The 142,500-nt window shown below is 34.0% G+C and overlaps 7 protein-coding genes, 1 long non-coding RNA gene and 2 other non-coding genes across 26 annotated transcripts; 8 read left to right on the top strand and 2 right to left on the bottom strand.

Moving 5' to 3' along the window:
* The first annotated feature begins 7,437 nt into the window (after nucleotides 1-7,437).
* Nucleotides 7,438-7,509, top strand: Trnah-gug. The gene has a single exon. It is a non-coding gene; the product is annotated as a tRNA-His (tRNA).
* A 4,428-nt stretch (nucleotides 7,510-11,937) lies between these two features.
* Trnah-gug lies at nucleotides 11,938-12,009 on the top strand. Its single transcript has one exon. It is a non-coding gene; the product is annotated as a tRNA-His (tRNA).
* An 893-nt stretch (nucleotides 12,010-12,902) lies between these two features.
* LOC125059568 (calcium and integrin-binding family member 3) lies at nucleotides 12,903-19,869 on the top strand. Of its 7 annotated transcripts, none has more exons than XM_047664048.1 (7): nucleotides 12,903-13,038; nucleotides 13,153-13,240; nucleotides 16,833-16,992; nucleotides 17,079-17,113; nucleotides 17,673-17,790; nucleotides 18,106-18,233; nucleotides 19,590-19,869. In XM_047664048.1, the coding sequence occupies exons 3-7, from the start codon at nucleotides 16,942-16,944 to the stop codon at nucleotides 19,825-19,827; spliced, it is 570 nt and encodes a 189-aa protein (XP_047520004.1). In that variant the 5' UTR covers nucleotides 12,903-13,038; nucleotides 13,153-13,240; nucleotides 16,833-16,941; the 3' UTR covers nucleotides 19,828-19,869. The 7 variants fall into 7 exon arrangements, 4 of the variants coding, with proteins under 4 accessions (XP_047520004.1, XP_047520006.1, XP_047520005.1 ...); XM_047664050.1 differs by having other exon boundaries at nucleotides 12,923-13,038; nucleotides 13,156-13,240; XM_047664049.1 differs by having other exon boundaries at nucleotides 12,935-13,038; nucleotides 13,142-13,240.
* A 2,225-nt stretch (nucleotides 19,870-22,094) lies between these two features.
* Nucleotides 22,095-23,415, top strand: LOC125059572 (ubiquitin-conjugating enzyme E2 N). The gene has a single exon (XM_047664054.1). The coding sequence runs from the start codon at nucleotides 22,322-22,324 to the stop codon at nucleotides 22,775-22,777; it is 456 nt and encodes a 151-aa protein (XP_047520010.1). The 5' UTR covers nucleotides 22,095-22,321; the 3' UTR covers nucleotides 22,778-23,415.
* Nucleotides 23,416-25,969: 2,554 nt separating this feature from the next.
* LOC125059551 lies at nucleotides 25,970-106,950 on the bottom strand. Of its 11 annotated transcripts, none has more exons than XM_047664013.1 (27): nucleotides 106,751-106,950; nucleotides 95,711-95,763; nucleotides 50,646-50,674; nucleotides 46,364-46,507; nucleotides 45,323-45,448; nucleotides 44,350-44,512; nucleotides 43,529-43,760; nucleotides 42,611-42,945; nucleotides 42,095-42,244; nucleotides 41,335-41,478; nucleotides 41,074-41,263; nucleotides 37,724-37,836; nucleotides 37,258-37,357; nucleotides 37,046-37,133; nucleotides 35,830-35,894; nucleotides 35,681-35,760; nucleotides 33,246-33,368; nucleotides 32,896-32,932; nucleotides 32,114-32,235; nucleotides 30,862-31,029; nucleotides 30,635-30,640; nucleotides 30,137-30,391; nucleotides 29,883-30,050; nucleotides 29,542-29,695; nucleotides 29,280-29,473; nucleotides 28,765-28,905; nucleotides 25,970-27,725 (listed from the first exon to the last, which is right to left on the bottom strand). In XM_047664013.1, exons 4-27 carry the CDS (start codon nucleotides 46,480-46,482, stop codon nucleotides 27,654-27,656), a joined length of 3,345 nt encoding a protein of 1,114 aa, XP_047519969.1. In that variant the 5' UTR covers nucleotides 46,483-46,507; nucleotides 50,646-50,674; nucleotides 95,711-95,763; nucleotides 106,751-106,950; the 3' UTR covers nucleotides 25,970-27,653. The 11 variants fall into 11 exon arrangements, with proteins under 11 accessions (XP_047519969.1, XP_047519964.1, XP_047519968.1 ...); XM_047664008.1 differs by having other exon boundaries at nucleotides 32,114-32,247; nucleotides 106,751-106,949; XM_047664012.1 differs by having other exon boundaries at nucleotides 30,862-31,017; nucleotides 32,114-32,247; nucleotides 106,751-106,948.
* Nucleotides 38,854-39,807, top strand: LOC125059576. The gene is made up of 3 exons (XR_007118692.1): nucleotides 38,854-38,964; nucleotides 39,296-39,470; nucleotides 39,733-39,807. It is a non-coding gene; the product is annotated as an uncharacterized LOC125059576 (long non-coding RNA).
* Nucleotides 106,951-107,273: 323 nt separating the features above from the next.
* On the top strand, nucleotides 107,274-117,140 carry LOC125059550 (nodal modulator 1). The gene is made up of 19 exons (XM_047664007.1): nucleotides 107,274-107,469; nucleotides 107,548-107,934; nucleotides 108,172-108,331; nucleotides 108,621-108,869; nucleotides 109,105-109,273; nucleotides 109,980-110,159; nucleotides 110,483-110,564; nucleotides 111,131-111,324; nucleotides 111,398-111,576; nucleotides 111,660-111,821; nucleotides 112,464-112,634; nucleotides 112,827-113,004; nucleotides 113,173-113,375; nucleotides 113,453-113,652; nucleotides 114,511-114,660; nucleotides 114,867-114,972; nucleotides 115,084-115,262; nucleotides 115,739-115,916; nucleotides 116,462-117,140. Exons 1-19 carry the CDS (start codon nucleotides 107,339-107,341, stop codon nucleotides 116,615-116,617), a joined length of 3,414 nt encoding a protein of 1,137 aa, XP_047519963.1. The 5' UTR covers nucleotides 107,274-107,338; the 3' UTR covers nucleotides 116,618-117,140.
* A 91-nt stretch (nucleotides 117,141-117,231) lies between these two features.
* LOC125059573 lies at nucleotides 117,232-118,425 on the bottom strand. Its single transcript, XM_047664055.1, has 4 exons — nucleotides 118,074-118,425; nucleotides 117,886-118,000; nucleotides 117,532-117,624; nucleotides 117,232-117,443 (listed from the first exon to the last, which is right to left on the bottom strand). The coding sequence occupies exons 1-4, from the start codon at nucleotides 118,144-118,146 to the stop codon at nucleotides 117,365-117,367; spliced, it is 360 nt and encodes a 119-aa protein (XP_047520011.1). The 5' UTR covers nucleotides 118,147-118,425; the 3' UTR covers nucleotides 117,232-117,364.
* A 2,467-nt stretch (nucleotides 118,426-120,892) lies between these two features.
* LOC125059569 (alpha-crystallin B chain-like) lies at nucleotides 120,893-121,603 on the top strand. Its single transcript, XM_047664052.1, has one exon. The coding sequence runs from the start codon at nucleotides 120,959-120,961 to the stop codon at nucleotides 121,460-121,462; it is 504 nt and encodes a 167-aa protein (XP_047520008.1). The 5' UTR covers nucleotides 120,893-120,958; the 3' UTR covers nucleotides 121,463-121,603.
* Nucleotides 121,604-125,557: 3,954 nt separating this feature from the next.
* Nucleotides 125,558-129,906, top strand: LOC125059566 (phospholipid scramblase 1-like). The gene is made up of 5 exons (XM_047664046.1): nucleotides 125,558-125,582; nucleotides 126,483-126,682; nucleotides 128,334-128,525; nucleotides 129,079-129,231; nucleotides 129,723-129,906. The coding sequence occupies exons 1-5, from the start codon at nucleotides 125,558-125,560 to the stop codon at nucleotides 129,744-129,746; spliced, it is 594 nt and encodes a 197-aa protein (XP_047520002.1). The 3' UTR covers nucleotides 129,747-129,906.
* Nucleotides 129,907-142,500: the final 12,594 nt, after the last annotated feature.

The following is a 142,500-nucleotide window of genomic DNA, read 5'->3' on the forward strand; positions in this document are numbered from 1 at the left end:
TGGAGTTAGGGCACACACGGGTCTTGCTCATCCACTGTGGACCGTAGTTGCTATTTACGCCAACCCCTGGACCTCATAAAACTAATAAATACCTAATAAAACCATGACACTGATATCGATAACATCTAAGCAGATATGAGTTCTGCACAATTTAATATATTTATTTTTTTACAATTTGTTGCTTTATAATATAAAAATTTGACATAATTACATGTAAAGGAAACTGGCGGCTTTATCGCTTTCGAGCGATCTCTTACAGGCAACCACTGTGAGAAAAGAAAAAAAATGTATTAAATTACATAAGGTAGACAAGAAGTGCAAAAATACATGTATTACATATAGTTGTTAAGGAAAAGAAAGTAAACAGGAACAAAAAACAAACTGAACTAATAAAGTATACAACAAATAATAATAATAAATGCACATGAATCATTATAATTTAATTTAAAATGACTGATCTTAAATTAAATTATAATGATTCATGTGCACTTATTATTATCGTCTATATCTCGTCCGTTAGTAGTATAGTATTATTAAAGTTAGGGATACGATGAGGACAGGTAATATTTGTACAGAAGAAATTGAAAGGAAGATAGAGTGGGAGCTAAGCGAATAGGGACTGGAAGTGAATTCCATAGCTTAACTACAATGATCTTAAAGGACTCGCCAAGAAAGGAGGAGTTATAACACGGGATTTCAAGATATAGTTTTCGGAACAGCGTAAGCTATAGTTATGGGATCCCAAAATTTGAAATCATTTTTTAGATAGGAAGGAGTTTTAGGGTTGAACAGGATAGAATATAAGGGATGGAGAATATGAGCATCGCGTCGCTGACGAATGGGTAACCAGCCTATCCGCTTACGGAACGCAGAGATATGGTCGTACTCTCTTAGACCGATTATAAATCGGATACAGAAATTTTGGAGACGATCCAGTTTATTTAGCAACTCCTCGTTTAGATCGGAAGAGCAAGAATCGGCGTAGTCCAGTAATGGCAGGAGGAGAGATTTAGCCAGTGAGGTTTTAGTACTAAAGGGAAGAAAATTACTAAGACATCGAAGGATAATGGATGCACCGTACAATTTGCGGCTAACTTCTTTAACATGTTGCTCCCAGGATAAATTTTGAGCAATTAAAACCCCAAATTTTTTACTGTACGGTAAAAAATTTGAGGGTTTTATATATGTACGTTATATTGTAATAAATAAGAAAATGGAATATGTAATAATAATTTATTTGTAAATTTCGTTATGATAGTGGCAAACTGTAGTAATTGCTGCCAAAATACAAAAGTCCATACTTTACAACGAAAACAAAAAAAACATCTTGTGAGAAAACCGTTATAATATGAGAAATGAGTCCGGTGTTTAGCTTTTTATTATTCAAGACACGCCTTGCATACTTACATTTGTTATTTATGAAAAATTAAAATAATTAAGAGGAAAATATTATAAAATATATTTTTCCGTACGTATTACAAATACAAATTCTTTGCGTTTTTGTAATACGTAGATTTGGATTTAACAAAATGATATTCTTAAAATTATTATTATTAACAAAAGAATTCCACTAATTATGATATATTGATAAGTGTAAACGTTTTTATATCTCAATAGGTAATTTATTATTTATTATATTGTAGCAAAGTAGTAACCATAGTGCAATATGCCTACGCAATATCATAAAATATAAAAATCAAATAAGATTTTTTATTATCCTATACAAACGTTAAGGGGTTTCAAGTTAAAAATTGTTTATTTTATTTTTTGTTTCGAATTTATTTAATATAATGATTAATCGAGTTCTGCATGTGTTAACACTATTGTATGGTCCTAGTTTTAGCCATCTTAGGCCGGATCTTCGAGTTTATGGAGGTAAATACGCTGATATGGAAAAATTTCCTTTCGCAGTCCGTATGGAAGAACAGAGATATACAACACACGAGGGGGTCCGGAAATTAATATATGCTCCATTCTGTTCCGCCACTGTCCTCTCTTCCACTTGGACGCTAACAGCCTCACACTGCATTGACGATATGAATATTATGTTGGCACCACTATTTATTCGTTATAATACAACAGGTGAGCCGCAACGAAAAATAATTCTTAAAATCATCTCGAATCCAAATAGGCGAATTAACGAACCCATAGCAAATGACATAGCTTTAGTGAAAACTGATAGCATCGAACTTCCATTTTACGCAAAACTCAGCTCAGTCGACTATACAACTCTCGTTGGACAAGAAGCGATACTCTTAGGTTATGGAATAACGTATACTAAATATGAAAAGGATCCAGGAACAAACTTTACTTTAAAAATGATGGATGTTATGCTGATGACATGTAAACGTACTCCGATTTCAAAGATATATATAAGTATATGTACAGTACCTAAGTGCGGGGTAACAGAGTTCCTGTGTCCAGGAGATTCAGGAGGCACAGTTTTGCATAGTTCGGGAGTTATTGGTGTCCATTCTGCGGTTGTTAGGTGTTTCGAAAAAAAGAATAGCCCGAATTTTGGAAGATTTAATTATGCGAGTATGGATATACCCGTCAGCCCATTTTTAGATTGGATCAGAAGTGAAATTACAAGAGATTAATTTTATTCGGACATCAAATACACAGCCATCGCAGACGATGGGAGTTCAATTGAAGTCAGAGACATTATCAATATTTGATTGGTTCCGGTCGCCGCAAGCGCTCTTGAACGTTACTTAAAATACACAATTTTGTTGTTTTAGTTTTTCTTATTTCACAACGGTTATACGAAAAATTAAGAAGTTACACTATCACTTATAGAAGGAACGGGTAGTTGGTCATTTTAATTTAGCTTAGTACAATTTTAATACAATTCACGATACCTTTTGAGAGATAAGTGGTGAAAGGTATCTGCTCCGATAGCCGTGATCGTCTAGTGCTTAGGACCCTACGTTGTGGCCGTAGTAACCCAGGTTAGAATCCTGGTCACGGCAGCGAAAGCTGTTACGGTGGAGTTAAAATAATTATTTTATTGTATGGAATGCATGTTACAGTAAAATGCGTAATGCAAATTATTTAGCTAAAAGGTCCGCCATTTTAGAGTTCAATTATAATTGTATCCATTAATTTTCGACAGTATAGGGACTTAACATTAATCGTTCCATATCGTACTATAATCGTACATATATTGATAGAAGAAGAGATATAATATATACAATATAGAAATAGGCTTACGCAATATTGTATATTTACTTCATATAGCAAATATTAAATATAATTTACCACATGGTAATGTATCCACAATATTGCGTTTTGTTAATTAAGATTTCCTTTAGAAATAATACAGCATAATAACAAAGATAGTTTTTAATATAATGTTCATAATATGAAAAATGTTTTTTTGTCACTTAAGACGTAAAACTACTTTGTGCATTAAAAAAATGTAGCGTTTAAAACAAAGTGCTAAGAAACTATTTGTATAATCTTCTGGTTATTCATAAATATTGTTGTTTTCTTTGTGTTATATCTCACAATTGTTTAAAATGGAGGACTATCAAATGAGTGATGGATACCGAAATAAGTCTTGTCTACCTTCCGGGGAGATGACGGGTTCAGACACGGAAACAGAGGAGTCACAAAGAAGAGAAAGTATCCAAGTTGCTACAGTAGGCTTGAGTAAGGCACGTGAAGCATTAAAAGCGACACCATTCTTTATGCCGGAATCAGAGGTACAAGAAGAATCGACGGTAAAGGAAATAAGGAATGGGTTTTACAACTAGCCGAAAGACTAACTGCGGTTTTAAAATTATTTGGGCAAGATCTAAAAAGCGAAATTTTGCGTTCAACTGAGGAACTCGTGAAGAAAAACTTGGCGAATATAGAAAACAGGATTTTACATGAAAGTAAAGTCGAAGTCCGACCTAACAGTAGTTGACAGATCGATTGCACGCCCAGGATGTTGGGCTACTGTTGTTTCGAGGAAAAAAGGTAAAAAGATGGTGCAACATGAGACGGTTCCACCTAAAGGAGGGGCATTGCTCACAGTGCCGCGGTCAGCAGCAGTACTGGTGACATTAGAATAGGAAGCTGAGGAAAATGGTGTTAGGTATGCTGAGGTAATTAACAAAGCGAGGAATAGATAAAACTTAATCTTTATCTAAATTTGGCATAAGTCACATAAACATCAGGCGGGCAGCAGCAGGTGGGCGTCTTATTGAGATACAAGGCGAAGCTAATAAAGAAAAAGCAGATTTACTCGCCAGAAAATTAAAAGTTGCGCTGACTACAACGGCGACAGTTAGTAGGCCTAAAAAATGGTGTGTATGAGGGTTAAAGGCCTCGACGACGCAGTTACTGCCGGGGATGTAATTGCTGCCCTGTCGAATAAGGCAAACTGCACAGCAGAGTTAATAAATGTTAATAAGGTGTAAAGACATTGAACATACAGAACAAGAAGTGTGTTTGTACAATGCCCGGTCGCAATAGTAAAAATAATTGGAGAGTGCATAATTGGATGGAGTTTGGTAGAGGTAGTCCTTTTAAAACCCCCCCCCCCCCCCCCCACCACGCTGCTATAAATGTTTGTAGTTAGGGCACACACGGGTCTTGCTCATCCACTGTGGACCGTAGTTGCTATTTACGCCAACCCCTGGACCTCATAAAACTAATAAATACCTAATAAAACCATGACACTGATATCGATAACATCTAAGCAGATATGAGTTCTGCACAATTTAATATATTTATTTTTTTACAATTTGTTGCTTTATAATATAAAAATTTGACATAATTACATGTAAAGGAAACTGGCGGCTTTATCGCTTTCGAGCGATCTCTTACAGGCAACCACTGTGAGAAAAGAAAAAAAAATGTATTAAATTACATAAGGTAGACAAGAAGTGCAAAAATACATGTATTACATATAGTTGTTAAGGAAAAGAAAGTAAACAGGAACAAAAAACAAACTGAACTAATAAAGTATACAACAAATAATAATAATAAATGCACATGAATCATTATAATTTAATTTAAAATGACTGATCTTAAATTAAATTATAATGATTCATGTGCACTTATTATTATCGTCTATATCTCGTCCGTTAGTAGTATAGTATTATTAAAGTTAGGGATACGATGAGGACAGGTAATATTTGTACAGAAGAAATTAAAAGGAAGATAGAGTGGGAGCTAAGCGAATAGGGAATGGAAGTGAATTTCATTGCTTACCTGCAAAGACCTTAAAGGACTCGCCAAGATAGGAGGAGTTATGACACGGGATTTCAAGATAGAGTTTTCGGAAGAGCGTAAGCTATAGTTATGGGATCCCAAAGGAAGGAAGGAGTTTTAGGGTTGAACAGGATAGAATATAAGGGATGGAGAATATGAGCATCGCGTCGCTGACGAATGGGTAACCAGCCTATCCGCTTACGGAACGCAGAGATATGGTCGTACTCTCTTAGACCGATTATAAATCGGATACAGAAATTTTGGAGACGATCCAGTTTATTTAGCAACTCCTCGTTTAGATCGGAAGAGCAAGAATCGGCGTAGTCCAGTAATGGCAGGAGGAGAGATTTAGCCAGTGAGGTTTTAGTACTAAAGGGAAGAAAATTACTAAGACATCGAAGGATAATGGATGCACCGTACAATTTGCGGCTAACTTCTTTAACATGTTGCTCCCAGGATAAATTTTGAGCAATTAAAACCCCAAATTTTTTACTGTACGGTAAAAAATTTGAGGGTTTTATATATGTACGTTATATTGTAATAAATAAGAAAATGGAATATGTAATAATAGTTTATTTGTAAATTTCGTTATGATAGTGGCAAACTGTAGTAATTGCTGCCAAAATACAAAAGTCCATACTTTACAACGAAAACAAAAAAAAACATCTTGTGAGAGAACCGTTATAATATGAGAAATGAGTCCGGTGTTTAGCTTTTTATTATTCAAGACACGCCTTGCATACTTACATTTGTTATTTATGAAAAATTAAAATAATTAAGAGGAAAATATTATAAAATATATTTTTCCGTACGTATTACAAATACAAATTCTTTGCGTTTTTGTAATACGTAGATTTGGATTTAACAAAATGATATTCTTAAAATTATTATTATTAACAAAAGAATTCCACTAATTATGATATATTGATAAGTGTAAACGTTTTTATATCTCAATAGGTAATTTATTATTTATTATATTGTAGCAAAGTAGTAACCATAGTGCAATATGCCTACGCAATATCATAAAATATAAAAATCAAATAAGAATTTTTATAATCCTATACAAACGTTAAGGGGTTTCAAGTTAAAAATTGTTTATTTTATTTTTTGTTTCGAATTTATTTAATATAATGATTAATCGAGTTCTGCATGTGTTAACACTATTGTATGGTCCTAGTTTTAGCCATCTTAGGCCGGATCTTCGAGTTTATGGAGGTAAATACGCTGATATGGAAAAATTTCCTTTCGCAGTCCGTATGGAAGAACAGAGATATACAACACACGAGGGGGTCCGGAAATTAATATATGCTCCATTCTGTTCCGCCACTGTCCTCTCTTCCACTTGGACGCTAACAGCCTCACACTGCATTGACTATATGAATATTATGTTGGTACCACTATTTATTCGTTATAATACAACAGGTGAGCCGCAACGAAAAAAAATTCTTAAAATAATCTCGAATCCAAATAGGCCAATTAACGATTTCCTAGCAAATGACATAGCTTTAGTGAAAACTGATAGCATCCAACTTCCATTTTACGCGAAACTCAGCTCAGTCGACTATACCACTCTGGTTGGACAAGAAGCGATACTCTTAGGTTATGGAATAACGTATACTAAATATGAAAAGGATCCAGGAACAAACTTTACTTTAAAAATGATGGATGTTATGTTGATGACATGTAAACGTACTCCGGTTTCAAAGTTATATCTAAGTATATGTACAGTACCTAAGTGCGGGGTAACAGAGTTCATTTGTCCAGGAGATTCAGGAGGCACAGTTTTGCATAGTTCGGGAGTTATTGGTGTCCACTTTGGGGTTGTTAGGTGTTTCGAAAAAAAGAATAGCCCGCTTTTTGGAAGATTTAACTATGCGAGTATAAGTGTACCCGTCAGTCCATATTTAGATTGGATCAGAAGTGAAATTACAAGAGATTAATTTTATTCGGACATCAAATACTCAGCCATCGCAGACGATGGGAGTTCAATTGAAGTCAGAGACATTATCAATATTTGATTGGTTTCGGTCGCCGCAAGCGCTCTTGAAAGTTACATAAAATACACAATTTTGTTGTTTTCGTTTTTCTTATTTCACAACGGTTATACGAAAAATTAAGATGTTACACTATCATTTATAGAAGGAACGGGTAGTTGGTCATTTTAATTTAGCTTAGTAATACAATTCACGATACCTTTTGAGAGATAAGTGGTGAAAGGTATCTGCTCCGATAGCCGTGATCGTCTAGTGGTTAGGACCCTACATTGTGGCCGTAGTAACCCAGGTTCGAATCCTGGTCACGGCAGCGAAAGCTGTTACGGTGGAGTTAAAACAATTATTTTATTGTTTGGAATAGTTGTGTGGTGTTACAGTAAAATGCATAATGTAAATTATTTAGCTAAAAGGTCCGCCACTTTAGAGTTCAATTATAATTGTATCCATTAATTTTCGACAGTATAGGGATTTAACATTAATCGTTCCATATCGTACTATAATCGTACATATATTGATAGAATATATGTACTCTAACAATATAATATATACAATATAGAAATAGGCTTACGCAATATTGTATATTTACTTCATATAGCAAATATTTAATATAATTTACCACATGGTAATGTATCCACAATATTGCGTTTTCTTAATTAAGATTTCCTTTAGAAATAATACAGCATAATAACAAATATAGTTTTGAATATAATGTTCATAATATGAAAAATGTTTTTTGTCACTTAAGACGTAAACATACTTTGTGCATTAAAAAAATGTAGCGTTTAAAACAAAGTGCTAAGAAACTATTTGTATAATCTTCTGGTTATTCATAAATATTGTTGTTTTCTTTGTGTTATATCTCACAATTGTTTAAAATGGAGGACTATCAAATGAGTGATGGATACCGAAAGAAGTCTTGTCTACCTTCCGGGGAGATGACGGGTTCAGACACGGAAACAGAGGAGTCACAAAGAAGAGAAAGTATCCAAGTTGCTACAGTAGGCTTGAGTAAGGCACGTGAAGCATTAAAAGCGACACCATTCTTTATGCCGGAATCAGAGGTACAAGAAGAATCGACGGTAAAGGAAATAAGGAATGGGTTTTACAACTAGCCGAAAGACTAACTGCGGTTTTAAAATTATTTGGGCAAGATCTAAAAAGCGAAATTTTGCGTTCAACTGAGGAACTCGTGAAAAAAAACTTGGCGGATATAGAAAACAGGATTTTACATGAAAGTAAAGTCGAAGTCCGACCTAACAGTAGTTGACAGATCGATTGCACGCCCAGGATGTTGGGCTACTGTTGTTTCGAGGAAAAAAGGTAAAAAGATGGTGCAACATGAGACGGTTCCACCTAAAGGAGGGGCATTGCTCACAGTGCCGCGGTCAGCAGCAGTACTGGTGACATTAGAATAGGAAGCTGAGGAAAATGGTGTTAGGTATGCTGAGGTAATTAACAAAGCGAGGAATAGATAAAACTTAATCTTTATCTAAATTTGGCATAAGTCACATAAACATCAGGCGGGCAGCAGCAGGTGGGCGTCTTATTGAGATACAAGGCGAAGCTAATAAAGAAAAAGCAGATTTACTCGCCAGAAAATTAAAAGTTGCGCTGACTACAACGGCGACAGTTAGTAGGCCTAAAAAATGGTGTGTATGAGGGTTAAAGGCCTCGACGACGCAGTTACTGCCGGGGATGTAATTGCTGCCCTGTCGAATAAGGCAAACTGCACAGCAGAGTTAATAAATGTTAATAAGGTGTAAAGACATTGAACATACAGAACAAGAAGTGTGTTTGTACAATGCCCGGTCGCAATAGTAAAAATAATTGGAGAGTGCATAATTGGATGGAGTTTGGTAGAGGTAGTCCTTTTAAAACCCCCCCCCCCCCCCCCCCCACCACGCTGCTATAAATGTTTGGAGTTAGGGCACACACGGGTCTTGCTCATCCACTGTGGACCGTAGTTGCTATTTACGCCAACCCCTGGACCTCATAAAACTAATAAATACCTAAAAAAACCATGACACTGATATCGATAACATCTAAGCAGATATGAGTTCTGCACAATTTAATATATTTATTTTTTTACAATTTGTTGCTTTATAATATAAAAATTTGACATAATTACATGTAAAGGAAACTGGCGGCCTTATCGCTTTCAAGCGATCTCTTCCAGGCAACCACTGTGAGAACAGAAAAAAAATGTATTAAATTACATAAGGTAGACAAGAAGTGCAAAAATACACGTTTTACATATAGTTGTTAAGGAAAAGAAACAAAACAGGAACAAAAAACAAACTAAACTAATAAAGTATACAACAAATAATAATAATAATAAGTGCACGTGAATCATTATAATTTAATTTAAGATAAGTCTCTCGTCAGTTAGTAGGTATTATTAAAGTTAGGGATACTATGTGGACAGGTAATATTTGTACAGAAGAAATTGAAAGGAAGATAGAAAAGGAGCTAAGCGAATAGGGAATGGAAGTGAATTTCATTGCTTACCTGCAAAGACCTTAAAGGACTCGCCAAGATAGGAGGAGTTATGACACGGGATTTCAAGATAGAGTTTTCGGAAGAGCGTAAGCTATAGTTATGGGATCCTAAAATTTAAAATCATTTTTGAGATAGGAAGGAGTTTTAGGAAGGAGAACATGAGCATCGCGTCGTTGACGAATGGGTAACCAGCCTATCCGCTTACGGAACGCAGAGATATGGTCGTACTCTCTTAAACCGAATATAAATCGGATACAGAAATTTTGGAGACGATCCAGTTTATTCAACAACTCCTCGTTTAGATCGGAGGAGCAGGAATCGGCGTAGTCCAGTAATGGCAGGAGGAGAGATTTAGCCAGTGAGGTTTTAGTACTAAAGGGAAGAAAATTACTAAGACGTCGAAGGATACTGGATGCACCGTACAATTTGCGGCTAACTTCTTTAACATGTTGCTCCCAGGATAAATTTTGATCAATTAAAACCCCCAAATTGTTTACTGTACGGTAAAAAAATTGAGGGTTTTATATATGTACGTACCTACTTGCAATAAATAAGAAAATGGAATATGTAATAATAATTTATGTGTAAATTTCGTTATGATAGTGGCAAACTGTAGTAATTGCTGCCAAAATACAAAAGTACATACTTTACAACGAAAACAAAAAAAAACATCTTGTGAGGGAACCGTTATAATATGAGAAGTGAGTCCGGTGTTTAGCTTTTTATTATTCAAGACACGCCTTGCATACTTACATTTGTTATTTATGAAAAATTAAAATAATTAATAGGAAAATATTATTAAATATATTTTTCCGTACGTATTACAAATACAAATTCTTTGCGTTTTTGTAATACGTTGATTTGGATTTAACAAAATGATATTCTTAAAATTATTATTATTAACAAAAGAATTCCACTAATTATGATATATTGATAAGCGTAAACGTTTTTATATCTCAATAGGTAATTTATTATTTATTATATTGTAGCAAAGTAGTAACCATAGTGCAATATGCCTACGCAATATCATAAAATATAAAAATCAAATAAGATTTTTTATTATCCTATACAAACGTTAAGGGGTTTCAAGTTAAAAATTGTTTATTTTATTTTTTGTTTCGAATTTATTTAATATAATGATTAATCGAGTTCTGAATGTGTTAACACTATTGTATGGTCCTAGTTTTAGCCATCTTAGGCCGGATCTTCGAATTTATGGAGGTAAATACGCTGATATGGAAAAATTTCCTTTCGCAGTCCTTATGGAAAAACAGAGATATACAACACACGAGGGGGTCCGGAAATTAATATATGATCCATTCTGTTCCGCCACTGTCCTCTCTTCCACTTGGACGCTAACAGCCTCACACTGCATCGACAATAAGAATATTATGTTGGTACCACTATTTATTCGTTATAATACAACAGGCGAGCCGCAACGAAAAAAAATTCTTAAAATAATCTCGAATCCAAATAGGCCATTTAACGAACGCCTAGCAAATGACATAGCTTTAGTGAAAACTGATAGCATTCAACTTCCATTTTATGTGAAACTCAGCTCAGTCGACTATACCACTCTCGTTGGACAAGAAGCAATACTCTTAGGTTATGGAATACCGTATACTAAATATGAAAAGGATCCAGGAACAAACTTTACTTTAAAAATGATGGATGTTATGCTGATGACATGTAAACGTACTCCGATTTCAAAGTTATATCTAAGTATATGTACAGTACCTAAGTGCGGGGTAAAAGAGTTCATTTGTCCAGGAGATTCAGGAGGCACAGTTTTGCATAGTTCGGGAGTTATTGGTGTCCATTTTGGAGGTATTAGGTGTTACGAAAAAAAGAATAGCCCGCTTTATGGAAGATTTAACTATGCGAGTATAAGTGTACCCGTCAGCCCATATTTAGATTGGATCAGAAGTGAAATTACAAGAGATTAATTTTATTCGGACATCAAATACACAGCCATCGCAGACGATAGGAGTTCAATTGAAGTCAGAGACAGTATCAACATTTGATTGGTTCCGGTCGCCACAAGCGCTATTAAAAGTTACATAAAAAACACAATTTGGTTATTCTTGTTTTTCTTATTTCACAACTGTTATACGAAAGATGTAAGAAGTTACACTATCACTTATAGAAGGAACGGGTAGTTGGTCATTTTAATTTAGCTTAGTAATACAATTCACGATACCTTTTGAGAGATAAGTGGTGAAAGGTATCTGCTCCGATAGCCGTGATCGTCTAGTGGTTAGGACCCTACGTTGTGGCCGTAGTAACCCAGGTTCGAATCCTGGTCACGGCAGCGAAAGCTGTTACGGTGGAGTTAAATTAATTATTTTATTGTATGGAATAGTTGTGTGGTGTTACAGTAAAATGCATAATGCTAATTATTTAGCTAAAAGGTCCGCCATTTTAAAGTTCAATTATAATTGTATCCATTAATTTTCGACAGCATAGGGATTTAACATTAATCGTTCCATATCGTACTATAATCGTACATATATTGATAGAATATGTGTACTCTATCAATATATATACAATATAGAAATAGGCTTACGCAATATTGTATATTTACTTCATATTCCAAATATTAAATATAATTTACCACATGGTAATGTATCCACAATATTGCGTTTTGTTAATTAAGATTTCCTTTAGAAATAATACAGCATAATAACAAAGATAGTTTTTAATATAATGTTCATAATATGAAGAATGACTTTGTGCATTAAAAAATAAAATGTAGCGTTTAAAACAAAGTCCTAAGTAACTATTTGTATAATCTTCTGGTTATTTATAACTCGCAGACACATGACTTCGGTGTAGGTACATTGCCTGTAAAGATGTTGATATCGATAGGAATATTTCACTTATTAGAAAGTGTAGATGCAGGCGAAGGTGGTTCATAACAACAAAATATGTCCATTTGCTGATTTCTAGAAGAGAAAGAAATAGAATTGAATATGGAGATGGTTCAATTCCTTATCGATGCAGACTATCTAATGCAAAGAATAAATTATATATATACTAGCGACCCGCCCCGGCCTCACACGCGTGTGTTATAAAATTTATATATATATTATGTTATATATTTATATATAAAATTTATATATCATTAATACGCGTATTTAATACAATTGTTAAAAACTCTATATAATATTATTTACATGTTTATATATTTCCGCCATATTTAAAACAATGTTATAATTTATCTACGTATTACATGTTTTTGTATATCGAGACTAATGAATACGAATTAATTGATAACCTCTCATGACAATGATCGTACTTATCTTCATTTTATTGGTGTGTTCAAACTTGTCATTTCAACGTAAGTGATTTAATTTAACAGCTATATTTATTATATTACATATTAGAAATACTTTCCTAGTCTTCATTTGTTATGAAGTTATTATGCTTTAATAAAAATATAGTTTCTTATCAGTAGATCCAAAGTTATGTCAAAAGTACCCAAGTCAACGGCATTGTATCATCGAGTGGATGTCTCGAGAGAGATGGGCTCACACAGAAAGGTAAACTATCCAAAGGAAAATAACACATAATGTTTTTTTTTTTTTTTTAATGTTTAAAGAACTTTATTTCTCATTACAAAAATTATTTTTTATTTAAATGAGAAATTTAATATTAAGTATATACGAACGAGATACACGTCGCCATCAGCTAGCCCAATTTTAGTCTAATGGGCCCATTCTGATGTGTGTCTTTAATGCCCTTTTGAACTGATCAATCACGCTAATGTTACGAACCTTAGACGGCAACCGATTAAACAATTGCACACCCTCATACCTAATAGATCTCTTTAAATAATTTGTGCGCGGCTTTGGCAAGATAAGCAAACTCGCTCGACGAGTATTGCGTGTAGTGGTGTATTTGATTTTATTAAATGATAAGTTACTATGTAGAGAGTTATTTAAATTTTTTTTAATAAGGATACAGGTGCTATAAACATATAGTTGTTTAATCGTCATAATTTTAGTTTCTTGGTAGATTTTATTAGTAGGTGTTAAAAAATTGTATCTGAATAGTGCTTTTATTAATTTATTTTGTAGTGTTTGTATTGTAGAAATTTTGTTTTTGCATGCTGTACCCTATATTTCAATTAGGTATATGAAATGTGGCTTGACTAAACAATTATAGATCAAATGACCTACCTACCTACAACTAACATAGATAAATACCTAGGTAACACTGAAAATGTTTAGAAACTGAAAAACGGCTTAATGCAGAAAGTTGCCAATACTTTCCGTCGTCGAGGGGACGTCCCTCATGCGGATCATCATTGAGATTGCTACGTCTACGCTTAAACTCGTTAAACCAATTGTAAATAGTGGCACGAGATGGGGCTTCATTAAGAAATGCTCGCAGCCAATCATAGCTTTGTTGTTGAGTAAGCCCACAACGAAAGTCATAATAGATCATTGACCGAAAATTTTCTCGCGTTAGGTTAATTTTCACGTATAACAAAGAGTTTTAGATTTGACGCCAATTCACATAAAAACAAATGACAAATGAATGCAATAATATACTACATTAGGTTACTGAAGAGTTCTAAAATTGAAATTTAAAAAAAGTTTTCATTAGCAATGTTTCTAACTGGCCAGTATTAAACATTTTCAGTGTTACCCACGTAACAATAAAAATGTACGTAAATGACATAATGTTACATAAGTAATGAATATAGGCAACGTTAAAAAGAAATTGTCGAATAATTATGAGTACCTACGTTATATCTTCGTAGGGTTTTTTCATTATGTTAAGAAATCTGGTTACGTATATTACTTTTATACGTCCATATAAAAGTTGTAAACATATAAATAATAGTGACACACTATTCTTCAGATACACGTTCAAATGGGATAGACGGAAATGCCTGCTAATTCGTTGGGCGACATTTTGTGGAGCACCGCTACCAGACACGAACAACTTTAATAGTGAAGAACTTTGCTATTCAGAATGTGGGGGGTGGGCTTAACAATACAAAATAAAAAATTTGAGTCGTTTACTTTTCATTTAGTCGTATTTGGTATTTTAAAAGTATTAGTTGTGAATAACGCACTAGTTATGAACAACGTTTACAATCCAAAAGATGCAAAGTAAGTGAATCACGGCAAAGTTATTATGTTATTTCACGTACAATGTATATCGCTGCATGATTAACAAAATGTAATTGACTGTGGGGAGGCCAAGGTGTGGCAGCTCCACCCTCTTTCCTCATAGATTAATATTGTCCAGAGATTCATTTTCGAGGAGTACTTATGATATTTGATTTGATAGTAGTATCATAGATATATAAGAATAAACACAATATATACCAGAGACAGTAGAAAGCTTCATATTGAAACGACGAAAATCACTATAAGTTAAATAAGTTTAATGTAAAAGAATTTAGACTTCTTTATAATAAAGGTAGAAATAATTTCCTTCTATTCATACGTAATAACTAATAAATTAATAGCAGCCCTGCGATTCTGTAACTCACTTTTCGAACTCACACAGCGGTTTTCGCATCGGCGGTCGCTCTGAAATCAGTCGTGAAGCAGTCATTTTATGATTTGGCATTCTTATAAACAATAAACTACAAGCTCCCACCTTTTCAGAATGCCAAATCATAAAATGACTGCTTCACGACTGATTTGAGAGCGACCGCCGATGCGAAAACCGCTGTGTGAGTTCGAAAAGTGAGTTACAGAATCGCAGGGCTGCTATTAATTTATTAGTTATTACGTATGAATAGAAGGAAATTATTTCTACCTTTATTATAAAGAAGTCTAAATTCTTTTACATTAAACTTATTTAACTTATAGTGATTTTCGTCGTTTCAATATGAAGCTTTCTACTGTCTCTGGTATATATTGTGTTTTAAATAAAAGTTTTCATTAGCAATGTTTCTAACTGGCCAGTATTAAACATTTTCAGTGTTACCCACGTAACAATAAAAATGTACGTAAATGACATAATGTTACATAAGTAATGAATATAGGCAACGTTAAAAAGAAATTGTCGAATAATTATGAGTACGTTATATCTTCGTAGGGTTTTTTCATTATGTTAAGAAATCTGGTTACGTATATTACTTTTATACGTCCATATAAAAGTTGTAAACATATAAATAATAGTGACACACTATTCTTCAGATACACGTTCAAATGGGATAGACGGAAATGCCTGCTAATTCGTTGGGCGACATTTTGTGGAGCACCGCTACCAGACACGAACAACTTTAATAGTGAAGAACTTTGCTATTCAGAATGTGGGGGGTGGGCTTAACAATACAAAATAAAAAATTTGAGTCGTTTACTTTTCATTTAGTCGTATTTGGTATTTTAAAAGTATTAGTTGTGAATAACGCACTAGTTATGAACAACGTTTACAATCCAAAAGATGCAAAGTAAGTGAATCACGGCAAAGTTATTATGTTATTTCACGTACAATGTATATCGCTGCATGATTAACAAAATGTAATTGACTGTGGGGAGGCCAAGGTGTGGCAGCTCCACCCTCTTTCCTCATAGATTAATATTGTCCAGAGATTCATTTTCGAGGAGTACTTATGATATTTGATTTGATAGTAGTATCATAGATATATAAGAATAAACACAATATATACCAGAGACAGTAGAAAGCTTCATATTGAAACGACGAAAATCACTATAAGTTAAATAAGTTTAATGTAAAAGAATTTAGACTTCTTTATAATAAAGGTAGAAATAATTTCCTTCTATTCATACGTAATAACTAATAAATTAATAGCAGCCCTGCGATTCTGTAACTCACTTTTCGAACTCACACAGCGGTTTTCGCATCGGCGGTCGCTCTCAAATCAGTCGTGAAGCAGTCATTTTATGATTTGGCATTCTGAAAAGGTGGGAGCTTGTAGTTTATTGTTTATAAGAATGCCAAATCATAAAATGACTGCTTCACGACTGATTTCAGAGCGACCGCCGATGCGAAAACCGCTGTGTGAGTTCGAAAAGTGAGTTACAGAATCGCAGGGCTGCTTGCAATTGTAATTAACTTTCTCGTTCTTCATATAGCATATCTTCGTATAATTATTGATGTTTCATGTCACAATTTCCTTTTATGTTGGCGAATACTCCACGAAAGTAAGTAATCTATGCACTATGTTTACGAGTGTTTGCGAGACTGAACTAGCGCGCCATTGGCAGTCTCCACCTGACAAGCCCACGACTTCCTCGGACTTTTTATTTTCACAATGGGAAACAAAGTTGTGACATTCACGGAACAACAACTGGAGGACTATCAGGTACTCTACTTGAGGTTTTGTTTTCTATGTAAGAGTATAAAATATTTAAATCTATAGATGAAACATGATGTATTTAACTTTACCAGGACTGCACCTTTTTCACGAGGAAGGAAATATTAAGGTAAACTCCATGTAAAAAAGCAACATTCAACATTCATGAATGCAGCGAAATTTGTATCCAATATTTAAGATGCCTTAAATATTGCTTAAAGAGAACACAGTTTTATTTTCAATATTAAACATGTTTTTAACTCCATCTAGAATAACAAAAGGAATACCAAATTGAACGTTTGAAAGCTTTCGACACAGTTTCGAAGTTTACATTAAAATCCTGTTCAAAATATGTTGTCGAGAGCTTTGTATTCATTTGAAACATTTGCGTTGTGACAATAATTTTCCTGTAAATCCCGGTCAGAATAGGGCGCGGCAATTTCAATTAAGGAAATGTTACGTAAGCTACGCTTTTGCCCTACGCGAGCTCTAAGTATCCGATCGGCAAACGTGGCGTTGTCCAGTTTGGGAAGCCAAGGCTCACTTTGGGTAAGAAGTAAGTAAATAAGTAGGTACGTTAGCTACGATGAAGTGTATATAACGAGAGATTTGAACAGAGGTCAGATGTGTCCTCAAATTTTGATTTGAAACAAACTTAGTTTAGTAAATTTTAATGTTGATATTTTTAGAGTTTTCAAGCGGTTTCGAGACGTAAATCCCGAATTGATTCCTAAGAGCATGACCGAAAACCAAGCTCACACTATTCTTGTACCAGTTGAAGAAATAGAAAAATTGCCTGAACTAAAAGTAAGTCCTTCAAGAAAAGAGCGTACCAATTCTTTAAAGGCCGGCAACGCACTCGCGAGCCCTCTGGCATTGAGAGTGTCCATGGGCGGCGGTATCACTTAACATCAGGTGAGCCTCCTGCCCGTTTGCCCCCCGTTCTATAAAAAAAAAAAAGTTGAAACTAAAACTAGAAAAATTAAATCAGTACTTATAAACTAAATTAGTACTTATAAACTATTTCATATAGTGAATGTATTAATTAAAAACATGATTTTATTATTTTAACAATGGTTGTACGAAGGTAAGGGTTCCTCTCTAGGAAGAATTGATTTGCAGGAAAATCCATTCAAAAGACGAATCTGCCAGGTTTTCTCTCATGATGGTTCTGGTAACCTCACATTTGAAGACTTTCTGGATATGATGTCGGTGTTTAGTGAAGCCGCGCCACGGGATATTAAGGCATGGTTAGTCCATTAATGAAATATTTATTTTAACTAATTCATAGTTTAGTGAATTTTTAACCTATCTAGAGAGCAGAGCCCTGTATAGTCATAGCTCATACATTGAATTTCAGACTGGGAAGTTACCGAAGTTATTTATTTATTGACGTAAAGTGTATAATATGAAACAATGTACTTTCTAGACATTTTTTTTTATATTTGCGCCTCAGTCTATGTATGTTCTTTTTATTTTATTGATTAATGTTAGGACAAGTTTTGTGTGATAGGACATAAAAACAATTACCAGATTATAATTTTATTAACCTCATAATGACCGAGATATCGCGTTATTTGAGGAAGCCTACGTATATAAGACCATGCGACATGATGTCAAAAAAATGCGGAAACCGCAGAACACAGCTAGTTACATATATTATAAAATAAAGTCACTTTCCTCGGCTTATACGCTTAACAAATTGTAAGTAGACATACAGGGTTCTTATTATTCTATGTAGAGAGTAGTACATATTATAAACATAATATTTTTAATCACCTCATACCATTACAATAGTATTGTACCCCAGAATCATTTATTTTAATATAAATAAACGGTTCTTTGTGAATAGATAAGAACACTTAAGATGATATTAAAATATTTGAGTATCAAAGTAATCTCCTGGCAATAATAATAAGGTTTTAACTAAACTCGTCAATTTCAATTCCAAGATTGATGACGACAAAGTTTTAGCCATAATCGACTGAATAAGACTCATTAATCGTTACATCTTTCGGAAATGGCTATTATTTAACGATTACTCTTAAATTTAGCATTCCACCTGACAAAAATACAAATTCGTGTCAGTAGAAGTAGGTACATTGGATGGGAAAAGAAGGCGTTATATAAGTGAAAACTTAATGGTTTTTTTAAACAGCAGCCTACTTACACGTACGCCAATTATTACTTAAACAATAACATCTATTTTAGAAAACGATATAGGTTTGTCCCCTTTATAAGAGTTGCTTGAACAAGTTCAACTCACCAAGAGTCCTAATTTGACTTGGACCAGCATACGATGTTATGTCGAATTGCAGAAGCCATTTTTCTACACGCTCTTCTACCAAATTTAAGATTTATATAAGTTCATACAAAAGAGTACAACTGAAACAAAAGCTTTTCATACAACTAATTCGTATTTTTTAAATATAATATCCAAAAATATATTATATATGTATTTTAATTACATTCCATTAAAGGAGTTTAAATTTGCTTAGATATTATAGTCCAGAGATTTAAACTAAATCTAATTAAATTATAATGTAATGTGTATCGTATGTAGACATTCACATTACGCACCTTTTAATACGCTTATTCTATATTAGGTATGCCTTCAGGATTTACGATCTAGATGACGACAAGTATATTGGGCGCGAGGATCTACTAGAAGCTACCAAGCTCCTGACAGCTGGGCAGCTGCATGAAGATGAACGAGAGGAGATAGTAACAAGTGTGTTGGATGAGGCTGATGTAGATGGAGATGGGAAACTTTCCTTCATGGACTTTGAACATGTGGTGGCTCGGGCCCCAGATTTCGTGTCTACTTTCCATATTAGAGTCTAAAACTTAACTTATGTTGATAATAAATATATGGACTAGAAATAACGCCTGATTTTGTATTTCCTGAATATCTATAATATATTTTTTTACGTACTAGCTGGCCTGGCGAACATCGTACCGCCTAACATTCGATTCTTTATTTTTTTTAAATACTTATTCTGCTATTCGGGACACTGCACCGGTCTAGCTAGTAAGATAAAAAAAAGAAAGTTCATAAGACAACAAAATATACATTGTCAAAAAATAAAAAATTACCTTCCCGGAACCCCTCCACTAACACGAACTTTATGGTTTGGTATATTAAAGTTCAAATTGACTTTTAAGTATTATTACGAATATTTTGTATGGGAATATAGAAAAGTTTTTCACTCAATTTTTTTAAATTTTTCTCTCAGTAAGAACCAACCTCGTACTTCAAGGATATCGTACCCTTTATCTACTATATAAAAATAAGTCGGGTTTTCCTTCCTGACGCTATAACTCCAGAACGCACGAACAGATTTCCACGGTTTTGCATTCGTTGGAAAGGTCTCGGGCTCCGTGAGGTATATTATAGCAAAGAAAATTCAGGAAAAATTTCAACAGAAAAGCGGGATCACCAAACGAAATGTTACATAAAACGAAGCCATCTGGTGGCGAAATGGAGTTCTAATAATAATAGGAATATATAAAAAAAGAATTGGCCAAATTGGTCCAGGCGTTGTTGAGTCACGCGCTTACCAACACATTTTGCGATTAATTTTTATATTATAGATGATATAATTAGTGCTGGGAAATGTATTGAACCTGTTCTTAATTCGTGAAATGCATGTTACTGTTGGTACAAGTGTACAAAACTACTAAATGAAGCAATGATTTCTATGTAGAAGATACTTTTTGTATTATATTAAATACATTATTATAAAAGATAATTTTTGAAACGATTTATATGACATGTACACTGACAAAAGTGTCAATTATCGATAGGCAACTATTATAATGCAACTCTTTCCTAAAGCGGCCACTGACGATACGTCCATTAATCCGAATGGAGTAGTCGTCGTCCAAAATCGTCCCATGAATGGTAAAAAAGTATTCCATTTGGATGGACGTCAGCCAGCTCTGGATTTCCAAAAGGATTGAAATCCATGCGTCCAGGCCAAATGGACGTCATCCGTGGCCGTCCGTCAATGGCAGAAACATGCGCCACGCCATATGGAAGCAGTCCGAATTGTCCGTGAATAGGCGAAACGGCTTACGGCGTCCATTTTTTTGAGGTTTTTGTTTCAGTTTATGTTTTGATGTCGATGGTGGTGCATGTGCTGTTTATTTGTCAAGCGTTGTAATTTTCTTTTTATTAAGTATGTCTTTGTCCGCGCGTGACTTTGTGTTGGAAGTAATAGAAAAATATAAAAGTATTTCTATTTTTAAATAAATATATTTATATTATTAAATAAATAAAAGTATTTCTTTGTTTCAACCAATCCTTCATCCACCTTCTCTTAGGTTTTTTTTTTTCTTTTTAATAAAATACACAACTGCTGCCACCAGTGAAGTATTGTTATCCATAGTATTATTTATTTCCGTTCCGTACGATTGCAAAGTTCGAAGTGACGCCATGCATCCAAATGGAAGTATTGTGAATGGTACCGTATCTCGATAAATTTCCATTTGGAGTGCATCCAAAAGGAAGTCTACTAAATGGACGTATCGTCAGTGGCCGCTTTAAGGTATCCGTTACGAACAGACACGTACGGGTAATGGCAATATAAAGGTGGTTAATTTTCTGGATGGTTTAGCATTTTAGACCTCACGTACACGACGTCTTAGTCAAGATGCCTTAACAATAGTGTATGTAGAAAGCCGATAACTAAATTTATATGAAAATTTTATAAAATTACAAAACGTAATACAAAACAACATCTATGACAGATTTTGTACAGACAGATCCACAGTTAATAAACTATACAGATAAACTTCTAGTTCTACAATAATTATTCTTGACGTTAAATTCTTTGTTGGGTTAACTATAAATAAGTTTTAATGCCATCTTGTGAGTAAGATCGTATTTATATTTTGTCGAATACGTAAGTTTGGTTATATTATAGTGTTTCGATGGTAGTTTATAAATATTCAAATGCTATGCAAGTAGCATATAATATTTGAGAAAATTATACAATCCGCAAAGCAAGGTTTTTAATAGTATCTTAAAAAATTATTGATTAAATATTGCAATGGAATTTTGGTATAATCTGTATTAATGCGGTCTATAGCCTGTAAAAAAAATCGTTCTTTATCTATGGTGTAGTTAAAAATTGAAGTGAGCTCTGAAACTTCGTTTTTGTAATCGCGTTTTTCATATAATCACGTTTAAAATGCTGCTGTAATTTAAGTATACAACATACGTGCCTCATTAATCTTTAAAAACGCGTTAAGTGCAAAGACGGTTAGATACTTTATTAAAATTATATGATTACTTTGTTCCATTTGACAAATTGCGCTAGACCGCATATTTAAAATGGCAGCCCTACCACGTAGAATAATCAAAGAGACACAGCGATTGATGCAAGAACCCGTGCCGGGAATAAGTGCGGTGCCTAGCGAGTCCAATGCACGCTATTTCCATGTGATTGTAACGGGTCCTGAGGATTCGCCATTTGAAGGTGGACTATTCAAATTAGAACTATTTCTACCAGAAGATTACCCCATGTCAGCACCGAAGGTTAGATTTATAACTAAAATATATCACCCGAACATAGACCGGCTTGGTCGTATATGCCTGGACATATTGAAAGACAAGTGGAGTCCGGCGCTTCAAATTCGTACGGTGCTTCTATCTATCCAGGCGTTACTATCCGCGCCGAATCCAGACGACCCACTTGCGAACGATGTTGCAGAACTGTGGAAAGTAAACGAAAGCGAGGCAATCCGTAACGCCAAGGACTGGACCAGGAGATACGCAATGGACAACTGAGCGTATACAATTGCAACCAGTGCCTCCCCACACTCGAAAGACGTGGAAGAAACTAACATAATTATATTATTATCATGATTTAAGAGTGCAAGTTATGTTTACCTAGACCATTAACTTGTGAAGAGACAATTGTGAAATTATTGCTAAGGTTGCTGACCATCGCAGCCCTTATCTTGCATTTGAATGTAGACCCTTATACTGTATAGGCACGATCGACAGCCCACTGTTTACCCACTCACTTGTAGCTTTCATTATGATATTAGGTATGCATATTTTTTTACTGTAATAAAAATAGCAAATTTAACATCGGGAGAATGTATATATATTCAATGTTTATGAAAATTGGTTAATTTTATACAAGGATAGTGTGTATTGTCACAAAGTTCATTGCCTTTGCTGGAACCTAATTAATAAGTGCTGTAAATGCAATCAGTTCCCTGATCTCTAGTGATACTGAATGATTTTCATGGTAGACAGTTGAAGGATATTAAATAATTTATTTCAGTGATCATCTTTTATTTTTCTGAGAATCTTAAGTGTACTATTTTTATTGTATAAAAGTTATGATTAAATTGTATTTATGTAAATTTCATTTGGCTTTGTGAGCAACTTCAAAATACATAATATACAAAAGCTAACCCTTATTTTATTTATGTAATCTCATTTATTTAATACCTATTTGCTATGTTTATTAAGTATTAAATTCTTTGTATTGGTTAATTTTATGCATCTTTTTTAGGATATGTGATTAAATTTTTATCCTAAGCTACAATAATTATGGAATGAATTACAAAAAATGTTACAAGTTTTTGCTAATACTTTAAAGGCTTTTACTATTAATAAATTACTCGTCAGTTATTGCTTGAATGGTATTAAATATTAGTTCTTTCTTTTCCTAATATGATTTAACCTTAAATACTACTTTCATATTATCCATAATTTGTACATATACAATGCACTTAGAACAAAGAAGAGTTACTCATTCAAACCTGTGAAACTCAGAAGAAATTATTGCTATAGATGACGTATGTGGACACTTAAAGCAACAATCTTAGCTGGATCTACAAACTACGGGCATGAGCGAATCTGTTGCTTTTGTTTAAAATTTATTTAAATAAGTGGTAACATGATCATTGACCACACTATGTAACTTGAAGAAATCAAGTTAAGTTTATCCAATTTTCACATTTCAAAGGCTTCATTAATACTGATTTTTGCCTGCATCATTTGTATAAGCACAGATTTTTTATTAGATAGAAGAGCAATTTTATAAAACTTGACATTGTTCAATCTTTTCTATGTGGATAATTCATGAGATATATGAAACAGTAACAAAAAACTTATAACATATCTATCTCTATAGCTTTTGTAGAGTTTAGTTAAGGTTTGAGTCAACATAACATTTATTTTAAACAAGTTTAGCTTATGTAGTGGCATGTATGATGATAATATAAATGATCTATGATGGGGCATCCACACGCTGGCTGTTTGTCACAAACACCGCAAACAGCAAACGAAGTCCCAAACACCAACCACAATCACCCAACACAAACAGCCATCCACATGCTTGGCGAACGTTCATAACATTCCGAATCGGCAAACATGGCGGACGACAAGCTTGTGGCAGCTATTACTTTCGGGTTGACATATTTTTATTATAAATTAAAGCAAGAGAAAGAAAAAAGAAAAAAAAGAAGAAAGCAAAGACGATGGTGGATGATTAAAATACATAGAAATCGTACAAGGCTCTGCTTTAGACCTATTATTTGGGCTTTAATTGAAAAAGTGTAGCAAGTAAATACGTCCACCTCCCGCAAGCTCGCGCGCATACTGATCGCTGCCAAACGTGTGGATACGTAGCAAACTGTTTGCCAAACATCCTTTGATCTGGCAAGATAAACCGACACCGATGCCGAACACTGCCCAACACAAACACAAACAGGCAAACAACGACAAACACCCATCCACACGTCCGTGTTTGCTGTTTGCTGTTGGCTGTTTGCCATTGTTTGTCAAGCGTGTGGATGGGGCTTGATAATATGAAATACCTAGTGTGTGAGTGCAATAAATATTCAACCTAAGATATTTAATTTGCAAAGTTAATAAAGTATATTACTTATTTCATGTTTTAGGCCTTGGTGCAGTAATTTTTGGAAGTACTAATTAATTTTAATAGATGTTACCATATGACAGAAATTCCAGAATGTGAAAAGCGCCATCTATCCAGTTTGCTTTTAACCATGATAAAATTATTTGACAATAGAATATAGATGTCAATCCACAATTCCTGAAATCTATATACATACTTACTGATTACTCATTACATAGAAAATATAAAAATGTATGCCGTGAAACTGTGTATTTCTTCCTATCGCTTTTTTTATTTGAAGAGGTCTATTAAGTATACTTGTGAACTGAAAGTTATTTTTTTAAATAGTGAGGTTGTAATAATTCGGAATATATGTAAAGTTAGTCTTTTATAGTTTGTTCACTGAACACTTCCAACTCTAACTTAACCATAAGGTGAGTTTCAGAAACGAGACTTGGCGCAAACATGAATTTCGTATGTCACAATCCAATTCATTACTGACGTACAGGAGTCGGACTAAAGCAGGCCATAGACGGACCGCATGTTGCAGTCGGTCTTGACGGTTTGCTCAGGAACTGCTGGAGCGGTCCGTGTATTGCGAATATGAATTTAGTATGGAAACTGCAGATCGCCGTGCGACCGCTTAGAGCAGTCGGTATCGGCTGCAACATGCGGTCCGTCTATGGCCCGCTTAATACCCATGTATGTCTCTTTTCTGAGTCTTACCATGTCCATAAGGCCTAAGGTTGTTTCGCCGTGAATCAAAGGAAGGAAGGAAGTCAAACTAAAACTGAAGTTATTTATAATTCGTGGAATTCAAATATCCACATTATCCACGTTTACCACTACAAACGTTTGATATTTTGTTTAATAAATATTCAATTTGCCTACATTTTGGCATGGGGGGAAAAGTTGATGCATATAGAACTCGGCAGCAAGCAATGACTAACTCACATGAGGTGCTAGAAATTATAGTGTAATATGTAAATCATATCCATTAAACAACAATCATGGGAACTCAACAAAATAAAAGACAACATTTGTTCAATTTCTTAACTTTAATGCAGACTAGAATAATACTCTTAGAAATGAGAACAACAATAGTTTTTCACATGTTACAGTGTATCTGGCTATATATATATAAAGCTGGTATATCCTATAATATACCAGCTTTTACAATAAAACGCTTTATCATCTGTTATTTCAATGTAAATAAATCTTATTCACAGCTAGCAATACAAAAGTACATCAGACTGTATTAAATCTATAATTTTATACTTAGCAGGGATTTAATTTTCTTGTTAAATGTTGACTAAAGACATTTTCAAACCATACCTTCTTCCAAACCACTACAATAAACAAGGGCAGCTAGATATCAAAATCATTATAGATATTAACTTGTTAGAAAATAGGATGAACTAAATAATAAATTACGTAACATGTAATATTATTATGAAATACAAAATCTAAGAATTTGTCAGCTCTTGAACAAGTGGATTACTTACTAAAGCAAGGATTACTTCAATTACACCATACATGTTTTAAAATATCATTTTTATACTTTATATAAATAAACATTGGCGCTAAGCTATGACTATGAGACACATAGATTATAATAGTACCGCTATAGCCACACTATAAAATTTACAAAATATGACATATCTTTTGAAACACTACACGAAATAAGTTTTATTATAATATTATCCGCTAATCAATTCTTTATTTATCAATGATCACTTGAGATTCACTGTCTCGATATACTTAGCCACAGACAGATGATCCGATACTTAACTTTGGAGCTACAAGTATCAAAATACACTGTTACACTTCTACAGTAGCTATATATAAAAAAAAAAAACTTGTTTGGACTACGGTGCAGTGATGAAGGGATTTATAATATTAAAATGGAATGTTAATATACATATATCAAACAACAAATAAATCTTTTTATGGCAATTAGACTTATAAGAAAATGTTGGCCTTGAGACACCATTTTTTTAAATTTTCGGAATGTAAAACCTCTTTGTTCATATGAAACTTAAAATGTAAATAGTACTGAGTAAGATAGTACATTACGCAAACTCCTGGACCTCATAAAATTAATAAATACCTAATAAAACCATGACACTTATTATATCGATAACATCTAAGCAGATATGAGTTCTTCACAATTTAATATAAATGTACTTGTAATAAATAAGAAAATGGAATATGTAATAATAATTTATGTATACAATTTGTTATGATAGGCGAAAACAGTAGTAATTGCTGCCAAAATACAAAAGTCCATACTTTACAACGAAAACAAAAAAAAAACATTTTGTCACATAACTGATATATGAGCAATGACAAATTTAATAGAAAATAGTTTAACAAAATTTAAATTTTATTTTGATAAAATGGCGACAATTACCACCATGCAATTAAATGTACATCCTATGCTATATACTTATTTTATCACCTAAGCATTTAAGCGATTCCGAAGATAGACATCACATTGTGTAGCTTTTGTGGGTTTTGAGTATTATATAAAGCTAAATGTAGGACTCGAGTCTTACACCTCTCCGGTGTTTAGCTTTTATTCGAGACACGCCTTCATCGACGCTATTGCTCCACCACTATTTTGACGACGACTTTATTATTCTTGGCGACTGTCAAATATTTAGAGGTTATTAATTAAGTTAGCGATGAAGGTGACACGCGGCGAGTACAGAGTAAATTGAACCTTACGAGGTGGGAATAGCGAGTGTGGGCAAGCGGCAGTGAGGCACGAGTGTCGAGGCGAGCTCAGATGAACACAGGATTCTCTTGTCCCGTCAGCAGACGGAACATTGACGTCGGCATCGTTTTCATTAAAATCTGCAAAGTTCGGTATTTAACATATACTATATGAATATCAGTCAGCCGGTAGAACAATGGGGTAGTGTTGGACGTGCGGCTTCAGCGTGCGATTCTCATCGCCGACGTCGTAGGTTCGATCCCGGCTCGATACCAATGGTCTCTCTATCAATGTGCGCATTTAACACCCGGAGTTAAGTAACAGATCGTGACAAGGAAAAGATCATCATCATATATCATCCTAATAAATAAATATGTTTTTTTTTTTTTTTTTTTAAATATATAATAGGGGGGCAAACGAGCTTGCGGGACGACCAAAAAGGGTAGTCCACGCAGCCCATAGACACCCATTTTAGTGGGTGCGTTGCCGGCCTTTGAGGGAGGAGTAGGCTCGTTTTTTAAAAGTTTGGAGGTCGTATCTCTGAGGGAAGACCCCCCCCCGGGAGCCGATTCCACAGTTCGCTAGTTCGCAAAAGAAAATGCCTTGTGAAGCGGACCGTGGAAGACCTCCAACCATCAAGATGATGCTGGTGAAATTTAGAGGTCGTTCGGCTCGTACGGTGTTGAAAAGAGGCAGGAGGGATCAACCCAAACAATTCTTCCGAACACTCTCCGTAATAAATTTTGTAAAAAACGCAAAGAGACGCAATGTCTCTGCGTAGCGATAGAGAATCAAGCCGATCAGTAAGACATTGGAGATTGACAATTCGACATGCCCTTCGCTGAATTTGGTCAAAAGGAAGAAGCTGGTATTTGGGAGCACCGGCCCAGAGATGCGAGCAGTATTCCATATGAGGTCGTACTTGAGCTTTGTAGAGCTGCATACGTTGCACCTCAGTGAAATACTGCTTAGCCCTACCCAAAACACCCAGCTTTTTGGAAGCCAGTTTGGCTTTTTCTTCCAGATGACTGCGAAATTGGACTTCTTTATGTTATGTGTAGGGTATATGTTTTAAATTATGGTCTAATGCGTAGTTGAATGTTACATAACTTTTAAAAGTTCAAATTTGAAATTACGTTTAATAAACGAGTCATCGTAGACACGATAGTGGAACTTTACCTCGCCGACGGACGTCGCCAGCAGATTGACGATCCGTTCGTGGGGCACGGCCACCACGCTCTGCGAGTTGATCTCGATGATGCGGTGCCCCACCCTCACCCCGCCTCGTTCGGCGATTCCGCCTCGGAGGAGGCTGCAGATCTGTTGATAGAGAGATCAGGTTAATGCCAGGAATAAATTTAGAAACGATAATGTATTAGGGAGCGTTCAAGTATTACGCAACGAATTTTGGGTGGGGGTCTTTTTATAAAACGTTACGATGGGGAGCGGGGATTCAATAATCTCCAAAAATTGCGTGACGTAATACTTGAACGCAGGGAGCGTTATTCCAAATGTGTGATTTACGTTTAAAAAAATATTGTTACTAATATGTAGTAATAATTATACAATCATTTGATACATAAAGTGGATGAAAATGGATCTATATATACTCATCAAAAAAATATATGTTTATAATTTTGTTAAATCTGGAGATGTCGCCGGTGCCGAGGCTTATCTTAAGGCCGATCACTCACCACACCGTTTTGCACGCTGAATCCTAACTGGTATTTGGTGTCGGGTCTCTTAATCTTGACTTCGACGACGGGCGCACACGGGACCACGGTCAATTTCACCACGGTCTGGTTTTTCGAGTTCTTTATGTACGTCTGACACGTCGACAGAGGCAGGCCGACGAGGCTCACGCCGTTGATCGCGATTATTTGATCGCCTGAAATTGGATTTCCAGCTGTGACATTGGAACGTTCCACGATCGGTTTAAGTGACGTAGCGGCGTACCGATGTTGAGCTGCGAGCAGCGGGCGGCCGCCCCGGCCGGCGCCAGGTTGGCGATGACGACGGTGGGCAGCATGGAGCCCCAGCCCGACTCCACCACCACCACGCCCAGGATCTCGCCCTTGCTCTTCGGCACCACCACTTCCTTCTGTAACTCCTGATCATAAACATTCATGTTGATTCACATTCGCCACTCCCACTGCCAGCTCTCTTCACCTGTCTTTGCGGACGAACTATACTCGTATAGGTCGATAGATATGATTTTATACAACATTTTTTGTAAAAATAAAATGCCACTAACCGTAACAGAAACATCGGAAAGTGAAGACAGCAAATGTACATACCTTTTTGGCGAACATTTGCAACTCATCACCAAAAATCTCTTGACTGTTTAACACCTCTTGATAATCCATTTCTTTGACGAAACTATGATCTTCGATGCCGTTCGCCTTCAGGAACTCCATGTAGGCCACTTGGAACGCCTGGCCGATCGATTGAGCGATGAATTGAGCCTGGAATTAATCAAACCGATGACCCGGAGTGACGACAGGAATCGTGGAACCGTTAGAATTTCTGTGCCTCGATATGACTCTCTTACCTCTTCACTTTCGAAGACGTGGCATATCATCTTGGGCGTGCGGTTCAACTTCGGTTGATCCGAGTCGCTCTCGTGAGGCACGAACCGTCTCCTCGCCATCAGCACCACGAGGTCTCCGATATCGGCAATGTACGAGATGGTCCTCAACGCGTGGTCCATCATGATTTCCTTCAGTTCCGTGTTCAGGACCATTATTTTTTCCGTCGATATGAACAGGTCGACTTCCGTGCTGGGTTGGTTTTCACCCTCCGGTGCCTGAAGACAAAAATATACTTCGTTCGGTATCTCTGCAAAGTGGTTTCCGATCGAAACTACGTCATTCAAACTATGCTTTCTCTTTCGTTTTGAAGAAGCGACTGAGTAATATTTAGAAAATCTTTTCATAAAAATGATCTCTAAAAACTCTCCCGTTTTGTATAATTGTGTGAATATAAATGACATTGTAGCGATTCAAGCGTGTCGTGTATCATGTACGTATAATAAAATATCGCGACTTACCAAAGCCTGTAGCGATCCAAGGAAAGCATGAAGAAATGAAACGGTCAAATTAAAACATTTTATTTAATAGCGAATGGGGGCTCCGACGAGTCAAGTCTACGGATGAGGCGCGGTCGCGAACATTGCAAACGATACAAGCTAAGCCACTCCGGTTGAACTTTACTTCGATTTTTGGTATTTTTTAAATATTGAACGTAACAAACGTGTAATGAATCGGACCAAACCACCTTGATCTTGGTGACTGCCTCCTCGACCATGTGCTTCTTGGGGCGCCTCTTCCTGCGGCGCGAGTCCTCGTCCACCTCGACCGACCCGAGGAAGGCGAGCCTGAAGACGGCCGCGGGGGCCGCGTACACCCCGCCGTAGGGCCCCTCGCACCCCCACTGCAAAACCGGCTAACCTCCTCACTCATCCCGACCGCTTCCCGCGACCCGTCGTTTTGCTTGTCCCCGCCGCCCCAATTTCTCCCGCCGAACGAGTGACGATAGCCGATCGGTTTTTGCGCAAAAGCAAGCAAAACAACGCGACACACATCGAGGATGACACGTGAGAAGCCGTCGTCGGACGAAAGCGGAGTCGAAAGTGAACAGTGTTCGGGGAGTCCGCCCCTAAGCCGGTGTGAATCGGAGCACGTCGAGCTACGTGCGGTGAGGTGAGGGACGACTCTAGTGATAACATTCCATGCAACTAGGCGAGGCGAGGGCTACGGGTGAAGCCGGACGCGCTCGGGGATGCAAAAGCCAAAAGCGAGCAATGAGAAGCGATAGAAAGTGATCCGGAGGAGGCTAGCCGGCCGTCCGACGTCTTCTCGGGTCGGGTCGAGGGTGAGGAAGGCTGAAAAAATACTCTAGGGCCGAGTCAACGGGAGCGGAAATAGTCCGTTCTCGACGCTGAGGCCGACGAGCACGAAATCAGGACGCGGAACAATTTCTAACAAAAACCGGTTTATCGTGTTTTGTAACTAAAATTCAGAATTCAAAACGATACTTCTACTCTCCGATACAAAAGTATTACTTTATTCATAGCTAATAAAGGATAAACATTTCATACAAAGGAAACTTAAAACATTTTAAGATACACATTTGTAGATTAATTTCATGCTCTCAAATGCCTATTTAACTACAAGGTATAAAGAATAATGTAAAACCGATTCACACGGGCTTTGAGTGAACGTGAATTATGAGAATTCCGATCTCTTAAGGGGCGTAGACTCGAACGAAATCATCAATTTATCCTTTCATACAGTGAATTGAGAGTTTTTCTGTTCGTTAGTGTTGTGTAGAAGATTTGCTTCTTCGTGATCCATTCAAAATTAAACGGGGCATATAAGGACATAAGATGATCACAAATCGAATGTATTTATAGTAACCGTATAACAAGGGGTTTTACCTAAAATCGACAGACTATATAGATTCCCTTATGATTAAAAAATGGGCAATACTGAGCTGATAATGCAGTTAATCGATTGCGATTTTTCACCTTTATCCTCGAGACGGCTTCCTCGGCCTGCAGCATCCTGGTGGCTTTGGTGGGTTGACCTTCGCAGGCCAATTGGGTGGAGCCAAGGTACCTCGCTCGGAACAGCACGCCTTCTATCAGCACTGAAGCGATATCTGAAATTCAACATTTACTCAGATCGAATGCAGAAAGGGAATTTGTCTTTTTAAGATCGATCTCAATTAATATTATGCTTGTTAATTTATTACATCTTGAGATATAAACTGTAATAACATTATGATTCATTTATATTGAAATCAATATTAAATAAAATAAAAGTGCGTGCGTACAAAGTACACATATCAGAAGTGAAACTTCTTTGGCAAACTAATTTTTAACTCTTGTTCATATTTATACAAATCTAAAATTTCCGAGATTTAGAGGGAGGGAAAATGGAAGATATGTTAGGAATTTAATGAATTTAATTGTCATTAAAATATTAAGTGTCGAAAATTAATACAAATTATATATCTTTTTTAAATTTATTTCTTGGATAATAAAAACACGTGGCATCTTAATTTACAATCGGTCTCAATCGCTCTCTCTCTTTTCTTCGACAAAAACGCTGCACATCTTCGCGACGTTTTCGTAAAAATTTACCCTCATGCGCCTAAAGAAGTTCCACTTCAAAAATTACTAAACCTGGTTAATGTTAAGTGATAAAAATAAAACTCACCATAACAAACCAGGGACGCGTGAAAGAAAGTACGAATTAATACAAGTTATTGTTTCATAATTGTGAAAATATAAATCAAAAAAATTACCTTCTTTGTTTTTGCTCTTCTTCTTCGCGTCTTTATCCTGAAAAAAAAATTATGTACTTACAATCGTACAATACCAAATTTCGTTTTGTTTTTATTCATAACCAATGAATAAATGTGACGTTTCGTTCGTTTTGTAGAACGCGCAACAATTAATGTTAAGAAAATAGCAGACAATAAAAGGACTTTCAAAAGAACATTTTGAAATTACTTCATTAATATGTGAGTCTCGACGATTATGTCTAAAATTCCAATAAGTTGCGTCATGTTTTGAGGAAAACCTAAACACTGATATTAAACTTAGTAGAAAAACTTGCAGAAATGTCTGTTTAATAACCCAAAACTTGATTTACCTTTCCATTATGAAGTGCCTCATCGTCCCTGTGATCAGTGGTGTCGTGCGCATGAGTTTCTCTGTTCGTCGCCGCGGAGCCGACGACGGGCATCACCGTTCTAGACTTGGGTTTGCGCCAACCCTGAAAAATTTCATATTCCATTACAAAACTTAATGTCCCTAATGTTGGGAGTTAAATAATGTAAGATACTTTTAGATAATTGTTAACTGGTGGTAACAATATTATGGCTTTAAAAAAAGTAGTTATTATTCCTTAGTAGTTCGTACACTGTTTATGACTTAAACATATCTTATAATAAGAAAATATATTCATCTATTGGAACTCGATTATAGAGCTACAGGAAAATTATTGCTTGTGGTGGTTTATGGTGAAACAGTCTACGGGGACCTAGTCCAAATAAATTTTTATTTATTTATTGTACCTCGGAATAGTGCGATCACTCACAACTTAGAAATGTTCTAATGGTTTAATTCACAAATTTTATTTATTACGACAATTCCATAAGTATAGGCAACCATTTTCTTTAACGCAATGTTTAAACTTGTACCCCACCATTGTACCCGTAAAACAAATCATACTGCTTATTCATTTTTAATTACTTAATTATCTTAATTACTATAGTGAATGCCAAATAGATTTATCAATTCAATCAGGTACCTTTTTCTTTCTATCCGAATTATCACTTTTCAAACTAGAATCACTATAAACATCACTGTCTTTATTCAAACTTAGTTCTTCCACACTAATACTAATTTCGTCAACACTGTTTATTTCTTTAGTTATATTTATATCTGTATTTTTATCAAGAGTTAAACTCATATTAGAATTGTTATCAACGTTTTTAATACCAAAATCCGCATTATCGCTATCACTTATTTTCGTTTCATAATCGGAAATTGGCGACTTTTCGCTGCCAATATTAAAATCACATTCAGGAACGAAATCGCTCATTTTAACTACGCAGGTACACTTTGGCTCATCAAATACATTAGAATAATGCCAATAGATCGTTTTGAATAGTAAAATATACTAAAGAGACATATTTTATCAGAAAATTTTTGTTTTTGAACTTCAATCAAAATTTAGTTGTCACTTTCAATCATATTTAAATAAGGATCGCGACATATGGTATTTTCTCGCGCGATAACTATTCGTAAACGTATATGAACACGTTATGATAATACGAGCGGTCGGCACTGACTGCCATACAGATGTTTAGTCATTAGTGTTTACACAAAGATAATACATATATACGATATTGTTTGAAGAATAATTTGATACATATAGCACTAATGTTCATTGACGTCTTTAATAATTCAAATATATATGCGCTACAGTTAACGTGTTATATCTGAGTAAATACTAATTACTCGTAGTCATGCCAATTGCCACAGATTCTACTCGATAATACATAATTCAATTTTTTAATGGTTTATTTTATTTTTAGTTTATTTATATATAATAATATTAAACGCATTGAACAAAATTTAAACATAGATTAGTGTCAAAGCATTCCAATTTTAGTTTATCAATTAGTTTGTCGTTCCTATAATATGTCATATTTTACTAAATAAACTTTGTTTTTAATTTTATAAGTAACATAATGCGCTCTGTAATGATAAATAACATAACTCTTAGAGTCACCAAACTGTGAGGCATAAAATAAAATGCCATAATATTAATAGTCTTTGGCCGGCACAATAAGAGGGCAAGGTCAGACCGAGTCAGAGCGTTTATTGGAGTAGGACGTATGTGAATATTACTTCATCATGAATCACGGTACTAAATTTAAATTATCAAACTGCCTGATGCACTGGTGTATATTCCCTTACCCCCAACGGGGTATGGGTCTACGATTCAATATAAAAAATATTGTTTGTTAAAAATTGTTTAAAAATTATTTGTTTTATCTGTACGTGCACTGAGCGTGCTTAATCAAAATGACCTTCAACTTTAAATGTTTAATTTATACATCATACATTTTATTTGTACATAGTTTTGAAAGATCAGAGCCCAAAAATGTATTATTTGGATCGAAATCGCTATTGGTAATATTAGGTAGACGCTCATCACGTAGTCGCAAGTGATATTGTGTTTATGTTAAATTTATAACCATACTGTACTCTTGCAATTACAGTTTGAAAACATATGAAATCAGTTGACGCAGTTCAGCAAGCTTCTTTATTTTTAATTTTCTTCCGACATTTTATGAAAAAAAAAAAAGATTTTTTTTTTTATAAAGATTGTGAGAAAGTTCGAATCTTTTTGGTCCTTTTAAATAAGTTGAACATCTTTTTTTATTAATACCCTGAGTATACCTATCAACTGTTTTATACGCATTCTTTAAAACACTGTCTAGTAAATGTGAGCTGTTTTCTATCTACGAAGACAAAAAATAGGAAAAAAATCTCTTACTATAAATTAGCACTCACTTTGTCGTCAAAAAATCCCTGGTCATCCGTCCTCTGCTGACCCAGCAGCCTGTCCGTTTCGAGGTCCGTGTCCGCTTCATCTATTAACATTCATATTTTTAACTAAATAAAAATAATAAGAAGCCGTATTTCATTTGGAACCAACGAACCTTCGTCTCCACTGACAGCCTTAATCTCCACCGAATCATTGCTCTGCGCCGACGTCGGTCGCTTTCTGAAAGCGTAGTCATGGAAACAATTCACAAAATAATTTAGAATTCAGATACTTATTCGATCGACTACATCTGTTGATTTAGTTGTTGTAACATGACTCTTACACCTCTGAGGGCGTTGGTTCGAATTCCACTTTGAGAGCGTTCAAGTATTACGTAACGAATTTGGGGGCGAGGGTCCTTTTGTAAAACGTTAACGATACAATGCGAGGAATATTAATATTATTTTTGTCTTTCCAGTACTTTACACCACATAATGGTAACTTTTAGGTATAAAGAATGACTAGGTGGTCACGAAACGTTTTACTATACTTGGGTACAGAAAAACGTTACGACGCGTTACATTTCAATAATCTCCAAAAATTTGCGTGACGTAATACTTGAACGCTTCCTTCATCATGTTGTTTGTTGGAGTAACTAAATATATAATTTATTGTACACTAAACATATATTATAGTTATATTATAGTAATACATCAGACTGCAGGTTGGGCCTCAGGCGAGTCCCGACATAACAGTGCCGGGCGGTAATAACAATCATAGACAATCACTAGTGGTGTCCACACTAATGACATACTAAATAGTATTGTAATACTTTTTAAAGTGAAACTTTTTTAGTCGCATGAGGGTAAAATTTTACGGGTGAAACGCAACAATAATAAAATTAGCGTCACGAAAATGTGCAGCATTTTTGTCGAAGAAAAGGAAGAGAGCGATTGAGACGTTAGTTTTAGATTGTATAAATTAGATTTGTATAAATATATCAGAGTTAAATATTAGTTTGCCAAAGAAGTTTGACTTCTGACATATGTACTTTGTACGCACACACTTATTTTCATATAACGGGGCAAACGTGCATGAAGCTCAACTGATGTTCAGTGATGACGCCGCCCATAGACATTCACATTTCCAGAGGACTAGCAAGAACGTTGCCGGCTTTTTAAAGGGGGATGGGCTAATCTCCTTCAGGTGTGAGAGACAGTGGTACTGCCCCGATCGTGCCTGCCCATTTAGCTGAAGCCCGAAAGCAACAGCGTGGCACTCCCACTAGGAAGGAGGTTGACTGATCGTGCTGGTGAAAGAACCTCTGTTACAGGTTCTTTCACCTGCCATCAAATGATGAAGAAGTTCTATGAAACAAGATAAATATAGACCTGGGATAGACGTCGTCGTGGTGTCCGTGGTGGTGATGCGGCGAATGGTCCAGAGGCCGGTGAGGGGCCGGCGCGGGGGGAGGCACGGCTGCGCAAGAGACGACTTTTTTATTCGCTACTCTGACTTTATTAACTTTTATTTATTTATTTATTTAATTTTATTTTAATTTAGAGTTTCATAACTCTCATAACCTCCAGTATAGAAGTCTTACCTAACGGGTCGAGAGAGTGAAGATCCGCGTCGGAGAGGAGATGAGGATCCGTATTAGTTCCACTATCGACTATTTCTTCTATTTTCATGGGCGAATGAGTCTACGAAATCGTAAACACCTAATTAATAAGTCCTTACGAAATACATACTTTAAACATTAGAGTCATCGTTTCTCTCTTTCTGTTAAACTGTGTTTACACTGAGACGAAAAGAGACAGATTTCCTTACTTCTAAATCTTTATACTTCAAACAGCGAAATTGTAAGCGATAGATTAGGAGTTATATCTTTAAAATAACGATCTAAATTTTGTTTTAAACTGTTTGCATTGAAGTAATTAAAGAATTCTTTTTTTACGTTATTTTAAGTGAATTATATGATTTCGAATTTGAACTGAATTTCGATATATATCTTCTCATATCCGATGAGATCGCTTTAAAAGTAGAATGAATCAAGATGTCTTAAATACCGGCAACGAAATAATCTGATTATTATTGTCAGTGTCGGAGACGTGTCCGGAGGAGAGACCGTCCTCCACCACGGGCATGTGGGCTCCCACCACTCGGTTCAGCTCCATTTGTACTGGAAACAAACACGTTACTGTTCAATTCGCTCTTTAGTCCCACTTGATATAATATATATTTCTTTCATGTCTTTCTCACGATTGATAAATAATTGTATATTGTTCTCATATAATTGATCATAAACTTCTTGAGACAGATCAGAAATATATATAAGAAAAACATTATTTTATACTTTAGCAGCAGTTTAATAGTATTTATGGTTGTTACCCATTGATATACAAAAAACCCAAGATGAACACTCAACGTCTAAAAAACGTCCTCAAAAAATGAGCGCAACATTCTAAATTGTGCGCTCATTTCAAATAGTCTCGCGTCTAATAAGTGGAGTCGGTGTTATTTATTTGTGTTTTTTTTATAAATAAATTTATGTACTTTTGAACTTTTTTGTGTGTAGTTTTTGACAAATATATTTACGCTATATAAAGTGTAGGTCAGGAGGTAGCCAATTTAACATTTTTTTAATTTAAAGAAAAAACTTTTTAACCGAATTAAAGTTATGTATTATTATAAATTTACAACTATTTAACATCCAACACCTTTTGTCTTCAGTCACCGTGTCCACGCACGCTGTAAAGCACCCGAAAAGTCGGATAAATTTAAAATTATGTTAAATAGTTGTAAATAAAAGTCATGTTCGACTCCACTCAATACCTTGTCCTACCGACCACGGTCGGTCGTAAAATTTTATTGCTTTAAGTACGTATACACTGCGTTGTAATAACAACTTTAAGCAATTCGCGTAAGGTTGATTTTGCAATAATATATGCTTCTAACATATACTGTTATAGACATACTGTTATAGAAAGGGACAGAAATAGTGTTTCGGGCATAGACTTAGTATATACTGGCGTATAGACCAACAAAGCGAGCGAGGGAGAAGAAAATCCCTTACGGAAATTTGGCAAGATAGAAAAGGATAGCGAATCCAATGAAACTGTGACTGGTTTTGAATGACAGGTCATCAGAAGTCGGCACGCGGAGAAACAACCCCTTAGTATTTTGGATTTTTTGCGTTCATCGTGGTTTATTTTCAGTAAATCTAATTGTATTCAACAATGGTTACATGTTCTGTGAGTGATTGTGGTGTTAATAATAGAAATAATCCTGAAAATTGCACATTTCACAGGTAAATACCCAAATCGTCATCACTGGCATGACGCGTTTATTTTTGGTTAAAATTTGTCTTTTATCCTATATAAAATATAAAATAATGCCAATGCTTTTGTTTACTTTCATATTTTGTATATGTGGAAGTCCATTTGTTGATAATTTACATGATTTTAGTGGATAAATATTTCATCAATTAATTTTACATGTACGCTAGGGATTGACTCAAATTAATCGATAGAATTATCGATATTTTATCTTGAATGTTACTTATGAAAATAAATGCTTGCTTACGTTTACCGTCTCGTATCTGACCCATTTTGCCCAATTTTGTATTATTTGTCCAACAGATTCCCTCTAGATACTATACTAAGAGGAAAATGGTTGAGATTAATTGGGCGCGTTGGTTGGAATCCAAAGAAGAACTCTACCATTTGCAGCAAACATTTCCCGGACGAATATAAAAGAAAAAGACGAATAAATACAGTTTTAGTTAAAGGAGCCATTCCAACTTTATTTGTACCAGTAAGCATATTGCTATTTTACGAATATCAATAACACCTATAAAAACATTGATATACGCTTAGAATTGGTGAAATTTTAGGGCCTATTGCGCCAAACGCGTTGCCGGTTTGTTGGCGTTGATCGCCTGGTTCATTTTAAAATTATTGTAAAAAATGCCAGATTTTCATCCTCCATCCTATCTATCTAGCATCCTTTTTATTCTAATTTTATGAAGTTTATTTTTTTATTAAATAATGATGTATTTTTTTCTTCACATTTTCAGGGACATATAAAAGAGAGAATCCCGTCATCGTATATCAATCGGGACATAGCTCTACCTTCGATATCACAAGCTCCAGAAAAAAGTGTTCAGCTCACACCAAGAACAAAAAAGCTTATTAGCAAAAACGACAAACTGAAACAAAAGCTACAAGAAAAACAAAAAAAAAATACGTAGATTAGCAGCAAAAAATAAAAGACAGGCTCTAAAAATAGTCACCCTGAAAGACGTTCTACATGAAATTCATTCAAGACCGGGATTGAAAGATAGAACTACAGTGATGTTACTATGGCATGCAGTAATGAATTAATACAGAATTTAATTAACCGGGTTAATGACAAAAAATGTGGTAAAGTGCAGTCTTCGTGTAAATACAGCGAAGAATTACGAAAGTTTGCAATGCGTTACAGACCTCCCGTCAATGTAGTAGCCAAGAATCCTTCATAAACAAAAGAGACTTTTCATCTAAGGCTGATCAAGGCTTATTAACATACCCTTCAAAAGATGTGATACAACTTTGTCTAAAAATAGAAAAAATTATTCGTGAAAATAAAAAAATCACTCAAGCTATTGGGAAATCTACAATTTGCAAAGCGGTACTTCTTATATTAGAAGATAATTCCGGCTTATTTTCGAGTTTGGAAAACCACAATTTGGACCAAGATATTTTAAGTGGTCATAGGTATTTAATAATGAAATACGTTATAGATATTTACTTTGACATTCGACTTAAGTATGAATATAAACTTAATAATTTAGGAAAGGAACCAGTTTAATAAGATTGTTCTGTTTAAAGGTCAATAAATTAAGAAGCAATGAAAAAAGTAGTTTTTTTTATTAATGCATTTTTTTTTACATAATGTCATAATTATAATCTGGACAAAAACAGTCTATGGAACAACTTTCTCCAAGGGTCGAACATCTAACTTCAATAAGTTATCGATAGTCCTCCAAAGTAAAAGGTACATCACTAGCTAATGCACACACTGACAAATCAAAATTGGTCACGCTTTATCGAACTGCCAGTTCGTCTATACGCCAGTATATACTAAGTCTATGGTTTCGGGACACTTTCGAGCGTTACTTTTATTCGAGACTGTGCATCTTGGGTTTTTTGTATATCAATGCTGTTACCACAGCATTTTTGTTATAGATATATATAACATATTATATATCTTATTCACCAGTAAAGTGGAATATTGTGAAGAGGCAAATGAAATTGATTATTTATTTATTTGTGGAAATTTTTTTGTATAATAGAACGAATGAGACTAAAGTTTGAAATAAATAAGTTAAGACATTTAGTAAGGGATTTAATACTCTCAAATAGAGGAAACGTCTCACCTTTCATCTCAGAGAGCTCGTTCTCCATAAGTGCGAGCGAGAGGTCACTAGGCGTGTCACTCGCGGACGAAAGAGCCAGAGCGTGCGCGGGCAACGCAGGGGAAGCGCACACGCTGTCGGCCGTGTCCGTCTCGCCCTGACCCGCCCTTAGCGCGGACACGTCCGGGGCGCCGTAGCGACCGTGCTGTTGCTGGAAAACGAATGGACTACGTTGGACGTGTACTTTACTAATGATAATGAAATAAATGAACGAACGTGCACCTGCAGGCCGAGGAAGTTGGTGTGGTTGTGCGCCGCGTGGGGCGAATGGAGCGTGTCGGCCAGCCCCCAGTCCCCCTCGCTCTCCTCTATCCCGTTCTCCGAGGGACATTCGTGCGTCTGGCGTCGGAGCTCGTAGTCCAAGTCCTGGAATATCGACAATATACGTTTTTTGTTCATTCACAACATACTTTCTCACATAGTTTAACAACGCCATAACGACACGACAGCTTTGGTACCGATTATACCGATCTTATAAGTCAGATACGATACAATATATCAATTATGACATTAAATTATAATCAAATTTGGTACTGTACGAGCCGAGGCTGTACATTTTGCTCGCTCAGGCTTCCTTAGTTTTATAAGCGTGATGATTCCCTATGTACGTGCCAAGGCTCGTACAGTTTGATCATTTATAAGTATGACGATTTTCTAAATCATGGGAGTTACACCCCGAGAGCATAGTCAGACGTCGGCACTCTCTTTGACTTAAATTGCACTCATTTGTTATATAGCAATTAACATTCCATTATTTCGCTCATATTCTATTATTATACGCGAGTGGTTAATACAGAGTGAGACAAAAATCTTCTATTATTTAAAACACCTGATGACCCAGAAACCGAACAGGTATGTTGAACTAACGAAAATATCAAATTCTGGAAAGTATTTTAATCGTAAAGTAAAAATAACAGCTCTGCGAAGAATTGCCCCACACTCTTTGTGTTAGTTTAATAAGACACCAAAGGACGAGGCTCACTTGAAAGTTGACGATTTCATCGTTGGAGTTCTGTTGTTGCGGACACTTGAAGAACTCTTCGAGAACTTTCCTCGTCTCCGAAAACTCGTACAAGTAGTCGAAGGCCGACGACGGCGGCGGAGTCTCGTCTCGGCTCTCGGTTATTATTCGCTGAAATTAAACATTTAAAGTATCGTTACCAATTTGGTATTGCTTCTAAAAGCGACTTCTATTCCTGCGGATTAGGGAGCGTTCAAATCTAACGTAACGAATTTGGGGGGGGTTGGAGATTGAATTACGCGTTAATGTTAATATTATTTTCGACTTTCCAGTACTTTACACCACATAATGGTAACTTTTAGGTATAAAGAGTCACTGGGTGGTCACGAAACTTTTGACTATACTTGGGTACAGAAAAACGTTACGGCGCGTTACATGTGGGGGAGGGGGGATGGGGGGGGGGAAAGTTAATAATCTCCATAAATTGCGTGACGTAATACTTGCACGCTCTCTTATGGAAATCAAAGGTCTTAATACCTGAGGAAATCCTGGTCTGGGCGATCTAAGTTGAGTCTTCTGCGTCGACTGCCCTATGCCGTATCTGCGCGGCGAGCCCTCGTACTCGGCTATGGGCAGCTCCCCGATGACCCTGGTGACCCTGGTCTTGTCGTCGTCGGACAGCCAGACCCCCGTGGGACTCCCCTCGCTCAGTCTCACGCCCCGTGAGCTCGACTCACTTTCACTGTCACTCTTATTCACCTCACTATCACCATTTTTCAAATTGTCTAAAGTCCTCTTAACACTCACATCGATTTCGTCATCACTTACGTCCGGGTCCATCCTCAAACCTAGAGACACAGAATTCAATATAACTGAAAATAAAAGAGTTCACTTTGTAATATAGTTAAAAAAGTAATAATGATTCATTCAAATAAATATCGTTAAAAAAAGGGCTATGAAAGCTTCGTACAAAAGGATCAAACAAAATAACCTGTTTACAAATACTAATACGTTTTATAGTTAAAAAAAAACTATAAAACACGCTATTAAAGCACATCAAACTAAAAAGTGAAAAATAATTCCTAATTTAGGCTGAAAATGGTAATGAACAAAAAATACTGGTATTATTGTAAAAGCGTGGGTTGCTCGATAGACTAAAAATATGGTACAGAGAGAGATTTATTTTCCACTTTTTAGTCCTAGCAGCAATACGTGTTGTCTCAATTTAATCGTATTGCTTTGTGGACTTAAAAAAAATTTCATTGTTTTTTCGAGATAAACCTATGAAATTATTATATTGTCGCTGATTCTTTATAAGTGTACAAAGTTTGAATTAAATCTGTGCGTTTAAAGTGGGTCAAAATCGAGTCCGAAGGAGTTGGTTACATACATACATACAGGTGAAGCTAATATAAAGCGTGTAAAAAATGTAATGTTAAAACGTTTTTGCTATACCTTTCCAATCGTCATTGTCGTCGAAAACCACAACCTGTCCATCCGCCACCACCGCGATGGGGCTGCTCTTAGCGCTGACATCAGCAATCTTGTGGGGATCCAGGATTGGGGAGCTGTTCTTGGGTATACCCATAGTTTGTTCGAGAATATCCCTATCGCCATTTGTGTACGTCGGCGACGTATGCCTCGAAATCATCTTTTTCGGCTCACTGTTTATCCTATGCAAAGATATCTGAAAATCACAATAACTATATATTAGAATCTGGTTTTTCATATTTATTTCATTTATTCAACAAATTGATATTTTAGAAAAAGGGTGCGTGTACTTATGTACGCGCGTAAGAAGTTATACTTCTTTGGCATTATTAAAAATAGTTTTTGATTGCATGCAAATAATTAATTACAATAAAATAATCAAAGACTGGAAAACGAGTCATTATAGTCAATAAAGTTCAGTTTACATTTGAAAAATTTAATAAAACAAATATTTATTATTATTCTCTTACATTAAGTGTAACCTAAATTCTATTATTTTTCGACTGTTGTTTTTAAATTATGTCCAATGCCGTAGCATCTTCCGTGGGCAACTTCATTCTGTTAATTTTGTGTCACGGTGCGCGCGCATCGTAAAATTTCACTCTCATCAATTCTGCATAACGCGCCTAAAGAAGTATAACTTCAATAGAAAAACATGTAGGCGTTTGATACAAACAAAAGCTTATAAATGAAACAAATAACGACCTTGAAGTACAAGGTCATAGAATACTTTAGGGTGATTTTTAACATGCTTATTATAAATCTCGATTAATGAGTATAAATACCTCGTTAGTGATATTATCCGCACCATAGTCTACCCCATCTTTGCTAATTGATCGTATTTTGTTCCGCAGGTTGTGCTTGTGCGTGTTGTTGTGACGTAACTTCCGCACAGCTTTTGTTCTACTTTGCGAGTACAGCTCCCTTCCTCCGGCGATTTCTATTATCCTGCAATTTAAATGTTAGGCTAATTAATGATATGTTTGTTCAGTCAGCTCCGTAACATATTTTAAATTGTATCTAAGGACATAGATGTTCTTTGTTTGCTTAAAGGGGGATTTATTAATACTGAATAAAACTTAAGCAGTTTTTCACTAGTTTTGTAAAATGCCATGCCAATCAATATTTATTGAATTTAATAACGGGAGTATATGACTTTTTAAAAAGTACGTGCGTACAAAGTACACATGTCAGAAGTGAAACTTCTTTGGCAAACGAATTTTTAAGTCTTGTTCATATTTATATAAATCTAAACCTTTAGATTTCCGACACTGAGAGGGAAGATAAGTTAGGAATTTAATTAATTTAATTGTCATTAAAATATTAAATGTCGAAAATTAATACAAATTATACATTTAATTTTTTTAGATTTATTTCTTCGATGATAAAAACACGTGGCATTTTTTTATTCAGATTTCAATAAACTATATTGCGTAAAATATAAAATACTAATATTTCATAAATTCTCTTTACGAAATTTTAAAAATATAATTTCTATAAGGTAATTCGTCCTTCTCACTCTTTCTCAATCGGTCTCAATCGCTCTCTCCCTTTTCTTCGACAAAAACGCTGCACATCTTCGTGACGCTAATATTATTATTATTACGTATCATCCGTAAAATTTTTACCCTCATGCGCCTAAAGAAGTTTCACTACAAAATATTTTTGTTTGTTTCTATTCACTATTATAAAAATCGAATAGATCACAAAACACCGTGTACTTGCTTATAAAAAAAAATATTGAATTTATATATTTACCTAGAATCTCTTAGCTTATAGGGTCCTTTAGAATTGAGTATAACTTGAGCGTCATTCTCCCGCTCCTCGTCCGAGGACATGTTGTTCATATTGTTCATTTCCCTGCCCTCAATGGCAGTATTCAATCTGTAAGAATTTTGGGATTTCATTATTAACTAAGACATACAATTAATTCGTGTTTTATGGGAAATCCTAAAGCGAATTTATTCTGAACTATTTAGCACCTATGTATTTGTACATTTGAAATAAAATAAATTTAATTTGCCAACATCAGATACCCACTGGTTCTAGTAAAATTCTTATCAAAAGCAAATACAAAGGGCCCATAAGTTAACAAGAGTACATTGCACCCAATAGGTTCCTTATAACTGTTTCTGTAATCAGTTTAATCGCCGTTTCGCGTGTCAGGCCGGCTTCTGCCACGTAATGACCTAGTTGCGTCTCCTTACCTCACCGCAAGCCTTCCATCAGCTATGCTTATCGTGATACGCGTTAATTTTAACTTAGAATTATATTTGCCTTTTGTAGTTTTAATGCCTTCAACGTACATTTGTATGAGCATTTTTTACTAATCAATATTAAGACCTAATTCTCATATAAATATTCCAATGTGGTATTTAACATAAAACGTAATACCGTTATCTTTCGTCAAATATAGAAATATATAATTATTTCTAATAAAATAAATGTTAAAGTTACGATTTCAACAAAATATGTCGTGGTCATATCGTACCATCATCGTATCGTATACCACAAGACTGTCTAGTTGAAAATTCATATTCGTGTAGTTTACGTATCAAATGGCGATTTTGTATGCGCGGGTTAGCACCAAATGTTTTTACGTCCCTAAATGCTTGTAAATATTATGAAGAGATATAAAATTATGATTTATGTATACTTATTCTAATGCAATGCAGATTTTAATAATGAATTCATCGTTCTTTCTGTTTAATCATTAGTAACTGGAAAATATTTATTCCAAGCCTCAAATAAAGTATTATTTACTTTGTTATATTCTTGTCTATGGGTTGCTATCCTAACCTGTCGTGATGGTGATGCATGGCGCGCGGCCTGCACTTGGGGAACAGGCTGGTGATACGGTCGCCGTCGGAGCCGGGCGTGGAGTCGCCGGCGGCGGGCCGAGTCGCGCCAGCGCTCATGGCCCCAACACCCTCACGCCACCGCCTCTGCCGGCAATCGCCACTACCTTAGTTACGTCATTTTAACTATATTCTCATGTAAATAGTGAGCATATTTCATATTTAACGAACGAATTTCGTATTTATTCCAATTATATAAAAGATTATCAAAACAAGCGACCATTTGTAATAAAAAAATATAACCAATATGAATTTGGGATATAATTGTGCTAGATATTTGGAGCTTGAGATAAATCGAAAAATCACAACTTATAAATAATGCAACGGAAATAGATAGACAATTTATTTCCGTCGCGCTTTATGTGGATAAAAAGAATGTGTATTAATATTAAACGATTATTGTGAGACGGCGCTCATGTAAAATTCTCTGTGAGCGGAATATGTTAGGAAGCTTTCATTAGTCAGCAGAAACGACGACACGACCGGCATGGCACCGACCGGTCGCTGCCAAACTACTAGATCGATACAGCATTAACATTGTGGCCATGAGGTAGCTCTTTTAAGTTCGTTTTTGATACGCCAATGTAGTGAATATTAATAGTTTTGAGTAGACAAACATCAATGACTATTAATTATTTAAAAAAAAACGTGTGGCACTCGGGGACTGCCGCGGTAAAGCTATTGCATAGCATTTTTTATCAACTTATGCAGTTATAATTATTTATATTTTTTTTATTTATGCAGTATTTGTGTATTTCTTTGATAATAATTCAAGTTTTTTCTTTGATATTCCGTCACCGATCTCGTCAGAGAGATGGGAATGCGCAGTATGCGTTCTGGCCCACTCTAACGCGTATTTGCCGCACCTATATTTATACGTCATCCTCATCGTGTGTTAGGTTTTTTTCGTTACGGAATTTCTTGATTCGGTCGCCGCGCTCAAATCCCGCGATAAAATCCATGAAATAGCTTAAAACGGAGTTTCAAATAATTTCAATCGTATCGCGTTAAGCAACGATAACACCAAATATAAACTACTAAGTTTAACCAAAGAGTAAAATGTCATGAACAGCGAGGGTTTGCTGATAGTGCGACGTATTTAACAGGCTTAATGATAACAGAGCCCTGCCATAAATAGAACTTTCGATAAATCCAACCGGGTTTATTTTGTGTCTCATTTAGTTTCGTTACTCCAATACCGCTATCCGTGTGGCCACACATTGACACGTCAATACAACGTTCTGTGTCTAGGGTGAGTTTAAGCAAACATTTTTATTGCCTGCCGCATTTCTATTCTGCTTCATGTTATGTTTATTTAATGTACTCTTACAGACGAACATTGCACCCAGCCAGAGTAGCTCTTTTACGTTATCTATAAACGTCTCACGTTAAGGCTATTTACGATATACGCATACAGTTCGATTTACGATTATACATATACATAACTTGAATAATGTTACATAACCCTTTACTATCTTACAGCTTTAGTACACCTAGTTCTTTACCGCAGAGGCTATTGGCAACTTTAATACTTAGTAAAATATATAAATGAAAACAATGACCGATAATGATTCTTGCATTAATGAAATTACGAAGATGGGCATTCTAAAATCAAGTAAATTCCATTGTAGATTATTTTGCACCTGGTCACTTGGCTCGTGAAAACTAATATACGTGAAAATCTATCAAGTATTATTTCGTTATCATTGTACCAGGATTTTAATATAAAAGCTAATACTGTAGGGTCCGGAATTGATTTAATTTAATAAAATATACAAGCTGATAGACTTTCTCATCTAAACCAGGGCACGGTATTAATTACAATACTAATAGGAATCTTATTCAATGGCTATTCTTTGAAGTAACGTTTTTTAGCATCAATCCTTGTAAGCTCAGAGCGTTCCTTTGAGAATGGGCCTTAACTGAATAAGTACAAGGTAGAATATTCAATGAGAATATTTAATTGACTGTCCGAAGTGTCAAAGCCTTCAAGACCCAATTACGTGTTTCTAATAAAAATTTAGAACCACGTATAGATAACTACATAAACAAATAGTAAAACTATAATATACGAATCAAAAAACATTTGATCAAAAACTTGCTATGAAATGAATACGTTCGTAAATAATTAAATTATACAAATGCAACAAAGCTAAACTTCTATAAAGCTTTCAACGTTTACGAAAGCCTGGAACTCTAAATTATAAAACAATATGCCGGAATAATTTAAAAAGTCGGAGATACGAAATGCTGAGCAAGCATTTTTCACTCCAGTGGTCGGAATGTTTAATATACCATCTGATATATAAAACTATTTCATATGGAACGGGAAGGCGAGTTATTTTGCAAATGGAGTTTTAATTATATCCGGCACGTGAGTGCTTCATGTACATCCGGTGAAAAGTTATATCCATGAGGAAATGCGAGACATGCGTCATCACACACTTGGAAAAAGCTCCTATTGTAATGTCTGTCCTGCAGCAATAGTAATTTCCTACAAGTGTGCAACTCTGTTCTTGGCTACATACTTAACGTTACGACACATCCTACGAATTATTGCTACCCGACTATTAAAGCGTGTCTCAAAACAAGACTTTTAAATTGTTTGGTAATTTGCATTAAACTACTTGATTACGTAGACTATTTATTATAGACTACGTCTCATGTAAAATGAAGAACAAAGCAATAGATGTTAGGATTAACGCATGAAGAATAATGTCGTCACTTGACTCAATTTTATAATTAACATAAGTTTGTAGCTACTGTGACCACTTCTAAATAAATATACGGACTTACAAGTAATTGTATAATACAATAAATACTAATGTACCTACTAGGTAACCTCACAAATACGTCGCAATCTTGACACCATTATAATGGATTCGACCGACGTAGGGTATAAATAGGTAATAAGCCGCAGTATATTCATTAAAGGTCAAATAGTATAACTTCCAAACGCTATTGTCTTTGAAACACAATAGTTATCGATCAGCTAACAACGTGACAATTCTTAGGTTACACGAATCCTGATCTTGATAAACTTATCAGTAAAGATAATGACAATTTAATATATCTTTAAACGGATATTATTTTATATGAAAAAAAATCCTTGGTTTGCGACTTAGTCGGTAGTAGTAGTCATACAAATATACTTAGTAGGTCATACAAATATACGTTAAAATAAGGCAGTTGATACGATATGATCTATTCATTATCCATTAGATAAATATACAAAATGCTACTTACTACTCAATGCAAAATGTATGTATATTACTACCTAAGCTATTTTATAACTACTCACTAGCTATTATAACTACGAAAAAGAAAATTATTATAATACGAACATTGAAAAATAATTTAAACAACTGAGGCCCCATTGTACGTCTATGGAAAAACTCTTTTAACGATGTAAATACAATTTGAGGGGGTCAGTGAAAGCTGTCATAAAGTTCGAACAAGAGAAGCCTTCTAAGGAACTTAAACATAAAAGGGTATCGCCGCAGTGAATTACGAAAATCCACAAATTTTTGTAAAACTTTTTATACCAGCTACATTGTAATTATTTAGTTACAAAACTTTTAAATATAAATTTTGTTACTTTTGGAGTCGTTTTACGACTTGTTTTTTATAAATGTTGCTTTTTCGTATATTTGTAGTTACGTAATTTCAATTTTGCTGGCAAATAATATTCTGATAATAAAATAATCTAAAATATCATAGAGGAAGTATATAAAAACTATAAATCTAACAACATTACCAGATCGAAACGCGAATTTATCATGCAGTAGCGAGTAGAAGTGCCTACGGCGTAGACTTCGCAGTGTTACGCCGTAGTCATTGTGCACTTAATTCTTGTTATTTAAGAGAAAAGAAAATCTTATATTACAAGAACAAATATTTATTCAATACTAACAACTGAATGTAAATAAGTGTTCTGTCGTGCGATGTGCATTTGAAAAACATAAAATTGTTAGTAAAAACAAAGTGCGTATAGATAAGTTTAATTTAATTGTATATGATAAAACGGTATAGCAAGTGCGTTAAAGAAATTGCGTTTTAAAAACAATGTGATTATACTTAGTCTTATGTTCACATACGCTTTGCCGCTTAGAGCTAACTTTGCACTGCATTTGTAATTACTCTGAAAAGCTCTCATCGCAAGTAAAAAAGAAGTATTGTTCATGCATTTATTAAGTACAGACGTCATTACGAGCATTACTAACCTTCGGTTATCATCGTGTCGTAATTATGCCTGGAACAAAAATATTAACCATTACAATTTTGTACAATAAACCTTCCGATGGGCGAACTTTTTGTACATCTCTAGAAACTGTTTATTTTGTAAAGACATGTTTTGTTTGGGGTTTTCGTTTAATATGTCAGACAATATATATGAATTGTATGCATTCCAACGGCCCGTTTAGCAGTGATTGTTTTACCAAAACCATAAAAATGATTATTAGTTGATAGTTGATAATAATTGATAATTTTTAACAATGTCTGGCATATTGCAAACTTTTTAATTTAAACGAGAATAATGTAAAATTTAATTACATTTTAATAATGATTTGCTTAATATGAAGTACTGCAATATAAAAATTCTTCAGCCGAGAGGCTTCCATTCCAAACAACAATGGCCGGCAAAGACAATAGGCGGTTTATTTTCTCACACATAGATAATATGACGCCCCAATTTCTTTCAATTTCAGCGAAAGCAGCGCTTTCAAGTTATGTAAATACAACGTCCAGTGCCGATGTAAAGAGCTTTGCCGTGCTTAACACTTTTTGCGACACTTTTTGTAAATCTACGGTATTCGTTTAAATATATATATAAACTTTTTAAAAACTTAAAATAATATGCTTCAATATAGAAAACACTGTATATTTACATCAAACGGTACCCTTCGGTGTAAAGCTAGATAGCATAGGATAAAAAAGCGCTTTAAGAAAACGAACATCTTAAACAGATATTAGAAATGTTTTCAACGGCTTTCCGCTGACAGATTCGAAAGGGCCTGAATATGACACTTTTACTCATAGAAAATCAGTTTTCGTAAGATGACTGAGAGCTCTCGGCTCACTTATCAAAGAAATGTATGCTGAAAATGTTTATTTTGTGGCGTGACGCTGACACAAATACGAAGCTAATAATTGGGCGCAAGTGTGTTTTCATATTTGAGTTTGTTTACATACTTCAAAATTTTGCGTAATCTGTGTAATACACTCTCGGAATATCTAACATTGGTTTAACATGCCTTAAACTATTTATAAAATAAAATAAAACTAAATATGTTTATTATGGAACATAAGATACATGTATCACTTATTCCACGTCATTAAATTTGAATTTGTAGGCATCCCTACTCATCGGCAAAGAAGACAGAGGGTGTAGGCCGAGAGAAAAAGCCGGCGTAAAAAACTCTCGGTACTCTTTTAAAATATCAAATCATCAAACAGCTCATCAAATAATGCTGCAGGTGGTTCTATTACATAGTGTGACTTTCGTGCTGTCCCTAGAAGTTGCTGTACGTATAACAATTACGATCCATGTACCAACTTTAAGCAACAAGAACCCACTTAATCCATTTAATTTGGCCCAATTGCCGTGGTCTTCACTCAATGACATACTCTTTTCATAAGACGAATTATTAAAAAAAAAAAAAACTTTTAATCAAGAAAGCTTAACATTATAATAACATTCATCAAAGGAAAATTGAAAATATTTGTGAAAGACATCAGAGAAAACACGTAATAACAAATACTTGAGTTTAGAAGTTGGAGTTTTCATTTCACTTGGACCAAACCGCTCGCCCTAATTCCCCCTGAGCTTTATCCAAGTAGCTTTGATATGAAATATTGCGTTTAATATCTCTGATTACTAGGGCTTTAACTTTAATACGTGCGGTCAAGGAAACGACTATTACAGCTTTTCTAAATGTGACCGAATAATGTTTCCAATCCTTTCACAATATACATTTCAAATACCTAACATATCGTATTGTATTGAAAGGTTTAAAGTTAGAGCAAGAATTGTATACAATTAAATATTAATATAATTAGAGAAACAATATAAGACGAGCAAAGAAATTTATCAAATTAAAACAAAGATTGTAAGTCAGTAACTTAAAAAAACCCTCAATTAAAATACATAACAGAGGTACTGTTATGTATATTGCCGGAATTGTATATATTAGATAAGGGACAGAGTCCCTCATTATAGGCCACATTACTTCCTTTGCTTTCTAATTTAAAGGAAACTTGAATGTAAGTATTTTCTTTGATACATTCATATCGGCAGGGATGTCTCATCAAATTCAAAGCCCTCTTTTTACGGCTGGCGAGATGACATCATTAGGCATTTCTGTATAAACGTAAGTACACCGTAGCGAACATGCAAGCATACTACATTATATATACCAATAATATTAATATTAGTAATTGTAAATATTTGTATTAATTATTTATAAAAATTTAAATAAACTTAAAAACTACTTTACCGATAATATATGCAAAATATAAAAAAATGTCAAGTCGAATAAATGTCTCCCGCTTCGCATAATTTGACACTACTAGTACATATATATATGCATGGGCATGCTAGCCGTCTGCTGGCGCAGGCTTGCTCAGATCGATCTGGTTCTTTCTTCCAAAGACCAGTCCAGTAAATACTCTGCATTTGTTTACACCAACTTATTAATTTATTATTGTATTATCTGGACTATAAAAGAGACCAAGACCCCCGAGTTTGTTTCGACATTTCTTCTCAGGGCAGTCAGTTAGGAAATGTCGACTTCATCTAGTTTAGGAAGACATTGTAAAAGTGATTTATATAGTCCTACTTGCAAGAATAAACTATTTCATTTCATTTCATTTCATATTCTCATTATATACTAGCCTATATATATATATATATATATATATATATATTATATATATATATATTATTATATTATATATATATATATATATATATATATAATATAATATAGAATATTTATTATATGACAAAACATGAAGATACCTATACGGAATATAGATTCAATCCACTGGTTCAACCAGGTATGTAGGTGACAAGTGTTCTGTGACGCACAAACGTCAGCGGGTTTTCTCACGTCTATCGTATACCTTCCTTGTTCGAGTGTTAAATTAATTTATTCATTGAGAGTTACACGCTTAAGCACCATCATAACCAGTACTAACCGTAACATATGAAAATGTAAATCTTAAATCGATCATATCCATAAATTAACTCTAAAGTTGTTCCATGTTAAAATGTAATTGAATCTATCCGCGAAGTTGAAAGCTCAGAATATTCTATCTTTGATCAGCGATAGTAAACATCGTGCGACGTACTCAAACTAAACCGAGCTGATTGCAGATGGTTTAGCTCAGTTTGATTGCGGTGAAACTGTCACCTTACAAACTTATATAATTATAATATTTTGGCATAGATAAAGATTAATGTAGATCCGTAATTTTATAATCTGTGTGTAATTTTAATGCTAAAAGGAGAGGTAGGTGATAAACGAGTCGCGTAGAGGCCTCATAGCTTAGCGGTCTCATTAAGTAGCAGCTAGGTAAGGGGTACCGGGTTCGATTCCCGGTTCGAGGGTAAGTTTTAATTTAATTTAAATTTGTTCTCGGCCTTTGGGAGGGTTGTGCGGTACCGGGCGAGTGCCTAAACCGTTCATGGAGGACACGGTCGAATTTCTAAAGACAAGCACGAATTATAAAAAATCCTATACTTGACGCTGGCTAATGCACAAATCGTGCCAGAGCCATAAAAAAAAAAACGAGTCGCGTGAAAATGTTTTAAACAGATACGAAGCGAAGTTGCGAAAATAGACTACTATTACCACGGCCTAATTTCTCTATTGAGATTATCCATTTCTAAAAGAGATGACACAATTAAGGTGTGTATTCGATCGGTACTATTATAATATTTGTATAGGATGAAAATGACAAAATACCCATATTTTATAATGACTTAATGAAGCTGCATGGCCAGTGTTTGTTTAGCAAACGCGCCGATGAAACAAGCTAGCAATTACCATAATATAACCTTTCTCAAAACATAATTGCATACCACTGATTCAATTAACTATAACGATGGCATTACACAAATGAATTGAACTTGTTAGAAATTGAATGTATGAAAAATATTGAACTATATATAATAAATCAACATTAATACCAGATTTAACTAAATTATAAGGGATTACATGTAATATTTTTATTATTTTTCGTCAATTTTATGTTCACCGTAATTATCATGTATTTTGGAATACTACAAAATATATAATCTTAGATCTAAATAAATAAATAAAACTACATTTTAGAAGAAACGTACGAAAGGGTATTTTGTTTAATCAGTATCGTTACCCTGTTTTATTTGTGTACCTATATGAAGAGGTTTAGTGTGCAAATCTTAACAGACTATACGGACCTTAAATCATTAATGGCGTCCAAACAAATTGTATTTAATATTAGCAGGCTTAATACCTGTAAACAAAAAGGGGATTGTCACTTTATTGCATCATTCGAGGGTTTAAAGGTTTAAGTGCTGTCGGCGGTGCTTATTAGAGGTAGGCAGGGATAAATACGACCTTTTTATTATTTATGTATATAGCGTTGGTGACGGTTTAATGTACAAACGGACAGAAGGGCTAAAGTTATACTTATATATGTCATTACAATTATAAAGATTTATAATATAACTAGCAGACCAGCCAAGCGTTGCTGTGGCTAAGGTTTTTGTTATATTACATAGTAGTGAACTATTGAAGGGAAAGGGTAGGAGAACACCATGCTTTATTGTTGGTTATTCCATTAAATGGTAGCTTATGTGAACTTTTGTACTTTCAACACAGCGCCATCTGTGAGAATTGTGACTGTCAAATAATAAACTAATAATTTGCTATAAAATACTATCGCATGTATAAATTAAGATGGAAGCTAACCTATCTTTTAAGTTAGATCAAACTGCACACGGTGTGCAAATTTGATTGAAATCGGTTAAGTAGTTCAGGAGTCCATAGCGGATAAACAACGTGACGCGTAATTTATATATATAAAGATTTATAATTAGCATAGGAAATGAAACATTCAGCAGCTTTAGGTCTGGTCCTCAGATTTCTGTATCTGTTTCATTATCATTTGTCACAATACGCCGTCGACTTTTTGGGTCTAAGACGGTTCCTCACGATGTTTTCCTTCACCGTTCGAGCGAATGTTAAATGCGCACATAGAAAGAAAGTACATTGGTCCGGCACAGCCGGGAATCGAACCTACGACCTCAGAGATGAGAGTCGCACGCTGCAGCCACTAGGCCAACAATACCTATAAAATATTTCATGGCTTGTAAAATTATTACATTGAGTAAGCAACCTGTTTTATCATTAATAAAACAAAATACATTACTTTTCACAATCGATCCTCTGTTATACTGTACGTAAGCTAATAAAAAGGTAATGTATTCACACGTCAAAACTGTTCCCAGTATTAGAGCTAATACTTTTCCCGGCATATATTTTTTAATGATTGAAGTGCACGTTTGCATTCCTAAGTAATTGCTGTTCCACTTCCCTTACATAAATCTCGTTAAAAACTTCCTTGACACTATTTCTCACATTCGTTAACCTATTTTAGGGCTACCACTTTGCAAGATCACCAAAACTATACACATTACGATCAATTAAATCATAACAATGTTGGTTTAAGTCAACACTACACATTCCTCTCTTAACATATATGATTTAGAATATTCTAGAAAAACAGCAGCCCTAGCGAGTATGTTCCGCAGTTAATATATCTCGCGCAGTGGGTCAAGGGCCCTTAAGTCAAGGGCGCCTACATTTTTAGAAAACTATTGCTTTTGGTTCATCAACTCCATTCATAAACTGTACATTTACAGACGGATATTAATGTGACATTACTGAAGAAAGTTTAAACGGGTATTTAATACAAGATTAAGGCTCCAATTAAGGTCTTTGAACTTATATCATATGCACATATTACTTCCTAGAAGTGCTAAATATAGACATGTACGTGTGTGTATATAGTGGCTTCAGCGTGCGACTCTCATCCCTGAGGTCGTAGGTTCGACCCCGGCTGTGCACCAATAGACTTTCTTCCTATGTACGCATTTAACATTCGCTCGAACGGTGAAGGAAAACATCGTGAGGAAACCGGCTTGCCTGAGACCAAAAAAGTCAACGGTGTGCCTGACAGTGAAATGATCATAAAACAGATACAGAAATCTGAGGCCGAGACCTAAATAGGTTGTAGCGCCATTTATTTTTTTATGATTTTAATCTTTGAATTAACTGAAGGAGGTTGGAGAAACCTGTATCATCATTGTTCTATATACTCAATGGTTAGCTGCCTCTATCGAACCTAGACAGAACTTAGATGTGATTTACTGGTGTGTAGTTAATCTTTCATCAAAAACTACGTCAATATAAAACTACAAGTAATATTGCGTAACCTACAAATCCGAAACAGTCGTTCCAGTAGTTCTCGTGGCAACGATTCGAGTGCACTCCCGTCGAGGACTTCCGCATTTTAGATGAATATTGCAATCTGTTACCGCTTTGAACAATTTCGCTTTGCTCTTTAATGTTTGACCTTGCAACAGTAGGTAATTATGAAGGCAAATTCCACGATAGAGAAATTTGCGTTATTTAACTGGAAACATAGTACTTTTACACGCTTTATATTAGCTTCACCTGTATGTATGTATGTATGTAACCAACTCCTTCGGACTCGATTTTGACCCACTTTTAACGGACAGATTTAATTCAAACTTTGCGCACCTGTCAAAGATCGGTGACAATGCAATAATCCGAAAAAAAAAAAAAATATGGCGCTCTGTGCCATATTTTTCGTCTATCGAGCAACCCACGCTTTTTCACAATAATACCAGTATTTTTTGTTCATTACCATTTTCAGCCTAAATTAGGAATTATTTTTCACTTTTTAGTTTGATGTGCTTTAAAAGCGTGTTTTTTAGTTTTTTTAAACTATTATTTTTATGTTTAGTTTTGGCAAGTAAAAGCTTTATATAAATTTCTCGAAAACATACATTCTTCGAAAGAATTATTTTGTATATATATTAAGTAGCTCAATGTTTAGTTACAAATAAATAAGTAATAACAGTATAATACCCAAAGTAAATAAATTTTGTATGAAGGAAAGGTGTTTATGGCAAAACATTTTCTTCGAGATATGCCCGAGGGAATGAGCTGGGTCGATACGCCCTTATTAAATATTATCGATAAGTATTAGATGTTTTCTCTGAGAGACCTTGTACTTTATAATTTAAAACGAAATACATATAATATTGTATTCCTTACGTAATTATTAATATGAATTTATTATGTTATGTGTATGAGCCGTTTAAAGCTTAAAAGAAATCCAAAGGAATAAGGACAAATTAAGTTTCCATTGCCATGTTTTGTTTAAAATTTCAGAATTCTGCCGCGAAAAAGGTACGCAGGTTGGTAGGGCGACGTTTATTGCCTTGATAAAATACACCATTTCTTCCGCTTAATTATAAGAATGGCTTTTGTAGCAGTTAATTTTTATTAACGACTTAAAGCGAGTTACGCATTTACACTTTATGTCGACTTCAAGTTTTATTTACAAATCTAAAGATTTATTCGTCCCTATGAGTTATAATGTTAAGAAGAAGAATTGTACTTCTTTCGTATTTAATTTTTAATAACATTATCAATACTTTACAAAGCGTAAACTTTATTTCATTATTAAGGTTTTTATATTAAATAAATCAGTTTTATTTCGGTTATCACTGATATTGATACATTTTTCTAGCTTTCACTTAATAGAAAAATATTTATGTATACTTTAAGAAACTCTAAAAGTATCGAACTACATATATATTAAGTATGTAACGCAGTACCTATCTAAAAACGCTTTAGTGAGAATCATGTGATATTGTGATAGTTAATTCGATTACAAATACTTAATAAATACTTAGGTATATGTCGCTTTATATACGATGAGCGTTTAGCAGAAAACTTTCCTTCAAAATAAACAAGTGATAAAAATACAAAAGGATCAAAGAGTGATGAAAAAAATAATTTTACAATATTCATGCAGGAACACGCGCCCCATATTAAAAACTCGTTAAGAAAAATCTATCAACTGTATTACCGTTAAGCGAGAAAATATTATAAAGGAAAGGAGGTTAATAATATATTTTGTCAAACTGTGTAAATTGTAATTTTTTAATGCTAAAATACATTTATAAACCAACCGACTTGTACTCTCCAGTACCGAATCCATTTAAGATGTTTATTTAATAAAAACTTTTACACAATAAAATAAATAAACTAAAGTTAATTTGAACTTCTAAATTGTAATTGACAAGAGAAAGTCGTAGAAAATTTTCCAGACATTTTCAAAAATCTTAAATTATAAGAATAAAAAATAAATCAGTGGCGCTACATCCTCTTTTGGTCTGGGCCTTAGATTTCTGAATCTGTTTCATGATCATTTTTAAATCTAATAGACAAGTAGCAATTTCCTTCACCGTTCGAGAAAGAAAGTCCATTGGTGCACAGCCGGAGATCGAACCTACGACCTTAGGGATAGGAGTCGCACGCTGAAGCCACTAGGCCAACACTACTCTGAATTATAATAATTCAATTTTTAAAATTTTCTTTTTATTTAAATATTTTCATTCATGACATAACTTCAAACGTCAATTATGTACTAGACTACAAGGTAACAAACTATTTGTACTTGTCCTTCATTTACGTCACACAATAACAGTTATTCAAACTGTCAAATCAACTCAAAACAATTCAAATAAGCCGAACGTGAATGCGATTATGAAATTAATTCATGAAACAGTCTAAAACTTGTCTGTTATCGAGGTCACGAACGCTCCGAGCCTCCAATTGTCAGAAGGACTCTCAAATTAAACGCCCAACTTATGGCAATACTTGTCATTCGATTTAATTGCTGAAGCTGACGAATTCACTTTGACTTCTTCCAATTTATCATCAGAGATTTTTAAAGCAAAATAATTATAGTCAAATCATTTTTAAGGCTTTCTGCAAAAACTCATCACAAGGGCACTGTAGGTTAGTTTTTCTGCCTCGCGCGGTTAATATAATAACGCCTTTAGGATGCTGTTGGGACTGCCACGCTTTGGCAGTTACTCTAGCATGTTTATTTATTTATCCACACTTCGTTGCAATAAAAATAAAAAAAAACACAAATAACACAATACGTAAAAATTATAAGGAATGCAACGGGCGGCCTTATCGCTAATAAGCGATCTCTTCCAGGCAACCCTAGTAGGAGAAAAACTAAAAAAAGAAACATTATGAGTGCAAGAAGTGCAGAACCAAATGTTATATAAAAGAAATATAGTTCCTTAATCTAAAGTAATACAAACTAAAAACTTAAAAGCTAATCTTACAGATTCATAAACAGCGAATAGTGATGCAACAAAAGAAAAGAAAACACAAGAATTACACAAGTCACAATTGATCAGGATAGGATAATTTTAAGAAATGTTTATACAGAAGAAGAAGAAGTTTTAAAAGATGAGAGATGTATGAGATGTTTACCCAAGGTCATACTGATTACTTCTGGGAAATCCGTTGGAAAAGCGCGGCATCACTTTTACGCAGATGGCGAGGCAGTAGGTACAATAGATACTGTACAACTGTACTCAATTGCAAATTATTTTGAAGTTTGTGCGTGCGCTTTTCGGCTCGGAGAGACAAGTGTACGCGTAGACTGTTTATTTCATATTTAATTTATTTTTATTTGTTAATGACGTAAAATTATTATAATTAACCGTCTTAATTTTGCAAAAGTCGCAGAACAGGTAGTGATGAAATATGAAAACTTTTAAACATCATATAAAAGATAAATGCAGTAACCGCAAAATAAAAAGCTATACATAATCCGTAACGAGAATATTAATGTTAATGATGAATTTAATGGGCTGACGAGGAGTTAAAATTGGCCCGTTGAAAAGTTTTTAATTAAGTATTTCGCATTCATGTCAATATAATCGACAATATGCTTTTGTGCAAACATATTGCCGGTGATAAATTACGAAATACAATTTTCAATAAGTTTAATAATTGAAATTAACGAATGAAGCTGATTACAGCATAAGCTTCGCGTAGGCTTAAGACAAAGTAAACAGCCTTTACGCGTAGCACAAAACACGTCACTATCAAAGAACGATAAAAATAGGTTTATTTTTAATATGACGGAGTTAAAATTTTTAGTGCACCAAAATTAGAAATACTTTTATTAAATACTAGCTGGCCTGGCGAACATCGTACCGCCTTACAGTCGATTCTTTATTTTTTTTAATACTCATTCTGCTATTCGGGACACCGGTCTAGCTAGTAAGATAAAAAAAAGAAAGTTGATAATACACCAAATACATTAAGTCAAAAAATAAAAAATTTCCTTCCCGGAACCCCTCCACTAACACTTGAACTTTATGATATGGTATTAAAGTTCAGATTGCCTTTAAATATTATTACGAATATTTTGTATGGGAATATAGAAAAGTGTTGTTTTTAGACCTTTTCACTCAATTTTTTTAAATTTTCTCTCCGTAAGAACCATCCTCGTACTTCAAGGAATATTATAAAAAAATGATCAGACAAATCGGTCAAGCCGTTTTCATGTTATGTCGTGACAACGGAAAACGGGTTTCATTTTTATATATATAGATTAGGTTGTGGTAAACATATATTTCTTTTTTTAATTTATATGGAAGAGGTCGATATGAGTTTTCATTACCATTGACCTGTTAAAGCGAAAAAGAAATAAATTTCCAGGTTTTATATTCAATCTCATAAAATTGAAGTGAATAAATTCTGTTTAAGAATCTGAAGCGCAAATCATTTCCCCGTGATGGAAACAGGCTACAGGCTACGGCGTACATATAAAATCAATGTAAATAGGCCACGCACATAAATTGCATTCCTCTCGACAGAGCCTTCTCTCCATTCCGGTAGAGGTTTAAATAAGTGTTTAAGAGCTCTCATTTTGTAGCGTTTTACACTATTTTTATCATGGATTTTAATTTACGATTATGTTTTTACGAAAATAAAAAATATACTGTTTTATAGATTTAATTTTTAAAAACATATTTTTCAATAAATATAAATAAATGTAACGAGTTATCTTTTCCTAAATACCCTTACGCTTAGTTCGTAAACTGCATAATTTATTTAATTACACAAAGAAGTCTTGAATAATTCCTCAAAACAGTCAAAATTTAACTTCAAAGAAAATAGGTAACGCATTGTAATCACTCGTCAAGAAATGAAGTGAATAAATTATGATCGCTGAGGCTCCATTAAATGAACAAGTTTCCGTACAAATTAATTACTTTATCATAATAAGAAACAACGCCACTCGAAGGTTGGTGGCTTTACAACTTTACTTAACTTTGTCATTTCATCATTCATTTAGAGCCGCAAATTGATAATTTTAGCTTGTATTAGAAAAGTCGTCAACTTCACATTGGATTAAGATAGGATATATTCACTGTAATCATTCCAAGATGTAGCGTCACAACACGACGACGTCGACGGACAAGCAAATGCTAAAAGCATTAAATTCTCTGTTATGTAATGATAATAATCTGGATTTTATATTCATCTCAATATTTTTGTTCATAAACGAGATATACTCAACAAGAAACAATTAATTTTTGATATTTAGGAAATATAATCTGTTGGACCCAAATTCCATTATCGGGATATAATCAGAGGATAATCTTAAAACCTGAGGGAATGGACCAAATCTTATCCCGGAAACGCATTAAACCTCAACATATATTTCTCAAAGGAGATATATTGTGTCTTTATCAGACAAAATTTCTGTGTTCCCTATTTAATATAGCTGACAAAAACGTACATTACACTACTTTACAGCTACGAAATCTAATGCATTAATTAATTTTGAAAGCTTTAAGCTGCTAATTCTTTTGTGGTTTAATTTAACAAAAAGTATGAGTATTAAATTTTAAAGAGTAATAATAAAAGAGGTACATATTATCAATGTAGGCCAAATAAAACTATTGACTAAACAATAAATGTAAATGGATTTGTACAATAGATAGTGTATTTATTACGCTCATAAAGAGCCGATAAGCAAACAAAGGAGTTCATATTGAGTTACGGAAAATTCGATTCAGCGGATTGTATAACATTTTATCGGTTTTTCATAACGATTCGTGTTAGCGACAGTCTATACTCCTTGATGGAGGTTATAATAAGGTTTTTTGTGATTCACCAGTATGAAAATATAGTATTTCCTATAGATGGTTTTCCATCACAGCCTGTGTGTTGTTATAAATAATCTAGACTTTTAGCTTTTGCTATAACTTTTCTATTACGATTTAAATTATTACTAAAAAAGTGCGTGCGTAACAAAATACACACGTCAGAAGTGAAACTACTTTGGCAAACTAATTTTCAAGTCTTGTTCATATTTATACAAATATAAAACTTTAGATTTCCGAGACTTAGAGGGAGGGAAAAATGAAGATATGTTAGGAATTTAATGAATTTAATAGTCATTAAGTGTCGAAAATTAATACAAATAAATAAATTATTAATATTTATATAAATTATAAATTAATTTTTTTAAATTTATTTCTTCGATAATAAAAACACGTGGCATTTTAATTTACAATTCGTCATTTGAGATTTCAATAAACTACTTACTTGCATAAAATATAAAATACTATATTATTATTAATATATTTCATAAATTCTCTTTACGAAATTTTAATTTTAAAAATATAATTTTTATAAGGTCATTCGCCATTATCACTCTCTCTTAGTCGGTTTCAATCGCTCTATCCCTTTTCTTCGACAAAAACGTGACGCCAATATTATTGCGTTTTATCCGTAAAAAAATTACCCTCATGCGCCTAAAGAAGTTTCACTTCAAAATATAACTATTCATTAATTAACATTTTCTGTGGTTGAAATTAATTTTGTTCATGAAAAATTTCTTACAATTTTTTTTTTAATTTAGTCGGCTCATTTTCTATTAAAACTGAACAATGAAACATTTTTATTCCCTCGCCATTCCATCATCGCTTAGCATTTAATGCATTTTTACTTTGAATTTTTTTAACACGTAATGATTTATATACGTTTTTATATAGCGCTATTGTAGCTTGGGTTTTTCCGGTAAGTTCGTATCATTTCCGCCGACCATTCCCCGATTCATTAATCATAGCAAAAGAGGGTTGGAACGCTGTGCAAGATACCTGAGGTATCTTGTGCCGTGAGGGATTTTATCGAAGTATATGCTCATGAAAGCGGAGAAGGAAGCGGAATCTAATTATGATAATTTGAGGTAATAACTATGAATCCTACTTTTCAAGGGTCAACCTCACTTAATTTTCAAAATTCAATTAGATTTACTTGATTTTACCGAATGATGAAAACCTATAAACATGGAGAATGTACAAAAGTTCACAGACCTATTAATTTTATTATATAGGCAGACTGGCGATTTCTATATTTTGCAGCTATTGACATCTCTATATATATAAAATTCTCGTGTCATGTTCATTCCCATACTTTTTATGCATATTCAGTAACTTTGAGAATCGGCTACTATCTATATTTCAAACCCTTTTCACCCCTCTATCAAACCCTATTTTGAATTTGTTAATTAAAATCTTATGACTTGAACTGTTTATATAGGGAAAAATTCACAGAATAACCTAAAATGTTTTCATTCCAAAAAACCAAACAGTCTTTGGGGTAGCAAATAGCAAACTGTTCCATGTTGGCATGTACTAAAAAGGTACGCTAAGTAAAATCACATTAAGGAGAAACGAATGTCGCGGGAATAGCTAGTTCTTTAATATATATATAAAGAACTAGCATCATTTAGAACTAGTTTCATTGTTATGTTTTGATTTACGTCGTTGTCGATACAATTTTGCTCAGTACCAACAAGTACCAAGCACAATCAGAAAAGTTCCAGTGCACAGTAATCTATTTTTAATTAGAGCTAAGCTTTCTCGACCACAACGATAGTAGAACAAAGATTTTCTATTACAGTGGAAATCCTTTTGTATCGGCGTTGAATGGCGGTATTAGTAGGATGCTGGAGATCTCTAGAATCCCAAGCCTTTTTGGACGGCGAAAACCATTGACCATAGAAGTATTTCATTGTACTGCCATATGACATGTGAATGTTTAATGTCAGAATTTTTTTTTAAAATTAAATTGGTAGAAGAGGTAGGTAAGGGAGCGTTCAAGTATTACGTCACGCAATTTTTGGCGTTAATTGAACCCCCCCCCCCGTACGAACGCGCCGTAACGTTTTTCTGTACCCAAGTATAGTTAAACGTTTCGTGACCATCTAGTGACTCTTTATACCTAAAAGTTACCTGTTTGTGGTGTAAAGTGCTGGAAAGTCGAAATAATATTAACAATAACGCGTAATTCCATCCCCGCCCCGCATCGTAACGTTTTACAAAAAGAATTGGGACTTGAATTGTGCATGTGTAAATAGTCTAAGAATCCGTATTTGTACACCTTGAATAGCCCTTTTGCCTATATTCTTTCTTTTACATCGGGATATGCCACCAAAGTCTTTTTTAATAAAGCAAGTGCGCCGCCAACTAAGCCATGAAGGCGGTCCTATATGAGATGCGACAAATCCCACAGCAGCAATATTGTGTTATGCATCGGTGGCCAACCGCAAATACAGGGTGAATGGACCGTCTCCACACCGCCTTTGGGGTGGTTTTGACACCTTTTTAGATCTATAAATACAACGAAAATCATATATCGTTGTTGTTGATCTGCTTTTTAGATGTTTTTTTTTATGTTACAGACAGACGAGGCAGACGGGAAGGCCCACCTGTTAAGTGATACCGCCGCCCATGGACACTCGCACTGCCGGCCTTTTAAGAATTGGTACACTCTTTTCTTGAATGACCCTAAGTCGAATTGGTTCGGAAATTCTTCAGTGTGCAGCTGGTTCCACAAAGTGATGGTGCGCCGCAGAAATTGCCTAATGTATGGTAATAGAAATTTTCTATTGGTATATGGTGTCTAATCTATCGTATAAATTTGAGCCATATATAGAAGAAAATTTAAAACAGACCACCTTTTTATATAATTCTACGCAAACTTCTACAAATTCAGTACTAATACAACTAAAGGGTGTTTAAGTACCACCACCGTACCACCCCTTTAAAGGCCGGCAACGCATTCACAAAGTATGCCAGCATATAATTCTTAGTGACCCGACTGCTCGTTAGTCCTCTGTTCTGCATTATTCTAAGTTTAATTTTACAATATGAAGCTATTATTAAGATAGTTTGCCTCAACACTCAACTCCATATGATACTCGCAACTCACCTGAAAATATTATTATAAAAAATATTTTAATTAAAAACTATAATTTAAAATACATATTAGAATAGCTACACTGCAATACAAGGGATCTCCAATTTACTACTTTACATGAAGTATATGTGTATGTGGTAGTAAGACTGTAATAATAACCTATGGAAAAGTCTGCAACATCAGTTATAAAACAAGGAATAAATGGTAGACTTTTGTATTTTTCGCTTAAAATTAATAGATTCTAGAACAATGTGCTCTGCCGAGTGTCGGCTGTCAACGATAACCGTATCGCATAATACCGGCCTATTCATAGACAAATGAAAACGGTAAAGTTCTGAACTCACTTGAACTCGTATTTTAATACAATAAAAGCTCTATGAATCGTATGTTGAGGGATTTAATCTGTCGTAAATTAGCGACATTATACGTTAGCGTAAAGCTTTCATAGAATTATTCAACTTTACACGCCAAGCTTTAGATTCGATTTTTATTTTACGGAAGATTAACTTTAATATATACTTTGACTGTGAGTGTATAACTTTTTACACGAGAAGGTATAGAGGGGCCTTAAGAAAAATATTTTTTATGTTAACCGGAGATCCTGAACGATCACTTACAATTTAATAGTTTCCTTTAAGTCATCGTCCGCCAGTCGTTTAGACATGAATAGTGTTAGCCATTTGTAGAGCAGTCAAGAGTGAAATCTAGTTATCAGGTATTGAGTGGGGTTTACAGGGTAGTTAGCGAGGTCAACGACCTGTAACTATCGCACGAGATACATTTAGCACGACACTTGTAAGTCTGCAACCATTTATAGAAGGTTTTTACAATATGTACATTGTACATATATCATAATTATAACTAGTAGAGAGCCAGCGTTTTTAAGAGCAAAAGGCAGAATTTTGCTGTTGTTTCACATCGAACAAGCTAACAAATGACAACTTTTTAAAAGACGACAACGTAATCGAAACAGGCTTTTAGCAGTGTGTGTCCGTGGCCGTTATCACTTAACATTAGGTAAGGCTGCTGGTCGTTTTGATTTTCGACTAGTCACTGACTAAGGGACGACGACGCAAAAGCGAAGACGGCAAAGACGAGTTATGAGGTTCAAGAAACGGAAACAGTGCTTTCAACTTTAATCACACAGATTATATTACAGAACTAAATTTTCAGTTTTCAGAATACATTTAGTTAAATAAATGAAATATCTTTTTTATTTTTTTTGTGTATTCGTGAGTTTTATTATGTATTAAATGGTATTCAAAAGAGAAATGATGACGTCCATTGAAAAGCAGTAAACAAATTTATCGCTCAATGATCTTGTTGCATTACTTGTTTCAACTGCAAGATTGGACTTCGATAGGTGATAACATCTACAGAGATCAAATAGGTCCTTGTTGAATTTAGCCGTACTGATAATGCTATCCATTAACCTAGACAGGGTCCTGTCTAGAATTGTGGGATGGCTAATTGTCTGGAGTGACGTTTTAAATAAGGCTATTTACTCTAAGCTTCCACAAGGGACTAATTTTGAACATTCAAAGTGTAGAACTGTAGGATAAGTATATATGTAGGAAATGACAAGGAATTTATCAGTCAATGAAGTATAAGTTTATAAATGCACATGTGAAGTACAAAGGAAAAAAATAATATTTTGTGCGTCTTAGATATATTTTATATAAATATAGTTGTTCGAAATACATATTTTTTTTTCTTAAGTCTTTGTTGGGATTTACTCGGGTTACATGAGATGCATTTTTATTTAGTTATATAAACTTTTTGTTAATTATACTTGTCAATAGTTACGTCCTCTATATAGAAATAATTTATAGTGAGTGTTTTGTGCGTGTTTATGAACTATTGTAAGGCAATGTATCAGCATCAGTTTAAGTTCTCTTTGTTCCCAAACTAACAATTTCTCCAAATCCTTACGGCTGGTGATATTGTGTACCCTTCTTCCTGATAAGAAAACATTATAATGAGGTATGTACTCAGGACTTATTATTTAGTATGAGTTGAGTATCGATGGCCAAACCGTTCTTTGTGGTACAATAGTTTTAATAAGAAAAATGAATGCTCAAATGGAGATTATTTTAACTCTTTTCATTCAGAGACAGTACTTTGTAACTCGTAAATTCGAGAATTGTATCACGTCGCGCTCTTCGCGAAAAGAGCAAAAATAAAAATAAGTCCATGACGTGTGGGGACTCGTGTGTTCCCTCACTAATCAATTCATTCAAGATCCAGGGGTGTCGCCCTCGGGCTAATAATTGCATGGGATGACCCTTCATGACTCATTTTATTTCCTACAATAAATCGATACTTACAAGTAATCTTAGTGCTACGCTAAAGTTGACGCAACGTATTCGAACGACGTTACATTCTTACATTGTAGTGCAATACAATCCATAATCTTATGTTTATGATATTAACAATGTTAATTCTCAGATTTAAATGTTTGTTTATTGCTTCAAACCGAAAATAAAATTACCAGACATATTTGCCGAAATGTCTTTTTACACTCAGCGGGGAATAATTAATAATGAAGCTATGGTTCCTAACCAACTGGTTTCGTTGCTAATTTATTTGTTAAAAATATGAACAATCCGTATCAAATACCATGTCATGTCAAGCTGTCTCGTGACTGTTCTGATTTCCATAACCTTCAGAATACTTATTAGGTAACATGTAACGTTTGTCCAGACTATACTATTGATTTCTTTATTAATATAAAACGGGTCAAGTATTAAGTAACTTTTAAGATATAACTGCATACATAATTAAAAAAAGTTCTATCCGGTACCAGAATTATGTGGAGAACTTTATTCACACACTGTTAATATGTTGTTATGTATTAACATACAATTGTTAAATATTTCAGTCATTTGGTAATAGGCGAATGACGTGTCACGTGCCTAGCTTAAGACTTACATAAATATCGGCATACCCCGTTGACTAGAAACGTTGCCTTGCGAGTAGACACAATCGAGATCACGCAAAATCGATGCTACATTGCACTTCACAACACCAATTCGATTACTCGATTTGGAACGTCACTGCGGCTCGACTGCGGGTGACGTACGGCCTTGCGAGCACCCTCAGTGACACTGCGGGACGCGCCGTTCACGCACATGCGCACTTCCATTTGGGGGATGGATCGCGAAAAACCTTAGTACCCCACTGTTTTCAAACTATCGCGAAATAACTGTGATTGTTCGCGTGATGAATGGTGAAGTTGTTTGTGAAAATTACACTTCATTTGCAGGCCTAATTTTGGAGGCGTAAAGTACCGTTGGTGGAATTTTCTTTTAACAACTGCGCTAGTCAAGTTATGATCTCCTAACCTTGTCAACAGTAAAGGGATCTCTTACATAATATATCGGAAACTTTTCCGAATTCCCTGACGTTTTGACGCGACCGTTGTATATTTATCAGTTTCTTTGAGACCTTCTGACAGTCGTATTCATTACTTTTAAAGCAAATCGACGAATGGTATAATAATCATAACAAAACAACACGGATAATATTAAGATTTATGACATGACTGAGCTTTAGCGCTAAAGCCTGAATGTATTTTAGGATTTATATTGACTTAAGTCAGGCATCGTATCGCGTGTACGTAATATCTAAATGTGATGCTTATAAATTAACATAATACAATTTACATAAAAGACGTAATAATTTTAACCTGTAAAATTTATATACAAATTATTTTCCTATTTGCAGCATAGAGTTTTAGCGCGGCTAAAAAGAGACATAGCTTTTAAAGTAATTGAATTAAAAAAACTATATTATTTAATCTTTTACATAACGCTGATGTACCCTTTCCGGGATGGTCACACGTTGTTATTAGCTCTCAGGGCACTGCGGGAATTCGCTTTGAGGCAGCCCTCACAAGGAATGAGCACTCGAGCGACGCCTCTGAAAGAGTGCGCCGCTTGATCCTGTAAATACAGGGTTAGGGAGCTAACGTTCTAGGCTATTAAAGTATAAAAAATTATAAAAATATCTAAAGTTTCTCTGTTGTCATGAAAGCGAATTCACGAATACACGATTTTGTACACTCTCGTTATACATAACCATATCAACACACTTAACGTTTCTGGCAATGCAGAATTATTAAAACATATCATATGTAAAGTGTCAAACAAATCCTGCGTTATTACAGCTCAATCCGGAAACGGTATTATGATATGCGTCACATGGGGCCGGAACTCGGGAACGTATTCACCATCGCTTTATATTACATTGTTTGAACAACATGAAATTAAGCTTTTACAAAGCTGTCTTCTATCGCTATAGTAATCTTTATAGATATATGAAAAATGCTTATAATATATGTGTGCTTTTTTAAATTAATAGTGTAATTTGTATTAAGTTATACATAGTTACTTCTCTGAGATAAAAAGGTTTCGCTTTACGCGAGCGCGAATATAATGAGATTTCTAAAAACCAAAGTGAACACATTGATTACATGACTATCTTTGCACCCAAGGACCTAGAGAAAAGATACCTGATACGACCTGACATACATATTATCCTCTTTACAGTGTGATAGAACCAGAATTTTCTCCGCGCACATTTACGTACGAGTTGTAAAATAAACAAGTATCGAAATCGATACGTTTTTATTGCTTCTATGTTTTATCTTCGAACCCTCAATTTCAGAATACATTTTAGGAGGTTGTTCGGCAACACTCTACATTACGTATAATTAAACTTACACAATCATTCGAAAAATCGTTTGATTCAAATTCTTTTGTAGAAAATGTTGATATTTCTAGATAATAAATATGTACCGGTTATTTATTCTATCAATTATAAAAATGGTCTAGTTAGGGATTCGCTTGTATGATAATAAAACATGTATGCAACGGTGAGATGACTGATAGAAGATATGACAAGATATAGACATATTATGTATGTATATACAAAAACAGAAGAGGTCTGACATAATTAAAATTTTAGCAGGTTTATTACAAATAAACAAAAATGTATACCAAAAATATGTCCTTTATTGAACAAATAACGACACCAAAATTTTTCCTTATTAAGGTAATGAACTGTGTTATTATTATTAAGTGTATAAGGTGTTTCAGGTGACTCTCTCTATTGCAGGGCAAGTTTTTATGCATCATCAGCTTTGTAGACAGAAAACTTCATCTATCAATCAATCATTCATTTTTAGTCTTAGAACTTTTAATATTAAGTCTAGTGTGTGCGCACATAATATTTAGGAGCCAAATACTACTTTAGGTATATGATATTAGGTGTTGTTGTATCTGTAGGACGCTAACTAATCTTAGGCACTCATGTATAAACTACGACATGCCATTTGTTGACAAGACTTTTGCGTAAGTTAATAAAATTTAATTTCATTCAATCCGAAACCAAGTGTTTTTATTTTTATTATATTAATCCGACCTACTATATATATCACAAAATAAGCTTGTTTTTCTTCAATATACTTAAATAATGTCCATTTACAACTATGATTATAAAATACTCCTGCATTTGAAACCATTCTTGAATAAATTATGTATATTATTTTAAAATAAAACTATTGTTTAGAGGTAATACCTTGGCGTTCAGTAATATTGATTATGTTAGCACGCAATGGTTACATGATGAAATATGAACCGCAGTTCAGGTCGTACCACTGCGGACCGGTTGACATTCCAAGAAGTGTCACCTACATTATCGATAAAATTATTATAAACGACTAAACATTTAAAGACATAAATACATGGAAAATATGATGTGGTGGACGCAGAAAGCTGTGACGGACTTATTAAAGACTGGGGTAAAGGGAAAATTATTCACAATGAAATAAGTTATATTATTCAACGCAGCACCACGGTGTTAGCAAACAAATGTATTGTTTGTATTTTGTGTATTTAGGTGATTTACAATTTGTTGTGAAGTGGTAAGAGGGGTCCTTACTCCGCCCTACCTTACGAGGCGAAAGGATTATGCTATACACGCTAATATACATACAACAGTATATTTTTACTATATAAAATAACCGATACCTCCACCCATACCTGGAGTTTTGCAATCGAAACAAATAAACATTCGTGAACCATTATTAAATACTCAATGTGTTGCAGCTGGGGTTAGAATGTTCGACTTCAAGGTCAAAAAAAGGAAAGTATATTACCGTTTTTCTCGTCCGTTCCACGCCCTTAATTTGAGAACTGACAGTAAATGTAATTTTAGGAGCATTATTTTTTACTGATGTTTATCAATGTACATTAAGTTATCTATATGAATTAATTATATTTTGACTTTGAGTCACCCACTTAACCAGATGGATTAATATTTCCTAAAAATGTATTACTTACGATTTAACCAAAACTTTTAAAATAAAACCAAGTCCCTCTATAAAAATTATATACAAAATAAAATGTTAAGTATTGTCACTTAAACTCTCTTGTTCACACAACATACACACTTACTATGATAGAACGCTGGTGGCAATTCGTTATCATTTGGATTCTTAATTTTTAAATAAGCTGTTATCTATATAAATTTATTAATTAATTAAATATCATGTGAGCATACTACATACATCTTAACATGTGGGAAAAAGTAATTAACAAAAACGTTTGTTACAATATTCTGTATGAAATTCGGATACGATTTAATTGTATTTTGCAAATCAACAACGGGCTAAATAAATAATCCTTGCACGTATCGGATATTCGTCAAACTGGACAAAATATAAATCTGGCTTTTTACAAATGCCGTAGTATGTATGTAGTTCGTATTTATTAATAAATTATCTTGGCTAGGATATTCAACATTCATTTAGGGAGATGAATAAAAAAATACCAAGTAAAAATACCTCAATCTTAGTACTTCTTCCGCTCCGTTTAAGGCACTGTAATACAAAACAGTTCTTGAGCTGTGACGGCGACTAATAGTCATAAAACAAAAGAGAAAATATTATTTGAAAAACAGAGAGCATCGCGCTAGCTCACCATTGTTGTTTGCTAATATACTTCAATATAAAGAGCAAACAGATAGTCAGTTCCATTAGTGATTTGTTTATTAATTCATACAACTTCTATTTTGCAGTAAAAAGGCAAAATTACCCAATGGGATTTTACTTTATAAAGGAAGAATATAAACAACATCACAATTTCAACACCACAACATCACACCTGTGGTTGTTAAGCAAACAATTTGCTTTATAGGTGACGTTTAAACACATTCGCGTAAAAAAGATGTATGATAAATCAACAAACAGCGTGAACAGTTTTATTCGAAAGAATAGTACCACAGTTATTGTCCTTGGACAAAGCAAGCCTATATTTCAAGTGGAGCAACCCGTCATTTCCAGTGCACCATAACCGCATCACGGCTTTTAATTTACAAAATGCTTTGTATTCTGCTGAATATTCTGCTGTAATAATGAACGGTAAGGAAGTTCTTTCAGTGGCAATATAAAGGACCTCTGGCCGCATTTCGCCGAGATGCTAATGAAACAATTGCACTGCACTCGACAGACACCCATTACCGTATTTAATTAGAAAATGTGCGCTATCAATTAAAATGCGAGAAGTATTCATAAAAAGGCCACAGAATATTAACTATCATAAGTGAACTACACCGCCAGTAAATTTATTATTATATTCCTTAGGTTTCAACGATTATGTTACACTGCATAATGAGCTGATAAGCGCACCTGTGATCAGGGTGCACTTAGTGCCTGGTGGCGCATAAAGTACCCGGAAGCCTTTGTACACAGTGTACTAAATAATTTAAATAAATATTTCAAAATAAAAACATAAGAATTTTTTTTTAGTTCATGTTTGACGCTTAGGTGGCCCGCTTTTTTAAGGTACAAATCACAATAAAAAAAATTGAATAGAATTACTTACGACCGCTTTCTATACTCCATATATAATCTAAAATTATTTCCATTCCAGATTTTCGCATATTTAGATTGATAAATGTCAAATTCGAAAGTATTTTATGGGAAATGGATTGGAATATCAATCTCTAGTAGTAAACATTGGATTGGGATTGAGTATAGAAAGCGGCCGTTATAGTATCGTGCCATATATCGCTGATTTATTAATCCACAAGCACACAATCTTTCTATAAAATGCATAAACTATTGAATATTCTGAGTGTTTAAGGTGAACAGCCTCTAAATTTCGCCATTGACATTAATTTGACAGATGCAAAGAAATGTTCCTGGAGTAGCGAGCATCGCAGGCGCCCTACGCCGTATGATTATGCAGACGTGATGGGAATTTCGAACTACATTAGGCGCTCAGCATCTTCAAAGAAATTGTCGATACATTTTATACTTATGCCTTTATATGAAACGACTGTTTTATTCTCAGTTTTTAGTACTAAAAGCTTTCTGGAAGTGGTGAAATGTATTTACAAAAAGCTCGATGCATTTGAACTTCGCGCTATTTATATTAAGAGAAACATATCATAAATTTGAACTTATAAAAGCTTTTACTACAAAGGCACACAACGCTAATTTAAATTGACGTATTTAATTTATACTCGTATATTAAATATTTCGTTCGATTTATGAAAACGCTAGACAACAAAAGAAAGTTCATTATAATTAGTATCGACTAGCTAAAATTAAGTTATTTTATTTATCGGGCGAACTTCTTTTAATACAAACAACATAAATTTTATAGTTGCATAGAAATGTCTAATAAATAATTTTCACGTCAGACAAACTTTACCTATAAACTGGAAGCACAGAAAAGTATAAGGGTACGGGATATGAAATATAATCTTTAGAATAGGGCTGGCTGCAAAATAAGAAAATTGTGTTTAAAAAAGTTACTTTGCCCTTTATTTATAAGATAACGATCCCCTTATCGAAACACAATTAGTATGTAAAATTGTGATGATTCTATTTACCTACCATACCTTAAGCCGTCTTAGACCGGCACGGCTTCCGTCATAAAGAAGGTCCCCCATTTGTGATTAAACTCTTTTTAATCCCGTGAAAGGGTATATAGTATAGTAGGATATTAATGTATCTCAAACTGTTACGCACTATAATTAATTTAAAGAACCTATCTTATGTTGCGCATATATTCAAGGCCATTTAAGTTCAGTATTATTTGCCAAACTAAATTAAATGCAGTTTTAGGCACCCCTAATGTCAGCGGTCGTCGGCCTCGCGGCGCCGTCCGACATCGATTCCACGCGACCTCACTTACTGCTACAACCTACTAAACCTATGTGGCTTCGTCTGAACTACATGTTATTCAGATTACTATACAATTTTATCAAAGGAACATTTCAAATTGTGTGCCGTCAAAATAAAAACTTAACTAACTTTTTTACTTAATGTTATTACTACAGTATCAGCAAGTAGCGTAATTCATGAATTCATATAAATTTTATATAATCACGAAAATTTTGCCTATAAAGTCTTTCTTTTAAAGTATTTCGAAGGTCCAGTCACAATCTAAACACCATCAAGAGGCGTTCTGTCGAAACTACAAATTCATCATACTATCTTCCTACCGTGCGATCGTTATCTACGAAACACACTACGTTGCACTAGGCAAATGACAGATTTCACCATGTTACAATAATATATGATACAAAACAACTGACGGATAGATAAAAGGTATAACATAGTTTTTGCCGCGCAACACCACTATGTGGAACCAGCTGCCCACTGAAGTGTTTCCGAACCAATTCGACTTAGGGAACTTGAAGAAGTTCCAATTATTAAAAGGCTGGCAACGCACTGGCGAGCCCACTGGCATTGAGAGTGTCCATGGGCGGCGGTATAGTTTAAAATCAGGTGAGCCTCCTCTCCGTTTGCCTCCTATTACATAAAAAAATGCCAGACTTAAAAAAGCTCGAGACAATATAACAAAAACATATGATTTCCTTTGTTTCAGCCGACCTTTTACGTTTTGGTTCGTCCCGTACGGCTCAGCAGGCCATATGGCTTTTGTAATTCAACACGAGGATTGTATTTCGCATGTTATATGTCGAAGAGAGTTTGAATAAAATACTTTCTGAAGCTAATTTAATTAAAAAGTTAATTATTGTGAAGCCTAACTTAAACTAGGATACAATATAGCACCACCCTTTGAAATGTCAGTGTTCTATTAAACTTGCATATTTTAAGTAGGTATTGAGAAATATTCCAAACTCATTATTTTTCATCTTTTATCGTTACTTTTTAAAATATTTATAACCAATTTAGAACTAATAAACTAGTATTGTCTTTGATTGACATAACCTTTACACATTTAAAAAAAAAAACTTTTTACCGGATTAAAGTTATGTATTATTACAAATTTACAATTATTTAACATAATTTTAAATTTATCCGACGTTTCGCGTGCTTTACAGCGTGCGTGGTCACGGTGACTGAAGACAAAAGGTGTTGTATGTCAAAAAGTATCACAGCTGTAGAGAAAGTTGCATTATCTGTATTTATTTCCCCGGAGTTGGTATCGACTAAAAGATGGAGGATTTAGGCAAAAATGGCTCACGGTGTCCTCTGATTTCGGTCTAAAATTGTAAATTTATAATAATACATAACTTTAATCCGGTTAAAAGTTTTTTCTTTAAACTAATAAACTAATTTAGTGTAGGTACATAAATATTTTTTTTAAACTGCGATAGCCTACATTTTCAAATAATTGCAACGAAATACCGAAACTAATTAACTAATAACACATCTTCATAAAGCAAACAGCCTTTAGCCTGGACGCAGCCAGAACTGTCCAATCACTCCCTTTATAATTTTCCAGTATAAATGGCTATATCGAGAGAAACATAGAGGCTTTTAACGAACGCTTAATTAACGTTAGTCGTTTACATAGTGGCGCACGTTCACAACTTCACGGACGATTAAGCTGTACGTTGGAGCCAGTGGTGACGTCATTCAATACCCCTCGATGGCTTTTATTCCTCTAGAACTAACCCCCTGGGGTTTGGGGGATAAAAGGTAACTTACATAGTTTACTGCTTTGACAATTTACGATCGTATGGCTTTTACGATACATGTTGATAGTCACATATCAATACAATAGAACCAACCTTAACATTCTAAAAGCTTAAATTGAAAATAGCATCATTATGTAATCGCGTACCAAATTGGTTTATAAATAAATTTAAAAAAATATTTAAAGTTTCTAGAGCAGACCTTCACAAAAACTGCTCTTTAGAGCTCAACTTCATTAAATTTTTATAGCAATGATCCACATTTTGTTTATAATTAAGAAGACTCCAAGTTGTACTGTTAAAACTTCGCTGCGTATCTTAGTTTCGTTACACGGTCTCAACACCGAGAGCTAAACACTTGTTAAACTTCGAAATTTCATCTCAGTATTCTTGTTTAATCAGAATTCCCACTGTTCTTAAGTGCTATTTAGACATTTTTTAATACTTTGTACAAAATTGCAAAACACATCACAAGTAAATTATTCAAGTTATAATTTTCGCAATCACTATAACAGAATTCATGTTCTAACCAGATAATAGATAATCCTGACTCAACACTAAGCTTCGGCGGCTCCTTAGCTAGGTCTGGTTTAAGTGGGTTGGCTCGAGGCTACAAAAGAGGAGGGGGAAGTATACTGTTTGGTGGTGCGCCAGCCGCGATGTCCCACTTTCACACAGATAGTCTATTTAAGACTACTTGCTTTCAACTTAGGCTTTGTATGTAATGGAAAACCGCAAGCCTCAAGCCACATCAATTATTGCACTCAGGGGATTTCTTTTAAACTTCGATAGTCTGCGAAGTTCTTTAAGACAAGCCTTGCATGTACTAGAGTTCCTTTTAAGCCAAGATATTATATTATATTAAAATCATCATTGGGTTCAAAACAGTTTTTTTTAAGTTTGATCAAATAACAGCAGTCTGCTCCTCAGCATGATGGGGAGTCAGGGCCAATTACAACCACAACACACACGCATTACACATTTAAAACGTACCTTGTTCTTTGCAAGAAAAAAAATTGTTATCTTTCATTGTTTTTTTTTATTAATGTTATTTTGTGTGTCTAGGTCTATGTCAAAAAAATAAGAAATAGAGCAATACATTTAAATTATATTTAAATAGAAACCTCAAAGCATTTGAAACCCATAAATATTACACCTACAAACAAAAACTAATTTAAAATCCAAGAAATCATAGTTAAAACAAACGAAAGAAAGTTTATAGTGAGCAAATGCCGTGACGTGCATAAAATATGCGTCTAGGGTATTTGGATACAACCCTCCCCCCCCCTGCCCCCTGGGGTCACTGAACCAGACAAGAAAAACGTCCTACGCCGATCGTTTGTTACAATTACAGTATAAGTATTGTCGTACTTAAATGTAGGCCACACGACACCTCAGTGTACAAAGACAGCAATAATAACCCTTTCCCTTGCTTAGTAATAATACCACGAAATACACAACATAAGGTGTCAAGCACTGAATCTACTCTATCATTACTAAAAGATTTAACAAATCTATGTCTCTCTGTGTAGGTTTTGTCCAAATATTTTCAATACTATATTAATATTGTAATATAAGTCGACGATACAGACAGAACAATGGTTATCAATTTATGTTTCACTGTCACATGAGGTTTTGAATAATTTTGTTGTTTTAAATTAACATAAAAGTTATCCCATATTCCTTTTCACTACTATTCTTGTTTTTTAATACACAATACTTAAATTATAGTAACTTTTTAAATGCCATGTATAAATTAATTAGATTATAACATATTCATGTTAAAGAAGCGTAATCGTATTCAATATATATATATTTTTGTAAAAAAACCTATTAACGATGCCACTAACAACAACCGTTCAAGAACCGTTGTAGCATGTCCATGACTTACAATGATCGAGGTGGCCAAATAATTTCCCCGGGGCGCTGTACCGACAAAAAAATCAACGCTGGCACGTGACGCTATTGATTGTACGAGACCAAACGAGCTTTTGAGCATTGTGGGAATGTTAGCTTTGTTTTATGTTGCCGGCCGCAGATTGTTTACTATAGGGGCCTTGGGCACATGCAATGCATTTGTCCAGAACGAATTGAAAATGGAAAAGGTAAAAATATATACTGCTCAAAACAATTAGCGGAACAAGTAAACAAGTAACAAGTAAACACGGAGACAAAGGTAAAAGAAAAGGTAAGGTAAAAAAAAGAGGTAAAAAATAGCGTACAAGTTAATTTAAATCTAATTTTAGTTTAAGCAATAGAAAGAAGAAAAATCTTGTTCCGCTAATTGTTTTGAGCAGTATATATTAAACAACATTTACACGGTAGATGATATACTAAATAGGTGGCCGTCTTCGTGTTTGCACAATTTTCCCAGTCTATTTGCGACAACAAAGCAATTAAGCAAACAAATGACTGCATAAATTGAAGAACCCTGGTGCAATAGCAAGGAGACATTGGAAGATATGAAATCTGCATACAATCTAATTTCACCCAGGAGTATTGCAAAGCGGCTCCGATTTCAAAACAACAAACTTGTTAGGTTGTAGTATTTGTTAGTAAATTTAAATTTTGTACCTATAAAAACAATGAAAGTATGACAAAAATACATGAGTCTATTCCAAATATTATAACTAGACATGATTCATTCACAACTGCAGAACTTGTACATGGAAAGTAAATTAATATTGTATTTAATGCACAAAAACTTTAATAAATCTTTGTAGTGATTGATAAACGTAGTTTGTCGCTTTAATTTCCCAACTTAATCTGATCACTTTCAATATCAGTAACGACTGCTGCGTTCATTAAATTAATGCAAATATTAAAATGTACTTCAAAAAGGTCACGTATATATTAAAATTGTATTTTTGATTAACGCATGTTGATAATGATATTTACGCTAACGCATAATTTTAATAACGCGTTGTTTAGTTAAAACAATTTAATATAGAAGGAATCCAGTATGCTGTTAGCGGTATGGCAACGTTATTTAATATTAAATCCACTGATAACGCGAGCCATTTCAGCACCAAATTAAATTTGGCAATGGAGCGTTGCAATAAATTAGATGTCGCCGTTACGCGAACGAAATTATAATCCATACGAAGATATACGTTAAATGAGAAAATTTGGAAAAAATATTTAAATACTAACTCGCATATTTTGATTAGAACGCAAATACTGGTTGCTATCATAAAATCTCGGGGTTCTGGTATTATAAGTAGCAATTCAATTAAAGAGGATGCCTATTGAATCATAATTAATTTTAATTAATTCTAATTAATTTGCGATATTTGTTTTAAAACAAGTGTTGTTTGATGATTTGTTAATTTAAAAGAGTACCGAGAGTTTTTTACGCCGGCTTTTTCTCTCGGCCTTTATCTTCTTTGCCGATGAGTAGGGATGTCTACCGATTCAAATTTAATGACGTGGAATAAGTGATACCTGTATCTTATATTCCATAACAAAAAATTTTTTTTCATTTATTACATATGTACATAAATACAAATTCCTGTAGGTACCTAATTTCAAATAGAAGTGCCTCTATCAGTGTTTTAGCGCTGGAAACGTCTCAAACGATAAAAGCGGTTCGGAACTCAGACACCGCAGAGGCCTCAGATTGGGTTCGTTTACAAATGGCAGGATTCTCTACACGAAATTTATAAAACTTTAGAAGCATTACGGGGTAAATGCTTTTCGAAACATTTGAAAATTTAAATGACGTTTTAAATAAATTTACAAATACGATTTACAGTTTTATCTTTTTTATTTTTGAAAATAAAATTTTCAAACGAATATCAGTAATGTAGGCTTCGTTATATTTTGCATGTGATAAAATGCAAATGATGTTCATTAATTATGCAATCAGAATGTGCCCCTATAATACAAGTGCTACTATTGATTACAGGCTTTGGTGACGTAACTTTTGCGTTACACTTCCTATAAATATTAGTAGTAATTGTTTTTTTATACTATTAGCGTATTAAACAATATTTTATCAATAGTTACACAAGTTTATTAATCTTCATAAGAGCCTTATAGAAATGTATTATAATTTCAGTAGTAAAAACAAGTAATTAATAAAAAGTCAAGCACGATTTTGCATCTGCCAGCGTTAGACGAACATTTATCATAAGGAAAATCTCAAGGGACACATTCTTAGAAAAAATCTATTCACCACGTTATGAGAGTGTGAGTTCCATTACTGTATATTTGTATTAATGATCTATTATTAACCCAAGACTGGCTTATACGAAGATGTGGGCAGTGCCTTTCAATATCTCCATAATCAAGATAGCGTTAGATATATTGTGTATGTCAATAGATATATTGCCAGATATAGACTTATAGAATGTGATAGTGGTATCTTAACCTATTATAAATAAAAAATCGTCCACCGGTATCGATATAAAATAATTTGTATGAGCGTTGATCAAAAACTCACTATGATATACGAATTCCCGTGTTACACAGGAATATGGGGGCAGTGTATAAAGTAATAATGTTAAAAGTGATACATACGAGCCCAGTTCAACGCCCTGTAATGAGATTATCCGCATCGGATGAGCCGCTGTCTACATACAACTTGGAATATATAAAGTTATCATCGGAGAAAATATTATAAGTATTATATACGTGCCACAACTTTGCTACACAATAGGATGTTAGTAGCAATTCGCACATATGGATCAAAATGTGTTTTTTGGACTTTCGGAACAATTAACAGAACATCGACTGTTTCTACTCAACTATATATAATAAATATAGGACAGACCTTTAAAATGATATTGTTATAAACATTCATAAGTCTTTTTATAAATGAAGCGAAGAGACTAGTGCTCTTATAAAAACCCTCGTGGCTCTAAGCTAGACTCATGAATATTTAACCCTATTCACAATCTACAAGGACACTGCAGTATCTTCAAAGAGTAATTACATTCTAATGGAGGTTTTTTCTTAATTGTCTATTTACATTTAGGACTAATATAATAGCTAATATATATTGTATGTTCACGATGACGTGAATATTTGTTTAATTGGGAGTATCTTACTGATTAATTAAATTACTACTACTAATGGAAGGGTCAAATAGATACTATATGTTTTGTTTTCATCACATATATTTTTTATACTACGCTGTACTTAAAAAAAAGGAACAGTATCGGGAATGGATGAATTGTTTATTTTTTATCGAATTGCATTGCATCTGTTATTAAATAGTTCTGTTTATACTTAAATCATATGTGCTTATAACACGAATTTCAAAAATAGCATCGAACAAAGCATTTGCATCGCCAAAAACAATGCAGAAGTTAAATCGTTAGGTAAGTAACTGCGTCTATGGTTAAGATTTTCTTGTTATATAAGTAATCTAATATTGTTTTAAATAGTTAATTAGACGATAAATTGTCTATGCTCGTGCAGTCCTGTAATCCTACCATATGACATAGCCTTCGGTTGTGTACTCGGACAGCGCTATAATAGCTTCAAAGCGTCTACGTGCATTATGCAAGCACTCCTGTTTAGATTTAATTATACGAGAAATTCATCAAACAAACTTTAAATTAAACGTTTTGTTACGTTGTGTTTCACAAGTAATTGTCAATAAGGACCTTAATGGCTTTCAAATTCGTGAGCGAATAACTAATAGACGCAACACAATGTTCTTAATCCTTACAAAATCAAGTACCCGGCAGCGTCTGTTGCGTATATAAACGCGACGAACCCAAAAACTGCCAAACGAATTTTTGGAATTTTTATTCAGAAAGGTTTAGATGTATTATTATAGTTTAATGTAGATTTACTTATTATTAAAGTCGCAAAAATCATCTACAATTACTAGAAATTCACGCGAGCGAAACTGTAGCTAGTTTAAAATAAGTTAAAGATATGCCGATATCCTTACAAGATTTGAAATTCTGACGAACAGTCCGGGATGTTTTTGATACACGATTTAATGTCCTGTAGCGTAAACAAAATCCCTTTGAACCCACATAATACACAGTACAAAGCGAGCACGTAGGCATCCTTCTCAAAGTAACTCGATAAATTTTGTCCGCCATAAATCGAGCCACGTCGATACTCGCAACTATCACCCTAATGGCTGCTCTAATGAAACTCCGCTTTCAGGAATGCTCAGGTGGATCAATGTTTATTGTTAATTTATTCTGTTAAGCAATTGACGCCTCTATATACATCTGATACTAATGCCTTTTTATTGTCTTCCATTTACGTTTTAATTTGCGCGTTTTTATTTCTTTTGTCTAGATTTATTTATAAGTTACGGCGTTGAACTTAATTGACAATATTGAATTATTATTGACTATTTTTATTATTGGAAGCTACGCTACGCTGAAGCCACTAGGCCAGCAGTGTTGGCGACTCTCATACCTCTACTCTCCTGCACCAATGGACTTTCTTTCTATGTGCGCATTTAACATTTGCTCGAACGGTGAAGAAAAACATCGTGAGGAAACCGACATGTCTTGAACCCAAGTCGACGACGTGAGTTAGGCACTGGAGGCTGATCACCTACTTGCCTATAAGATTTTAAAAAAATGATCATGAAACATATTCAGAAAACTGAGGCCAATACCGAAAGAGGTTGTAGCGCCACTGATTTATTTATATTTCTTATTGTAATTAATTGCTTCAGAAAGTAAAATAATAGCAGCTCCTTAAATACATTGACGCGTAAATCTTCACGATTTGTCAGTTTAACGCACTTTATTTGAGAACTGGTGTAGTTACATGCAGAGTAGAGTTTAATTTTTCTAAATTATATTTATAGTCGTTCACAATCGTACATTGCGTTTTGTTTTTCATTTCAACATGTCATAAAATTGAATTCAACGCTATTTTCGTTTGCACATGCAAAATATTCACAACTTATCGCATTGAAAACAGCAATAGCTCAGTATAGTGGAACGGTTAAGAAATCCGAAGACGAAGGTATTTTTCTCGCTGTGGAAAACGGATTGGACATAATCTCTTTCCACGTAGATACTTTTCATCGTAGTGCTTTCACGTTTAATATATATTTTTACGACCCGCTATGGGATACGTATTTTAATATTATATTATCATAAAAGCAAAACGACTGATGTTGACCCATTTCGTCTGATTCAAAATTGATTATAGTGAGTAATTACTTTACACATAATGAAAATATAATACGGTTGTGAACTGGGCACTTGGGTGACGTAATTTAATATTTTGCAAATATAACGCGTAAATCCGCACATCGTTTTTAAAATTCGGGCGTTATTAAAATTTTTAAGACTTTAATAAAAAGTTATCTCTCATTCAGATTTGTAGAACTAGGTTGGAAATAATTTTATACACATTTACAATGTATCACAATTACCGTATTCTTACAAAAGATACATGAAAATTAAAAAATTAAAAAATCAAAAACATTTTAATGATAATTTTATCAAATGCATATATATAGCAGGTTTTTCAATATATTGTATGTATAGCATTGTCTTAAAAAACGACTATACAGAATACTCAAGTACGTTTCAAGTATACCGAATTATATATCTACTCACATTTCCATATATTATTCACATAATATTTGACTAACATTTAGTTAAAACTTAAAAGCTTTTAGCTCTATAGAAACATTAGGTACTGTTGTACTGTACTGTTTCAATAGAGCTTTAACTAAATGTTAGTCAAATAGCTGAGAAATCAATGTCAACAAAAAAGAAATATATATTCCAGTAGCGGAGGATCACTGATAAATTGAATACAAGGAACAATTTCCTCGCCTTTGATACGACTGCTCTTTCATTTCCACAAATTAGCTTTAGTATTACCCCATTGAAATGTAGCAGAATTAGATTAACCCCCAACTTGCCTCGACATTACAACGCCACAAAAAATTCAATAACACTACTTTATCGTGTCCATTTGCATTGTAAGAATCTTATATTTATACCTATTAAAACAAAAAAATCATACAAATTTAAGTTAAGTTAATTAACACAAATGAATGTAGTTAGTTGTCAGTAATCGATCAGTCAAGGTGCCTTGAATAGTTTGTGTAATAAACGTGTATGCTCTTGTATGGTTTCTGTGTTGCTAAAGTTACAGTCAATATCATTAATTAATATCAAATCTAAAATGAAAAGCCAAGAAACTCAGTAGAGAGCCCCTCTTTACTTTAATCCTAATGGTCTAAGATCCCAATATACAACCACCTCCACCGAGATGCTTATTTAATGAAACGTATTTTATATTTAATTAAATATGTCAATAAATATAATCCATATGGGTTGCCTTGCAAATTTCAGTCCAGAGTATTTTAATTAATATTTACAAAAAAAATTTTTTTAACATTTCACCGGTATGATTATTAGATAAATTCTATACCAATCGAAAGTATGAAGCCCATAGAATATGCAAACGTTAGGTTGTTTTTGATCAATTAATTATTTATGTGTATATTTTTTATGTGACACTAAAGTATATAATATACATATTAAGTAAAAAAGAAATTTATAGTGATACATATATAATACTACACTGATTAAAAATATTGATTGAAAAAAAATTAAAAAATTTACTACATACAAATTATAAAAAAATATATTTTTTTTTAATATATGGCAACCCATATGGATTATATTTATTGACATATTAAATTAAATATAAACTACGTTTCATTAAATAAGCATCTCGGTGAAGGTCGTTGTATATCGGGATCTTATACTATAAGCAGTAGTTTACAGTAAACAGATCTGTAATAAGACTTTAAATATATATTTTTTTTTAAATTTAAAGAAAAAATATTTTTTTTCGCTTTGGAATCGCAAGTCACATAATATATATTTTATTTAACACCATAAGAGACCTAACGTTACATATCTGCTCTGGAATAACATTACCCGTTGTATTTTCTTCGTGTCAACACAAACTGTCAAACAATTCATGCAATTACTATGTTTACAATGGCAATACAAATTAAGCGTCTTATTACATAGAGAATCAAAATTCCGTCGTTGTCAAATGTCAACTGTTTATAGATCGACATCGTGATTAACGGCTCGTAATCGCGACGCACACTTATGAATGTAATGAGTTCCAAATTAGAGAACAAACAACAAGGAACATATACATATATGTATGTCTTCACTTTATTGAGTTTCGACTTCTATTTCGTGACATAGCTCTGATAATATATGTGATAAACTAAACTGACTGCCTACCTGATTTAGCCCCCTAATAATTCACGAAGACATGTCTGTTTCATGATCATATGTGGGCTTGCCTTCTTGAGGACTTGATTAATAATATTGATAAGAAAATGCAATTTGCAGCGCATAAAAATTAAATCATTAATGTAAATCCGGATTTCAAACATACGAAGACGCTTAACCGCCATCCTAAACATACTCACTTGAATGAATAAATAACATTACCATTTTTAAACACAAAATATTAACGTTTCCAAAGAAATAAATAGAATACTGCAAATTCCAAAAACTTGGTACAAAATGGCATGCTATCTAACAAAAGCAGGATCGCAATCCGATTTAGCCTCACGCCAGAGCGGCTCCACTGTTAAACAATGCGCCTATTCAGGGGTCCTAGTACATAATACCTATTATTTGAAAAGTACTTTAGTTTGCGGTCATCGTCCTTATTTTACGTTAGTTATTTTATCTCTTGCAATAAATCGTTTTAATGCTACATGCAAAAGTGCAGCATTTGAGGCGTGGTCGTTATACTTTATAGACAAAGTATTAGGTATTGCAGATTTTAATACGTTACTTTTATGAGGCAAAAGAGTAAGCAGATCCTTTAGAGGAAATTGCCGTCACTGTAACACTGTAGTATCGCTGTAGCTGTATTTCTATATTCATTAAGTAACGCATTCCTTTACTCTTTATGTAAATGTATCTTTAAGTACCTACAAATCGACAATGTTGTATGCAGACAAACTGATCAACTTCTGTCTATAAAAACAGTAACAGGATCAACTGCCACATATTTGTCTATCCCCAATCAGGTGTTACGGGACTACAAAGACAGCTTTCGGCTTTATTATATAACATAGCCTTAAGATTCATTTACTATGGGAAAAGCGTAGTAAGCATGATTTAAAAATAAACAAAGACAAGAGAAAGCAACTTCTAAAATATACATTCGATATGAAAACGAGATAGCTGCAATTAACCGCATGGCAGGTAGCGATGCAATCAGCAGGTGAAATGGCTTGCAAATGACAAGTCGACGTCGACAGCCGCGGGCCGGTCACTGGCCTCCTGATAAACCCATGGAGAACGGTCAATACTAATTACTGTTGCGTCTATATATGTAAAACATGCAATTACTAAGGTGACTATTTCAGTTTTCTAACCTTCTACCTCAACTTTTAACGAAAATTGTTTGTAGTCGAATTACTCCCGGTCAGAAGATAATTGCTTTATCATTTGTACATTTGCTTTCTGAAAGCAGTTATGTTTGAATTGTTTAATATTTAACAAAAAAAAAATCAATGGCGCTACAACCTTTTTACGTCTGGGCCTCAGATTTCTGAATCTGTTTCATGTTAATCTAATAGGCCAGTAGGTGATCAGCCATCTGAGCATAACGGACGCAATCGACTTTTTGGGTCTAAGCAAGTCGGTTTTCTCTCGATGTTTTCCTTCACCGTTCGAGCGAATATTAAGATAGAAAGTACATTGGTGCACAGTTGGGGATCGAACCAGCTACCTCAGGGATGAGAGCACGCTGAAGCCATTAGGCCAACACTAAAAAGTGATAAGAAAAATTAATGGAACATAATCATGAGTTGTCATATAAAAATAAGGATGTTACGCATTTATATGAAAAAGCAATCACTGTCAGAGGATAATATCCATTGAATCCTTTATTAACATCGAGTGCTGAATAGGAAATCCCATTTCCAAGCAATAACAAATTTACGCTCGACGGATACAATATTTGGCTCGCAATTAGGCGAGCTTCAAAGAATTCAACCGACTGCGTTTAATTTTCCAGGAAAAATTTGCCGAGTCCTAGCCTAACCTTACAAATAGTTTCTAAGATACCTAGTAGGCTTTATTATACATATATCTTGTTCAAAATCTGGATTTTTTTTGGGATAATTTATTTCGCTATTGTAACATAATTAGAGCGTTTTCATTCGCCTCGCCTCTTGAGATCCTCTGTGCAGTACTCTTAGCCATTAAAAGGGTCTGGGACCTTCATTATAGCTTCATAGCAATTTTAAAGATCTTTCGAGAGCAATTTGTCTAAGTGCCATTTTGGGAAAATTGTAATAACCATTTTCACCATTCATTTTTGTTAGATATTAAATCTTGAACCGTCACAGATCCACAGCTTTGGCACTTTAAATTTTAATCTTTAAGCGACATTATAGTAAATGAGGTTACGTCAATAATGACATTATTATGAAGACAAAACTCGTTTGACACGTTTCCAAATTTTTGTCCTGGAAACCTTTTCCAGTTGATCCAATTATGGAGCGGAAATTTTTTACATTTTAGGCGTTAACAAACCATTGTTGTGTGGCTGCAGGCAATCCAACAATGCCAAAAGTACGTTGGTACTTATTTCAAGTACCCACGAGTACCTGTTCGGTTGCCAATTTTTTACTAACCTAAGAGACATTAGAGATTCAATCTGCTAAGTATTTGATGAAAATTTTAAGTTTTAATATTAGAAAATATGAACACTTAATAAAACGTATGAACAATATATTAATATCCTTCAAAAAAACCGAAGATATAAATTCGAAGTGTAATTTTTTTTGGTTTTAGTTTGCAGGATATAACATAAAATGTCACATGAAAATTATAAACCCATACCGCCGCGTCGCAATTTGACGCTTATAAGTCGATGGTTTTAAATTCAGGATGATAGGTGAAGTTCACAACGTTTAGTTTCAGTGATATACTGGTTACTGGATCATAATTATTATACGTGCCTTTATTTTATTATATTTAAACATGCATTTATAAGAAATTGAGTTATGAAGAAGCTCCGTTTCCGGCTGTCATACTGTAAGCATCGTAATTGTGTAGCTCCGTAATATTGAGTGCTAAAAAATAATTTCGTACACTGTTCTTGAGACTGCGACGTCACAAAACACAAATCGAAGTGTCGTCCGTGTAGTGGAACTACCGATTTCACACAATATCACGTAAGTTCTTGAATTTCAACAAAAGTATCTCCAAAAAGTGATAATTAGAGGTTAGAAATTCACCAATCATATTGAGCATAGACAAAAGATCAATGACATTGACACTTGTCACAGCAACAGCTAACTAGTGTTGCCAGAGCAAGTAAATAAAAACTACCACTAATTACGTTCCATAACACGCAGATTTAGTTTACAAGAATGGAAGATCAGTTTCAACTATTGTTTGATAAAATGAAGAATGAAATCTTGAACCAAACAATAGAATTGAAAGATTCGATAACAAATAATATAATGGAGAGATTAGACGAAAAACTTCAACCTATTATAACAGAAAATAGAAACTTAAAAATAAAAGTAGAAAATCTCGAAAAGGAAGTAGAAAGTTTAAAAAGAGGAAAGAAGCAAAACAATTTGATAATGTTTGGAGTAAATGAAGGCGAAAGGTCTACACAAGAATTAATACAAAATACAATACATATTTTCAAAACTGACCTTGACATACAATTACAAGAACATGAGATAAACAAAATATATCGTCTAGGAAAGGGAAAGTCTTCTGGAAAACCAAGACCAATTCTGATTTCCTTTACGAGCGAATGGAAGAAGAATGAAGTTATGGGAAAGAAGAAAAACTTCAAAAATGTATATGTTACAGAAGACTACACAAAGGAAGTAATAGAGAAAAGGAAAACGTTGCAGGCGCAGCTAAAAGAGGAGAGAGAAAAGGGAAATATCGCGTACCTGAAATTTGACAAACTAGTAGTAAAAGAAAAAAATACTAACATAAATAAGGAAAAGCGCAAAAGAGAAACGTCATCATCCCCACAAAACAATGCTCAACCAAGGAAACAACAAACTCTAATGCCGCCGATTAACAATAGACCAAATGCTTTCGACGTAATGAGGATTAGAGCTAATTCTCTTTCGTCTTTTCCCGCTAAGACAACAACTAACAAAGAATAACAATTAACTGTCGGTAAACGGAAAAATAAACAGCTCAACATGAACCAACATAAAAGAACAAAACAAAATACTTCCCCAAGCCGACTGGTCATCGTGGGGAAAAATGACCACGACCCTCTAAAGGAAAAAAATAACACTAACATGAAAAATAACACTAACATGAAAAACAAAGTAAATGACATCCACATAGCAACTATTAACTGTCGATCTCTTAGAACACCTGAAAAACTCCAAGAACTAGAGCTGGCAATAGAAGAGTTAAAGTGGGATATTATAGGTATTAGCGAAATGCGCAGATTTGGAGAAGGTATAGAAAACCATGGCAAATACGTACTACATTATAAAGGGGAGACGCCCGGGCTGTATGGAGTTGGATTCATGGTGAAAGCAAATCTAGTCAACAACATAGAAGAACTTAGTGGATTCTCGGAACGTATTGCAATCCTTAATATAAAACTGCCCGTGAACGGAGATAAAGAAGAGAGATGGTCTATTATACAGGCATATTCACCAACTGAATCTGATAAAAAAGAGGACGTAAAAACAATTGAGGAATTCTATGAAAATCTCCAAAACGCTATTGATAACGCACACAAAAACGTCATCGTGATGGGAGACTTTAATGGACAAATTGGGATTCAAAATAGTGGGGAAGAAAATACCATAGGAAACTATGGGTATGGAAATAGAAGCAAAAACGGAACAAGACTAGTAAACTTTGCACTGGAAAACAGATTAAGTATTCTAAACAGTTTTTATAAAAGGAAACCATCAAAAAAATGGACATGGATCTCACCCAATGGACAATATAGGAATGAAATCGATTTTATTATGTCTAATAATAGAAAAGCCTTCAAGAACATTTCGATCATAAACAATTTAAACTTCCACACAGACCATAGGATGGTTCGAGTTGCGATGTCAGGAATGTTCAAGAAAACAAGACGATTTCAAAATAAACAATTAGCGGTACAATACTCAGGTGACCCTAAACTATTACTTAATAATCTTCAAACATCTCTAGATGCCGCGGAATTAGAGAAGAAAGAATATCCATCGATACAAGAAAAATACAACCTATTACTAAATCAACTAAAAACAGTAACCAGAAAAACAAACAAAAGTATCAAGAAAGAAGTCTCACTTACAATCAAACAATTATTACAAGAACGAAAAGAACTTTTACGACAAAAGGAAATTAAAGGAAACCGCCAAAGAGTAACAGAAGTAAGCAAAAAGATCAGTGAACAACTTAGGAAAGAAAGAAAAACTAAAAGATCTAATACAATGAAAAGTTACATAGAAAAGACAGGAGGAATAAAAAAGGCATTGAAGGAGTTAAACTACAAAAAGGACTGGATACCAAGTATGAGAAAGAAAGATGGCAATAATACAGGTAAAAGACTCGAAATATTAAAAATCGCTACAGAATTCTACCGAAACTTATACCGAAGTCAAAAAGAGAAAGACACTATAAAAGAAAACGACGAAATAACTAATGAAGAATATATACCGGAAATAATGAAGGAAGAAACCATAAAAGCAATAAATACACAAAAACTCGATAAAGCCCCTGGATCTGATCTTGTTACAAACGAACTTCTAAAAGCAACGTTACCAGTAATCGCTCCAAGACTTACAGATATATTTAATGAAATTATCAAAACGGAAAACATTCCAGAGGATTGGACAAAATCTACAATTATACTACTACATAAAAAAGGTGACAAAGGAGATATAGCAAATTACAGACCAATCAGTTTAATGTCCAATATCTACAAAGTGTTTTCAAAAATAATATTATCTAGAATCACAAACACACTTGAAGAAAATCAACCCAAAGAACAAGCTGGATTCCGTAGACATTTTTCAACAATAGACCACATACACGCCCTTAGACAAATACTCCAGAAATTTAAAGAATATAACAAAATTTACTACATAGGGTTCGTGGATTTCAACAAAGCATTCGACACACTTGAACATAGATTTATCTGGGACGCATTAAAAGATCAAGGCGTACATGCAAAATACATACGGATACTGAAAAACGTATACACAAAAAGCACCGCACAAGTAAAACTAGAATCTATAGGCGAAGAATTTCCGGTTGAGAGAGGTGTACGCCAGGGAGACCCAATTTCACCAAAAATATTTGCAGCAGTTCTGGAAATGATATTCAGAAATCTGGATTGGACGAATAAAGGACTAAATATAAATGGCGAAAATCTGAGTCACCTACGCTTTGCAGACGACCTAATCTTATTTTCGGAAAACCCGAAAACCCTAAAGGAAATGTTGCAACAGTTAGCGGAAGAAAGTAAGAAGGCAGGCCTGTCAATGAACTTAACGAAAACAAAAGTAATGTCTAACTCCTCACAAACAGAGTCCATAACAGTAAATGATGAAGAAATAGAGTATGTAAAGGAGTATGTGTATTTGGGACAGTTAATATCTACTGAGGAATGTATGCAAAAAGAAATAGAAAGAAGAATAACTAATACTTGGAAGAGATATTGGTCACTCAGTGAAGTCATGAAGAACCAGGATATGTCTATGAGGAACAAGAGGAGAATATACAATATGTGTATCTTACCATGCTTACTATATGGGTGCCAAACATGGGCATTGACAGAAGAACAAGCAAGGAAAATAAAAGTTTGTCAGAATGGAATGGAGAGAAGCACAATAGGAATTAAAAGAAAAGACCGAGTTAAACTAAAATGTATCAAAAACAAAACAAAATTTAAGAATGCATACACAACATACAGGTGCTTAAAGTGGAGGTGGGCTGGACATATGATAAGAGAGAAGAAGGAGAAATGGACGAGAATAATAACAGAATGGCAACCACGAGATAGTAAAAGAAACAGAGGCAGACAGACTAGAAGATGGGAGGACGACATCAAAAAAGTGGCGGGCCCAATATGGACGCGCATAGCGAAAAATAGAACAGAGTGGAAATCTTTAGAGGAGGCCTATGTCGAAAGACAAGCTGAAATGTAGAAACGACCGTTTACCGATACCGGATTTATGAAAAGAAAAGAAACTGTTAAAAGTTATAAACGTATTTGTAAGAAAAATTACTGTAAAAATAAGTTCAGCAATAAAGGCTATTTTATTTTATTTATTTTTATTTTATTATAAGAAATTAAGTATATTTAATAACACACAAACACTCTATGTATTTACAATACACTTAACTAAAATTGCAATAATTATAATAATGAAAAATGGATAAAAAGAAAACTAAAAAAAAGTTTGGTCCCTGTGGCGCTATTTGCTTTACGCCAATACAGTTATTGCTATTCAGTGGGGAAAGCACCAGCTTTAGTTTTAGTTAGCTTTTTACGTTTTAAAAGAATTAATAGCGTTTAGAATTTCTTCCGTTGACTTAATTCGAAGACAAACATCTGTGGGTTAGTCTAAAATAATGTGTTTATACTTTGGAGTACTGGGATGTGCTGACAAAAGGGCTGAAAAGGTATCCGGGGTTTTAGGGGCCAGAACATCATTTGAGAAAAGAAGACTCCCCTTTAGATGTCCATCGTTAACTTTTTTGTTTTGTTTGTTTTACGTTTTTTTACATGAGTCTGTGCTGTATTCTGTGATGCAAAGTTAAATGTATGATTCCAATGACGATGATCTTTACGTTCAACTTTGCGATTTAATCTGGCCGCAATACAATACAAGTATAGCCGAGACAGAACTCAGTACGGCTTAAAAGGCAGAGGAAATTTTTATAACATCTTCGCAGCTATACGGTATGTCGTTGAAACTTCGTTTTACAATTTATGAAGGAAAATTGCGTGAGTGCAGTGAGGGAATGGTTGAGGCGGCGCGTCTAAATTAATTTATCAAAACCCGAGTTAAGTTCGATGGTAGTTGTTGTAGATATGTTCAAATATATCTTAAATGAAACACATTGTTTGAAGCTGGGTGTCAACTGGCTTTAATCGTTTAAAAATGACCTTATAACAAACATAAAATGAGGGGTTGCGACGATAACAAAAAGCTAATTTGGCTTATTTAACGGTTCTTAAATCTAAGTGACAATTCAATATAAGTTTAGGACCTTTTTGGAAACAAGAATGTTAAATTACAATTTATGAGTGTGGAAAAAACTATTCATCAAGTGTGGGATGATTGCTAACAATTGGTTTACGCTTCTAATTATTAACTAAAATATATAGATGTATGTATGTACTGTATAATATATATATATATGTGTGTAACTTAACTAATGTTAGGTTACGTAACTCCCTATTTAGATTAATTTGTTTTTATATTTTATCAAATGAACTCTACGTCTAGTGTGGTTGGCAAACGAAAAGAAAATAATATAAAACAATTAGGAATAAGCATATTTTAATCATTATTCGAGCCATTATCTCAAAAGAAATAGGTTTAAAAAACCCTCAATATGTCGTCAACATTTCTAAGTCACAAACACGGGCAGAATTCATTTTGTCAAAGACGAAAGAGCTTTCGTATCTAATTCTCGGTACTTTATCGTTTACCCTGTGTTTATTCAATATTCAATCTGATTCCTTTTGTTCACAGTCAATCTTATTTCGACACAGAATTTTCTATTCAAAGAGAAATTTTATCATTCTAATGTGTATTTCAATGTTTTCAATAAAAGTCTAAAGCAACAGGCTTTCTAAGCATTAGACATATTATTTAAAAAGTTGTAATAGGAATTTGGTAACCCAAACTTATTAGTAGTATAATTATTGACCAATTTGCGTCTGTACTACTTGAGCCGCTCGACTCGCAGGCGCCGACATAACTTTACAGAGGAGTTGAAAGCGTGCCTTCCGGATTTTGAAGCAATTACCCACTTGTTTGGTAACTACTTTCTCATATTCACATAAGTTGGATTATGGTGAATATATAAGTTAGATTATATATAATGTATCAACTACATAAACAAGCACTTGTATAGTGTAGAATTGGTATTATAGGTATTATAGTAAAACCTATCTTAATTAATCCTAAATTAATTATCCCTCAGAAAATTAACATCCCTTACATACAAATAACGGTAAGATATGATGAAATAAGCAAACAATTCCCGTTTCCAATCCCGTACACTAAAAGCGTTCGTAATCATTGAAATGAAATGAGTTGCAAATGACGGCGGCCGCACGCGTCCATAACGCCGCTAATCTGCCGGTCATTACCTGGCACCGGAGATTGCCATGTATTTCCTATCCAACCTATTCAACTGCTATTGAGGCAAATAGTTATTTCTAGCTTCGATACGCTATTTCTGTGCTATTTACCAAAACATACTGATCAAGATTAGTGGTTTGTTAGTTATGGGTTATAATGAGTATAACGAGATTAAACAAATATATATCTGTGGTCATAGATCAGACAATGATAAGTACATTCATTCATATATCGAGTGTTTCATATCTTAATAGTGCCTTCAAGATTTCTTAATAATGCTTGTCCTGTAAAGTAATGAAATTGTATTTATCATATTCTGATCTATGGCCACAGATATAATTGTCTTATTTTTAATATTTATTAACCAAAAACAACGTATATAAGCAAAACTTTACGTGCCACTGAATTTATCGTGAGATAGACGAGTTCTATTTTCCACCCATTGATTTTGTGAGTTATTTGAACTAAACTAAATTGCTTATTTATCTCTTTTGTCTTACTTTCATCAAAATACTATTTTTGTTTTATTATTTCACAGTACATTTACCAAACAGTTCGAACATGTGTTCAATTAATACTCGTCAATATAAATCGATAATAATTGTATACTTACATAAATATCGTACTCTTATAATATTCTTCTCACAAACAGCTTCAAAAAGATACCTGAAAACAAAAGATGTTTAGTTTATCTACTGATTTATGGTATCAATATTGTATATACTAAATTGAGTAAACATTCATCTTCTACAAAATAACGTAATTATGAAACCTAAACTTAATAAAATTTAGGCAAAAAACGTTATACCTTATCAGGGCACATTCAAAGGGAGCAGAATATTAAAATCGTAATAAAAACATTCGAAACACGACGTTTGTCCTTTGTTTATTACAATGATAAAACCTTTAGAGCGCTACGGGTGAAAATGAAGGTTTAATTTTTTCAAAATGAGAACGTGACTTGGCCGCAACTTGGCTGACAATATAATGAGTACCGATGGTGATAGGTTTTTAATCGGATTCATAGATTGATGACTTGTATAATCAAGATGTAAGAGCTAAAAAAAAGTCTAAGAATTATTGTGAGAAAAACAATGCATACAGATAAATCTTCGCTGCTTTAATAAATAACTGAAATTATTAGGGACAACGGATGGACTGTTGTTTCTTGAACTCACAGTAGATAATATGATGATATGAGCAATGTCGGCCTAGCTTCTGCATGCGATTCTCATCACTGCGGTCGTAGATTCGATCCCCAGCTGTGCACCAATGGGCACATATAACATTCGCTCGAACGGTGAAGGAAAACATCTTGAGGAAACCGGTTTGCCTTAAACCCAAAAAGTCGACGGTGTGTGTCAGACACGGGAGGCTGATCACCTAGTTGTCTATTAGATTAACAAATTATCATGAAACAGATACAGAAGTCCGAGGACCAGACTTCAAAAGGTTGTAGCGCCACTTTATTTTATATTTTTAATAGTAAATATGTTATAGTTACTGGCATGTTATAAAATGTAAAAAGAATACATATACAATAGATATTCTAATTTAAATAGGTACTTAATTTATTATGAACATACAGGATTACCAAAATACACTTTATAAATATAAAATTGTGTACCACTATCGATAGATTATTCGACACTTATTTTGACATAAGAAAAGTGCGTGATTAAAAATCTCTTAACTGAATGACGAGATACCCCAGTTGTCTTTTAAATGAAAAATCTTAAAAATAGCCTTCAATCTAGGCCGCGATAATCTTTCCACTTGACCTATTTTAAGGACGGACGGTCGTTTTCAAAACACGATGGATATGAATTATTATGCATTGTCTACAAATGAAAATGCTACAAAGTACGAACGGCAAAACTAATGTTCCATGTTCGTTTAATTATACTATTATGTATATTGCATTTCTTTTGCAGTATGTAAATACAAGGCTCAAGAAATACCTACTATAGTCTATAATGGTCATAAATGTATAATAATAGTCCGACTCAATTAATATGTGATAGGATAAGCTAATTAGACTAGACATAGCCATATATTAGCTAATTTGAATAACTTCTTAGACTTGTGTCGTTCTTTTGAAAATTATTTCTATAAAGTATTGGTAAAGACAGCTCCCCCGCTCAAGCTGGAGATAATTAAAATGCACGGCTAATAAAAAGCTCGATAGAGGATAATCCATAGTAGCGGTGGAAACTTCCGATATTAATCTATGGAGCATTCAATGGACAAAGCGAGTACAAGGCGCGAGCGGTAAGCCTCTACGAACCTCTCGTAAAACTGCATCTGTTAATGTGGGCTTAAGCTTTACACAGCTCTTCTTACTGCAGTCGCTAAACTTAATATTATACACCCAGTATCTGAATAAGGTTAATAGTAAATAATATTTAGTAAAGCAGTTTTATTAATTAAAAGTTTGCTTATCTTGCCCAAGCCGCGTACAAATATTTGAAGTCTATTAAGTATGATTATTTAATCAAATCAATGTTCAATTACCGTCTAAAATTCGTAATATTAGCGCGTTTAACCAGTTCAAAAAGGCATTTATGTATCTTATACATATCAGAATGAGCCTAGACTAAAATTGGGACGGCTAATGGCGACGTCTATCTCGTTCGTATATACATATTAAGTTTCTCATGTAAATTTCTTTTTGTAATGAGAAATAAAGTTCTTTATACATTAAAAGTTGAATATTTTCGGAATAACTTTACTGCTTAGTTGCAAACACCTCACGGAAAATAATTCTTTGATTAAATATTTTAACGTTATATTAGAATTTCTGAAGTACTGGAATATGTGGGCATTCGTACCATTATGGCAACCATACATGAGGTTTTATTGATCACTTATCCAATTTTAAAATATCGAACATTCATTTATAAAAAAATTAGTATTGTATTGAAATATACAACTCTGTGCAAGATTAATAACTCCCAAAGTTGTGAACAAACAATGACATAGTGCAATCTCAATTTAATAACTGTTTCAATACATCAACTGTGGTCTAAGTCTTGATTATGAAGCCTTTCAGCGGCTTATCACAGTGGAATGGAGTCGGGTGTAATTGTGGCTGTGCTTTAAGAGCATTCAGCTTCGCTACATTTTACGATTTTATTAAGGGAAGTTAAGCTTTGCCGGATAATAACTTTCGTGTTTTGCTGTCCCTGCTTTGACGCTTTTTTGATATTGTAACACTTTAAAAGAGAACATTTAAATTATTTATTTTACGTCATTTTTGTTTCGTGAGCATTATTTATTTAAATACACGTTTAACATAATATCTTTATCCTGTCTGATAACAAAGGATCTAACCACAGAAATTCCCCGGAGCGAGCGAATTTATTTAAATGTCTCTACAACTAGAAAGTTTTATCACAAGCAAGACAAACTTAGCAGCGTTGGAACTAAGACGGTGTATGCTCCAGAGATCACGTCGTGCTGACTTGCCACCTCTAACTTGAAACTTCACCCTGAATTCAATTTACACCTAAATTGTATTAGTATGTTTATATCCAGACAGATAACCCTAATATGTCTTACTAGATCTTTGTATAAACTTTTTTTACTAAAGAAATTTTCGAAATAGGAAAAAACTTAATACCTTTTAAACTATACCTGCTTCTATATTTGTTATCAAGAACGCTATACATACCTTGATCAGGAACACAACTGTCCGTTATTAAGCATTTTTTACTTACACTTAAAAAAACTTTGCATGATCTTGAACTTAATCACTAACAAAAATGAGTGTTTATTACTTGAAGTAAAAAAAATTATGAAATATCGGTGAGTAAACTTAGCTCTCATTACTAAAGGTCGGAAACAGCACTAATTTACTTTTCTCGTTTCCCCTTTACTGCACCGCAAGGCAAAGTTTAGGTCCCGTTGTTGTGCTAATATGAAAGTTCCAGGTGCAACTTTGTGGAACATTGCCTCTTGAAAACAATGTGCTCCAATTTGATCTCAAGCTAATGCGTATTAGAAGTTATAACTTGTTGCTGTTATTAAACTCGAACTCTAGATCTCGTATGTGTAATAAAATTAACATAATTATATATTGTTGTACATAGGAACAATGCTCAATTTACAATTTTAAAATTTCACCCGTAATTTGTCCTCTTGGAACAGTTGCATTTTTGTATTGTTATTAAAATGTAACAAAGAATAAGACATACAATAGCAGTACATTTATAGTATTGACTATGTTATATAACAGTAAATTTATGTATAATGTAACAGAGCATAGGTTTTGAATGATATATGAATATCCGTTAAGCCGAAATTCGTAGCACTTCGTAGCGGTTCGTAGTACAATGTAATATAATATGTAACCATGTTCCGTGCTTTAAGCTTTTACACCTTCAGCGCGTACAGAATGCTAGAATGGTAACAATTACGTATGAGGTTTCCGAGAATGATAAATCTTTTGGAAGGTTTATTATCAAGACGAGGTTTAAATACGGAATAACATTTTCTCATTGGTTGAAGCCTACTATGACTCAGCGTATTGGCTGTTGGCCATAGTCTAGACAGGACGTGAGAATATTTTTAAAAATATGAGATTGCAAATTGAAAATTATTAGAGAACGATCGGACTCCACGGTTATTATTCTACTAAGAATGTTATTACTTTCAGGAAAAATGTTTAGACTTCTATTTAATTTGATACAAATTTTTACGCCCGCCCTGATTTTCATAAGTTTGTATGTTTTATCTTTTACATTTCGGTGCTGAACTGAATGATTGCTAGTAAACAACTTCCTTACTTCCGCTAAGTGCCGAGCAACTGCGCATTCCGGAACAGTTTTAAGATTACATATATCAGAAGGTTTAAATTCCTTATTACACATTTTTGCTGGAAAATGTTTACGACAATGAACCACGAGGTACAGACACAGCGTTCAGGGTCGCTATCCCTTTGTAAATTAATCAAAAAACTAAATTCATTCCACGCCAGACCTAAATTCCGCGCAAAGGAATTTTATAATTAAAAGAAATTAACAGAACGCTTGCACGTCTAAGTTCAACTCCTATTTACCCCTTTTAAAAATAATTACTCGTAATACGGTCGTACATTTTCCGCTAATGCTTTGTAATAAGTTTGTATGTAGGTTACGATAAATTATAGCTGCTAAGCCAGACAGAAGTCACGCTACAACAGGGCTGTTTCAGATAACACTAAAGAAAAAGGCATTTCTTATATTGCCACAGTTTAGAAAGTAAATTAGAACAAAATATACGAGACCTTAAATAAAACTATTATAGTTGCTGTATTTTTAAGTAAAGTAATTATTGTTGAACGCAGCTGATGTTTCTCAAATAATATCGGCACAAACAGGTATATATTTGAAGATTACCCACGTGCCTAAAATACAGAAGACTCTGAAAAACGAAATTGATATTTATTTCCTGAAAACAATTCTGTCACACATCGATACTGCAATTCGTCAAACATAATCGGTTTAATACATCACTCCACACCGAATATGAATTCGTAATCGAATACTTCCGTATCGATCACTCTCGACACTCGAATATAAAACGCTCGGTAATCCAGTGTTGAACCAAATACCTGAGTATTCCACTAGAGAATTTAAATGGAAATAACTTCTACATAACGTGTGTTTGAAGATTTCTATATTGGAATGTACCGAGGTATCTTCAATCTTCAACAAGTTGTTAAAAAACGAAAATAAAATTAGCACACCCACCATTGTTGTCCTAAAGAGGTAAACATACCGAAATCTAAGGCTAATATGGTCAGATATTTCCTTTTTCGTACGATTTTATGTACATTAATTGCCAACCGAAACTTAGAATTAAATCCTTATATGGATTATATTAATAAACTTTCCGAATATGTTAGTAAGCTCACAGAACAAGACTTTGCACTTAGGAAAGAATGATCAATTGTGAGAGTGGCCAAATGAGTGCGCATTGTTAATCTTTAGGGAGTGTTCATTTGTTGGTTCTTTCAAGTAGCTAGTAAACCCGCCTAACTCAATCAACGATATAGAACTGCACTTAGAGAAATGTAGAAGTTACGCTTAACTAAGTGCAAATTAAGCACTTTTATACTCACGTATACAATTATATTTAAGACCTGTATTGTTAATATTAATGTTCAATAACAAAAAAAATACACGTCGAATTGATAACCTCTTCCATTTTATTTGAAGACAGCATAAAATAAATTATCCTTAATAGTTTCAAGAGAAATTGCAACATTTGAGATGTTTAAAATATAATGCGCTAGTTTTGAAAAAGTAGTTAAGAAAAAGAAAATATGGTATTGAAAAGAAGTTATATCGATTTCAATTATATTTGTATTCTCTGCGCGATTTTACAAAAAATATTAAAATAAAATTAAAAATTACATTATAAATATTTTTCCTAAAATCATTTTAAACAATACTACCCGTAGTAAATTATTTTCAAAGCCACCCCAGAAACTTGTCACCCCAAAAATGAAGTGAAACATACAACATGAATGATTCATACTCGAACACTAATAAAGCACCCGCCGCAGTATTTCCGCTGTGAGGTACATTACAAGCTTCGCAGACGTGATCAAAATGTTAATCCTGCCGCACGGTGATCGACATTCAAATTTCTAAAGTTGATTGCTTACAGAAATTGCACTCAAATGAATGTAATTTTGAATAATTTTCATTGGTGTAAGATTTATGGGAACACCAGCAGATAGCAGCAACTTAAGGACCTATCCGGTTGCCAAACTCCAAAAAAGTACATTGTTTCTTTCCATTTTTCGTCATCGTTTCTTGAAGTAGGGCGAATGGAAAAAATATATGGTGGAGGTGAGTAGTTTATGTATCCATTTTGAAAGATCAATACACGATTTAAATAACTTCGATACATAGAAAAAAAATCCAAACAGGCAATTTTTAACACTTTGAATCCATTTTATGACGAAAATATATATATATATATATATCTATATATATAAAAATGAAACCCGTTTTCCGTTGTCACGACATAACATGAAAACGGCTTTTTTATAATATTCCTTGAAGTACGAGGATGGTTCTTACGGAGAGAAAAATTAAAAAAATTGATTAAAAAAGTCTAAAAAGAACACTTTTCTATATTCCCATACAAAATATTCGTAATAATATTTAAAGACAATTTGAACTTTAATACCATATCATAAAGTTCAAGTGTTAGTGGAGGGGTTCCGGGAAAGTAAATTTTTATTTTTTGACATAATGTATTTGTTGTATTATCAACTTTCTTTTTTTTCTTACTAGCTAGACCGGTGTCCCGAATAGCAGAATAAGTATTTAAAAAAATAAAGAATCGACTGTTAGGCGGTACGATGATCGCCACGCCAGCTAGTAATATATATATATCGATCATGATTTTGATCCATTTAAAAAAAAAAGATAAAATCACATGAATATAATGTTTTACATAACTAATTGTTATTACGGGCCGGCGCGCCTAAGTGCTACAGCTCTCCTCGCAGTCCACCCCGAGACACTGACACATCAATTCGTGCTGGGATAGGGCCTTAAATATATATTTGATCTGTAAAATGTTTGTACACAAACAATATAATTTGGCTGCACGTTCTAAGACGTCTGCGAATTACGGAGACCACGTCTCTTGAATAAACAATAATGTACTATCCGGAGGGTGAATCATATTATTCAAAGTAACTTTTATGGGTTTATTTAAACATTATTTATCGTCGTCTTGAGCCACCTGGCTCCCATATTTCTAGCCAATTACTTTAAGCTTTATACTCCGAGAAAATGGAGGTTGGGAGAAAACGAAATAAATTCGAATAATGCTTTTGATAAGGTTTTCTTTAATTATTGCGGAGGGTTAGAAGACATTACTTTGTGTCTGCATTATTTCTTCAAGGTTTAAACACAATGTTTCAGAGCTTTTCATCATTTTACTATCTAGATCATATCATTAACTCAAGTGAAGTATCGACTGTCGTTAGCAATATATACTGAAAATTAATGTAATGAAAATCATTCCCGGAAAGCATAAAGCTCTTAATGTTCCCAAGTACTCGTTAAATACACAATTTAGCAATTTTATTACAACATTAATATAAATTATAACTGATAACAAATGTAGTTAGTTGTCTTTGAAATTAAGACAACCTTTAAGGTGTCAACAATCACTTCATATGTATAAGCTACGTATGTGTTGGACCAACAGCTAAGCTTTGCTTGTGTGGAAACTGTCAAATACCATGGTCAAATAGAGCTAGTTAATTAAATTCTATAATTTATATCTGATCACCTTGAAAAAGCTACCGGTAGACATAATACATCATTTTAGGTATAATTATGTGAATGTCTGTTGGTGCGCCATAACATAAAGCGTTGCAGGCAGGCGTGTAGCAACAGTTAAAATAGCAACTAAAATCTTTTATCTCTTTCGGGTAAAAAGAAAACATTAATATATGGCCTCTATTATCCCAATGGCTTCTCGAAATGCCTTCAAATTTATTCGACAAGTTTAAGTGGTGCTTTCATTTAGCACATGTCAGCCATCAACTATTAATCTTGTTTCTCGAAACAATTTATTACTGACAGAGAGTTCGCGGCTTTGGCAAATTACTAATGCGAAGATTAAAGGACATTGTGCTTGAGAAAATACAGTTAGCTCTTGCAAAAGTAAGAATCACTATCTCAATTAACAAGATCAAAGTTTTCTTAAGTAATGAAGAAACAAAATTACTTAAAAAGCATTGTTTATGTTGCTTCTTTTATAGCATATGAATGATTTTTGAAGTTATACTTCTTTAGGCGCGTTATGAAAAATTGATGAGAGTGAAATTTTACTATGCGCGCGCACCGTGACACAAAATTAACAGAATGAAGTTGCCCACGGAAGATGCTACGGCATTGGATATAATTTAAAAACAACATTCGAATAATAATAGAATTTATGTCACACTTAATGTAAGAGAATAATAATAATTTATTTATTTAATTTTTCAAATGTAAACTGAACTTTATTGACTATAATTAATAAACTTTTCCAGTCTTTGATTATTTAATTGTATTTAATTATTTGCATGCAATCAAAAACTATTTTTAATAATGCCAAAGAAGTATAACTTGTTACGCGCGTACATAAGTACACGCACCCTTTTTTTATAACATTTCCAATTTACTACTGCGGAACTTCCAATACAAAATAAATTACAATCAGTACACCTTGGAATCCGGGCAGTACTTGCCGGAACGAAACAAGTTTCGGGCCAAACTGGTTTACAACACGCAAATTACTTACGCGAGACCGAACTTATTACAAAATAAAAGAACTTACCAAATTTAAAACATATACGGCTTTACTCTTACGTTTTGAAGATGACTTTATAAATAGAATTACCAAGTATAATAAAAAAATTAATTATTTATTAACTTCGTAGACATTGAGCGTTTGTTCTGATGATTTATAGCATTAATATTAATTAATAACTATTAACAATTCTCATTAGTAAACGTATCGCGTTTTCACTAGTCACGTATTCAATTAAAGTTGGATTGTTACAAACATGCTTCGTAACATACCTTCTTTAGGGTAAATCGGAGGGAATTGGATACTAGTGGGAAATATAGTAAATAAGTTGTCTAAAATTAGTGTTGTCGGGATAACACAGATATGTATATTATATGTTTTTATAAAAACTTTGTTGCTTTTTTTCATAAAACGTTTCCCCTTACAATATTAAAAATATGTATATATCACTTTACTGAATTAAACAAATTCTCATAAATATTCATGTACATAATATGCGCGACAAGGGAAACAAAAGCATCGTGACTTATAAAAGTTTAGTGGATTTATAATTTGTTTTTCTCTGGTATAACCAAAACTTACAATGATTTACCTAGAAGAATACAGATTTTAACCGATAAAACGAAATGTAAACTTCTCCAAAATACCGAGACGACAATAATGTCTCGGTATTTTAACCAAAGTTTCAATCTCATCTATATTTCAAATTGGTAGGGAATTAAATGATTTAAATAAAACGAATCGTAGGCGGCACCAGTGCCTCGAGATTTACAAAAGAACCACTCGAGCAATAACAGGGCGGCGAATAATGGCTTATTCAAATTTAACGTGAACACCGCACTTCGGAAAACGATCAGACCGCGCACCTGCTACTTGCTCTGAAACCTTTTTAATGTAGCCCTAATGAAGATGTTTTATTAATAGTGCTAAAAATATTACCTTTGAAAAATTTGTATTAATAAACAAAACCTATTCATAAATTTAGTAGGCAAGACATTGTAGAAATTCACACATTTTTAAAGGTGATCATTAATATAAATTATAGCTATTATGTATAGATATTTTTCAATTCCAATGAATAAAAATGAAGACAGAAATTTGGCTTGAAATGGTAATTGGATGGTAAATAATTTGCTAATGCTCTATATCATCAAAAAGCAATTAATCAAGAATTATTGATAAAGAGGAATGAAAAGTGTTTGAATTACGCTGTCACTTCATTCATGAACTTTTTGTTAAGTTATAGAAAATGTCCGCATTTATACATATATTTCAGGCCTTGAAAAGTTGGTATAATAATAATATCTTTTTATATATGTAATTTATTGGCTTGAATATAGGTACATTTTATTTATTGTTTATATTCAAAACATACCAGCCTTACTAGCTCAGAAGGTTGCAAGCACTTATTTTACTGGTTCTTTAATTAGGCATGAGTGATAATGCCATAAACAAAAATTGTTTCCAAGGCAAAGGGGATACATACAATCTACAAGATGTACATATATTATATTAAGTACATCATGTAAAACCATACCACTTGATTTAAATTTTGATATTGAATATATATTGTATCTGCAAGTGGTCATTCAGAAAATTATGCAATAATACTAATACAAATGGTATATCCATCAGCATCTGTATTCTTAATATTATGGTTATACTTCAAATTGCTTATACCCAATGACAGTTATTCTCTAAAAATAAATGAAAAATAGGGAAAACATACAGTTTCATTGGTAGTGTTTTTTTGGAGTACCAGTAAACTCTAATAAAATATAACAAGTATAATAAAATAACAGTTTAAGTGAAGTAAGTTTTAAGTGAAGTATCAGTGTTTTGTGCCTACCAATCTATACCAAACTATAATTGTTTTGCTAGAAATACAATACCCGACCCTGGGTTAAATTCCATATGCCACAAACACTAAATAATCGTTTTGAAACAATTGTATTTATATATAAATAGAATATCTTTGTAAGAAATTTAAGGGTAAGGATAAATTTATATAATTAGATATTTCTAGGTCTAGTAGAAAGTCAATACTACATGCCATTTTGTTTAACTATGTCATACATGTATTATGCTTGTTAATGCAGGCAGTAGATGAGTATAAAGTAAATGATGCAAACCTACATTTCAACTGTGGGGTTCCTTATGCCCTTTCCATAATTAATTTATTAAATCAAACTGTGTAATAAAGACATTTAAGCGTTTAAACACAATCATTATTTAACTGTTTGTATGAAGGCATTTAAATACCTTGTAAGAGTAGTCAGAAAACATATATTTTCTTATATCGATCGGGAGTCTGGTTTCGCTAGGACATAAAATTATAACTTACTTTTGTCGTGTTCGGTCTCGATTATTCCGACAGTGTTTACTGCACTTTCACAAGAATATGAAGAAACACATAAGACGAAATGAACACCACAAATTATTACAATCTTGTATAATCAAAAGCGACTAAAACGCGTAGGTAGATATTTTGATTTTGAAAGTAAAAACATAAGACAAAAAGCAACAATAGACAGATCACAGAAGTTAAAACTGACACTTGATAGCAAGAAAAGCGTCAAAGGGTGACACAACGATTTGATAGCTATATCGTCTAGTTTTTTGTGTCAAAACTATTTTTTTTTTAATATGTTTGCAACTGAAATAAAGTCGGTATTGTAAATGAAAAATGTATGAATTACTGAAATAATTCTATTATTTAGAGCATCTGGTAGCACTAGAAGATTTTCATTCTATTCTCTAAAGTTTTATATCTGGTTTGTGATGTCAATTGTCAACCTTTATATTGTGCCTTTTGGTTTGATTTGGTTTTGGTATTGGCTTTGGTTCGTACTCTAGCTAATAGCTTGGCGCTGGCTATATCAATAAAAATGTTCCTTTGAATTTATTTTAATTTAATAATATAATAAGTATAATGAATTCTGTTACTGTACTATGTATTTTAATGTTAAGTGCAAATCTATGCTTTGCAAATGATATCTTAGGATGTGGTGGATTCGTTAAAAGTCACGTAGTTTTAGACGTATCTAATATTGAAATTGGACTGTAAGTTAACCTCTAAAACATATTAATCTAATTAAATTTTATAATAACTTGACTACAGGAACGGTTTTCTCATTATAGGTATACCAAAGAAGGAATTTTGGTAGAAAAAACAGAATGTGCACCCACAAATGGGTACTATTTTGTACCACTATATGAAAAAGGAGATTACGTGCTAAAAGTTCATCCTCCAGCTGGTTGGAGCTTTGAGCCATCTGAAGTAGAATTATCGGTTGATGGAGAAACAGACCAATGTTCAAAAGGCCAGGATGTAAACTTCTCTTTCAATGGTTTTGGCATTACGGGTAAAGTAATCACTGCAGGCAAAGAGTCTGGTCCCAGTGGTATATCTGTACAGTTAGTAAATGATAAAGGTGAAATAAGAAACACAGTTACCAGCTCTGGTGGAGAATTTCACTTCACCCCAGTAATACCTGGCAAATATGTGTTAAAAGCTTCCCATAGCAGGTAAATAGAACTTAATTTGGACTTGTCTTTATTGAGCCAAAGTTATTAATTTAAATCAAGATTTAAACATGATTTTATCTGACATTATTGTTATGATATATTATATGGAATAAATATTAAAATTGTAAATGAAGTTTCAGCATTTTTCTAAAAACTTTTGGTAGTAGTGATAATTTTATTACTACTTTTTAGTAAGGATACTGTTTTAAATATTTCATATTTCACAAAATATTGTAGATGGAAACTAGAGCCAGCTCAAGCTAATGTGGATGTAAAAGAAGGCAACACAGTTCTGCCAGTTGGAGTGCTAGCAGTGAAAGGCTATGATGTCACGGGTTCTATTATATCTTTTGGTAACCCTATCCCTGGTGTTCACGTACTCTTGTATTCTAAAGAGGTGAGAACTTGTCAATGTATAAAAACTGAAAAAAATAGACACTTTATTATATAGAAGTAAACTTGGGGATACCATAACCATCAATGCTAAATAATATATGTATACAACATTAGTTTTCTTTTAAACTATATATATATATATTACACCTTAAGTAAAACAGTGCAATGCAAACAACTGCATCTATGCCATTACAATTAAAGAGGATTAAAAGCAAGATAATAAATTTTGATATTAGCAATAAAATTGCATTGTATAAAAATTTGTAATAACTTTATTTTCACTGTTTCAGGAAAACCCTAAATTCAGAGTGGAAGGTTGTAAAACAGCTTTACTCCAAGGTGTTCCAGATTCACCGATATGTTATTCTATAACTGATCAATTAGGAGAATTCAGCTTTGGGCTGGTGCCAGCTGGGCAATATAAACTGTTAGCAATGAGCAAGTCTCCAGGGCAAGCTTCTATAACTTACAATATCAAACCGGAAAGTGTTTCATTTGATGTTATTCATGACAGTCAATACATCAAGAGTGCATTTGAAGTGAGTTGAAAAGTAATATTATTTCACAATTTTGTGTTATCAAATGCATGCTCGTACTTTGGCCAATCACCAATCACTATTGATTGATACCGAAAATTAAGTAAGAAATTTTTCATACGTTCTAATTCTACAAACAATTTATCTTTCTATATCAAGTGTGTGTGTGTCTTGTCATGTATCATATGAAGCCAAAAGGCCTTGTAAATAGAATAAAACATGACATATAATTTATCAGGTTACAGGATTCACAGTCGTAGGGTCTGTCATAGCCGCAAAAGGAGGTAAATCAATGCCTGGAGCTCGTGTGTCTGTAAATGGTCAAGCTGTAGGGACAACGGACTCTGCTGGCAAATTCACACTTACCTCTATGACTCCTGGTGTTTATACTGTCACTTTGCAACATGGTTAGTACTTAGTATATTAAAGTAAGAAATTAGAAATATCTGAAATCTTCATCCATCACAACACATAGAAGTATTTGTCTACAAAAGAATTTCTATTTTAATGATAAAGTTTTATTAATAGAATTATGTTCAGAGGATTTGTAATGTTTCAACACAATGATGTTATTTCTGTTTTCCACATTTGGCTACACTTTAAGTATATTTGTTGCTTATTATCTAATATGTATATAAAATTCTCGTGTCACAATGTTAGTTACCATACTCCTCCGTAACGGCTCAACCGATTCATATGATTTTTTTTATGGATATTCAGTAAGTCTGAGAATCGGACAACATCTATTTTTCATCCCCCTAAATGTTAGGGTGGTCCCACCCCTAAATTTTTGTTTTTGTTTTTTAGACAAAACTTTTTGTATTTATTTTTTTATGATACAGCATACCTAAATATATACGACCCTTAATTTTCACCCCTCTACGATCAATCCCTATTTTTTATTATAGTAAATAGTTATACATATTTATTAAAATAAAAAAAGTTTCATAGAAATAATATACATGGCAAAACGACGTTTGCCCGGTCAGCTAGTATGTAGATAATTTGAGATAGCTATAAATTAATTAATAACGTTATTTCTAATTACATTTAGTACTATCACATTCACAGGATGGATCATAATTCTCTAAATTTGCTTTAAATAACCCACAGAGCATTGTGAGTGGGAGCCCATCGAAGTGGTAGTGACGTCGAGCGGGGTGAGTGGTAGTGTTCAGGCGGTGGTGTCCCGTTGGCGAGTTTGCGGTTCCATCGCCCCCGCCCCCACTCCCCCCCGCACTGTCACTCTGCGCTCCACGGCCACCACTGTACTCGTTTCTAGCGATGCTGATGGTAAGGAAACTTAAAAATCTACATATTTTACTAGTTCTACTTAAAGATTTTAAGTAACCAAATACCAAATTAGGTGAGCCTCCAGCCCGTTTGCCCCCGTTCTATAAAAAAAAAATACTGAAACTGACACACGTGTGTCTGGTTCATACTAAAATGGTTCCAGGTGACGCCGGACATTCTTCTTGGGATTGATTTAATTTTTTATGTTAAGAAGTCCAGGTTATTTAAAGGCTAACTCTGTGTCTGGCAGTACCTTGTTTCTGTATATTATATATTATTTTTACACAATAACTAAATTAATAGTCTATTTAAACATTTTCCAGGCAAGTGGTGCACGTTTCTACCGACAGGCACGTACACGGCGCGCGTAGACGTCTCCGAACAAGAGCATAGAGATGGGTTGCAGTAAGTTGGCGATCGATCCATTTTAATATTTCTATACTTACCAATGTGGTATTTAAAAATTTGTCATTTTAAATAAATAAGTCTCACTTACGCTGTTACGAAGAGATTATTATAGTTTTGGCTACAAAGGGTCATTTCTATACGAATGTCCAAACGAGCGCGGCGTGCCGATCAGATGCATTCGCCCAACATTGATGATTTTTGCATTAATAATTGAAAAAGATATAACATACAGGGAAATGTTCGAAATTTATTAAGAAACAGAAAAAATTATTACATATTTCGATATTTTTTATCAACTGACTGAAAGTTAAGCAATTTTTTGATAAAGACTTTTAATATATTTCTTTGTGGATAAAGAGAAGTCAGGAAGTGTGAGAGAGAAAGAGCGAGCGAGACTACGAAGTGAACTTCCTACGAATGCCGCATGTTGCTGCACCTTGCACGCCTCGTTCGGTCACGCCCTTACACATATCAATTAAGAATAAAATATATTGTGTATGTTTTTTAAATTAGTATAAAACTTAACGCTAAAGTACGTCTTCGTATTCCTTTGAAAATTTCAGATTCTACCCAGAATGGCTGCAAGTGGCGGTGGAGGGGGAAGCCGTGTCGGGCGTGTCGTTCTCTCAGCTGCGGGCGCAGGTGACGGGTCGGGCGCTGTGCGGCGACGACTGCAAGGGGCTCCGGGCCGCCCTGCGAGCGCTGGCCCCCGACGGCCGCTACCTCGGGAAACCCACCCACGTGCCCATCGAGGAGGGTGAGTGACGTGTACGTGCAGCGATGGACGCTTTGTTCTCATAAATAACGTATGCGTTCGTCGGTGTCGGCAGACGGCTCCTACTCGTTCTCGGAAGTGCTCCCGGGCAGCGTGGAGGTGTCGGTGGAGGGCTCCGTGGTGTGCTGGCGGGACTCGGCGCACAACGTGGCCGTGGTGTCCGCTCAGGCGGCCGTGCCCGACTTCGTCATGAGCGGCCTGGTGCTCAGGGTGCACAGCTCGCACGACATCGAGGTGGGTTCGGAGGGCACAGTTAGTGTATCGTGCATCTCGTGTTGGTGTCATTAACTGAACGTGGGTAATGTTGATCTCTTCAGGTGGAATACAAAAGCGGAGACGTCCAGGGGGTGCTCTCGGTCCCGGCCGGGCCGAGCGAGCAATGCCTGCCTCGAGCCCGCTCTTACGAGTTGACGCCGCGCGGTTGCCACAGAGTAGAACCTGCGCAGGCGACTGTCACCTTCCAACGCAGCCAAGTACCTGTGAGTATAGAATGGACTTAATATAAACCAGCCTAATAATATCGTGTTAACTTTAATTAAACTTAATTTAGGATTTCATGAAGGTACATGATAACATTAATACAAAGAATGGCAGTTTTACACATTAAGCCTGAATGTTAAAGCACTTTCTGATATACAACATTTTTTGTTTTGTTATCCGGTGCAAGAACAAAGTGGGAGGTTTCATTTATTTGCGTAATTTTATCAACAGATGGCACCACATGCATTCGTAAAATTTATTTATTTTATTTTATTCAATAACTTATCCGATACTTTATTATTTATTCTGCTATTCGGAGCGAGGAAAATCCATCAAAAAAGACAACTAACATCTGTCCAGCCGATCTTGAGTTATTAGTGGTGTAACTAACACGACTTTGTTTTATATATTTAGAAATTTGTATTTCTAGCATATTTCATATTCAGATGATGCACGGCTTTTTCAACGTTAACACTTGTTGTATTACATTCGGAGACCATCCGACTATTCTATACAAACAATGTCGGACGAGGGCCTTAAACTATTTTATTTATATATTAAAGTATATTTCTATAATTTGATATATATTTATAAAAATTACTTTGTGCAATAAACCAGTGACTACAGTAATGTTATTGTAGTCCGTAGAGTTCACGGCCCGTTCTCACTCGGCCACGGTGCGCGTCATATCTCCGAAGGCGGCCGAGTTGACGCTTCGGCTCGAGACTGACGCAGAAGCCGCGATCGTCAAACCGGCTCACACCAAAACTGACGCCGGACACGTCTACGAACACACCCTGTATTTGGCTCAGGTAAACTTTTTAATTTAAATATTAATTATTTGCAATTTTCTTAATTATTATGTATCATATGAGAAACTTTTTTAAAAATTGGCTTTTTTAATTAGATTTTGAATTAAACAAATTTATAACTCATTAGACCTGTTGTCTAGAATCACAGTTTAAACTTGACCTGAATGACCTATCTCCATTTTGAAATTATAGGGAGAAGTGGTGACCGTGGTGCCCCAGTCGAGCGATCTGCTCTTCACCCCGAGCGAGGAACGCCTGGTGGGCTCCGGCCGATGTGAAGTGGCCCTAACGGTCCGGGCTGCGCCTGCGCTTACCGTCTCCGGTCGCATCGACCCACCCGTGGCTCAGGTCACCGTCACTCTCACTTCCGGTGAGTGAAACTTGTGCATTTGGAATGAACTTATATATACGTAAAAGAGTAAAAAGGCTATCGGCCCTTTGCCCCAATGAGTATTTTGTAAGGCCACGAGGCCTACAACGAATTGTTCGAGATAGATAATTATTTGACTTGATAAGATTCATATTCAATAAATTACAGACGACATAAAGTTGACCCAAGTAACGAAAGAGGACGGCGTGTACAGTTTCGGTCCGTTGGCGGCGGACAAGCGATACAGCGTTAGCGCCGAAAAGGACTCCTATTCGTTCGGCGAGGCCGACGCGAAGGGAATCATCGCCGCACACAAATTGGCCGAAATACAAGTGCTATTGATCGATGACGCCGACGAGACCCCACTCGAGGTATTGTGGAAGTAGTTTATTATATTTTCTTAATATATCCTATTGAAAGCTAATATGAAACGTTTGCGACTCGGCAGGGGGCGTTAGTGTCCGTGTCCGGAGGGTCGTACCGTCGCAACGTGGCCAGTGGTCCTTCGGGCCGGATCGCGTTCGGCTCTCTGCCCGCGGCACAGTACTACGTCAAGGCCAACATGAAGGAGTACCGCTTCACTCCTCCTCATCACATCCTCACCGTTATCGATCAGCCGCAGATGCAGACTTCGCAGTTGGTCTTCAGGTGAGAGCCTCTTTAGTCTGAATGACAAGTTCGTGCGTACAAAGTACACGAAGTGAAACTTCTTTGGCGAACCTCTTTTTAACTCTTGTTCATATTTATACAAATCTAAAACTTTAGATAACAAAAACATTGGTGGCATTTTAATTCACAATACGAATTTGAGATTTCAATAAATTATTTTGCATAAAATATAAAATACTAAAATTTGAATTTCTATGAGGTAATTCGCCCTTCTCACTCTATCTCAATCGCTCTCTCCCTTTTCTTCGACAAAAACGCTGCACATCTTCGTGACGTTCCGTAAAAAATTTACCCTCATGCGCCTAAAGAAGTTTCACTTCAAAAGAACAAATTGAAGTTCTACATGACAAGTATCTAATCGAATTTGACATAGGAATTTAATTCAATAACCTGATATAGATCATAAATCAGAGTTCTTTTTCGTTAAATTATAATTCAATTAATTAATTATTAATTCAAATGTATAATAATAATTAATTGAATGCAGTCGGTTCCTACAAGTATTTTCGAAAAATCTCAGTGATTTAAAAGAGTAATGTAGGGTATATTGTCAGCTCTTCTGATTCGCCTTTTGCCCTTCATTTGAGAACTGGCGGTAAATGGAATTTAAAAGAGTGGCGTTTTAATGAGTGAAAAAGAGTATCGGAGAGTTTATTGCCAGTTCTTCATGATTTTTAACTTTTTGACTTTTAGAAACATTTATTTTTTCATTCCTTTTTCATGGTATTGCTTGATGTCTATTAGTTGATTGACTAAACTTTGCAATTTAACAACTTTTTAGGTCTGTTTTTTACTCCTCGGCTACTTTAAACACATGAGTATATTTTGTACCTTCAGAGGTTCCCGTGTGGCATGGTCGGTGTCGGGTCGCGTGGTGTCGTTGGGCGGGGCGGGCGCCGGGGGCGTGGCCATCAGGGCGAAGGCCACCGAGGCGTCGTCGCGGTGCCTCTCGCAGGACGCCACGGCCTCCGACTCCGGAGACTTCAGGTGACTCACTCACAATATTTAACTTTATGAAATAAAAAGTAAATATCTTTCACTATCAATTTCTAAATATAAAAAACAGACTTCTGATTATTTTACTAAAGTGTTTTTACGAATTTCCCATATTTTAATTAGTGTTTAGAACTTGGATAATTGTAATTGTTTAGGGGCTCAATTAAAACATTTCTCGAATATAACTAAATTTCTAGGATCCGGGGGCTGGTCCCGTCGTGCGTGTACGTCCTAGAGCTGAAGGAGTCCGCGTCGCCTGACCTCGCGGGGACCAAACTAGTGCGCGCTCATCCGCCCATAGAGGTCGCTATTTATATATTGTTATTACTGTTTCAACACCTTATTTCCTTAACGATGAGCACATAGAGTTATCCGAGATTGGTAAACGAGAGATAATATTTAGTTTCAATTCAGGTCCACGGCAAAGACATAGAGAACGTGCGACTGATCGTGATGCAACCGACGCAGCTGACGGACGCGAGCGTGCTCGTGCACGCCGACTTCGAGCACTATCGCACTCTTAAGCTCACGCTGGCCTTGGACAACACCAAGCAACCCATTTACTCCACTAAGGTCGATCCCTCGGGATATAGGTAAGTACATAAGCGTCGATTAAATTACCCGTGGAGATATATTTCGTCATAGTCGTAGAATAGTGACGGATCTGACAAATATTAAACTTTACAGGGCAGCCATTTCAAAATAATATAATCATGTTAGTTTTAGTTATAAATATTTTAATTTATATTTTGTTATTATGAAAATTGGCATACAAGCAAACAAAAGAGTTTCTTTTGAAATAAAAATACACGTTAAATTACACAGTTTTCTAGAAACATCACATGTTTCTATCAAATCCGTCACTTTACCGACCGATTAATTTGAAATTATATATTTATATATAATTACACATGTTTTTTTTTAAATGTAGCTGTAATATTCAGTAAATGTATCCAAATATGATAAAAAGTGGATTTTGGATTTTTTTCAAATCCGACATTGTTCTACGATCTTGACGATTCGTTAGTAAATTTGATCAAATAATATTAATAACATTATTGAATGTCAGTGCGTCCTCCAACCCGGGCGTGATGTTCGTGCTGCCCCGTCTCCAAGCCGACAACAAGTCGTACGTGGTGAACGTGGAGTCTTCGCTCTCCAAAGGCACGCACTCGTACGAGGAGCCGGCCGTTTACTTCTTCTCGGACGGGAAATACAAACATTTCGACATACATTTCGTGGCCAAGGTCAGTTTTCTATTTTGGGAGTGTTTACTTTAATCGTTTACTATGTTTTTGTGTTAGTTTTGATTTTAAATACTATAGAAAACAGTATGTAATAAAGAAAAGGGTGCGTGTACTTACGTACGCGCGTAAGAAGTTATATTTCTTTGGCATTATTAAAAATAGTTTTTGATTGCATGCAAATAATTAATTACAATTAAATAATCAAAGACTGGAAAAGTAGTCATTATAGTCAATAAAGTTCAGTTTACATTTGAAAAATTAAATAAATAAATATTTATTATTATTGTCTTACATTAAGTGTAACATAAATTCTATTATTATTCGAATGTTGTTTTTAAATTATGTCCATTGCCGTAGCATCTTCCGTGGGCAACTTCATTCTGTTAATTTTGTGTCACGGTGCGCGCGCATCGTAAAATTTCACTCTCATCAATTTTTCATAACGCGCCTAAAGAAGTATAACTTCAAAAATCTTATTTCCCGAATTATATACATTTGAAGCATCGAGTGATTATTGTATTAAATTCGCGTTTAAACCCTTTAAGGTGAAATCGTCGGAACAAGAGCTTCGGGCCAGCTCCTTCCTACTGGTTCCGCTGCTCATTGCTCTGGTGGCCGCGTACCTCCATCGCGACAAGATCTTGGCCAAGATCAAAGCCGACTACGCCACGAAGAAGCTGCCCAGGAAGAAGGCCCAGTGATACGTTCAGTCCTCAAAAGAGAATATGGAAATCGTGAACATAGTCGTGCTCTTTCTTCAGAAGCAGGTCGATGAAATATTTTTTATTTATCTTATTATTATTCTCAATAATTTATATTACAATCAGGTTATTGGACACTTTCCGATTTCCATAAGGATCTCTAGAGTAATGCTAATATTATATAAATAAACGAATTTTATAATGATATCATTATTTTCTATTGTAATAAAATATACCTTATTTTTTTTCAACTAATTTCTATTCTTTCGTCTTAGTAAATAATTTATTACAATTTTCGACATCAGAACTCAATGTTTTTTTAATTCTCAAAGTTTAATTACAGTTGTTGTGCATTCCTATACATTTAATTATTTTATATAAGTATTAAAGGTTATTGTGTTAGTCAATAGTTATTATTGACTTCATAATGTGAAATGATTGAAATTTCGTGAATTATTTTAATTTATAAAGGATATTGGTGCATTTAAGTTGTGTGTTAGTGAAATAAAATGGATTGTTGGTACTTTGTGTGTTATTTAAAATATTTAGATTTACTTATGAGGGAAGGGATTTTAATTTGCAGTTGAAATACTTTTACGTGTTTCTATTTTTTAGTAGTTTATTCCCCACTGTATTTCTTGCTTAATCGCCAGGTGATTTCCTCCAGATGACTACTCTCATGGACTTACAAAAGTAAAGATAATATAACTTTTGTTGTACTTAATGAGTAAAAACAAGGAAATATTATTATCTATAGCAGCTGTAGAGTTGGTAGCAGTCCGATATTGTATGAGCCCGATGGTCCCAAAGCCTTGCGTTCTCTTTGCTGAAACGATATAAATTATTGAATATAATACTAAGCGCATTTCCAATAGACTTGTGCTATGAAATAATACATATAAATGATAACTTACTTGACAAAATACAATTGAAACGCCGCTATAAAATTGCGCTGGGATCTGGCGTGCAACTTGCATAAATCGAGCTTTTCACATTCTTCTTCCTCACTAAAATAACGAATAAAATGTTATACGAAGATGAATTTTTAATCTCTGGAAGTATTAAACCAAGTGACATATTGTGATTAGTGATTATGTTTTCCTACTTCCGTGCAAACAAGGTCGCACGGCCAAAAAATTATATTAAAAATTAAAGTTAAATTATAAATAAATAATACGGGTATAACGGGGATCCATCCAATGTATTGACCTGTGTGAGTGAAAGGGCCAAACAAATCATATTTTAAGGTTTTTTAGGTTTAATTGTACCTTCTCTTTGTTCGTACTCGACTGAGACTATCCCTTGAAAATTCCCCCAACGGCAATGAAGGGTTTACGAATCTCTTCATGATTATATGATCATTCGAAGCTACTTCTTCAGATACTAAAACAAAATTTCAATATGAATTAATATCTTATTTTCAAGAAATATTAAATATGTCGGGAAAATTACTTACTGAAATTAGTGCTTATGGGAACACTGGACACTGTATAACAAAGAGTCAACAACACAAATATTTTTGCCTCCATTTTAGTATAAGTTTTCAGAATAACTTGCTATAGCTTATCGACAAAAGAAAAATGTCTTTAAATGCCAGCGAAAATCCCTTCCACAGTGACTTTGCGTGCGTCATTCACACTTGATAATGATTTATATAAATGTATCAGAGCGATTAGCATCCGCTAAATAACTGTAATTATTTGTATACATTGACGGTTTCGTACTAGTTTAAGTAAGCTTGCGATGCGTGAGGTGGTTATTTTTAACGTCTGTATAAACAACGTTAAGAGCGCGCCTAAAGATCACCCGCGCGACTTCTTCCGCCCGCTTTAGTGACAACCGTAATCATCTATATGCAATGTGCGTAGTATATGCAATACAATTAGATAAATATATATGCGGTTTACTTAATAAGTGCCAGATTAACCAAGTGGAAAGAGTAGCAGTTGTTACGAGCCCCACCCCAAAGGGGGCCTCGCGTAAACCTGCACACCTGAGCTTCAGTATATATACAGTAGAACCTCGATAAGATAAAGTCCAAGGGAAGCACAAAATATTTTATGTTATAGAGGTTTTAAGTTATCAAGGTTCTATGTCAGGTAAAGGTTAATATAGAGGTATGTACATGTTTCTATGTACCCTTCCTCCCATTTTTACTTGAATGCATCAGAAGGATGGAAAATTAAATATGTAATCATATTTATTCACATTACTTACATTACATAAAAATAAAACAACAACTAAAGGTTTAGTCTACTTAAAAAAATCTGTGATTTTCTTTTGTTTTAAAAAATTCACTGTTTCTAAATCGATTTGATTTTCAATGACAAATAGAGAGGAAAATACATTAACACATTAACTTATGATGCAAGTAAGTCGTTGTCACAAAGCTAACCGCCGCAAAGCTTTGAAGAATTTAGATAAAGCAAACAATAGGTAATGTATTGTTTACGTTAACAATACATTAGTAAACATGTGCAAGCAATAAATACCGAAAGCATTTGTTTTGACACTCTTATAAAATGACTCATTCACAAACAATTTCATGTTATAGAGGTTGTGGAAACATTTCTTTTAGTTACTGAGGGCCTATACAGGGATTATTTATTTACGTTATAGGCTGCCTACGCACTGGCGACCATGGTCGCCGCGACCTGGCCGCGGCGGCCAGTGAATTCTGGACTTTATATGGCCATCGCTATAGCCCCTACGCACTTTGCGGCCAGCGACCAGCGGCCACCGTTGGCCGCGGCGTCTAATTTGATGCCACGCGATTTTCACATTTGATGTCCGCATGTCGCGCTTGCCTACGCACCAGCGACCATGGTCGCGGCGGCCTGGCCGCGTCTATGGTCGCCAGTGCGTAGGCTGCCATAGAGGTTGCGTATTTTAAGTTATAGAGGTTTTGGGCTCTGATGGGAAGGGAACATAGTATTTTTTGAAGTAACAGAGGTTTTTATGTTACCGAGGTTTACGTTATCGAGGTTCTACTGTATTTGTAATTGTCCAAGCTGTACATCACCTATACTACTAAATATTATAAAATAAAAAAAATAAAATATGTTCATTATGGAACATAAGATCAGGTATCACTTATTCCACGTCATTAAATTTGAATTTGTAGGCATCCCTACTCATCGGCAAATAAGACAGAGGGTGTAGGCCGAGAGAAAAAGCCGGCGTAAAAAACTCTCGGTAGGTACTCTTTTAAAACAGCAAATCATCAAACAACACTTATTTAAAACAAATATCGCAAATTAATTAGAAGTAGCCTGTCTAGCACTAGTCCCAGGCCCTTTTATCAACTAGATAATCGTTGACTTTATAGTAAGCCTTTTTACACAGCTTTTCTTTAATACATTTCTTAAATTTATTGAAAGGTAGAGATAAAAGAGCCTCTGGGATTTTATTAAAGAAGAGTATCCAAAAAAGAATTACTAACTTTAGATAGTCTAGTACGGGGAAATTGCAGCCTGCGTTTGTTCCGTGTATTAACATTGTGCGTATGTTCTATTCTAGTAAACTTATCACTATTTTTGTATACATACATAATATTTTCATAAATATATTGCGAGGGAAAGGTAAGTACATATATTAATTTCCTTGAATTTATCTCTAAACTAATGTTTTTTATTTTGTCTGTAAGAGTACTCTCTCTAACTTTCGATACACTGTTAGTGAGTTATGCTCACAAACAGTAAAAAAACAAACAAAAAGTGTACGAAGGTTTGTCATTAATTTCTCACGGTATGATCAATTGTTGACGAGGTTTTTTTATAGTACTTATATGACTGAAAATTGACGATCAACAATAGCTATACTAGAGTTTATTACAATTGTTTTAAAGACTAACCGCGGTGTAAGTTTTTCTTCTAAATATTTTACTCAGACGTAATAAGTTATGTAGCTGTTATGTAACATAACCACCCCTTTTTTCACGGAAGTCATTCTGAAGGGGAATTTTTGATTAAAAATAAATATATTAAATTTTGTTATATTTATATCATATAATTATTCTGAATTATAATATTATAAAATCTTCAATTCCAAGGCATCAGTAGTATATGCTATTCAACAATAGATGGCACTACAATGCCTATCGGTTGGCAACGATAGATGTCACGGAAAGTACTAGCTCATAAACTATTCTACTTGTCAACAGATGGCGTCACTATACAGTTAATTCGTGATTACACTAGAAACTTCGCGAAACATCGTGAAAATTCTCGACGATAGATTGCGCCAGCCGCGGCACCTATATAAACGACAGAGCGCGTCACTTGCATCAGTTGAAAATAAACAATTTTGCTGTGTGGAACTAAGTGAACAAAACTAAGCGAAATGTCTCTTGTGCCGTATTGGTTGCGCCATTTGAGAAATCTCACATACCGGGATCCCTTCATGAGGGTTTTGGAGGATCCGTTCCATGTGTTAACCAAAGACCCGTTTTTCCGTGACCCCGTAAAATATATCAAACAAGTGACGACTCCTTTGGAGGGCGAACATCATGGAATCGAAGGTGTCTACGCAGATTCAGAGGTAAAAATCGACGGAAAGAAGGTTGAAGTGCATTTGGACGTTCAGAATTTTACGCCAGAACAAATCCAGGTCAAGACGGTTGGTAACGAGATCATGGTAGAAGGGAAGAAAGAGATTAAACGAGAGGACGGCTGGACCAAGAGCCACTTCGAGAGACGGTTTCTTCTTCCAGAAGGATTCCCTCCAGAGCGCGTAGAGTGCCATCTCGACAAAGGCAAGCTGAAGCTGGTAGCGTTCCGATCAGAACCATTGCAAGAAAGGACAATTCCGATCCAAGATAAAACCAGCGACACTGGAAAATCGTAAAATTTCACATAATATATCGGACCGTACATTTTTATTTGCAATCATCGTGGAATACTACTTTAGATTAGTGATAGGTTCATTCGACTGATTAGGTTAATATAATTTTGTGATTTTTTTATTAATAAAAAATTAATTTCAAAATTGTTGTTATTTTTTTCTACTGAACTAATGCATAATACGTGATGCTCACGTTCTCCATCTCTTTCATCCATCCTGTTCAAACCATAGTTCAAAGTTCAAACCTTAAACTCCTTTCTATCTCAAAAATGATTTTAAATTTTTGGAGTGTACAACTATAGCTTACGCTCTTCCGAAAACTATATTGTCCTTGAAATCACATCTCATAACTCCTCCTTTCTTGGCGAATCCTTTAAGGTCTCTGCAGTTAGGCTACTAGAATTCACTTACCTTCCCTATTCGCTTAGCTCCTTCTCTATCTTCCTTTAAATTTCTACTGAACAAACATTACCTGTCCACATCGTATAACTACTAACTGACGTGAGACTGATCTAAAATTATCGTGATCAATGTGCACTTTTTATTTTTCATGTATACTTTTTTTCTATCCTGTACAGTAATTATTCGCTTGAATAAAACAAATTGGTAAGCTCGAAGATAACGGGTTGCAAGTATTTTTCAGTATACTGAAAAAATAATGTTCCTTTTACCCTGCGTGAACCATGTGCTGTGCTGACTAATTAAATTTCGGTACGCGCAATAAGCAATTGCTCCTACAGAGAAAACGAAAAAATCGTGACGGAACCAGCATGCCTCAATCCCACAAAGCGATGATATGTGTCAGACACAAGACAGTACACCTACTTGCCTATATAATAAAAATAATGTAGCGCCTCTGGATTATTATTATTATTTAATTATACAGTATACCGTGCATAGATTATAATAATAGTAAGCCTTATTCATCCACATCTTATTGCATAAAATTACATTATACAAATATAGATATACAATATACATATATAGAATTTTACTAGTCTAATGGTGCGCTTACACGAGGGCAATAATTGCTCGGCGATACGAATGGACCGATCTGGAGCCATTAATGGAGCAATTTCAATAAATTCAATTAATTTCAATAAATTATTTCGGCGATATTGCTTCTAATTGCTCCAGATATTTCATATCGCTCAATGTCGCAGATACGAATTGACGAATATCCAATGGACTTGGAAATTCCTAGCAATTTTTGTATATGTCTCATTCGCACTTGTTTGTTTTGCGGCTTGCCGTCTTGCTTCCGCGGGGACAGCGAGAGGTCTAAATAATAATAATTTCTAATTACTTTATTCAAAAGTAATTCAAAGTATGTTCGTGACATTCTAGTAAAGTTTTTGAATAATATATTTTGTAATTCTTGAAAAAAAAAACAATTAAATTAAAGAATTAAAGAAAAATTAAAAAAATAATAAATTAAAAATTTAATTAATTAATTATTATTTTTTTCTTTAATTGTTTAATTTTATTTTCACAATGAAAATTGCGGCCTCTTTGCCAAAAACGATCGCACCCAGATTTGACGCACCAGACGCCTTTTCCTTTTCTTTCTTTTTTTGTTTTTGATTAATAATAAAAAAAGCGCTACAAGCCGCCGCAGCAAGAAGAATGTCGTCCATAGCGAGCGAATACTGAAATGCTCGTGTATGACAGTATTGCCTAGTTGATGAAGTTGTGCCATATCGCTCAATATTGTATTGCGCAGTATTGATGCTTGTTGCCGTTGCCGTAAATTGCTTGATGTAGTCGTGACGTCATAATTGACGAGTATTGACTGGAATTGAGCAATTTTAATTGCCCGTGTAAGCGCACCTTAAGATGTGGGTGGCCCCTGTCCGGGAAGGCCTCCACCAAGTTCTTCCACCCTATTTTGTTTTTTGCCGTCGTCATCCTATTTTTTCCAGCTATCCTTTCGATCCCGCATCGCTCTATTGGTCTGCCTTTGTTCCTTTTGGGCCAGTCCATTCGGTTACCGTTTTCGACCAACTGTCATCTGTATAACCATCTCCATTTAAGTTGAAGGGCACGTTGCTCAGCATCTATTATTTTTGATTTTCTGCGGATACAATCACAGAACAATGAATTTTTCCGTACGTAGATTTAATCACGAAGTTAGACATTTATATTATAATTATAGCTGCTTCTTCTTTTATCAAAGCTATAAATGTGATTAAGTAGAATATAGCAGCAAATAATTGTATTTTAATAGTTATTAAATAAGTAAAGAAAAACCAAAACAATTAAAAAAGAAAGTAAATAAACGTAAAAGTACATAAACGTTGTACTTTTATGTACTTTTTACGTTGCTTCAAAAATTCTATTGAAATTAGTAATGTCGAAAAAACGCTTTTGATCCAAACAAAGATCAGTGCATTTATCGCTTGATTTCCGTCTTATTCCCACGACCGACAACCAATCAAACAAAACACAATACAGTAGACCACCCTGGATATACAATCACCTCACACTAAACATCAAGAGTTCATCAAAAGCATACCATAATTCTCAGCCACTTGATGATAAACAGATTCAAATGATTATTTCTATTTGTTGCTCGCTGACCTTCACGCATTAGGAGCTGGTGAGGAATCGAAACTCAGATAATCGAATTCGGCATAATATATGTATTAATATTTAAAATTAATTATATAAGTTGTTGTTCTTTCCCTATATAATATATACGAGATTATAATATAAGTGCTAAGTGTAAGCTACATAAAGACGCTTGTCCTTATCAATTATAAATTACCAACAAAGTAATAAACAATTTTAATTTATCACTCAATTCATAAAGTAAACTTTAAATCATGATATGAAGGGACAAATATATTTTTTTATTATTGGGTTTATATATTTCAAATATTAAAATTATAATATTATGAAACAACTTGTCTCCAAGCAAAGATAAAGTACTTTTTCTGTATTTCTAGCGTTATAAGAGACCGACCACAAATTAAATATAGAGGTGAGCTTAGAATCAAAACATTATCGTTATACCCACCTGATAACAAACCACGTCGCAGTTAAAACCACGGTTAATACCTAACGGCTAACACGTAAGTATTGCCATTAACGAGTAAAGCCGTGTACACAATCACTATTAAAAATATAATTAATTAAATTGTGTATTACACAACTAATAATAAATGGCAATTAAATTTGATAAAAGTACAATACATATTTGTGTATAGATTACTAGCAAAGCTACTAGTATATCAAGTTACTAGCGAAGTTAATACCAAGTTTAAATACGAAATTTGAACTAACATTGAAACATCACAAAACAATAATCATAATTAATGACAAATTATTAATTATTGCATTGAAATTCCGTCCAAATTATTATAATTAGAAAACGCAAAATATTTCAGTATTGATCTTATTATGAACTGGGCCTAAGTACGAAAAGTTTGTGCGTCTACGAAAATGGGTTTTCAGTGGTTGATTCGTAGCGCTTGCCTTCAGGCGGGAGTTCGGTTTTTCTCTCGAAATAAATTACGAACAATTTACTTTCTTTTATATTAAGTGTTACGGCGTATTTATCGTTATAGAAGTAATGTACAAATGTGAAGTCTTTTATTTTCTAAACTAATCTGCTTTGTGTTCGCTAAAATTTTTTACTAAATTTATGTTTGAATACAGTAATAATATGTTTAATAATTTAAAACGGTTGATGGATTTTAGATTAAAATAAAAGCTTAATACATGTGTTCATTATTTATTTAATAGAGCTGTTCAACTAATAACGGATGAGTAATATCAATAAATGTCGGACACTGTAAATAGTAAGGAGAAATAATAAACATTGCATGCGTGATTTATTAGTGTACTAGTTAATTTTCGATACTCAAACAATTCCCATTTAACATGTTGAAAATAATGTTGCAAGTTTCTTGTATTATTATTATGAGATCATAAATTTGTAGATCGAAATTAACAAGTGTATTTCTTAAAATATTGAGAATCTCTGAACTTATTAATATTTGTTTTATAGTTACATCGTTTGAGAGGTTTTAAAAATTTTGACAGTAATTAATTATAAATTCAGTCCAAAGTTTTTAAAATCAGTTTTCATTGAACATGTCGACACCGGAAGAAAGTAATGGTAAGTTTAATAGATGTTATTATTAAAATTTTAAACCTCTTGATTAATCGGAATATAATTTTTGTTAGAAAAATCGCATTTAAAACTTATATATGTGTAAAGCACTTGCGATCGAGTTTTATATTATTTTCGTTTTTTTTGGAACATGTTACTTTAAGATTATTTTAGCCGACTAAACTATGAAATCTAAATTTCGAATGCAAATATCATAAAGTACCTCAGTCTGGCAGGTGCGTTGGCGCTGATCAATGATTATTTCTATTTAGACTGTTCGTTGTAAGTTATCGAATAATCACTTAGGTCTGCTACGAAAATGTATTAAATTGAAGTCTTGTCTCAACATTTTCTTTTTTCAATTGATTATGGAATCAGATTGTACTTTACATACCAGCTTAGACTATTGATTCTCAATCCTCAGGTTACGCGTTATTTGCTTTTATTACTTAATTATTCGTACAATAAAAACCAATTTGGTACTTGCGTTGGACTTACAACAAAGTCTAAACAATACAATAAAACTCTGCCCTGCGATTCTGTAACTCACTTTTCGAACTCACGCAGCGGTTTTCGCATCGGCGGTCGCTCTCAAATCAGTCGTGAAGCAGTCATTTAATTATTTGGCATTCTGAAAAGGTGGGAGCTTGTAGTTTATTGTTTATTAGAATGCCAAATCATAAAATGACTGCTTGACGACTGATTTCAGAGCGACCGCCGATGCGAAAACCGCTGTGCGAGTTCGAAAAGTGAGTTACAGAATCGCAGGGCTGGTATCCTTTATAAGACTTAATGGCTTTGTTATTTCTCTTTTATATTAAATTTATTGTAACGATCATTGCATCTTATAATTTATTATGTATACAATTTTTTTTTTGCCGAATCATAAATAATTACCGTTTGCAGCGCTTGAACAGCTAAGTTCCCTAGAGCGTGTGGTGGTTCGTGAAAAGACGGCAGATTATCCTAACTGCAAGTATGTGGTGACAAGCAGTGAGGGCGTGGTGTTGCTTTACGCCAAGGAAGACTGTGGTATTGTTAACAAGGTTCTAGCAGGAAAGACTAGGACGTTCCAGATTGATGTCTTCGACACAAGCGATAGAGAGGTGAAATTTAAAAGCTCGATTTATAGCTTTGTATAAACAATTTATCAGCTTAAATACAATTATAAAAATGCACATCATATAATATATATAATATACCTTAACGAATTTGATTTGAAACCAGGCGTATAAATTTTGAGAATATAGTTGAAACACGTTGTAACTAGTGCAAATAGAAGAAAGGGTTAGCACGGTGGGACAAAGTTTTTCGAGTTACTCTGGTTTATTGGAGTCTAATGACAATAACCGTCAACCCTCGCGTGTTATATTTATGGTGATTTTATTACAGAAAGTGTTTTATCGCTCCTTCATGTCGCAGTTATACCATAATGTTGGTTTATTTTATAGGTTTCCTCTCTTGACTTGTTTCATTTGCTGTTACTTTATTGGTTAGAGAACATCTCGTCTTGAAATAATATTTTATTACTGACATTAATAATATTATGTATTTTAAAACTTATTTTACGAGCTCATTTTGTGCTTAATTTTTAAGGGTATAATCAGTTATAAAAAGAACTTCAACTCGTATTACAAATCGTTTTAAGGCTGATTTTGGTATTATACAAAATTTCAAAAGTTGCAAAGACATTGGTTTAATAGGTTTTCTATATCTTGAAACTTCACGTATATCTTTGATCTGCCTAATTATTAACTAAATAGACACGATTAATAATAAAAATAATAATTAGTATTTATTTTCTCCCATATAACAATAAGATTTATTGAATAAGACATAAGAAACATAAAATAATTATATATAGAACTGTATATAAGATGGACACTTGTCAATCTCACGACCCTTGTAGATTTTGCTGTAACATAACTCTTTCGTGCGTTAAAGCGTTTTTGTAATTAACGCTTAGAGGTCAGCAAGAAAGCATTATTCACGAACACTCAAACTGAAATGGTTATATAACAAAAAAAATATCAAAAAAATTATTGCTTGGAATACTTAGGTATACATAGTTATACATATATAGGTTATCTACATGCGAAAGTGTTAACGCCAAAAAAACAAAAAACATTCGAACGTCATAAATTCTATGGATTTGATAATAAAACAATTTTTTACCGGATTGAAGTTATGTATTTTCAATTCTATGCATTCCATTATAGTTATGTACTATAACTTATTTAACTGCTAGACTTTTCTCAATGCCGCATGGTTGGGAAAGATTTCTCCATTGAAGTCTACTTCTAATTATTTAGATTTCTATGGACTTCAGTTAATTACCCATTATAATAAATAACGGCGACGTGTGCGGAAAATGCATACATACCAGTACATTAGCATGATTAATGAACGTTCGTTATCTATATAATCTACCCTATTTTTGCTAATTAATTCAAAGCAGCATGAAAGCTACGATGTTTAACCAACTGAAATGTATATCTCCAAAATTATTATTTACCACTGGGCTACGAAGTTAATAGTAAATAAAACCAAATATGTAGTTGCACAACTAACGTAAATAACAGAATGTTTACAAAACCGCAGCTTTTAGTAGGAATATCAAGTTCACTGTCGCAAAAGCGCTATTTGTTTATACAGTAGGATAAATTGAACACTTTAGTGAGGAGATGTATATATTAACTTTGATATAGACGATTCTCCGACGGAGCTTCATACGTATACCGTTACGTTATATTGCAGGTGATGAAACTTCGCCGTCCCTACAGCGTGGGTCAGGACAAAATGGATGTAAGTGTTTGCGGTCAGCTCGCTGCCATCGTCCGTAAAGAGGTGACCTTCTTCAAGCCCGTTCTCACCATAAACGACACAAACGATCGACAGGTCATCAGGGTCAAGGGCCCCGTCTCTACTACTTCTCAATGTGATTTTGAGGTGAGAGTAATTGAAGCAAAAAATCTTGAATTTGGGGTAAAAGTATTTCGTAATCGAGAGTATAGTAACAGTAAGGTCTTCTCAAATTACTTAAAAAAGGAGTTGTGTATTTTTACCGCAGTTTCCCGAGTTGCTCATATAATTTAAATGTGGTTTAGGAGTTTAATGTACTCTTTCGGGTAAAGTTTTGGGCGAACGGTACTTTAATAGGTGTTGGATTTAATAATTCTATGTAAGAATTTGTTAAAAACTAAATTTCTACAACACAATTGACAGAAACATCTCATTATTGATTCACTAGGTTTCCTTTTTATGTTCCGAAAAATAAAAAATATACTAAGCTTATAGGAACAAATATATTTTATGTATAACCTTATAATAAAACTGTAGACATGTCGAATGTTGGCCAATTTGAGAAGAGTGTTCCAATCACTAGGCTGTCAGCACATTGACAAGTGGTTTGACAGTGGCGATAATATGTCCACTCATGTGACGAAACAAACTCGGTACCTGTTGGGAAACATTATTTTAAATAATATAATTTTAATTTCAGTTGTATTCCAATGAGAAGAAATGTATTGGTGCCATTTGCAAACGCTGGAACGGTGTAACTCGCGGTCATGGTGATAGGGATAACTTTGTCATACACTTACCACAGATGGAAGCTCCTTACAAAGCTGCTGTTTTAGGGACCTGCTTTCTCATTGTAAGACCCATAGAGACTTAAAAAACGAAAAACGAAACGACGGAGCGATTCGCTTGATTGTGATTGGTCAACAATCAACAGTGTACATACTCTGTCACAGGCACGCGACAAGTGTCATCTAAAATGGCAACAATGGGAAATCATTGGTGCATTTCGTTTTACGTTTTACACTTTATGTACATTTTTGTTACGTCTTACTCAATAGTAATTATGAAACTTTCATGACAATTAAAACAAACTCTTATAAAATTAACAGTGAGTGAGTTTATTAAGTGTAAGAGCCACAGGATTCGTAAAAGTAAATCATTTAGGTTTACTATAGTAATACGTACCTGTATACCTGTAGATATCCTGTCTTGAGTCCCGAACAGAGCTGATCGCCAACTTGCCGAATAATATGTTCCTCCGAATGTATATTTCATAGGTCATAGTCACATGCTTTTATTATTTAATAAATAGATAATCTACAATAATTCTGATATTATTTTCAGGATTTTCTGTACTACGAAAATTAAAAGATCACCACAGATTGTCTTTGGGCGCCATCTACTAGCAAATGGAGGAACTGTGCTGAAACTACTGTTCGTGTGTTGATTGCAACAGTTCACCTTTATTTATTTATATAATGATGTTATTATTAGCAATAGATGGCAGTGAATTATAATATTATGTTAATATTGTATTTTTTAAACCAGAATCACACAACAAGAGTTACAAAAAAACGGACAAATAACATTAAATGGCACAATGTGTTCTATTCTAGTGCGTATTCTCTTGGAAACATTAAATTACATGCTTCACCAAGAACTTTAATAGATAACGTAACGACAACAATAATTATATTAATTTATCGCTGAATAATTAATATTGTAATGCATTTTTGCTGTATTTAGTTTATCACATTACTTAGCACAAACTCACTTTGTCAAGCAGTCCAAAGAAATTAGTTCAAAAAAAGTCCAAGCAAAGTTGACTTGAAAGAAAACCAATAAGTAAAAGTATTTCACTTTGGTACAAGTATAAGGAAGTCGCATGAAAAACTTTATTGCCTTGCTAATTCGAGGCGTCAATAAATCTTTGCGGTTTCGCTGGCACCTCCACGCGAGTGAGGGTGGAATGTATGAGCTATTTTACTACAATTAATTGCAATGTCAAGAAACGCAGATTTCTTTTCAATTGAATTTGAAAATAATAATTTGCAATAACAGTTAACTTTTTTCTTGTAACATCTCGTCAGTCATTGTCAGTCTACTCCAGAATTTTCACGTCGCGAAGTCTTGATTAATTGTCTGAAGAAAGAGCGTACTGCATTACAAAACTTATTTAACAAATACATAAATTTAGAATTGCTATGTAACAAGGCACCAACTAGGAGAGTCAGGTTTAATTAATACGAAGTTGTGGTTATTTGATAATAATAAAATACACAGGCAGAGTTAAAAAACCTTTGGCATATTTATTTATTATACAATTTCCGGTCGTTTGTGATGTTTTTGCCGACAGTCTGACATAGGCCGCGAACACTAGCCGACAGGTGCGATATAGTCAAGAAGACAGTTATTTAAAAAGTTTTTTATTCACGCACAAACTGCCTATTACAATGAACATTACTTTTCATTAAACTGCCAAAAAGTTACATTTGCAGCGCGGTAAAACTTTTCAAATAATCAAAGTTACTGAGAAAGACACTTGATGAGATTATAAATAATATTTGAATTTATTTGTTAGCAGCAATAACCATTCTTATACATACGTTTATGGTGTAGGGTGATCATTAATTTCCTAGTCTATGACCCTAGATCCTATATCTCACTCTGGTACAGAGTTCAGAACAATTTTAACATAGCGAGTTCGCTAAGTTATTCTCACGGTCATGAAATTGTCAATACTGTATTTTTTTACATATAATAATAAATAATAAATAATTTAATCAATAGATTAGATTCAGCACTCGTCTTAAAATAACTGATAAAATATCATGATGTCATAACACAATTAAATATAATTATTAGAATTTAATCAAAAAACGTATCGTAATAAAGAATATAATTCATACATTCATCAATTGTTTTCGCTTATACGTTATATATAAATAATTAGTCTCAAAAAAATCGATTAAACATATGAAAATAATTCATCGTTTAAAAATAATTACAAGGACAAAGTTAAGGGCGTAAGGTCTTTTTGAAATTTGTTTCGAGTACTGCGGTAATGAGGGCGACTTCTATTTACATAAATGAATTAAAACTAACAACTATTCTCAGAGAGAAGCATTTTTCAGCAAGACTTAGCTTCGTTAGCTGCCCGTTCACGTTTTACAATTAAATTTATTTGAGAGGTGAGAATTGTAAAGGTTGTTTCGTGACCTTTACACTTGAAAGTATATTTTTAAATACATTATTTATATTTCTAGAAATCCGGTGAATTTGCTTTTTGTAATTAGTAAGTAGATACATTACATCAGGAGTACCCCAAGGGTCAAAACTTTGCCCATTATTATTTAATGCTTATTTGTACGATATAAAATACTGTTTTCACTTTTCTAAACATCTTATGTTCGCGGATGACCAAAAAATTTTCTTAAGAATAAAATCAATAGATAACTGTAATCAAATTCAACAAGATCTTAATAGGCTCTAGCCTATTTTGTTTGTAGTACATTTCTAAATGTACTACAAACAAAATAAGATTACTTGTAATTAAATAAATAAATAGATACATTCCTTGTACATATATGTACGAAACTGCGATAAAGAAAATCGTTTAAAGGAAAGTAAGACTAAGAGGAAAAGAAAATTCATATCCACTTCTGAGTCTACCGTGTAACGAGTTCGATATTCCCTTAGTCCAAATTCGGCCTCAACTTGTAACGTTACATTAGATTAAGAATAAATCATGAGATAGGAAACACCCGAGGCGAACCATTAGCATAATTAAATTCGCTCGTGTCACTAAGTTTTATGTTCGAAGTTAGGCGTCGTAAACTATTGTGTACTTTTCTTCAATATTCTATCTTTTATTCACCAATAAATAAATAGAACCGCACGTTAGAATTGGCATAAGACAATACTCGACAGGTCGATAATGAAAATAGATACATTATTGAGATATGGTTCATGAAGGTATTATATTTCTTTAATGAATAGACAACTAATTCAACCCATCAAAATGGTGATTTCTAAATGAAATGCGATATTGTTTAATTTGCAAAGTGAAAGGTTTGTATCAAGAAACGACTGAAGTTGGATTGACGAGGGTCCGGTGAGGGGCGCCCGGTACACGGTAAGTACCTACTGTTCAACGAACTTTTTAATTTAATCTGAGCTTTTGATGTATAGCCTGGCTTATTGGGCCCGCTCAGATATTTCTGATGCATAATTTATATTTAAATTTTAAGTTATTTAGCCTATTGGTACTTTTTATGGCTTCGTTTGATTAATAAGCAAAGATAGATAAATATAACTAATACTTTTATCTACTATATAAAATTCTCGTGTCACAATGTTCGTTCCCATACTCTTCCGAAACGGCTCGACCGATTCTTATGATCTTTATGCATATTCAGTAAGTCTGAGAATCAGCTACTATCTATCTTTCAAACTCCTAAGTGATAAGGGGTGTTCACCCCAAAAAAATAATTATTTATATAAAAAATATTGTTATTATTTTTATGATACAGCATACAAAAATACATACAACCTCTATTTTTTATTATTGTAGATTGTTATTTTTATTGAACTAAAAAAAATCCTAGACATAATATACATGGCAAAATAAACGTTTGCCGGGTCAGCTAGTATACTATAATAAGAAAAGAAGTTCTTCTTAAAAATGCTGTGAATAGATAATTCTATTGACTCTAGCCATCTAACTGGCTGTGATTTGAATACTATTGATTGGTAATTGTTTTACTAGTGATATTGTAAAAAATATATTTTACAAACGATCAATATGTATATACTTAATTTTCATCATCATCAATGGAAGTGCGATCATCTAAGGCCCCTGGCCTATGGGCATTACCTTCCACAAGTATCTTTCTCCATCGCAATATATTTTATACTTCTTGCGTCCAACTTCGAAAACCTCGTCACGACGTCTCCGACAACTCCATTCCACCAACGCATCCTCAGTCATCCGAGTATTCTTTTGCTAGGTTGTGAAGTCAGTAAGGATCCTGGGGGTTATATCTTCCTTATTTACTTAATTATATGTTAATATTTAATTTACTAACGACGTCTGCAGTAAGATGCCAATTATCATTGTTGGTCCGGTCAGAGTCTCGATTATTGACTAACCATCTATCCAACTTGGATGACATCAACAATTTATTGTTCAACCCATCGTTACGGTAAACTCTCCTAGTAATTTAATGAACGTATTTAAATAAAAGTTTCGACTCGACAAGGTATTTCCACAATAAGTATTCGGATAATGGCGTATTTATTATATTTAAATAATGTAGTAGTGTGTGTCAGTAAAGCTTAGTTTTCCTAGAACGTTTCCTTAACTAACGTTAGATAACGGCACCGCTTTTCTAGGAAACCTATGCGTAATGAAAAAGGATTGACATATTGGTTGTCAAATATTTATGGGTGCGTTGAGACGCTTATTTCTTTTGTGTTAATTATATAATAAAGTATTGAAATTAATATTTTTTTTGTATTTTTGTACTTTCTTAAAATTGTAAATTAAGTTTAGCTCATCTATAACACGACATTCATTGACTGCTAGGCGGTACGAAGTACGGATCAGCTAGTTATATAAAAGATATATTTTTTAAATCAGTTAACATTAACGGTCAGAGTGCCGTTAGTAAACTCAATATTTTAATCCTATTGATTACAATGAAGCAATTGCTTTATTATTATATTGAATGATGCGCAAAGACGTCAACGAACACGCTAAAATAAAACTTACACTTTATTTGTAAAATAAATGTACTTTGCCGTTGACTACCAATGCAATAAAAAATATAATGTTATTAAAAGGAAATTGCTAAAACGTTTAAACAATGTTCGTGATGCAAAAATAAATTTCAGCGTATCGTTACACGTTGTAAGCTTTTCGACCACGCGCCTGATATTTTTACTAAAGTTTAAAAAGCTTTAAAACGGACGGTTTTTCAATTTATATCTATACCGCCGGTACAATTTCCTAAAATCGTCAGATCTGTAACGAATAAATCGGGGTAAAACTAGAATTTTCATGTTACGACAAAAATTTAACAAAACTTTAATTTTGTTAATACGTAATTATTGTATATTATATTATTGAAAGTTAAAGGACTATATGAGCATAAATTTTAAGAGTTAACTGTGTAAAATGTCCTAATTGCCAGTTTTATTACGAAACCAAAGTAATCCTAACAACTCCCTAACTAGTGCGTACATTGAGTATTTGGCAAACAGTACAAACTGCAGGCGAGTTCCGGCACCCATTACATAACCGGCGTCACTGCCCGTTCCGATGCATATACAGGTCCAGAGTGGCTTTTTACCTCTGAATTACTATAGTTTCGGTTGAATAATCACGTGTTTTCCGATAGAAAACAACAACAAAGGGCTCTGATCCATCGTGCGGCCAGTCGGACGGGTTATCGGCGACCTAATTCCGCAATTTATGCCGATGCGGGCCCGATCTCTACTTGCACACTTTAATTATTCTACCTGCATTATACACGCTATCTATGCATCCTTTTATTTCAAAACAACAAAATTCCGCCAGTGCAAAGCCGATTTATTACTTTATTTTTGTTAAACTTTATGATTCTCTTACTACAGGAAAATTGTAGTAAAAATGCCGAAATCCAATTTTCACTTAAGGTCGGACAGATCGTTTGATCTGGATTATCTGAAATTGACGAATCACCCAGTTGTCCTTTAGATAATAATGAAAAAAGATTTCAATTAAGCACTTCGATAAAGTAGCACATCGTGATGAACTAGAAACGATTAACAATGAATTCTTTCGAGATTTTTACGCAATATATATATAACATTAGTATTCTTGTGTCCTATTTAATTTATTTTACTACTATATAATATAACTAGCCGTTTCGCGCCCGCTTTGCTGGACGAATTAAAATAAATTTTATGTTTCATTATTTTATTTTTTTTCATATTTTTATTATTCTTCTTTTTAACTTCCCGCTAAGAAAATTGAAATATTTCGAAAATCGAGTTTTTAACAGATGTTGACGTTTAGAGGTTCTAGGAAGCCTCCCCGAATGTTTCCGCGGTGAAGTCCGTATGGATAAATTTTCATAAAAGTAAAACAGCAATAAAAAAATGAAGGAACGTTGGAATTTAATAAATAAATAGCCATAAACCATCTAGGAAAAATTTCGCATCGAATGGTGGTAGTTTCAAGTCGATACGATGTGGTTACGACAGTGGTTTAGGCGTGATTGAGCCTCAAACGAAGACCATTTTCATTATATATATATAGATGTACTAAAATTTACTATATAGTTTAGCTCAGAATAAAATTATCTGTAATATAGGTTTTCAATCGCGTCTCGTTTACCTTTAAAAAATATCTAAATTCTTTTCTAAAGCATCATTAACGCCATTTGATAGTCATTACCCCGGTGTCTTTAGCAGAAAATGAAGACGTTAATATTCAAACATCTCATTTTATTAGTCTGCGGAGTATTTCCTAAAGATTACGATGAGTTAATCTCAGTTGAAAGGCTTCCTCTGCTCACCGGATGTCAAAGAAAATACCTCCGCGGTAGGAAATCATAGCTGCCTTTAATCATACAACTTTATAGGTAAGATTACGTTATATTAGTGCCTACTTTCTTTAACGATATTTTTAAGGAAATTAGTTTAGGTTTGGATAACAACTTGGATTAAAACTTTACATTTCTTTTCATATACAGTGGTGTATAAATAGAATCAATACCAACGGTCCTAGACATTATATGTATGTAGTATTTATTTATTTATAGCCTTATATCAGAATACAAAATATATACATTATAACTGTTATTTCCATAATCTATGATAACTGATTCTGTGTGCCTACGGGCGAAGGCCTCCCCCATTGCCCTCCATTTTTCCTTATTGTAAACCAATCTCGTCCAGGTCTTAGACTTTCCTGCCATTTCCACGATTTCATCGGCCCATCTCTTAAATTGCCTACCTTTGTTTCTTTTATGGCCTCATGGTTGCCATAGTGTAACAATTTTGCTCCATTTTTCTGCTCCTCTTATGGAATGTCCAGCCCATTTCCATTTTAGTACTTTTGTTTTATACACAACGTTATATACACAACGAATGTATGTGATATACTTCAACGCAATCGTTTTTTTTTTAATTAAACAAAAAATATGACAACAATATGTTCATTTATGATTTCAATATTAATGTTCCATTTCAATATTACATTATGGACAAACATTTAAATCAGGTTAAAGGTAAGGACAAAATGGTCATCTAATTCGAAACAACAAAAAAGTATTCAAATTTTTTTTTGTATTAGTTATTTGTTATTTACGAAATAGCTACAATCCACAGCTTACCAATAGTTATAATTAATATTTAGTGGTGTATCCCTCATTTTCAATAACAGCACTGCAACGGCGTGGTATTGATTCAAACAATTTCATACATTTTTCTAGGGGAACTGAATTCCATGCTTCAACAAATGCTTCATATAGTTCGTTTTGACTGTTGTAACGTTTGTTTCAGACTTTCTTTTTAAAAATATACCAGAGATTTTCTGTTGGGTTGAAATCCGGACTATTTGCTGGCCAGTCTTTTTTAACAAAGTTGTTTACAGGACGTCTAACATTGCGCTTCCCATAGGAATGTATCATATTTATTTTTGTTTCATCTGAAAATAACACTTTTTTCCATTCTCGTACTGTCCAATAAACATATTTTTTAGCAAATAATTATCGCTTCTCTCGGTGTTGCTTGGTAAGAAGTGCCTTTCGAGAGATTCTTCCAAAAAATTTACTTTCACTAAACATCGGCGTATCAATCTTGACGAGATGTTTCTCAGGTGATTTGTCAGGAGAGTTTATTGCCAGTTCTTGTCTTCCGTTCTACGGCCTTGATTTGAGAACTGGCAGTAAATATAAAATTAGAAGCATTTAATGTATATTTCTTTTTTGACGTTCATAAGACGTGTACAATGTGTTACCTATATGAATAAATGATTTTTGACTTTTGTCATCAGGCAAAAAAAAATCGTTTTTAATCGGATTGGAGCCTTTACTTGGGTCTTTTTTAGCAACACGAACGATTATATTATCTTCTCAGGGAGAGGTTGACGCGTCACAACTTTAATTTTTGCCCGTTTTTAACAAAATACAATTCAGATTAAATTTTGAATTGCCGCCAAAATAATAGAAAAAGCCAAGAAAGAAATGTCATTCTCAAAATGTCATTCTCAAGTCTGTCATTTCAAAAAAAGAACGAGCTATGGATGCTTTTTAAAATGTTTCTAATTTGGCATCCAAGCGGCCAGTAACAGAAAATAAACTCCTACTTGTGTAAGACTCATTTTGTAATTAAAATTAAGGTATGTTTTATATTTTATGCAATTAATGAGTGGATTATTTATTTGAGTACAGTGCTATATTATTGCATGATTATTAATTATTGAATGTGTATATTTTTTTACTTTAACGTATACTGTCTTTATTCATAAGAAGTGTTTCTAATTATGTGACCACCACTGTATATGCATAACAATACTTAGTTAAGCTGACATTCAATATCACTTTTTAACATTTACTTCTTTCTTTTTTGTCTTTAATTGTTTTGTAATTGGATCATGAATAGCTAATTTATTCAACAATTTACACGTACGTATAAACATACATACATAAGCCATACGTCATTTAACAGAGAGACCGTGATTAAATAACAGGCAACGCATAAAAAGAAGTATGCAGTTGAGAAGAACTCCTAATTTACGTGTTTAAGTTCTTCTCAACAGTTCCACGCAAGGGCGTATTGATTTGAAAAGTGGTCGTAAATTTAAATTGTTTTATTGACGTTTATAAAAATAAAATGCATAATAGAAGTTCATAACAGTACAATTCGTAACTCGTACTAATTGATATCTCTCTAACAAACTCATGTTAAAATAAACAAAAAAAATTATTTTTGTACTCATTTAATAGTTGTAAATCACTTAACTCTTAACTCTCACTTAACTCTTGAAGCGCAAAGCAAAAACCAATTCAATACTATGCTTAAATTTTTGATGCAGTTTATTAACGATAATTATCCTGTAAGTGGACAATTCAAAATGTCAGTATATCCTTTAACAAACTGTATTTCTACGATCCTAGTGCAGATATCAGTGTCATATACAGCGTGTGTCGCGAAAGTCAACAAGCACGAATCACGATCTTAAAGTTTGAGTAACTTGGAGCAGATTGCGAGTAACTTTGTGGGAGCGACATTCAACTCCTACAATGTTGACTGACACGCCATTATTGTACTTGTTATGCATTTAATTACTCGGGGTGTATTCCCAGTCGTAAACTTTATTTGCAGGATCGGTGATATTTCAATAAAAATGTTAAACAGTTGTATGGAAGGATCACAAAGGTTATTAAACATTTATGACCTCAAATGAAACTTCATACACTGTATCTGCAGTAATTATTTAATTTTTAATAGATAGTTTCGAAGTGGTGTTTTTGCTTTTCCACTTTCAAATTCTTTGACGCGAAGGTGTGAATATTATGTAAGAGTGTCATTACAACTCCTCAAACTAGAAAATAGTCGCAAATAGTAAATATAAATATAAAGCAGATATCAGTTTTTCCGTTAATTTTGGTCGTAATGCAGGTGGTAACTCGTAGTTGTTTATTTAATGATTCAAATTTATGTAGGTATCAAAAACGTCGTTTGAAGCGTCCCGGAAGCCCACAATGAGACATGGGAATCATTTCTGTATATTTTCTCGAATTATTATTTAATTAAAGATAACTAGAATCTATTTCCTTTATTGTACAAATAACTTAATACGCTAGATAGGATTCGTCATTGTCTGATTATTAATCGAAACAAGAAAGATCTAAAGCCCATCAGCTGAGCTGTGCGCCATCATTTTGATTGTGAATAAAACATACAACTCCCATATTATAATCATAATAAGGAAAGTGTGAAAACAAATATTATAAGCTGGATTCAAAAACAACTATATAGTCGCTGTATAAAATATGATTCCTAATTTATTAAAGATTTGCAGAATAAAAATATTCGTGTCATACCCAAATGTATGGAAAAAAGCAAAACACTAGTATGCAAATGTATTTACAAAGATAATATTCCTCTTACAAAAAACCTATTCGCTATCGTGTCATGTATTACATATTTTCCACCTCAGAACATATTGTAGACGCAGAGATGCCATTTTTATAATATTCTTGTACTCAGTTTTTTGACTAGGCCATTGACTTTGTGACTTTGTGGTATACATAAATGTGTAAATTGTAGCCAGATCGTTTTTGATAACATTCGTCTATAAAGTCAATAAATAATTACCAAAAAACTTTTTAAGATATTAAAAGGAAAGTTAATAATTATTACTGTAACATTATAGAAACAGAATGTGTTATATTTTAAGAACTATAATGTAAGTATAGCCTTATTTTAATGAAATCGAATGATAAGTAGGTAAACATTTGGAGGCGATGTCGATATACGCCTTCGCCTACTTTAAACTAGGCCACGAAGCTAATCAACATTATATTATAAAACGAACTTTAAAATAAATTATGAATTATGTTCTTTATGTCTGTTTGTGAGCATCAATTAGTGAGTTAGCAGACAAGAAAGAATGTGAACAAAGATTTTTACATTTATTCTGATTATCTAATCGTCTATATTTTCTTTTGAGAGTTCATCTCATAAATCCTTAAACCCGATCCAATTATTTTGATCATTATTATTGACAATAGATCAGCTCCTAGCCTTGGTCCCCGAGGCAAGGTGTGTTGTAGTTGAAATATTTGACGCACATTGTGTTTTATCGTCTTTCATTCCCGCGTTTTTATTAATAGCCCCACTGAGTGTTCGATAGCTATTGTGAACGATTCCTATATTTGAAGCTTTGTACACACGATTTTCACAAACATTCCATCATACGTAACCTAAAAATATCAAATCTGTAACGTACATAACGGTAGACTACATCTTTTTCATTATGTTATTCAAACGTATAAAATACCATTGATTGAGTTTTTGTATCAATATGTACTCATTAGATTTTTTACTTTATATTTTAATATACACAGTCCAAAGTAGAATCCTATTCACAATAAAGTTTGTGATTGGAACCTATTGGTACGCCAAAAATAAAGTTGTATTTATTATTTCGGTCTCTCGTTGGTTGTAAACTGACTCAAATATATTTATACAACTCTTGCTCGTTGAAATTCATCGCGTTCCACTTACATACTAAATTCGCTTGTAAAACTGTTAAACTTACATCTATTTTCCTGCTTTTTCGTCGAGTTATATTGCGGGCTAACCGTAAATCAATGCTAGCTATCTCTCCTATCAGCGATCAGTTGTGAGGCGTTTACAGCTACACTCTTATCGCCGCCCGCCCTCGCTTAAGCGCGACCGCCCAAGCGATATTATCTTTTACCACTTACAATACAGAAAATAAATTAAATGTTGCATTGAATTGTTAAAGAATGGGAAAATCTGCCAGTATATTATAAGCATGAACTAGAGGTATTGGTAAAATCTATAGAAATTAAAAAGGAAAATAGTGATAGAAGAATAACACAAAATGTTAAAGATGTATCTGCTGAAACTATTCTTTAAAACGGTAAAAAGATAGCAAAAGTAGTGTTATCAACAAGTTGCTGTTAGTCAACTTGCAACAGCAGGATAGGGAAAAACTGGATTTCTGCATGTATGACTCGAAATTGGCGCGTCTATATTTAAGAAATTCTGAGCAGTATAGGCCTAGTGGCTTCAGCATGCGATTCTCATCCCTGAGGTCGTGGGTTCGATCTCTGGCTGTGCACCAATGGACTATATTTCTATGTGAGAATTTTATTCGCTCGAACGGTGAAGGGAAACATCGTGAGGAAACCGGCTTGCCTTAGACCCAAAAAGTCGACGGCGTGTGTCAGGCACTGGAGGCTAATCTCATACTTGCCTATTAGGTTTAAAAAATGATTATGAAACAGATTCAGAAATCAGAGACCCAGACCTAAAGAGGTCGTAGCGCCACTGATTTATTTTTATTTTTTGTATTTAAGAAATTCTATAAAAAACTTCCAATAATTTAAATACACTATTGTTACATTCTATTAAGGCAAATGCAGCAATGGAGTCGGCTGTTAAATCGTCCGTTCCTATAGGTATAAACACCGCGCCCGCCTTAATTTCTTTTTACTTCTGTTAATTACAGTCGCTTTGTTAAGGCGTAGGTTTTGCTATTATTTTGTAAGGAGGGATGTACTTTTCCTAATTAAACTTTACGAGGTTTCGCATTATGGAAACCTTATTGAACAATTATTATTATTGCGCTTTAAACAAATAGTTTATGTTTCTTTCTTTCTAAAATCTCACCGTAAAAGTAATTTGCTATAAACAATCAGTGAAATATGTCTGTTATTGACGAGCAAGCGGTTCAGCTGATGCCACAACTCGCCACATATTGCCGCCCACGGATACTCATACTGCTAGGAGAGTCGCGTTAGTTTATTTAACAATAATAACTAGTTAAAATTGTAAAAACGTACCATTAACAATAAATATTGCGTGGATATTGTAAAAAAATTGTCTTTAGTGAAATAGTGTTTGTCATAATATTTTTCCGAAATAGAAAAATTAAACGTGTTTCCCATTATTACATTTAAATTTAAAAAATGTTAAAGAGCTTAGGCTTAATACAAGAAAATCTCATTTGCTTCTTTAATATAAAATTAGAACTTATTTTTTCTATTTGCGCCATTCAGACTAAATTATTCACGTCCCATCTCACGTTAATCTCTTTAAGACGAGTTTAATTTTAATTAGAAACAAATCTTATTATTTTCTAAGAAATCAAGAAGCAATATGACTCGTGTCGTTTGTTTGCGCTACAGTTTTCCGTTTGAAGCAAGTTTCTTAATTAATAAATTTCATAAAGTTCTAAATAAACACTGTGTTTTTCTTTTACTAACTTCTTGAGTCCCGACTCTTGATACAACTGCTACATTTGCTATTTTCGCTTTAGAAGTTATGTATTTTGGTATAAATGCCATTGTATTTTTAGACCGATTTTTGTATTTGT

Source organism: Pieris napi, chromosome 20 (genome assembly GCF_905475465.1).
Source record: "Pieris napi chromosome 20, ilPieNapi1.2, whole genome shotgun sequence".
Lineage (NCBI taxonomy): Eukaryota > Metazoa > Arthropoda > Insecta > Lepidoptera > Pieridae > Pieris > Pieris napi.

What these genes read in the sequence shown, in the direction of transcription:
- LOC125059572 (XM_047664054.1), top strand. Translation starts at nt 22,322, where the DNA reads ATGGCAGCCCTACCACGTAGAATAATCAAAGAGACACAGCGATTGATG.
- LOC125059569 (XM_047664052.1), top strand. Translation starts at nt 120,959, where the DNA reads ATGTCTCTTGTGCCGTATTGGTTGCGCCATTTGAGAAATCTCACATAC.
- LOC125059550 (XM_047664007.1), top strand. Translation starts at nt 107,339, where the DNA reads ATGAATTCTGTTACTGTACTATGTATTTTAATGTTAAGTGCAAATCTA. An exon ending in TACTCTTGTATTCTAAAGAG is followed by an intron (nt 108,332 to 108,620) that starts GTGAGAACTTGT and finishes TCACTGTTTCAG; the next exon opens with GAAAACCCTAAATTCAGAGT. An exon ending in TACTGTCACTTTGCAACATG is followed by an intron (nt 109,274 to 109,979) that starts GTTAGTACTTAG and finishes AATAACCCACAG; the next exon opens with AGCATTGTGAGTGGGAGCCC.
- LOC125059551 (XM_047664008.1), bottom strand. Translation starts at nt 46,482, where the DNA reads ATGAGCGCTGGCGCGACTCGGCCCGCCGCCGGCGACTCCACGCCCGGC. An exon ending in GGCTGTCAGTGGAGACGAAG is followed by an intron (nt 35,761 to 35,829) that starts GTTCGTTGGTTC and finishes GAATGTTAATAG; the next exon opens with ATGAAGCGGACACGGACCTC. An exon ending in ACGTCTTCGAAAGTGAAGAG is followed by an intron (nt 30,051 to 30,136) that starts GTAAGAGAGTCA and finishes GATTAATTCCAG; the next exon opens with GCTCAATTCATCGCTCAATC.
- LOC125059568 (XM_047664048.1), top strand. Translation starts at nt 16,942, where the DNA reads ATGGGAAACAAAGTTGTGACATTCACGGAACAACAACTGGAGGACTAT. An exon ending in ACGAGGAAGGAAATATTAAG is followed by an intron (nt 17,114 to 17,672) that starts GTAAACTCCATG and finishes TGATATTTTTAG; the next exon opens with AGTTTTCAAGCGGTTTCGAG. An exon ending in CCACGGGATATTAAGGCATG is followed by an intron (nt 18,234 to 19,589) that starts GTTAGTCCATTA and finishes ATTCTATATTAG; the next exon opens with GTATGCCTTCAGGATTTACG.
- LOC125059573 (XM_047664055.1), bottom strand. Translation starts at nt 118,146, where the DNA reads ATGGAGGCAAAAATATTTGTGTTGTTGACTCTTTGTTATACAGTGTCC. An exon ending in TCCCATAAGCACTAATTTCA is followed by an intron (nt 118,001 to 118,073) that starts GTAAGTAATTTT and finishes ATTTTGTTTTAG; the next exon opens with TATCTGAAGAAGTAGCTTCG. An exon ending in CGAGTACGAACAAAGAGAAG is followed by an intron (nt 117,625 to 117,885) that starts GTACAATTAAAC and finishes TCGTTATTTTAG; the next exon opens with TGAGGAAGAAGAATGTGAAA.
- LOC125059566 (XM_047664046.1), top strand. Translation starts at nt 125,558, where the DNA reads ATGTCGACACCGGAAGAAAGTAATG. An exon ending in GACACCGGAAGAAAGTAATG is followed by an intron (nt 125,583 to 126,482) that starts GTAAGTTTAATA and finishes TACCGTTTGCAG; the next exon opens with CGCTTGAACAGCTAAGTTCC. An exon ending in TCGACACAAGCGATAGAGAG is followed by an intron (nt 126,683 to 128,333) that starts GTGAAATTTAAA and finishes GTTATATTGCAG; the next exon opens with GTGATGAAACTTCGCCGTCC.